The sequence below is a fragment of the Hevea brasiliensis genome, chromosome 1 (assembly GCF_030052815.1).
Source record: "Hevea brasiliensis isolate MT/VB/25A 57/8 chromosome 1, ASM3005281v1, whole genome shotgun sequence".
NCBI lineage: Eukaryota > Viridiplantae > Streptophyta > Magnoliopsida > Malpighiales > Euphorbiaceae > Hevea > Hevea brasiliensis.
In genome coordinates, this window is record NC_079493.1 from 82,877,605 (window position 1) to 83,021,783 (window position 144,179).

A 144,179-nucleotide genomic window follows, 5' to 3' on the forward strand; every position below is an offset into this window, starting at 1 on the left:
GCCCTTAGATCATGTCCTTCAAAATCTTAACCCTCCATCTCCCTCCAAACAGATCCTGACCCTCCATGGGGAGCACCCGGTTCCTATAAATACCTGCATGAAAAATTGTTCAAAAGGGGACAAATAGTGAATATAGCGGAAGGACTCTGAAGCTTAATTCAGCTCGTTACTCTGCTATTTTTGAAGCTTTCATAAGAAAAACTTTTGAAACCAGTTTTTTGAAGTATTTTCTTGCAAAGGATTTACGAATCTTTGAAACTCTCCATTTTCAGTTCGTTCATTATCCTGTGACACTCTCAATTTCTGTCTTTGTTATCTTTATTCCCACTTCCGTTGTTCAAGCTCAACTTCATTCATACTTGGTTATAATATTGATCGGACTGCATTTTAACAAGGTATTCCTCATTTCAAGGCGAACCTTAGTCTTCAGGTTACCAGCCCGCGGCCCCCATTACGTTCTGTGATCCCATAGTTAGTTCAATAGATCCGACTCCCCACAGGTGAGTTCTCATATTGCTTTTGTTAAGTGCTCGTTCTTATTTTACGTATTTCCTTTATTCTTTATATATATATAATTTTCTCCAAGTTTATATTGCGCTAAAGAACACGAAGAAGGTCATTCTCGAGTTTACTTCTGTGTTGACCAGTCCATTCTTTTTGTTATTCTTTGTTATTCCTGAACATAAGTTTTCTAGTCCCGAGTAACATATAAGTGGTCGGATAAAATGTGGGTAACGGTATCTTAAGGGTCTCTTTAAAATAATGAAAGGTCTTAACAATATGTCGGGAAAATAGTAAGGCCAAATCACTAGAATAATGCAAAAGACAATTGAGTAAGACGACACAAGGCAGAGTAAAATCGAACCTTAAGATAGATAAATGGGATAGATCGGGTATCAAAAGGTACTGGTAAGGCGACCACATAGGAAGATCGGAGGAGAGTTCTTATCCGGTTCTCACTTAAAAATTTTAGTAAATATTTAAAAGGAGATCGGAGGAGAGTTCTTATCCGGTTCTCACTTAAAAATTTTAATAAATATTTAAAAAGAGATCGGAGGAGAGTTCTTATCCGGTTCTCACTTAAAAATTTTAATAAACATTTAAAAGGAGATCGGAGGAGAGTTCTTATCCGGTTCTCACTTAAAAATTTTATCAAATATTTAAAAAGAGATCGGAGGAGAGTTCTTATCCGATTCTCAAGCTTAAAAATTTTAATAAATATTTAAAGGTGATCGGAGGAGAGTTCTTATCCGATTCCTAAATTAAATTTTAACAAATACATAAGACGATCCCCCTAAAATAAAACAAATACGCAATAGCAACTCACTAAGGTTGTCTCATTTACTTATGTATCTAGGTAATCCGGATTAGTGAAAAATCAAACATTCCTTTCGGTCAAAAGGATTAACATTTCCATTCAAACCCTCCTAACTACGAAGAATGTAAAGTTAAATCTGCTTACCCTCGTTGAGGGACGAGGTGGGGTGCCTAACACCTTTCCCGCCCGTTTACGGACCCCGAACCTAGAATCTCTGTTTTTGAAGTGGTTTCATTTTAATTTACTTTCACAAATGGTTTTCTTTAATTTCCCTCAAAATTAAAGTGGTGATTCCTCACTTTTCCCACTTCGGTGAGTGTTCGTCCAGGCGACCGCAAAACACCTTGCGACAGCTTGGCAACTCCACTGGGGAAGTATCCCAATGCTAATCTTCGAATCATCCTCTTTTCGTTTTTACTCGCCCCTGGAGGGAATTCTCTGGTTCTGATGTAGAGCAAGATGTCATGGTACCAAGGTTTATCATCAGGTTCTTCTTCGATCATGAAGCAGTAAGCCGGCTCACTTCTTGCTTTAATCTTCAAAACTTTAGCCGATCCCCAAAATCAATAAAATTCAAAACTGATCCCCAGCACTAAGTCTCCCTTTGCCAGCCAATCACATTTCTGATCTCTCTTTACCAAAAAATCACATTTCCGACCTCACCTCAAAAGGAATCAAACCAATACTGAGTCCCCATGTCACTTAAAGCCTTGCCGATCTCTCAAACCAATTATCAAATATCCTGAATAGTCAACTACATTCCCGATCTCTCTCATCAGAAGAAACTGAACTAGCACTAGATCTTCATTTTAAAAGTTTAGGAATAATTAAGTTAAGGTTCCAATCCGGTTTAATGGCGATCCCGATCTTAAGTACTCAAGCCAAATTTCCAATTTTAAATTAAGTCCTGTTTAGCGTTGGTTCCCTGCCGATCTCATGCTTATGGTGTTTTCCGACCTCATACACTTAGATTAATAATCAACTCTAGTTGTTTTAAAATGCTCAGACAATCAAGTGCTTAAGTAATTTAGAGATTTTCCGATCACATCCATTCACTGAACAAAAGCGAGTTTCATTTCATATTAAAGTTTGTATAAGTCATTCAACTGGAGGATCACCACCAGCCTAATCTACATTTTGTTCATCTCCTCTCTCACCCTCAGCCTCCTCCTCGCTATCCTCACCCTCGTCCTGGGGAGCCAGATCTACCATCTAAATGAAGTCCTCCTCGGGATATCGCTTCCTGAGCTCGGCCAAGAGATCCCTGTGGGCATTCACATAGGCGCCGGCCTCTCTTGTCACTATCTATTCTTCCTTCGCTTTAAGTTCCTCAGTGAGGTGAGCAACTTCATCGGCCCGGAGCGCTTGAACTTCTTTAAGGACAGGAGTTCGCTCGGCCAGAACATGAGCTTGCTCGGCCAGCTTATCCTCGTAAAACTTCATCCGCCACTCAATTTCAGATATGTAGTTCTGAGCGGATGAGAGTTGGGATCGGAGGGAAGCCACTTCATGACCCATCTTCTCGACCTCCATACCCAGGCGGTGAGCCTTCTCCCGGACAATATGCTGGTTCACCAAGCACTCCACATTCAAGCTTATAGATTGGGTCAAGATGTCATCAAGGTTGTCTGAGGACAGGCTGTCCCAATCCTCCCGAAGGCAGATAGAAGCCCCCAGGACCTTAGCCAAACCCGGATTCTCCCGAACAGTCTGGTTCTTCTCCAAGGAATGGATCAGCACTTGGGCACCACGGGAGAGAGTCCTTGGGGTAGGCTGGGAAGGACCCCCTTCCGCACTCGAAGCGACTAGAGGAGGCGGAGGTGGCTCTTCTTGGCGAGGAGGAGACCGGATCACTTCTACCTTGGGGATCGGCTGTCCCGAAAGTTGAGATGAGCCCCCATGAATTTCCCCGGGTTCATGACTGGAAGTCTAGAGCAGCTCGGACCGCTTCATTTCCCGCACTTTCCGGGAGATCTCTCTCTTTCGTTTCCGACTCTCCTTGGAAGCTTCGCCGCTCGCCATACCTACACAAGGAAGAGGTCAGTGAGATCGCTAAGGTCCAAAGATGTGAGATATAGAAAATACCGATACCGAGGTCAGAGAGCTGAAGCCCGCGATCTTGGCCGGTGACCAGCTGCATAGTATAATGGTGCAGCTCAGCTGTCACTGCATCCAAGCAAGAGAACTTCTCTCTGGACGCCTGTTCCTTCAACTCCATCACCATTGCACCCTCTTCCCTATTTAGGGCGATGTGGTTCGTAAGCAAGGGACCCTGATGCAGCTAGCTCCGAGGGAAGCCCTTAAAACCATTCGGAATTTTGCTCCTCAAGATAAAGAAGCGGTTCTTCCAATTCTTCAAGGAGGAAGGCAGGTCGGTAAAAAGCCCACAATGGGGTTTCGCTTGGAAGAACCAATGCTCGTCGTCCTTTGGACGAGTTAGCCTGTACAGTTTAGCGAACACCTTAGGTGTAGGTCGGAGCCCCTTAGCTCGACATAGGCCTCGGAAGGCTACTAAGATCCGCCACGAGTTTGGGTGAACTTGGGCGATGCACACTTAGTGATATTTTAAAACTTCCTTGAAGAAGTCATCCAAAGGGAACCGTAGACCGGCTTTTAATTGCTCTTCGTAGACCATGATCATATCGTCCCCCTCAAAGAAGTGATTGGAATGAAGATCGCCGTGACACCTAATCAGTTCGAATGAATCAGGCCGAATGTTATACTCCTGGCTGAACGACTGCAGATCGATTTCTTGAAGGACCGATGGCAATTCGTCCATGGGAAGATTTTCCCTCCCTGAAGAAGGTACATGCCTTGATGGTGCTGCTAGCCCCCGAGCTGAAGCAGAGACCCTAGGAAGTTCATATCGCACGCTTGGCCCGACCACCTCTACTTCATCAGAAGACCACGAGAACTGAAGAGAAGGAGGGCTCGTCGCTCTCTGACCCTCGGCACCACTCATTTTCATAGGAAATAAAGAATTTAAAGTAAAAGAAGGATAGAAACCCTTACTGGAGCTTGATCGGTGTCGGAGGAACTTGAGAAAACGAGAGAATTTTGAAGTTGTTCGCGAGAGACTGAAAATGACATAAGGGAGCAACTGGCTAACCCCACCCCTATTTATACTCGTCCGAGCATTTAATGCTCACGATGTTCCAGGTAGTGCATTGGATAGAGGGACTCACCAGCTATTCTGACACGTCTCACGAATATTCCAAAATTCCATAAGGAGAGACCGGCTAGTTAGGGATCGGCTAATTAAGGCAAATGTTTGGAAGTGCGGATCGGATGAGGGCTGTTCAGTTGGAAACCAGATCGGATAAACACACCAGAGATCGGAGAATAATCAATAATAATAAAGTGATAATTGGCAAAATAAATTTTATTTCCAAAAGGTCAAATTACATCATTTGGGCGATCTCTGGAGATCGGATTACATTAAAGGTCTAATTACATCATTTGGGCGATCTTTACAGATCGGATTACATTAAAGGTCTGATTACATCATAAGAGCGATCTTTAGAGATCGGTGGAACATCCTATCTAAAAGGCCTATGTCAAAGCCTAGTCCGTGGCTGAGTCAAAAGATGTGTTTGACCAGGAGACCGGCTGGGGGGACTATGACTCTCATGAGAATGAGAGAGGTCGTCATCAAAGTTACCGCTCGAAACCGAGCCGCTGTCGGAACACCCAGTGTGGAGAGGAGCCAGATGAATGCCAAAGAGCAGTCACCGGTGTTGAGGGGAATATTAGCAGTCTTCTCGCCCGAAATCAGTTCGCCGATTATATCGAGCGAACGATTCTCGATCGGCACGATCGAGGTCCTCGATCCAAATCAGTTAATTAGTCCAGTTCTCTCACTGTCATCAGATAAGGTCATCATGATTTTTCGATCACCGGGATCATAAATTTTCAAGCAAGGAACAAAGAGGGCAACCGAAAAAAGATTAAAAGCGGTCATCTTGTCCGGGATTGTTGCCGGAAGCAGTTAGAACAGGAAAAATGAGGAGAATAGGGGAGAAAGTCAAATGAGGTAGGGCTTCCCGGTTGAAGGTATATATAGGAAAATTTGAGCATTTATTGCAAGCAGAAAACGAAGCGGACGCCTCGAGAATTGAGGGAAATAAATGCTTTGACTGGACCGAACCCGATAAAAGGAAGACCGGTGTGGTAAAGATCGGCAGAAGGGAGACCGGCATGAAAGATTGAAAAAGAGCGTGTTAGGAAGATCGGAAAAGAAAGGAGGTCGGATAGCAAAAAGGATAAGACAGCTCCTGCTGATTATCGTCATAATCAGGGCCGAGGTAGTTAAAGCGTCGCAAACGAAATCTCCACCGCACGCCCCAGAATCGCCCGCATTACTGACATGTGCTAGAGTACGTCAGGACAGCGCCGTACATCCTAATCTCCACCGTTGATCTTACTTGTAAGGACGAGCTTGGAGCCCTCGGATCGAAGAAGAAAACGACAAGATCAGCGCCTTTCACTCCTAGCCCTCGGATCGCTCTTGACAAGAAATTTTGGGCCGTCAGATTAGAAGAGAGAAAAGGACAAATACTCCGGAAGGGATCTCAGTCGTCCGTTCTGATTCTCTTTAATTCCCGAGCCCTTAGATCATGTCCTTCAAAATCTTAACCCTCCATCTCCCTCCAAACAGATCCTGACCCTCCATGGGGAGCACTCGGTTCCTATAAATACCTGCATGAAAAACTGTTCAAGGAAGGACAAATAGTGAATATAGCGGAAGGACTCTGAAACTTAATTCAGCTCGTTACTCTGCTATTTTTGAAGCTTTCATAAGAAAAACTTTTGAAACCAGTTTTCTGAAGTATTTTCTTGCAAAGGATTTCTGAATACTGAAACTCTCCATTTTCAGTTCGTTCATTATCCTGTGACACTCTCACTTTCTGTCTTTGTTATCTTTATTCCCACTTCCGTTGTTCAAGCTCAACTTCATTCATACTTGGTTATAATATTGATCGGACTGGATTTTAACAAGGTACTCTTCATTTCAAAGCAAACCTTAGTCTTCAAGTTACCAGCCCGCGGCCCCCATTACGTTCTGTGAGCCCATAGTTAGTTCAATAGATCCGACTCCCACGGTGAGTGCTCATATCGCTTTTTTAAGTGCTCGTTCTTATTTTACATATTTCCTTTATTCTTTACATATATATATATATATATATATATATATATATATATATATATATATATAATTTTCTCAAATTTTATATTGCTCTAAAGAAAATGAATAAGGTAATTCTCGAGTTTACTCCATGTTGACCACCCATTCTTTTGTTAATCTTTGTTATTCCTGAATGTAAGTCTTCTAGTCCCGAGTAGCATATAAGTGGTCGGATAAAATGTAGGTAACTGTATCTTAAGGGTCTCTTTAAAATAATGAAAGGTCTAAACAATAAGTCGGGAAAATAGTAAAACCGAATCACTAGAATAATGCAAAAGACAATTGAGTAAGATGACACAAGGCAGAGTAAAATCGAACCCTAAGATAGATAAATGGGATGGATCGGGTATCAAAAGGTACTGGTAAGGCGACCACATAGGAAGGTCAGAAAATTCAGTTTGGTATCTCCTGACTAGTTACAAGGTACCAATGAGTTAAAAGAAGCCTTATTCCGAGCCCCTGCATCTTTAAATGCCAAAACCCTTAGTTCTAGGATTTCGTGACTGTAGTCAGAATCAAGTTTCGAGAGATCGGAAAAGTCCTTATCCGGTCCCTATTAAAATAAAAGAGATCGGAGGAGAGTTCTTATCCGATTCTCAATCTAAAATTTTAACAAATATTTAAAAGGAGATCGGAGGAGAGTTCTTATCCGATTCTCAATCTAAAATTTTAACAAATATTTAAAAGGAGATCGGAGGAGAGTTCTTATCCGGTTCTCACTTAAAAATTTTAATAAATATTTAAAAGGAGATCGGAGGAGAGTTCTTATCCGGTTCTCACTTAAAAATTTTAATAAATATTTAAAAGGAGATCGGAGGAGAGTTCTTATCCGGTTCTCACTTAAAAATTTTATCAAATATTTAAAAAGAGATCGGAGGAGAGTTCTTATCCGATTCTCAAGCTTAAAAATTTTAATAAATATTTAAAGGAGATCGGAGGAGAGTTCTTATCCGATTCCCAAATTAAATTTTAACAAATGCGTAAGACGATCCCCCCAAAATAGAACAAATACGCAATAGCAACTCACTAAGGTTGTCTCATTTACTTATGTATCTGGGTAATCCGGATTAGTGAAAAATCAAACATTCCTTTCGGTCAAAAGGATTAACATTTCCATTCAAACCCTCCTAACTACGAAGAACGTGAAGTTAAATCAGCTTACCCTCGTTGAGGGACGAGGTGGGGTGCCTAACACCTTCCCTGCCCGTTTACGGACCCCGAACCTAGAATCTCTGTTTTTGAAGTGGTTTCATTTTAATTTACTTTCACAAATGGTTTTCTTTAATTTCCCTCAAAATTAAAGTGGCGACTCCTCACTTTTCCCACTTCGGTGAGTGTTCGTCCAGGCGACCGCAAAACACCTTACGACAGCTTGGCGACTCCACTGGGGACCTTGAAAACTTAACCCTAGTCTAGAGGTCCAAAAGTAGATTTAATTTTGCGATCAAATCATAGTTAGGTGGGCTCACTCCTCAAAATTCTGTATGTTAATTATTGTTATTCCTGCTAACCATTTTGCTTGTCTTGCTTGTTTTACTTTCCACTGCACTCTTCATTTGAAAGAAAAAAGGGAAAAATGAAAATCCCCCTGAATTGGGAAGAGGTAAAGGTGTCCCTTCACACACTGAACACTCACACGACGTCCTCACACACTTCAGCCCTATACCCGGGCTTTCTTACCCTTTTAGGAAAGTAGGAGGGAGTCATGTAGCGGTACCCGTGGGTTTTACCCCGTTAGTATCCGTGAAGGCTTCTGCTCAAATTGAAACTCGTTCTATTCACTGTGATACCCGTGGAATTTTCCCGATAGTATCGTGGGGGATAGAATGGGGCTCTACTGTTTACAATGGGGGCAATTTGGGAACCTGTGGCTTTTAGAAAATTAGACCTTGAGCTAAACTATCACGATAGCTGGAAGCTGTAGCAAGCTACCTTGTAAGATAGAACTGTCCGATTAGGTAGCACCCAGCCGGTATTAGGACTTTCCTTTACTTTAGGACAAAAGGGGCATACTTACTCTTACCCTATTCTGTTTATTTTATTTTGTTCTTATTTTTAAGGGTAATCTTGAATCATACTGTTAAGAGAACCTACACATTTTCCTACTTTGATAAATGTGCAGGTGTCACTCTGCCAATAGTATAATTCAAGATTACCTGAATTTATCCTGCTAACAAGTTTTTCCTGCAGGCATTACCGAAATAAGGTCTGTAAAAGGATAAGCATCATTTTTAACATGGCATCCTCGAGTCAGTCGGCAGAAGAAGTTCTTAAATCAGAACAAAATGCTAAACCATGGCCCGAATCGTCTCATAGCTCAGTGCCCCTACAAAGGGATATTAGCTCATTACCCCCATTGGACCTGAGCAAGATTGAAGTCAGGATGAACAGTCTCGAGGGTCTGGCCAATGGTTGGAAGTCGTTTCCCGATCAGGTCAAAGCACAATTTGAGAAGAAATACGGGAGGATTGCAACCTTGATGCGAGTTAGGGTCCAGGTCCCGGCACTAAAGGCCATGTTGCCAGTTTGGAACCCTAAGTTTGGAGTGTTCTCTTTCAACGACATCGACATCGCCTCCCACTATGGAAGAATATCAAGCATTGCTAGAAATCCCTTATGCGGCGCAGAATCGGATTTACCTACACCTCGAACATAGGCAGACCTGGAAACGGCTCGCACATATGCTGGGGATCCCACCAGAAGAAGCAAAGGCGAGAGAAACCGTCAAAGGAAACACGCATGGATGGTATTGGACTTACCTCAAGAAAGGGTTGGATCAATGCATCCAAGATCAACAGTGGGATCAAGCTTCATTGGTGCTCGCTTTAGCAATTTACGGCTTGATCTTGTTCCCTGGACCTTCCGGAATCATAACCTGCGGTGTTGTGGAAATGTTCTGGGCAGTAGAGAAACAGAAAGTCAATCCAGTACCGGCAATACTTGCCGAGACTTTCTTAACCCTCACTTACTGCAGACAGCAAGGCAAGGGGTCCATTAAGTGTTGTTCTCAGTTGTTGCACCTCTGGATCATTAGTCATATGTGTCCTGTGGAGACGAAGGGATTAACTTGGTATCTTGACCAGCCTCTCATCGAAAAAATGACTCAATTGGTAATCAGCCCGAAGGATCAGCCGCAGTGGCAAGAACGGATTTTGAGCTTCAATAGCCATAACTATTGTTGGAAGAAATTGTGGACGTCGAGTCAATCCATTCTGATTAGCACGGGGAACAATCAATCAGTATCCCTAATCGGAGTGACTGGATACACAAGTTATACTCCGGCCTTAGTAGTAAGACAATTCGGCTCAACACAGTTCAGAATCAATACGGAAGAATACCACCAAGGTCATTTCTACCATGAGCTCAAGGAAGAGGAGGGGTTGAAAATAGCCCGCAAATCTTGGGAAAACATCACTCTGATGGACAGGTCGCTTAAAGGTCCGAATGCCACGGGCGATTATCTTAAGTGGAGGGCTGACAGGGACCAAGAACACTCAACTGCAGAATTCGAAGGCAGCAACGTCCTATCAGAAGAAGCTAATAATCATCTGGCTAACTCACTACAGAAGGCAAACACCGAAAATTCGCAACTGCAAGAACAAATAAAGCAGTTAGAGGACCAACAGCGGAACCTTAAAAGAAAAGTGAGAAGACTCAGGGAAGAGGCAAGGGCCGAAAAGATGGGCTTCGAAGAGCAAGAGGCACGGTGGGAAGAGGAAAAAGGCTCTCTCCAAGCTGTGGTAAGGGAAGTAGAAATGCAGAATAGTAAGCTTCAGGAAAAAATGAAATACCAAGAGATACTCGTAGAAGAGTATAAACAAGAGAACAAAAAGAAGAAGCTCGAATTGAAGGAACAGGCATTACTCATCAACGATATTCTGAAAGAATGTGCTAAGGAAAGGAAGGAGAAAGAAAGACAAGCTGCTCTCTATCAAGAGCTGAAAGAGAATGTTGACCAGCTGGAGAGAACGATAGCACAGGGAAAACAAGAACTCCTTCCTGAATCCGAGTATGCTCTGAAAGCATTCGACCCTGCCAAACAAGAAGAAAGGTTATACGAGTATCTCAGAAAATGTCATCTCATTATAAAGAGCCTCCCTGAGCCTAGGCCGATGTAAAGAATGCTGTGTATAAATATTCAGTTAATGGAAAACTTTTTGGGCCATTGTTTAGCAAAATTGTGAATGAATAGTATAACTCCCGTAGGAACCCCCTCGCTAGGGTTATGCGAAAAATTGGATATGCCATATGAACAGGTATCATAAACGCGCATTCAATCCGGTCATTCACAGTCAGACTATCGAATGATGCCATGATAAAATTGATGCAACCATCCTTCTGCAGATTTCATTTTGGCTCCCAAATGCCACTGTATCCTTCGTCCGAACCAGGACCTTTAGTTTTTTTTACGAAATTCAAAATTCACTAAAAGCTTTTATTTATATCCCCACAGAAAATCAACATTGCTTCAAACAAGGCAAGTCTGACCAAGCACACGGTTCAGCCCAAGCGAGTGTACTTAACGAGATCCCGAACAAAGAAGATAATGGAAGATCAGGAACAAGTACAGAACTTACAAGGGCAAGTATCAGAGCTGAAAGACCAGGTCTCAGAACTCATGAGGCTAATGAGGGAGATGTCCCAAAATAAATCGGCTTCAGAACCTAACCTACCACTACCTCCCCCACCACCTATAATAAATGATCCGCATCAAGCTTCAACTTCTTTCACCTTTCAGTCATCTATCCCGGATCTGACAATCATTGTCAATCCGGCTACTATAAATAATGACCCACCTTTCTCCTATTACCCGGCTATCTCAAATGCTGACCCATACCCTTCAATAGTAATCCCTCCAGTTCACTCCACCCCTCATCTCCCAACTGGAGGAGCATTTTATGCAGTAGGAGGAGAAAGTAAGGCCAGGGAAAACGAGAAGCTGTCTGCTCTAGAGGAAAGATTGAGAGCAATAGAGGGGCTGAACATGTATGGTTCAGTCGATGTGGCGTCACTGAGATTGGTGCCAGATGTGGTGGTGCCACCCAAATTCAAAGTCCCGGACTTCGACAAGTACACCGGGAACTCAGACCCCCGCATTCACCTGGCAACCTACATTGCCAAAATGTCTGCCTTGACAGAAGATGACAGACTTCTCGTCCACTTCTTTCACGAGAGCCTCTCTGGAGCAGCCCTGAGATGGTGTATTCAGTTGGATAGGAGCAAACTGCGCTCCTGGAAGGATTTAGCGGACGCATTTTTGAAGCAGTACAAATTTAACTGTGATGTAGCCCCCACAAGGAGGGACCTTCAAAACCTGGTGCAAAGAGACAGGGAAAGCTTCAAGGAATATGCCCAAAGATGGAGGGAAAAGGCTGCAGAAGTATATCCTCCAGTAACTGATAACGAACTATGCTCCCTGTTCATCGAAACATTGAAGGCTCCCTACTTCAATTTGATGATTGGAAACACTTCCAACAGCTTCTCTGACATCATCCAAGCCGGTGAGAGGATAGAAGCTAATTTAAGGATGGGACGGCTGCAGGAATTGACTGAGAATCCTGCGAAGAAAACTGCCAGTTTTGGCAAAAAGAAGGAGGGTGATGTGCATTCCGTCACCCGGCAAAATAATTACTCCCCACTTCCTCAAAATAACTACCGGCCATATCCTCCCCCTCATGGCCAAACAGTTGCAAACATTCCACCTCTTTTCCCAAATTATCGACACATACGCCCACAATACCCACCACCTACAAATTACCAGCCTAGACCTCCTCCTCCACCTACCCAACCCAGACCACCTCAAAATAACCCTAGACCACCAAGAAATCCTGATCCACCCCTTTCCCTCCCACTCAGTGAAATATACCGATACCTCGTCAGTATAAACCAGATAGTACCAGTTTCCCTAAACCCAATTCAGCCACCATACCCTAGGTGGTATGATGCCACTGCCCATTGTGAATATCATGGAGGGCCACAAGGGCATTCAACTGACAACTGCGGAGCACTTAGAGGGAGAGTGCACATTTTAATCCGGAACGGGTGGTTGAAGATTGAGGGAAACGGTCCCCTCCCCAATATTACCTCAAACCCACTGCCTAATCATAATACAGGCAATGGTGTAAACATGATAGAATCAAATGGGGAGAGGTTTACACCAGAGGTAGACAAGCTGATTCCCCACTTTGAGGAAATTTTTGCCATGGCAATGAGGGAAGGTTACCTTTGCCCTCAGGTATCGGAATCAGAAAAAGGTATGGGATGTCCTTACCATGGAGGGGCAATGATCATGAGTCAAGACGTGAGGGATTCCAAAGAGGTCCGTAACTTGTTGTCCTCAAAATTTTAAGATGCCAAAGGAGATCGAAAGTGGAGGGCTAAATACCGCAGTTTGGCCAGAATACCTCTACCCCCAATCCTAGATTAACCTTCTCTGCCCCCAATGCCCCAACGCCCTCACCACCAGTAACGATTATCCGAGCCCCGCCCCAGCTTCCTGTCACCAATACTCATGCCATACCTTGGAATTATAACTTCCAAGTTTTCACCCAAGGAGCATCAAGCAGTACGTCGGCTCCTAATCTTGCTTCACCTCCGGCACCTCCAAAACCGTGCTTCACTCCCCATGAGCACTTCAGAATGACTTACGCCGGACCTACCAGCAATACTACTCCCCAACCTAGTCCTCACCCCGTCGCTGCCACAAAATCCTCCCCACCTGAGCAAGAAGTCGAGTTTATAACTCGAAGTGGGAGATGTTACGGGAACGAAGAGAAAGAAAAGAAGAAGGGGAAAGTAAAAATGGTAGAATTACAGAAGAACACAGAAGAGGAGATTGAGAAAATGGGGGAAGTAGAACTCGTCGGGCCTAAAGAAGAGGAGGAGCTGTTGCTCCAAATAATGAAGCAGAGTGAATATGATGTGGTGGAGCAGTTAAGAAAGACACCCGCCAGAATTTCACTGTTATCACTGATTTTGAGCTCTGAGGTGCACCGTCAGGCCTTGCAGAAAATCCTGGATCAGGCCTTTGTGAACCCGGACATCACACCGGGGCAGTTTGAGAAGATAGTGGGACAAATCCAGGCATCCAGTTTTGTTACCTTTTCTGAAGAAGAGATAGATCCTGCAGGCTTGGCACATACTAAAGCCCTCCATGTGACAGTGAAATGCAAAGGTTGTATAGTGGCCAAGGTCCTTATTGATAATGGATCAGCACTCAACGTACTGCCTAGTGCTACCTTGGCTAGACTGCCAGTTGACCAATCAAATATACGTCAGAGTGCTATGGTGGTAAGAGCCTTTGACGGTACAAGAAGAGAAGTATTGGGAGACATCGACTTGCCACTCCAAATTGGCGCATGCACCTTCAACGTCACATTCCAAGTGATGAACATTGAACCGGCCTACACTATGTTGCTGGGGAGGCCGTGGATCCATTCCGCGAATGCCGTTCCTTCAACTTTGCATCAGAAGATAAAGTACATCATGGACGGCAAAATCATCACGGTGAGAGGGGAAGAAGCCATATTGGTCACTAAGCCACAATCACTTCCTTATGTGGAAGCTGCCGAGGAGTCATTGGAAAGCTCTTTCCAGGCCCTCGAATTACAAGAAACCAGAAATGAAGGGGCTATGGCTATGGTAGCCAAGATAATGTCAAGGAATGGATATGAAGAAGGCAAAGGCCTAGGCGCCACATTACAAGGAATTGTTGAACCTATACCGGCTATCCAGAAGGTGGGCCGTTGCGGTTTGGGATATGAGGAAGATGCCCTCATAGATGGATGATTCTGGATGAGGAACAGACTTCAGGATCAGAAATTTGACCAGAAAGTCGGGAATGAAAGTAGTCCCGAGAATCACAGAGGTCTTCACTAAATCGGTCATCGAAAATTCCGCAGAGGTTGAAGAATAACCCGATGAACCATCTATTGATGTCATCCACTTGGATTCCTTATATGAGGCTCTGGTCTCGCCAATAGCTGAGGGGCAAGAGTTGGACAACTGGACGGCAGAGGACATCCCTGTACTTAATTTCGAGTAAAGTACCTTTAGTTATCTACACTTGATCATTTTGTCCATGATGGCAAGTGTAACATTGTAAATGGACCCTTTTCTTATGTCATAAATCTTAATGAATTAATAGCGCATTTATTTCCAATTCTCTTTTTCTTTCCACTTGAATTCCATCCTTATAATATATTCTATTTTCGTTCATTCAGGACCATTCATCAATTAACACCTAATAATTCAATAGACTCAGAAATTCCTCTGGTTAATTTTGAAATCCCCATAACTGCCATTACTTCAAGTGATTCTGAGGTGGAGCTCATAGAGGAAAGGGATGAAAGGGATGAACCTTCCCTAGTGCCTTGTGGAGACGAAACGCGCACCATAAACTTAGGCACGGAAGAAGTAAAAAGGGAACTTAAGGTTATGGAAAGTGAGGAATTGGGAGATATGATCAGTTTGCTCAAAGAATTCCTGGACGTGTTTTCCTGGAGCTATGACGATATGGTTGGTTTGGACCCCCAGATACTGACGCACAGAATTCCCCTAATTCCGGGGACAATCCCGGTGAAGCAAAAGCTAAGAAGAATGAATCCGGACACGCTGCTCAAAGTTAGGGATGAGGTTAAGAAACAGTATGATGCTGGGTTCCTGGAAGTAGTTAAATATCCCCAATGGATAGCTAACATTGTCCCGGTAATGAAGAAGGACGGGGGAGTTAGGGTGTGCGTTGACTACAGGGATCTTAATAAGGCGAGCTTAAAATATGATTTCCCTCTCCCTCACATTGATGTGTTAGTAGACAATGCTACGGGATTGGGCAGGTGTTCATGTATCGATGGGGCATCGGGATACAATCAAATCCCAATGGACGAGGAAGACAAGGAGAAAACTGCCTTTATCACTCAATGGGGGGTATTTTGCTATCGGGTCATGCCTTTCGGGTTAAAGAATACTGGAGCCACCTACCAATGCGCCATGGTCACATTATTCCACGATATGATACATAATGAAGTGGAGGTGTACGTGGATGATATGATCATCAAATCTAGGGGAGAAGAGAGTCATGTGCAGGTGATGAGGAAAGTATTCGAGAGACTCAGGAAATATCAGTTGAAACTGAACCCTGCCAAATGCATATTCAGAGCTAGATCTGGGAAATTGTTAGGATTCATAGTGAGCGAGAAGGGAATAGAAGTTGATCCGGACAAAGTTCGAGCCATTCAAGAGATGCCATCCCCAAAAATAGAAAGAGATGTACACAGTTTCTTGGGGAAGTTGAACTACATATCAAGGTTTATCTCCAATCTCACCACCAAAGCTGAGCCTATTTTTAGACTACTCCGAAAGAACAACACCACTCAATAGGATTTGGTTTGTCAAGAGGGTTTCGAGAAAATCAAGCATTACCTGTCAAACCCGCTAGTGTTGGTTCCACCAGTGGCTGGAAGGCCTCTGATTCTGTATATGGCAGTCCAACAAAGCTCAATGGGATGTGTTTTGGGGCAACATGATGAAACCAGCCGGAAGGAAAGAGTTATTTATTACCTGAGCAAAAAGTTCAATGATTGTGAGTCAAGGTATTCTTTCCTAGAGAAAACTTGCTGCGCACTAGCTTGGACAGCGAATCGCCTCAAGCACTACATGTTGAATCACAAGACATGGCTCATTTCCAGAATGGATCCTATCAAGTATGTATTCGAAAGCCCATTCGTGCCGGGAAGGATAGCCAAATGGCAGGTCATACTATCTCAATATGACATTGTCTATATGACCCGGAAAGCGGTGAAGGGTAGCGTGATCGCTGATCTCTTAGCAGAAAACCCTATCCAGGATTATGAAGCTCTGGATTTTGAGTTCCCTGATGAGCATATTAATGAAGTAGATCATGGAGAAGAAGAGCCACCGCTTGTTTGGGAAATGTATTTCACGAGTCACAATTTGTCCGGTAATGGAATCGGAGCTGTATTGATATCTCCGGATGGGAGACACTTTCCGATAGCTATCAAGTTGAGATTTGACTGCACCAACAACATCGCAGAATATGAAGCTTGTGTAATGGGTCTACAAGCTACTATCAAAATGAAGGTCAGGAAGTTGGAGGTGTATGGAGACTCAGCTCTGATCATTTATCAAGTCAAGGGGGAATGGCAAACTAAGGATCCAAAGCTAATCCCATATCAGAAGTACTTACTGGAGCTGATTAAGAAATTCGAAGAAATCTCTTTCACTCACCTTAGTCGAGACAAAAATCAATTTGCAGATGCCTTAGCTACCCTGGCTGTTATGGCTCAAATGGAAGAAGGGCAAACGACTCAAGTATTGAAGATTAAAGCAAGAAGTGAGCCGGCTTACTGCTTCATGATCGAAGAAGAACCTGATGGTAAACCTTGGTACCATGACATCTTGCTCTACATCAGAACCAGAGAATTCCCTCCGGGGGCGAGCAAAAACGAAAAGAGGATGATTTGGAGATTAGCATTGGGATACTTCCCCAGTGGAGAAACCTTATACAAAAGGAGCTCTAACGGTGAATTGCTGAGATGTGTGGATGCAAAAGAGGCAAAGAGAATCCTTTTCGAGACTCATGAGGGAAACTGTGCAACCCATGCCAATGGACACATGATGGCTAAACAAATCATAAGACGAGGATATTTTTGGACTACCATGGAAAAGGATTGCGTCGAGTATTTCCAAAAGTGCCATAAGTGTCAAATATACACGGATCCGATGAATGTTCCGCCTCACCAATTGTTCAACCTCGTTTTACCATGGCCTTTTGCATTGTGGGGCATCGATGTGATTGGTCCCATCAACCCTAAGGCATCCAATGGGCACAGGTTTATCCTAGTAGCAATCGACTATTTTTCTAAATGGGTTAAAGCGACATCATATGCCCACATCACACAGAACACTTTTCTCAAATTCTTCAGAAATAATATCATCTGCCGGCACGGCCTCCCCAATGAAATCGTCACTGACAACGCCAAGAACTTGAATGGCCCAAAGATCCAGAAGTTATGTGATCAATACAAGATTCGACATCTCAATTCCTCCCCATACCGTCCCCAGATGAATGGAGCGGTGGAAGCCGCAAACAAAAATCTCAAAAGAATAATTTGGAAAATGACGATCACTTATAGGGATTGGCATGATATGCTCCCTTACGCTCTTCATGCATACCGGACCTCCGTAAGAACATCAACTGGGGCAACTCTGTACTCACTGGTCTACGGGATGGAAGCTGTATTGCCTATCGAAGTTGAAATTCCTTCCCTAAGGATTCTGAAGGAATCAGGGATTGATGAGTCGGAATGTATCCAGTCAAGGTTGGATCAATTAAACTTGCTGGATGAAAAGAGGCTAGCAGCAGCATGTCATGGGCAGTTGTACTAGAGAAGAATGGCCAGGGCATTTGACAAAAGTGTTCGCCCTCGCGAATTTCAACCCGAAGACCTAGTTCTGAAGAAAGTTCTCCCGAATCAAAATAATCCCCGGGGTAAATGGTCACCAACCTACGAGGGACTCTATGTGGTTAAAAGGGCATTTTCTGGTGGGGCTCTGATCTTAACCCACATGGACGGCGAAGAATTTCCAAGACCTGTGAATACTGACGCCATCAAGAGATACTATGCCTAAAAAAAAAAAAAAAAAGGGTAGGGGTGAAAACCTGAAAGGGCGCTCCTAGCAAAATGTGTGAAAGAAGGCGAAAACCCTCGAAGGGCGCTTTCTGTAAAATGAGTGAAGGATGAAAACCCGAAAGGGCATCCTAAAAGAGCAAGCCAAAAAAAAAAAATCTAGGGGTGAAAACCCGAAAGGGCATCCTAAGAACCAAAAAGGAAAAATAAGGAATGGGGTATGAAACCGAGGATGGAAATAAACCGTCATAGCATGAGGCTTCAGAGTACTTGAAATAATGGCAGTTAAGGGACTTCAAAGCTAATTACAAGAAACATGTGAGATCTATCCTTGTACCCTTTAAAACTGTATCTTTGTTTCTTAAAGCCTTAATAAAGTCATTCTTCTTCTCCAATCTATCTTCTTCCCGTTTCAATTCGTCTTTTTGCTTTATCTTTATACTCACACTATTTTCTCTGCGCTATTAATCATTTAAAATTTTGCCATAAGGTTAGGATTTGAAAATTGATAACCTCACGTACTTTACTATGAGATTTGCAGGAAATGGCCTAAAAAAAAAAAACTAGAGGTGAAAACCTGGAAGGGCGCTTCTAGTCAAATGGACGAAAGGAAAGTGAAAACCCGCAAGGGCGCTTTTCGCAAAATAAGAAGAAAGTCAAGGGGCATCCGAAGAAATGAGGTCGTAGGCCAAGTCTTGTAACTCGTCCTCCATTAATCATCGGCTTTCGGGATCCTGTTAAGTACACTTCATCGGGGAAGAACTTCTTGTGTCGAGATTAGACTTGCTTTGTAAGTTGATTTTAATTTTCTGCATTTAAATTTCCTGTTATCAACCTCTGGTTCCTTGATCTAAGTTGATTTTAATTTCAGCATTTAAATTTCCTGTTATCAACCTCTGGTTCCTTGATCTAAGTTGATTTTAATTTCCTGCATTTAAATTTCCTGTTATCAACCTCTGGTTCCTTGATCTAAGTTGATTTTAATTTTCTGCATTTAAATTTCCTGTTATCAACCTCTGGTTCCTTGATCTAACTTGATTTTAATTTCAGCATTTAAATTTCCTGTTATCAACCTCTGGTTCCTTGATCTAAGTTGATTTTAATTTCCTGCATTTAAATTTCCTGTTATCAACCTCTGGTTCCTTGATCTAAGTTGATTTTAATTTCCTGCATTTAAATTTCCTGTTATCAACCTCTGGTTCCTTGATCTAAGTTGATTTTAATCTTCAGCATTTTAAATTTCCTGTCAATCAACCTCTGGTTCCTTGATCTAAGTTGATTTTAATTTCCTGCATTTAAATTTCCTGTTATCAACCTCTGGTTCCTTGATCCAAGTTGATTTCAAATTTTTAGCATTTTAACTCCTGTTACCAATCTCTAGGTCACTAACTTAAGTAGGCTTTAGCTTCCTAACCTTGAACTCCTAACCGCCCAAAATATGGGTCTGAATCTTTACATAATTCCTACACGGGAAAAATTTTCCCTTTAATAGAAATTATGTAAAGAGGGGCAGCTGTCGACACCATATTTTGGCCGATCCCCAAAATCAATAAATTTGGCCAGTCCCAGACTAAGTCTCCTTTGCGGTAATCACATTTCCGATCTCTCTTTCCCGAACAATCACATTTCCGACGTCTCCACAAAAGGAATCAAACCAATACTAAGTCCCATGTCACTTAAAGCCTTGCCGATCTCTCAAACCAATCGTCAAATATCCTGAATAGTCAATTACATTCCCGATCTCTCTCGTCAGACAAAACTGAACCAACACTAGATCTTCATTTTAAAAGTTTAGGAATAATCAAGTTAAGGTTCCAATCCGGTTTAATGGCGATCCCGATCTTAAGTACTCAAGCCAAATTTCCAATTTTTAAATTAAGTCCTGTTTAGCATTGGTTCCCTGCCGATCTCATGCTTATGGTGTTTTCCGACCTCATACACTTAGATTAATAATCAACTTTAGTTGTTTTAATATGCTCAGACAATCAAAGTGCATAAGTAATTTAGAGATTTTCCGATCACATCTATTCACTGAATAAAAGGGAATTCCATTTCATATTAAAGTTTGTACAAGTCATTCGGCTGGAGGATCACCCCCAGCCTGATTTACATTTTGCTCACTTCCTCCCTCACCCTCAGCCTCCTCCTCGCTGTCCTCACCTTCGTCTTGGGGAGCCAGGTCTACCATCCAAGTGAAGTCCTCCTCGGAATATCGCTTCCTGAGCTCGGCCAAGAGATCTCTGTGGGCATTCACATAAGTGCCGGCCTCTCTTGTCACTATCTCTTCTTCCTTCACTTTAAGTTCCTCAGTTAGGTGAGCAACTTCATCGGCCTGGAGTGCCTGAACTTCTTCAAGGACACGAGTTCGCTCGGCCAGAACACGAGCTTGCTCGGCCAGCTTGTCCTCGTAGAACTTCATCCGCCCTTCAATTTCAGATATGTAGTTCTGAGCGGATGAGAGTTGGGATCGGAGGGAAGCCACTTCATGACCCATCTTCTCGACCTCCATACCCAGGCGGTGAGCCTTCTCCCGGACAATGTGCTGGTTCACCAAGCACTCCACGTTCAAGCTCATAGATCGGGTCAGGATGTCATCAAGGTTGTCTGAGGACAGCCTGTCCCAATCCTCCTGAAGGCAGATAGAAGCCCCCAGGACCTTAGCGAAACCTGGATTCTCCCGAACGATGCAGTTCTTCTCAAGGAATGGATCGGCACTTGGGTACCGGAGAGAGTCCTTGGGGTTGGTGGGAAGGACCCCCGCACTTTTCGGCGATCGAGGAGGCGGAGGTGGCTCTTCTTGGCGAGGAGGAGACCGGATCACTTCTACCTCAGGGATCGGCTGTCCCGAAAGTTGAGATGAGCCCCCTTGAATTTCCCCGGGTTCATGACTGGGAGTCTGGAGTAGCTTGGACCGCTTCATTTCCCGCACTTTCCGGGAGGTCTCTCTCTTTCGTTTTCGGCTCTCCTTGGAAGCTTCGCCGCTCCCCATACCTGCACAAAAAAGAGGTCAGTGAGATCGCTAAGGTTCGAAGATGTGAGATATAGAAAATACCGATGCCAAGGTCAGAGAGCTGAAGCCCGTGATCTTGGCCGGTGACCAGCTGCATAGTCCAATGGTGCAGCTCAGCCGTCACTGCATCCAAGCAAGAGAACTTCTCTCTGGACGCCTGTTCCTTCAACTCCATCACCATTGCACCCTCTTCCCGATTTAGGGCGATGTGCTCCGAAAGCAAGGGACCCTGATGCAGCCAGCTCCGAGGGTAGCCCTCAAAAGCATTCAGAATTTTGCTCCTCAAGATGAAGAAGCGGTTCTTCCAATTCTTCAGGGAGGAAGGCAGGTCGGTAAAAAGCCCACAATGGGGTTTCGCCTGGAAGAACCAATACTCGTCGTCCTTTCGACGAGTTAGCCTGTGCAGTTCAGCGAACACCTTAGCTGTAGGTCGGAGCCCCTTAGCTCGGCATAGGCCTCGGAAGGCTACTAAGATCTGCCACGAGTTCGGGTGAACTTGGGCGATGCACACTTGGTGATATTTTAAAACTTCCTTGAAGAAGTCATCCAAAGGGAACCGTAGACCGGCTTTTAATTGCTCTTCGTAGACCATGATCATATCGTCCCCCTCAAAGAAGTGATCGGCACGAAGATCGCCGTGACACCTAATCAGTTCGAATGAATCAGGCCGAATGTTATACTCCTGGCTGAACGACTGCAGATCGGTTTCTTGAAGGACCGATGGCAATTCGTCCATGGGAAGATTTTCCCTCCCTGAAGAAGGTACATGCCTTGATGGTGCTGCTTGCCCCCGAGCTGAAGCAGAGACCCTAGGAAGTTCAGATCGCACGCTTGGCCCGACCACCTCTACTTCATCAGAAGACCACGAGAACTGAAGAGAAGGAGGGCTCGTCGCTCTCTGACCCTCGGCGCCGCTCATTTTCAAAGGAAATAAAGAATTTAAACTAAAAGAAGGATCAAAACCCTTACCGGAGCTTGATCGGTGTCGGAGGAACTTGAGAAAACGAGAGAATTTTGAAGTTGTTCGCGAGAGACTGAAAATGACATAAGGAGAACAAGCGGCTAACCCCACCCCTATTTATACTCGTCCGAGCATTTAATGCTCACGATGTTCCAGGTAGTGCATTGGATAGCGGGACTCGCCAGCTGTTCTGACACGTCTCACGAATATTCCAAAATTCCATAAGGAGAGACTGGCTAGTTAGGGATCGGCTAATTAAGGCAAATGTTTGGAAGTGCGAATCGGATGAGGGCTGTTCAGTTGGAAACCAGATCGGATAAACACACCAGAGATCGGAGAATAATCAATAATAATAAAGTGATAATTGGCAAAATAAATTTTATTTCCAAAAGGTCAAATTACATCATTTGGGCGATCTCTGGAGATCGGATTACATTAAAGGTCTAATTACATCATTTGGGCGATCTTTACAGATCGGATTACATTAAAGGTCTGATTACATCATTAGGGCGATCTCTAGAGACCGGAGGAACAACCTCTCTAACAGGCCTATGTCAAAGCCTAGTCAGTGGTGAGTCAAAGATGTGTTTGACCAGAGACCGGTGGGGACTATGACTCTCATGAGAATGAGAGAGGTCATCATCAAAGTTACCGCTCGAAACCGAGCCACTGTCAGAACACCCAATGTGGAGAGGAGCCAGATGAATGCCAAAGAGCAGTCACCGATGTTGAGGGGAATATTAGCAGTCTTCTTGCCCGAAATCAATTCGCCGATTATATCGGGCGAACGATTCGGGATCGGCACGATCGAGGTCCTCGATCACGATCGGTTAATTAGTCCAGTTCTCTCACTGTCATCAGATAAGGTCATCATGATTTTTAGATCGCCGGCATCGTAAATTTTCAGGCAAGGAACAAAGAGGGCAACCGAAAAAAGATTAAAAGCGATCATCTTGTCCGGGATTGTTGCCGGAAGCAGTTAGAACAGGAAAAATGAGGAGAATAGGGGAGAAAGTCAAATGAGGTAGGGCTTCCTGGTTGAAGGTACATATAGCAAAATTTGAGCATTTATTGCAATCAAAAAACGAAGCGGACGCCTCGAGAATTGAGGGAAATAAATGCTTTGACTGGACCGAACCCGATAAAAGGAAGACCGGTGTGGTAAAGATCGGCAGAAAGGAGACCAGCATGAAAGATTGGAAAAGAGCGTGTTAGGAAGATCGGAAAAGAAAGGAGGTTGGATAGCAAAAAGGATAAGACAGCTCCTGCTGATTATCTTCATAATCAAGGCCGAGGTAGTTAAAGCATCGCAAACGAAATCTCCACCGCACGCCCCAGAATCGCCCGCATTACTGACATGTGCTAGAGTACGTCAGGACAGTGCCGTACATCCTAATCTCCATCGTTGATCTTACATGTAAGGAAGAGCTTGGAGCCCTCGGATCGAAGAAGAAAATGACAAGATCAGCGCCTTTCACTCTTAGCCCTCAGATCGCTCTTGACAAGAAATTTTGGGCCGTCAGATTAGAAGAGAGAAAAGGACAAATACTCCGGAAGGGATCTCAGTCGTCCATTCTGATTCTCTTTAATTCCAGAGCCCTTAGATCATGTCCTTCAAAATCTTAACCCTCCATCTCCCTCCAAACAGATCCTGACCCTCCATGGGGAGCACCCGGTTCCTATAAATACCTGCATGAAAAACTGTTCAAAAGGGGACAAATAGTGAATATAGCGGAAGGACTCTGAAGCTTAATTCAGCTCGTTACTCTGCTATTTTTGAAGCTTTCATAAGAAAAACTTTTGAAACCAGTTTTTTGAAGTATTTTCTTGCAAAGGATTTCTGAATACTGAAACTCTCCATTTTCAGTTCGTTCATTATCCTGTGACACTCTCAATTTCTGTCTTTGTTATCTTTATTCCCACTTCCGTTGTTCAAGCTCAACTTCATTCATACTTGGTTATAATATTGATCGAACTGCATTTTAACAAGGTATTCCTCATTTCAAGGCGAACCTTAGTCTTGAGTTACGACCATGGCCCCATTACGTTCTGTGATCCCATAGTTAGTTCAATAGATCCGACTCCCCACAGGTGAGTTCTCATATTGCTTTTGTTAAGTGCTCGTTCTTATTTTACGTATTTCCTTTATTCTTTATATATATATAATTTTCTCCAAGTTTATATTGCGCTAAAGAACACGAAGAAGGTCATTCTCGAGTTTACTTCTGTGTTAACCAGTCCATTCTTTTTGTTATTCTTTGTTATTCCTGAACATAAGTTTTCTAATCCCGAGTAACATATAAGTGGTCGGATAAAATGTGGGTAACGGTATCTTAAGGGTCTCTTTAAAATAATGAAAGGTCTTAACAATATGTCGGGAAAATAGTAAGGCCAAATCACTAGAATAATGCAAAAGACAATTGAGTAAGACGACACAAGGCAGAGTAAAATCGAACCTTAAGATAGATAAATGGGATAGATCGGGTATCAAAAGGTACTGGTAAGGCGACCACATAGGAAGATCGGAGGAGAGTTCTTATCCGGTTCTCACTTAAAAATTTTAGTAAATATTTAAAAGGAGATCGGAGGAGAGTTCTTATCCGATCCTCACCTAAAAATTTTAATAAATATTTAAAAAGAGATCGGAGGAGAGTTCTTATCCGGTTCTCACTTAAAAATTTTAATAAACAGTTAAAAAGAGATCGGAGGAGAGTTCTTATCCGGTTCTCACTTAAAAATTTTATGAAATATTTAAAAAGAGATCGGAGGAGAGTTCTTATCCGATTCTCAAGCTTAAAAATTTTAATAAATATTTAAAGGTGATCGGAGGAGAGTTCTTATCCGATTCCCAAATTAAATTTTAACAAATACATAAGGCAGTCCCCTAAAATAGAACAAATACGCAACAGCAACTCACTAAGGTTGTCTCATTTACTTATGTATCTGGGTAATCCAGATTAGTGAAAAATCAAACATTCTTTTCGATCAAAAGGATTAACATTTCCATTCAAACCCTCCTAACTACGAAGAATGCGAAGTTAAATCTGCTTACCCTCGTTGAGGGACGAGGTGGGGTGCCTAACACCTTCCCCGCCCGTTTACGGACCCCGAACCTAGAATCTCTGTTTTTGAAGTGGTTTCATTTTAATTTACTTTCACAAATGGTTTTCTTTAATTTCCCTCAAAATTAAAGTGGCGACTCCTCACTTTTCCCACTTCGGTGAGTGTTCGTCTAGGCGACCGCAAAACACCTTGCGACAGCTTGGCGACTCCACTGGGGAAGTATCCCAATGCTAATCCCCGAATCATCCTCTTTTCATTTTTGCTCACCCCTGGAGGGAATTCTCTGGTTCTGATGTAGAGCAAGATGTCATGGTACCAAGGTTTACCATCAGGTTCTTCTTCGATCATGAAGCGATGGCGGCTCACTTCTTGCTTTAATCTTCAAAACTTTGCGATCCCCAAAATCAATAAAATTCAAAGCGATCCCGAGACTAAGTCTCCCTTTGCGGCCAATCACATTTCGATCTCTCTTTGCAAAAATCACATTTCGACCTCACCTCAAAAGGAATCAAACCAATCTGAGTCCCCATGTCACTTAAAGCCTTGCCGATCTCTCAAACCAATTATCAAATATCTGAATAGTCAACTACATTCCGATCTCTCATCGGAAGAAAGAACTAGCACTAGATCTTCATTTTAAAAGTTTAGGAATAATTAAGTTAAGGTTCAATCGGTTTAATGGCGATCCGATCTTAAGTACTCAAGCCAAATTTCCAATTTTAAATTAAGTCCTGTTTAGCGTTGGTTCCCTGCCGATCTCATGCTTATGGTGTTTTCCGACCTCATACAGTTAGATTAATAATCAACTTTAGTTGTTTTAATATGCTCAGACAATCAAGTGCTTAAGTAATTTAGAGATTTTTCGATCACATCCATTCACTGAACAAAAGCGAGTTTCATTTCATATTAAAGTTTGTATAAGTCATTCAACTGGAGGATCACCACCAGCCTAATCTACATTTTGTTCATCTCCTCTCTCACCCTCAGCCTCCTCCTCGCTATCCTCACCCTCGTCCTGGGGAGCCAGATCTACCATCCAAGTGAAGTCCTCCTCGGGATATCGCTTCTTGAGCTCGGCCAAGAGATCCCTGTGGGCATTCACATAGGCGCCGGCCTCTCTTGTCACTATCTCTTCTTCCTTCGCTTTAAGTTCCTCAGTGAGGTGAGCAACTTCATCGGCCCGGAGCGCTTGAACTTCTTTGGGGCGGGAGTTCGCTCGGTCAGAACACGAGCTTGCTCGGCCAGCTTGTCCTCGTAGAACTTCATCCGCCCCTCAATTTCAGATATGTAGTTATGAGCGGATGAGAGTTGGGATCGGAGGGAAGCCACTTCATGAACCATCTTCTCGACCTCCATACCCAGGCGGTGAGCCTTCTCCCGGACAATATGCTGGTTCACCAAGCACTCCACATTCAAGCTTATAGATTGGGTCAAGATGTCATCAAGGTTGTCTGAGGACAGGCTGTCCCAATCCTCCCGAAGGCAGATAGATGCCCCCAGGACCTTAGCCAAACCCGGATTCTCGAGCGATGCAGTTCTTCTCCAAGGAATGGATCAGCACTTGGGCACCACGGGAGAGAGTCCTTGGGGTAGGCTGGGAAGGACCCCCTTCCGCACTCGAAGTGACTAGAGGAGGCGACAGTGGCTCTTCTTGGCGAGGAGGAGACCGGATCACTTCTACCTCGAGGATCGGCTGTCCCGAAAGTTGAGATGAGCCCCCATGAATTTCCTCGGGTTCATGACTGGGAGTCTGGAGTAGCTCGGACCGCTTCATTTCCCGCACTTTCCGGGAGATCTCTCTCTTCGTTCCGACTCTCCTTGGAAGCTTAGCGCTCGCCATACCTACACAAGGAAGAGTCGGTGAGATCGCTAAGGTCAAAGATGTGAGATATAGAAAATACCGATACCGAGTCGAGAAAGTGAAGCCGCGATCTTGGCGGTGACAGTGCATAGTATAATGGTGCGGCTCGGTATCCTTGCATCCAAGCAAGAGAACTTCTCTCTGGGCCTTTGTTCCTTCAACTCCATCACCATTGCACCCTCTTCCCTATTTAGAGGCGATGTGGTTCGTAAGCAAGGGACCACTGATGCTAGCTCAGGAAGCCATTAAAACCATTCGAATTTTGCTCCTCAAGATAAAGAAGCGGTTCTTCCAATTCTTCAAGGAGGAAGGCAGGTCGGTAAAAAGCCCACAATGGGGTTTCGCTTGGAAGAACCAATGCTCGTCGTCCTTTGGACGAGTTAGCCTGTACAGTTTAGCGAACACCTTAGGTGTAGGTCGGAGCCCCTTAGCTCGACATAGGCCTCGGAAGGCTACTAAGATCCGCCACGAGTTTGGGTGAACTTGGGCGATGCACACTTAGTGATATTTTAAAACTTCCTTGAAGAAGTCATCCAAAGGGAACCGTAGACCGGCTTTTAATTGCTCTTCGTAGACCATGATCATATCGTCCCCCTCAAAGAAGTGATTGGAATGAAGATCGCCGTGACACCTAATCAGTTCGAATGAATCAGGCCGAATGTTATACTCCTGGCTGAACGACTGCAGATCGATTTCTTGAAGGACCGATGGCAATTCGTCCATGGGAAGATTTTCCCTCCCTGAAGAAGGTACATGCCTTGATGGTGCTGCTAGCCCCCGAGCTGAAGCAGAGACCCTAGGAAGTTCATATCGCACGCTTGGCCCGACCACCTCTACTTCATCAGAAGACCACGAGAACTGAAGAGAAGGAGGGCTCGTCGTTCTCTGACCCTCGGCGCCACTCATTTTCATAGGAAATAAAGAATTTAAAGTAAAAGAAGGATAGAAACCCTTACTGGAGCTTGATCGGTGTCGGAGGAACTTGAGAAAACGAGAGAATTTTGAAGTTGTTCGCGAGAGACTGAAAATGACATAAGGGAGCAACTGGCTAACCCCACCCCTATTTATACTCGTCCGAGCATTTAATGCTCACGATGTTCCAGGTAGTGCATCGGATAGAGGACTCACGGCTATTACGACACGTCTCACGAATATTCCAAAATTCCATAAGGAGAGACCGCTAGTTAGGGATCGGCTAATTAAGGCAAATGTTTGGAAGTGCGGATCGGATGAGGGTCATTCGATTGGAAACGGATCGGATAAACACACGGATCGGAGAATAATCAATAATAATAAAGTGATAATTGGCAAAATAAATTTTATTTCCAAAAGGTCAAATTACATCATTTGGGCGATCTCTGGAGATCGGATTACATTAAAGGTCTAATTACATCATTTGGGTGATCTTTACAGATCGGATTACATTAAAGGTCTGATTACATCATAAGAGCGATCTTTAGAGATCGGTGGAACATCCTTTCTAAAGGCCTATGTCAAAGCCTAGTCCGTGGTGAGTCAAAAGATGTGTTTGACCGGGAGACCATTTGGGGACTATGACTCTCATGAGAATGAGAGAGGTCGTCATCAAAGTTACCGCTCAGCAAGGCATGTCGGAACACCCGGTGCGGAGAGGAGCGGATGAATGCCAAAGAGCGATCCAGGTGTTGAGGAATATTAGCGATCTTCGCCCGAAATCGGTTCGCCGATTATATCGGCGAGCGATTCTCGATCGGCACGATCGAGTCCTCGATCCAAATCGATTAATTAGTCGGTTCTCTCACTGTCATCAGATAAGGTCATCATGATTTTTCGATCACCGGGATCATAAATTTTCAAGCAAGGAACAAAGAGGGCAACCGAAAAAAGATTAAAAGCGGTCATCTTATGCGGAATTGTTGCGGAGCGGTTAGAACAGGAAAAATGAGGAGAATAGGGGAGAAAGTCAAATGAGGTAGGGCTTCCCGGTTGAAGGTATATATAGGACAATTTGAGCATTTATTGCAAGCAGAAAATGAAGCGGACGCCTTGAGAATTGAGGGAAATAAATGCTTTGACTGGACCGAACCCGATAAAAGGAAGACCGGTGTGGTAAAGATCGGCAGAAGGGAGACCGACATGAAAGATCGGAAAAGAGCGTGTTAGGAAGATCGGAAAAGAAAGGAGGTCGGATAGCAAAAAGGATAAGACAGCTCCTGCTGATTATCGTCATAATCAGGGCTGAGGTAGTTAAAGCGTCCCAAACGAAATCTCCACCGCACGGCCTAGAATCGGCCGCATTACTGACATATGCTAGAGTACGTCAGGACAGCGCCGTACCTCCTAATCTCCACCGTTGATCTTACTTGTAAGGACGAGCTTGGAGCCCTCGGATCGAAGAAGAAAACAACAAAATCAGCGCCTTTCACTCCTAGCCCTCGGATCGCTCTTGACAAGAAATTTTGGGCCGTCAGATTATAAGAGAGAAAAGGACAAATACTCCGGAAGGGATCTCAGTCATCCGTTCTAATTCTCTTTAATTCTCGAGCCCTTAGATCATGTCCTTCAAAATCTTAACCCTCCATCTCCCTCCAAATAGATCCTGACCCTCCATGAGGAGCACCCGGTTCCTATAAATACCTGCATGAAAAACTATTCAAGGAAGGACAAATAGTGAATATAGCGGAAGGACTCTGAGACATAATTCAGCTCGTTACTCTGCTATTTTTGAAGCTTTCATAAGAAAAACTTTTGAAACCATTTTTCTGAAGTATTTTCTTGCAAAGGATTTCTGAATACTGAAACTCTCCATTTTTAGTTCGTTCATTATCCTGTGACACTCTCACTTTCTGTCTTTGTTATCTTTATTCCCACTTCCGTTGTCCAAGTTCAACTTCATTCATACTTGGTTATAATATTGATCGGACTGCATTTTAACAAGGTATTCTTCATTTCAAAGCGAACCTTAGTCTTCAAGTTACCAGCCCGCGGCCCCCATTACGTTCTGTGAGCCCATAGTTAGTTCAATAGATCCGACTCCTCACAGGTGAGTGCTCACATCGCTTTTTTTTAAGTGCTCATTCTTATTTTACGTATTTCCTTTATTCTTTACATATATATATATATATATATATATATATATATATATATATATATATATATATATATATAATTTTCTCCAAGTTTATATTGCACTAAAGAACACGAAGAAGGTCATTCTCGAGTTTACTTCCGTGTTGACCAGTCCATTCTTTTTGTTAATCTTTGTTATTCCTGAATGTAAGTCTTCTAGTCCCGAGTAGCATATAAGTGGTCAGATAAAATGTAGGTAACTGTATCTTAAGGGTCTCTTTAAAATAATGAAAGGTCTAAACAATAAGTTGGGAAAATAGTAAGGCCGAATCACTAGAATAATGCAAAAGACAATTGAGTAAGATGACACAAGGCAGAGTAAAACCGAACCTTAAGATATTTAAATGGGATGGATCGGGTATCAAAAGGTACTAGTAAGGCAACCACATAGGAAGGTCGGAAAATTTGGTTTGGTATCTCCTGACTAGTTACAAGGTACCAATGAGTTAAAAGAAGCCTTATTCCGAGCCCCTGCATCTTTAAATGCCAAAACCCTTAGTTCTAGGATTTCGCAACGGGTAGCTGTAATCAAGTTTCGAGAGATCGGAAAAGTCCTTATCCGGTCCCTATTAAAATAAAAGAGATCGGAGGAGAGTTCTTATCCGATTCTCAATCTAAAATTTTAACAAATATTTAAAAGGAGATCGAAAGAGAGTTCTTATCCGATTCTCAATCTAAAATTTTAACAAATATTTAAAAGGAGATCAGAGGAGAGTTCTTATCCGGTTCTCACTTAAAAATTTTAATAAATATTTAAAAGGAGATCGGAGGAGAGTTCTTATCCGGTTCTCACTTAAAAATTTTAATAAATATTTAAAAGGAGATCGGAGGAGAGTTCTTATCCGGTTCTCACTTAAAAATTTTATCAAATATTTAAAAAGAGATCGGAGGAGAGTTATCCGATTCTCAAGCTTAAAAATTTTAATAAATATTTAAAGGAGATCGGAGGAGAGTTCTTATCCGATTCCTATATTAAATTTTAACAAATGCGTAAGACGATCCCCCCAAAATAGAACAAATACGCAATAGCAACTCACTAAGGTTGTCTCATTTACTTATGTATATGGGTAATCTGGATTAGTGAAAAATCAAACATTCCTTTCGGTCAAAAGGATTAACATTTCCATTCAAACCCTCCTAACTACGAAGAACGTGAAGTTAAATCCGCTTACCCTCGTTGAGGGACGAGGTGGGGTGCCTAACACCTTCCCCGCCCGTTTACGGACCCCGAACCTAGAATCTCTGTTTTTGAAGTGGTTTCATTTTAATTTACTTTCACAAATGGTTTTCTTTAATTTCCCTCAAAATTAAAGTGGCGATTCCTCACTTTTCCCACTTCGGTGAGTGTTCGTCCAGGCGACCGCAAAACACCTTACGACAGCTTGGCGACTCCACTGGGGACCTTGAAAACTTAACCCTAGTCTAGAGGTCCAAAAGTAGATTTAATTTTGCGATCAAATCATAGTTAGGTGGGCTCACGCCTCAAAATTCTGTATGTTAATTATTGTTATTCCTGCTAACCATTTTGCTTGTCTTGCTTGTTTTACTTTCCACTGCACTCTTCATTTGAAAGAAAAAAGGGAAAAATGAAAATCCCCTTGAATTGGGAAGAGGTAAAGGTGTCCCTTCACACCCGAACACTCACACGACGTCCTCACACACTTGACCCTATGCAGGGCTTTCTTACCCTTTTAGGAAAGTAGGAGGAGTCATGTAGCGGTACAGTGGGTTTTACCCGTTAGTATCCGTGAAGGCTTACGCTCAAATTGAAACTCGTTCTATTCACTATGATACAGTGGAATTTTCCGATAGTATCGTGGGGATAGAATGGGGCTCTCTTATTTACAATGGGGGCAATTTGGGTACTGTGGCTTTAGAAAATTAGACCTTGAGCTAAACTATCATGATAGTGGAAGTCAGTAGCAAGCTACCTTGTAAGATAGAAGCTGTCATTCGTAGCACCCAGTAGGTATTAGGACTTTCCTTTACTTTAGGACAAAGGGCATACTTACTCTTACCTATTACATTTATTTTATTTTGTTCTTATTTTTAAGGGTAATCTTGAATCATCTTGTTAAGAGAACCTACACATTTTCCTACTTTGATAAATGTGCAGTGTCACTCGCCAATAGTATAATTCAAGATTACACAAATATCTGCTAACAAGTTTTTCCTGGGCATTACGAAATAAGGTCTGTAAAAGGATAAGCATCATTTTTAACATGGCATCCTCGAGTCAGTCGGCAGAAGAAGTTCTTAAATCAGAATAAAATGCTAAACCATGGCCCGAATCATCTCATAGCTCAGTGCCCCTACAAAGGGATATTAGCTCATTACCCCCATTGGACCTGAGCAAGATTGAAGTCAGGATGAACAGTCTCGAGGGTCTGGCCAATGGTTGGAAGTCGTTTCCCGATCAGGTCAAAGCACAATTTGAGAAGAAATACGGGAGGATTGCAACCTTGATGCGAGTTAGGGTCCAGGTCCCGGCACTAAAGGCCATGTTGCCAGTTTGGAACCCTAAGTTTGGAGTGTTCTCTTTCAACGACATCGATACTGCTCCCACTATGGAAGAATATCAAGCATTGCTAGAAATCCCTTATGCGGCGCAGAATCGGATTTACCTAGAGCTCAAACATAGGCAGACCTGGAAACGGCTCGCACATATGCTAGGGATCCCACCAGAAGAAGCAAAGGCGAGAGAAACCGTCAAAGGAAACATGCATGGATGGTATTGGACTTACCTCAAGAAAGGGTTGGATCAATGCATCCAAGATCAACAGTGGGATTAAGCTTCATTGGTGCTCGCTTTAGCAATTTACGGCTTGATCTTGTTCCCTGGACCTTCCGGAATCATAACCTGCGGTGTTGTGGAAATGTTCTGGGTAGTAGAGAAATAGAAAGCCAATCCAGTACTAGCAATACTTGCCGAGACTTTCTTAACCCTCACTTACTGCAGACAGCAAGGCAAGGGGTCCATTAAGTGTTGTTCTCAGTTGTTGCACCTCTGGATCATTAGTCATATGTGTCCTGTGGAGAAGAAGGGATTAACTTGGTATCTTGACCAGCCTCTCATCAAAAAAATGACTCGATTGATAATCAGCCCGAAGGATGAGCCGCAGTGGCAAGAATGGATTTTGAGCTTCAATAGCCATAACTATTGTTGGAAGAAATTATGGACGTCGAGTCAATCCATTCTGATCAGCATGGGGAATAATCAATCAGTATCCCTAATCGGAGTGACTGGATACACAAGTTATACTCCGGCCTTAGTAGTAAGACAATTCGGCTCAACACAGTTCAGAATCAATACGGAAGAATACCACCAAGGTCATTTCTACCATGAGCTCAAGGAAGAGGAGGGGTTGAAAATAGCCCGCAAATCTTGGGAAAACATCACTCTGATGGACAGGTCGCTTAAAGGTCCGAATGCCACGGGCGATTATCTTAAGTGGAGGCGCGGGGACCAAGAACACTCAGCTGCGAGTCGAAGCGACAACGTCCTATCAGAAGAAGCTAATAATCATTTGGCTAACTCACTACAGAAGGCAAACACCGAAAATTCGCAACTACAAGAACAAATAAAGCAGTTAGAGGACCAACAGCGGAACCTTAAAAGAAAAGTGAGAAGACTCAGGGAAGAGGCAAGGGCCGAAAAGATGGGCTTCGAAGAGAAAGAGGCACGGTGCGAAGAGGAAAAAGGCTCTCTCCAAGCTGTGGTAAGGGAAGTAGAAAAGCAGAATAGTAAGCTTCAGGAAAAAATGAAATACCAAGAGATACTCGTAGAAGAGTATAAACAAGAGAACAAAAAGAAGAAGCTCGAATTGAAGGAACAGGCATTACTCATCAACGATATTCTGAAAGAATGTGCTAAAGAAAGGAAGGAGAAAGAAAGACAAGCGGCTCTCTATCAAGAGCTGAAAGAGAATGTTGACCAGCTGGAGAGAACGATTGCACAGGGAAAACAAGAACTCCTTCCTGAATCCGAGTATGCTCTGAAAGCATTCGACCCTGTCAAACAAGGAGAAAGGTTATACGAGTATCTCAGAAAATGTCATCTCATTATAAAGAGCCTCCCTGAGCCTAGGCCGATGTAAAAAATGCTGTGTATAAATATTCAGTTAATGGAAAACTTTTTGGGCCATTGTTTAGCAAAATTGTGAATGAATAGTATAACTCCCGTAGGAACCCCCTCGCTAGGGTTATGCGAAAAATTGGATATGCCATATGAACAGGTATCATAAACGCGCATTCAATCCGGTCATTCACAATCAGACTATCGAATGATGCCATGATAAAATTGATGCAACCATCCTTCTGCAGATTTCATTTTGGCTTCCAAATGCCACCGTATCCTTCTTCCGAACCAGAACCTTTAGTTTTTTTTACAAAATTCAAAATTCACTAAAAGCTTTTATTTATACTCCCCACAGAAAATCAAACATTGCTTCAAACAAGGCAAGTCTGACCAAGCACACAGTTCAACCCAAGCGAGTGTACTTAACGAGATCCCGAACAAAGAAGATAATGGAAGATCAGGAACAAGTACAAAACTTACAAGGGCAAGTATCCGAGCTGAAAGACTAGTTCTCAGAACTCATGAGGCTAATGAGGGAGATGTCCCAAAATAAATCGGCTTCAGAACCTAACCTACCACTACCTCCCCCACCACCTACAACAAATGATCCGCATCAAGCTTCAACTTCTTTCATCTTTCAGTCACCTATCCCAGATCCGACATTCACTGTCAATCCGGCTACTATAAATAATGACCCACCTCTTTCTCATGCCTGTTGTTTTCTTTAAGTTCATGTCACGCTAAAAAAAATACAAAGGAAAGATATGCTCTAGTTTACTCCCATGCTGGTTAACCCACACTTTTGTTAATCTTTATTATTTCTGAACGCAAGTTATCTAGTCCCGAGTTACGTAGAAGTAGCTAGGCAAAATATAGGTAACTGTGTTTAAAGTGTCTCTTTTAAAAAAAGAGGGTCTAAATAACACGTCAGGGAAATAGCAAAATTGAATCACTAGGCTGACATGGAAGGTGATCCGGCATAATGCCATAAGGCGGAATAAAAAATCAAAACTCAGATAAGTAAAAGGGTACAGATAGGATACTGGTAAAGTGACCTTAGGGAGTCGACAAAATTCAGTCAGCGTCCCTTATTTAGTCTCAAAGTACCAACGAGTTAAAAGAAGTCTTATTTCGACCTTTGGCACCTTTAAATACTAGAACTCTTAAACTTAGACTCCTATGATATATGGCTGTGTCCAAATTTTGAAGAGGTCGGAAGAGAGTCTTTATCCGTTCCTCAAACAAAATTTTTAACAAATAATTTAAAAGAGATCGGAGGAGAGTTCTTATCCGGTTCTCAATCTAAAATTTAAAATAAATACTTAATAGAGATCGGAGGAGAGTTCTTATCCGGTCTCAACTCAAAATTTTAATAAATATTAAATAGAGATTATCCGGTCTCAACTCAAAATTTTAATAAATATTAAATAGAGATCGGAGGAGAGTTCTTATCTGGTCTCAACTCAAAATTTTAATAAATATTGAATAGAGATCGGAGGAGAGTTCTTATCCGGTCTCAACTCAAAATTTTAATAAATATTAAATAGAGATCGGAGGAGAGTTTTTATCCAGTCTCAACTCAGAATTTTAATAAATATTAAAGAGTTCGGAGAAGAGTTCTTATCCGATTCTTAAATTAAATTTTAATAAAATATTCCTTTCAAATAAAATTAACATACAACAGTAACTCACTAAGGTTGTCTCATTTACTTATGTATCTGGGTGATCCAAATTTAGTGAAAAATCAAATGTTCCTTTATTCAAAAGGATTAACATGTCCATTCAAGCCTTCCTAACTAATGCAAAATTAAATCTACTTACCCTTATTAAGGGACGAGGTGGGGTGCCTAACACCTTCCCCACTGTTCTGGACCAGAACTTAGAATCTCTGCCTAGAAGTGGTTTCATCTCAATTTATCTTCATAAACGGTTTTCTTTAATTTCTCTCAAAATTAAAGTGGCGACTCCTCACTCTTTCCCACTTCGGTGAGGGTTCGTTCAGGCGACCGCAAAACACCTTGCGACAGCTTGGCGACTCCGCTGGGGACCATTAATATCCGAACTTAACCCCGGTCTAGAGGTCTAAAAAGTAGGTTTAATTTTCTAATCAAATTATAGTTAGGTGGGCTCACCCGGCGATAGTTTACGTGTTAATTTTTGTTTATTCCTACTAACTGTTTCGCTTGTTTTGCTTGTTTTATCCTCCTACAGTGCTCTTCGTTTCGAAAAAAAAGGAAAAGGGAAAAAATGGAAAGAACAAAATCCCCCTGAATAGGGAAGAGGTAAAGGTGTCCCTTCACACACTGAACACTCACACGATGTCCTCACACACTTTGGTCCTATACCCGGGCTTTCTTACCCTTTTAGGAAAGTAGGAGGGTCATGTAGCGGCAGTGGGTTTTACCCCGTTAGTATCCGTGAAGGCTTCTGCTCAGATTGAAACTCATTCCATCCACTGTGATACTCGTGGAATTTTCCCGATAATATTATGGTTATAGAGCAGGGCTCTCTTTATTCTGATGAGGGGCAATTTGGGAACCTGTGGCTTTTAGAAAATTAGACCTTGAGCTAAACTATCACAATAGCTGAAAGCCGTAGTAAGCTACCTTATAAGATAGAACTATCCAATTAGGTAGCACTCATCCCAGATCGTGAGTCTCCCTATGCCGTGACAAAGGGCATACTTACTCTTACCCTGCTCGCTTTAATTTCCTTTGTTCGTTTTGTGAGGGTAATCTTGAATTCTCTTGAAACACCTACACATTTTCCTACTTTGATAAATGTGTATGTGTCCTATATGATATGATTCAAAATTACCCAAATTTATCTTGCTAACGAGTTTTTCCACAGGCATCATCAAACCAAGAGTCTGTGAAAAGGATAAGGCATCATTTTTATCATGGCATCCTCGAGTCAGTCGGCAGAAGAAGTTCAGAATGCTAAACTTTGGTCCAAATCAACTCATACTCGAGTACCCTCGCAAAATAATGTTTCCAAGGCACATGCTAGCTTACTACCCTCATGGGATTTGAATAAAATTGAGGCGAATGAAACGACCTCGAGTGCATCTAATGGATGGAGGTCGTTTCCGATCGGTCAAGGCACTATTTGAAAGGAAATACAGGATTATTGCAACCCTTATGCGAGTCAAGGTCCAAATCCCGGCATTAAAGGCCATCTTTGTCGATTTGGAATCCTAAGTGCAGGTATTCTCTTTCAATGACATTGATACGATTCCCACTATGGAAGAATATCGTGCATTACTAGAGATTCCTTACTCAACACATCGGATCTACCTACACCTTGAGCATAGGCGGACACTGAAACGATTAACACATTTGTTGGGTATTCCTTCGGAGGAGGCAAAGTCAAAAGAAAGCGGTCAAAGGAACACGCATGGATGGTATTGGACCTACCTCGAGAAGCGGTTAGATCAATACCTCGAAGAGAAACAATGGGATCAAGCTTTAGTGCACTCGCATTGGGAATCTATGGCCTGATTTTGTTCCGGGACCATTAGGAATCATAACTGCGCACGGTGGAAGTATTGCAGGCGAGAAAGGCAGGAGGTCAATCCGATACCGGCAATTCTTGAGGAGACCTTATTAACCCTTACCTACTTCAGACAACAGGGTAAAGGGTCCATCAAGTGTTGTTCTCAATTGTTATATCTCTGGATTATCAGTCACATATGCCCTGTGGAGACAAAGGGATTGACTTGGTACCTTGACCAGCCTCCCATCGAGAAGATGACCCGGTTAATAATCGGTCAGAAGAATGAGCAGCGATGGCGGGAGCAGTTTTGAGTTTCAATAGCCATGATTATTGTTGGAGGAAGCTGTGGGCGTCAAGCCAATCCGTTTTGATCAACACGGGAGGAAATCAGTCGGTGTCCCTAATCGGAGTAACCGGATACACAAGTTACACTCCGGCATTGGTAATGAGGCAATTTGGCTCAACACAGTCCAGAATCGATATTGAAGAATATCACCAAGGTCACCTAAAGGTCCAAGTGCCACACGCGATTATCTTGAATGGAGGGCTGGCAGGGACCGAGAACACTCAACTGTAGAATTCGAAGACAGCGACCCTCGCCGAAACGTTCTATTAGAAGAAGCTAATAGCCATTTGATAAACTCACTACAAAAGGCAAACACCGAAAACTCACAACTGCAAGAACAAATAAAACAGTTAGAGGACAAACAGCAGATTCTCAAGAGGAAAGTAAGAAGGCTCAGGGAAGAGGCAAGGGCTGAAAAGATGGGTTTTGAAGAGCAAGAGATACGGTGGGAAAAGGAAAAAAACTCTCTCAGAGCCTAGGCCGATGTAAAGAATACGGTGTATAAATTATTCAGTTAATGAAATGATTTTTGGACCATTGTTTAGCAAATTTGTGAATCAATAATATGACTCCCGTAGGAACTCCCTCGCTAGGGTTATATGAAAAATTGAATGCGCTATATGGACAGGTATCATAAACGCGCATTCAATCCAGTCATTCACAGTCAGACTATCGAACGATGCCATGATAAAGTTGATGCAATTATCCTTTCGCAGATTTCATTACGCCCAAATGCCACTGTATCCTTCGTCCAGACCAGGACTTTTAGTTTCTTTACAAAATTCAAAATTCATTAAAAATCCTTTTTTCGACTTCCCTACAGGAAATCAACATTGCTTCAAACAAGGCAAGTCTGACCAAACACACGGTTCAACCCAAGCGAGTGTACTTAACAAGATCTCGAACAAAGAAGATAATGGAAGATCAGGAACAAGTACAGAACCTACAAGGGCAGGTTTCCGAATTGAAAGATCAGGTCTCAGAACTTATGAGACTAATGAGGAAAATGTCCCAGAATAAACCCACAGCAGAGCCTAGCCTACCGCTACCTCCTCCCCCACCTCCAACAAATGATCCACACCAAGCTTCAACTTCTTTTACCTTCCATTCACCAATTCCGGACCCGACAATCACTGTCAATCCGGCTGCCATGAATAATGACTTACCTTACTCTCATTACCCAACCGTTTCAAACACCGACCCATACCCTTCCATTCTAATCCCTCCAGTTCACTCCACCCCTCATCTCCCAGCTGGCGGAGCATTTCATGCAATGGGAGGAGAAAATAAGACGAGAGAAAACGAGAAACTATCTGCTCTAGAAGAGAGATTGAGAGCGATAGAGGGGCTGAATATGTATGGCTCAGTTGATGTGGCATCACTTAGATTGGTTCCCGATGTGGTGGTGCCACCCAAGTTCAAGGTCCCTGATTTCGACAAGTACACAGGGAATTCAGATCCTCGCATTCACTTGGCCACCTATATCGCCAAGATGTCTGCTCTGACAGAGGATGACAGACTGCTGGTCCACTTCTTTCATGAGAGCCTCTCCGGGGCAGCTTTGAGGTGGTGTATTCAGTTGGACAGGAGCAAACTGCGCTCCTGGAAGGATTTAGCTGATGCCTTCTTAAAGCAGTACAAATTTAACTGCGATGTGGCCCCCACAAGGAGGGATCTTCAAAACCTGGTGCAGAGGGACAGGGAAAGCTTCAAGGAGTATGCCCAGAGATGGAGAGAAAAGGCGGCAGAAGTACACCCTCCGGTGACTGACAATGAGCTGTGCTCTCTGTTCATTGAGACGTTGAAAGCCCCTTATTTCAATTTGATGATTGGGAACACTTCCAACAGCTTCTCTGACATCATACAGGCCGGTGAAAGAATAGAGGCCAATCTAAGAATGGGACGGTTGCAGGAGTTGGCTGAGAACCCTGCGAAAAAGACTGCCAGCTTTGGCAAGAAGAAGGAGGGTGATGTGCATTCTGTCACCCGTCAAAACAATTATTCCCCATTCCCTCAAAACAATTATCGGCCATATCCTCCCCCTCATGGCCAAACAGTCGCAAACATTCCACCTCCTTTCCCTAATTATCCACACCCGCGCCCACAATATCCCCCACCTACAAATTACCAACCGAGACCTCCTCCTCCTCCTGCTCAACCAAGACCACCACAAAACAACCCAAGACACCCAAGAAACCCTGATCCACCTCTTCCCCTCCCACTCAGTGAAATATATCGATACCTTGTCGGTATCAACCAAATTGTACCAGTCCCCCTAGACCCAATTCAGCCTCCATATCCCAGGTGGTATGATGCCACTGCCCGTTGTGAGTATCATGGGGGGGCACAAGGGCACTCAACTGACAACTGCGGAGCACTCAGAGGAAGAGTGCACGCTTTAATCCGGAATGGATGGCTAAAAATTGAGGGAAATGGTTCCCTCCCTAATGTTACCTCAAACCCACTGCCTAACCATAATGCGGGCAGTGGTGTAAATATGATAGAGTCTGATGAAGAAGGATCAACATCGGAAGTAGACAAGCTGGTTCCTTACTTTAAAGAAATTTTTGTTGTGGCAATGAGGGAAGGCTACCTTTGCCCTCAGGTAACGGGATTAGAAGAAGGTACGGGGTGTCCTTATCATGGAGGGCGGTGATCATGAGCTGCGAGTGTGAGGATTCAGCAAGAGGTTCGTAACTTGTTGTCTCTCAAGGCTGAGATGCGGACAAGGTCGAAGATGGAAGAGGGAGTGAACACAACTAGATACAGCCAGAATGCTTCTACCTCTAAACCCAGAATCACCTTCTCACCCCCAGTAGCCTCGCCGCCAGTAACGGTTATCCGAGCCCCATCTCAGCTCCCTATTACCAACACCCATGCCATACCTTGGAACTACAATTTCCAAGTCTTCACCCAAGGAGCGTCAAGCAGTACACCAGCTCCTAGCCTTGCTTCACCCCCGGCACCTCCTAAGCCGTGTTTCACTCCTCATGAACACTTTCAGATGACTTATGCCGGACCTACCACCAGTGCTACTCCCCGGGATAATCCTCAACCTGTCACTACCACAAAATCCTCCTCGCATGAGCAAGAAGTTGAGTTCATAACTCGAAGTGGGAGGTGTTACGTGAACGAAGAAAAAGAAAAGAGAAAAGGGAAAGTAAAGATGGGAGAGTCATTGAAGAATGCAGAAGAGGAGGTTGAGAAGACAGAGGAAGTAGAGCCTGCTGAGCATAAAGAAGAGGAGGAACTGCTGCTCCAAATAATGAAACAGAGCGAGTATGATGTGGTGGAGCAGTTGAGAAAGACACCTGCCCGAATTTCGCTGTTATCGCTGATCTTGAGTTCGGAAGTGCACCGACAAGCCTTGCAGAGAATCCTGGATCAGGCCTTTGTAAACCCCGACATTACTCCGGGGCAGTTTGAGAAGATAGTGGGACAAATCCAGGCATCCAGTTTTGTTACTTTCTCGGAGGACGAGATAGACCCTGCGGGTTTAAGGCACACTAAAGCTCTGCATGTAACAGTGAAGTGTAAGGGTTGTATAGTAGCCAAGGTACTTATTGATAACAGGTCAGCTCTTAATGTACTGCCTAATACCACCTTGGCCAGGCTGCCGGTTGACCAATCTGATATACGTCAGAGTGCTATGGTGGTGAGAGCCTTCGACGGTACAAGGAGAGAAGTGCTGGGAGACATTGACTTGCCAATCCAAGTCGGTGCATGTACTTTCAACGTCACGTTTCAGGTGATGAACATTGAGCCGGCCTACACTATGTTGTTGGGGAGGCCTTGGATCCATTCTGCGAACGCCGTTCCTTCAACTTTGCACCAAAAGATCAAATATATTATGGACGGCAAAATCATCACAGTGAAAGGAGAGGAGGCCTTGCTAGTCACCAAGCCACAATCACTCCCTTATGTGGAAGCGGCTGAGGAGTCGTTGGAAAGCTCCTTCCAGGCCCTTGAGTTACAAGAAACCGGAAATGGAGGGGCTATGGCTATGGTAGCCAAGATAATGACAAGGAGTGGGTACGAAGAAGGCAAAGGCCTAGGCGCCACATTACAGGGAATCGTTGAACCTATACCAGCTATCCAGAAGGTAGGCCACTGCGGTTTGGGTTATGAGGAAAATGCCCTTACGGATGGGCATTTCTGGATGAGGAAAATGCTTCGGGATTAAATGTTTGACCAGGAAATGGGAAAAAGGAAGGTAGTCCCTAGAATCACGGAGATCTTTACTAAACCGGTCATTAAAAATCCGGCAGGGGTAGAAGAATCGCCCGATGAACCATCCATTGGTGTCATCCATTTCGATTCCTTGTATGAAGCTCTAGTCTCACCAATAGCTGAGGAGCAAGAACTGGACAACTGGACGACGGAGGACATCCCTGTACTCAATTTCGAGACCATTCATCAATTAACACCTAATAATCCAATAGACTCAGAAATTCCTCTGATTAATTTTGAAATCCCCATAACTGCCATTACTTCAAGTGATTCTGAGGAAGACCTTACAGAAGAAAGCAATGAAAAGGATGAACCCTCCCTAGTGCCTTGTGGAGACGAAACGCACACCATAAATTTAGGCACTGAAGAAGTAAAAAGGGAACTTAAGGTAGTGGAGAGTGAAGAATTGGGAGATATGATCAGTCTGCTTAAAGAATTCCTCGACGTATTTTCCTGGAGCTATGATGATATGGTGGGTTTGGACCCTCAGATAGTGACACATAAAATTCCCCTAATTCCGGGGACAGTCCGTGTGCGAGAGTTAAGGAGAATGAATCCCGACACACTGCTCAAAGTTCGGGATGAAGTCAAGAAACAATATGACGTTGGGTTCCTGGAAGTGGTCAAATATCCCCAATGGGTGGCTAACGTCGTCCCGGTAATGAAGAAGGATGGGAGAGTCAGGGTGTGCATTGACTACAGGGATCTTAATAAAGCAAGTCTAAAAGATGATTTCCCTCTCCCCCACATTGATGTGTTGGTAGACAATGCTGCGGGATTGGGCAGGTGCTCATGCATTGATGGGGCATCTGGGTACAATCAAATCCCAATGGATGAGGAAGACAAAGAAAAAACCGCTTTTATCACTCAATGGGGAGTATTTTGCTATCGGGTCATGCCCTTCGGGCTGAAGAATGCTGGTGCCACCTATCAGCGCGCTATGGTCACATTATACCATGATATGATGCATAAAGAGGTGGAAGTGTATGTGGATGATATGATCATTAAATCCAGGGGAAAGGAGAGCCACGTACGGGTGATGAGGAGGGTATTCGAGAGACTCAGAAAATATCACCTGGCCCAACCGCCAAATGCATATTCGGAGCTAGATCTGGGAAATTGTTGGGATTCATAGTAAGTGAGAAGGGAATAGAAGTAGACCCAGACAAGGTTCGAGTTATTCAAGAAATGCCACCCCCAAAAACAGAAAGGGAGGTGCGCAGTTTCCTGGGAAAATTGAACTACATATCAAGATTTATTTCCAATCTCACCGCTAAAGCCGAGCCTATTTTTAAACTACTCCGAAAGAACAACACCACCCAATGGGATTCAGTTTGTCAAGAGGCTTTTGAGACAATCAAGCGGTATCTATCAAACCCACCAGTGTTGGTTCCACCCATGGCGAGGAGACCTTTGATCCTGTATATGGCAGTCCAACAGAACTCGATGGGATGTGTTTTGGGACAACATAATGATACTGGCCGAAAGGAAAGGGCTATTTATTACCTGAGCAAAAAGTTCAATGATTGTGAGTCAAGATACTCTTTCTTAGAAAAGACTTGCTGCGCATTAGCCTGGACAGCGAATCGCCTCAAGCACTACATGCTGAATCACAAGACATGGCTCATCTCCAGGATGGATCCTATCAAATATGTATTCGAAAGCCCATTTGTGCCAGGTAGGATAGCCAAGTGGCAGGTCATACTCTCCCAATATGACATAGTCTATATGACCCGGAAGGCAGTGAAAGGTAGTGTGATTGCTGACCTCCTAGCAGAAAATCCTATCCAGGATTATGAAGCTCTGGATTTTGAGTTCCCTGATGAGCATATTAATGAAGTAGACTGCGAAGAAGAGGGGCCAGCCGATGTATGGGAAATGTATTTCGACGGAGCTGTCAATTTGTCCGGTAATGGAATTGGAGCTGTATTGATATCCCCAGATGGAAAGCACTTCCCGATAGCCATTAAGTTGAGATTTGACTGCACCAACAACGTCGCAGAATATGAAGCTTGTGTGAGGGGTCTACAGGCTGCAATCAAAATGAAAATCAGGAAGTTGGAGGTATATGGAGACTCAGCCCTGATTATATACCAAGTCAAGGGAGAATGGCAAACCAAGGATCCCAAGCTAATCCCATATCAGAAGTACTTACTGGAGCTGATTAAGAAATTCGAAGAGATCTCTTTCACTCACCTTAGTAGAGACAAGAATCAATTTGCTGATGCTTTAGCTACTCTAGCCGTTATGGCTCAAATCGAAGAAGGGCAGATGGCTCAGATATTGAAGATTAAGGCAAGGAATGAGCCAGCTTATTGCTTCATGATTGAGGAAGAACCCGACGGTAAACCTTGGTATCATGACATCCTGGTCTACTGCAGAACCAGAGAATTCCCCTCAGGGGCAAACCGAAACGAAAAGAGGATGCTTCGGAGATTAGCATTGGGATACTTCCCCAGTGGTGAAACCCTATACAAGAGAGGGTCCAACGGTGAACTGTTGAGATGTGTGGATGCAAAAGAGGTGAAGAAAATCCTTTTTGGGACTCATGAGGGAAATTGTGCAACCCATGCCAATGGGCACATGATGGCTAAGCAAATCATGCGACGGGGATATTTTTGGACTACAATGGAAAAGGATTGCATCGAGTATTTCCGAAAATGCCATAAGTGTCAAATCTATGCAGATCCGATAAGTGTGCCGCCTCACAAATTGTTCAACCTCGCCTCACCATGGCCTTTCGCAATGTGGGGCATCGATGTGATCGGTCCCATCAACCCTAAGGCATCCAATGGGCACAGATTTATCCTAGTAGCTATCGACTATTTTTCTAAGTGGGTCGAAGCCACGTCATACGCCCATATCACGCAGAACACGTTTCTCAAATTCCTCAGAAACAATATCATCTGCCGGCTTGGCCTCCTTAATGAAATCGTCACTGATAACGCTAAGAATCTGAATGGTCCAAGGATTCAGAAATTGTGTGATCAATACAAAATCCGACACCTCAATTCCTCCCCATATCGTCCCCAGATGAATGGAGCGGTGGAAGCTGCAAACAAAAACCTCAAGAGGATAATCCGGAAAATGACGGTCACGTATAGGGATTGGCATGATATGCTTCCTTACGCTCTCCACGCATACCGGACTTCTGTAAGAACCTCAACCGGGGCAACTCCATACTCACTGGTTTTCGGGATGGAAGCGGTATCACCTATTGAAGTTGAAATTCCTTTCCTAAGGATTCTGAAGGAATCAGGGATTGATGAGTCAGAATGGATCCAGTCAAGGTTGGATCAGTTAAACTTGCTAGATGAGAAAAGGTTAGCAGCAGCATGTCATGGGCAGTTATACCAGATGAGGATGGCTAGAGCATTTGATAAAAGCGTTCGCCCACGCGAATTCCAACCCGGGGACCTAGTTCTGAAGAAAGTCTTTGCCGAATCAAAACGATCCCCGGGGCAAATGGTCACCAACCTACGAGGGACCCTATGTGGTTAAAAAGGCATTTTCTGGAGGAGCCTTGATCTTGACCCACATGGACAGTGAAGAGTTTCCGAGACCTGTGAATGCTGACACCGTCAAGAAATACTATGCCTAAACAAAAAAAAAACAAAAAAAAAAAAAGGAAAAAGGGTAGGAGCGAAAACCCGAAAGGGCGCTCCTAGCAAAATGTGTGAAAGAAGGCGAAAACCCCGAAGGGGCACTTTTTGTAAAATGAGTGAAGGATGAAAACCCGAAAGGGCGTCTTGAAAGAGCGCGAAAAATAAAATAAAATAAAATAAAATAAAATAAAACCTAGGGGTGAAAACCCAAAAGGGCATCCCGAGAACAAAAAGGGAGAAATAAGGAATGGGGGACATGAAACCAGGATGAAGAGGAAACTGTCACGGCATGAGGCTTCAGAGAACTTGAAATAATGGCAGTTAAGGGATTTCAAAAATCAGCCACAGGGAATATGTGAGAGCTATCCTTGTACCCTTCTTCTTTGAAACTTCTTCTTTGTTTTTATTAAACCGTAATAAAATCACACTTCATTCCCCATGTTTCTATCTTTCCTTTATATTTATCTTTCTGCAATCTCGTTATTTAATGCGCTATTTAAATCAGTTAAAATTTTTGCCATAAGATTAAGATTTGACAATTGATAACCTCACGTACTTTACTATGAGATTTGCAGGGAATGACCTAAAAAAAAAAAAAAAAAAAAAAACTAGAGGTGAAAACCCGGAAGGGCACTTCTAGTCATATAGACGAAGGGGAAGTAAAAACCCGTAAGGGCGCTTTTCGAGAAAGAAAAAAAACAGAAAAGGGGCATTTGAAGAAATGGGGTCATAGGTTAAGTCTTGCAACTCGTCCTCCATTCATCATTGGTCTTCGGGATTCTGTTAAGTACACTTCATTGGGGAAGAACTGCTCGTGTCCTGATTAGGCTTGCTTTGTAAGTGCAATTTAAATTTCCTGTTATCAACCTCTGGTTCCTTGATCTAAGTTGATTTTAATCAACCTCTGGTTCCTTGATCTAAGTTGATTTTAATTTCCTGCAATTTAAATTTCCTGTTATCAACCTCTGGTTCCTTGATCTAAGTTGATTTTAATTTCCTGCAATTTAAATTTCCTGTTATCAACCTCTGGTTCCTTGATCTAAGTTGATTTTAATTTCCTGCAATTTAAATTTCCTGTTATCAACCTCTGGTTCCTTGATCTAAGTTGATTTTAATTTCCTGCAATTTAAATTTCCTGTTATCAACCTCTGGTTCCTTGATCTAAGTTGATTTTAATTTCCTGCAATTTACATTTCCTGTTATCAACCTTTGGTTCCTTGATCTAAGTTGATTTTAATTTCCAGCAATTTACATTTCCTGTTATCAACCTCTGGTTCCTTGATCTAAGTTGATTTTAATTTCTTGCAATTTAAATTTCCTGTTATCAACCTCTGGTTCCTTGATCTAAGTTGATTTTAATTTTCAGCAATTTACATTTCCTGTTATCAACCTCTGGTTCCTTGATCTAAGTTGATTTTAATTTCCCGTAATTTAAATTTCCTGTTATCAACCTCTGGTTCCTTGATCCAAGTTGATTTTAATTTAACTTATGTTATCGATTTCTAGGTCACCAACTTAAGTGTGCTTTAGCTCCCAAACTTCGAACACCTAATCGTCCAAAATATGAGTCTGAATCTTTACATAATTCCTACACGGGAAATTTTCCCTTTAACAGAAATTATGTAAAGAGGGGCAGCTGTCGACACCATATTTTGGCCGATCCCCAAAATCAATAAAACTTTGAAACTGACCCTAGTACTAAGTCTCCTTTTGACAGCTAATCACATTTCCTATCCCTCTTTGATAGACAGTCACATTTCTGATCTCTCCTCACAAAGAATTGAATCAATGCTAAGTCCTCACATCAGTCAAAGCCTTACCAGTCTATTAAATCACTCACCGATCTCTCAGACCCGTTGTCGAATCTCCGGACCAGTCAAGTATATTCCTGATCTCTGTTAATAAACGAAATGAACTGACACTAGATCTTTTCTTACCAGTTTTATTGCCGATCTCCCTTTCAAAAGTTTAAGAGCTAAGGTTTTGGTCCGGTTTAATAAGGATTCTGATCTTAAGTGTTCAAGTCAAATTTCCAATTTTAATCAAGTCCCGTTCAGCATTTCTTCCCTACCGATCTCATGCTTATTGTGCTTTCCGATCTCTTAGGCTTAGATTAATAATTGCATTTAGTTCGTGTTTTGCTATGCTCAGACAATCAAATACTTAGGCAATTCAGAGATTTTCCAATCACATCCAATCATTGAACAAAGAGCAATTTCATTTCATACCAACATTTGTACAAGTCATTGGTGGGGATCACCCCGGCTGATCTATTTTGCTCATTTTCTCTCTCACCCTCGGCCTCCTCTTCGCTTTCCTCCTCGCCTCAGGAGCCAGTCGGCCATCCAAGAGAAGTCCTCCTGCAGGTAACGCTCGAGCTCAGCCAAGAGATCCTTGTGAGCGTTCACATAAGCACCGGCTATTCCTGTCACCATCTCTTCATCTTTTGCCTTAAGCTCCTTAGCAAGGTGAGCGACCTGAGCAGCTTCGTTGGCCCGGAGCGCCTGGACTTCTCTAAGAGCATGATCCCTTTCACCGAACATGAGTGCTCGCCGGCTTATCCTCATAGTACTTCATACGCCCCTCAATTTGAGATATGTAATCCTGAGCGGATGAGAGTTGGGATCGGAGGGATGCCACTTCTTGACTCTTCTTCTCGACCTCCTTACCCAGGCGGTGAGCCTTTTCCCGGACTACGTGCTGGTTCACCAGGCACTCTACATTCATGGATCGGGTCAGGATGTCGTCAAGATTGTCCGGAGACAGTCTGTCCCGATCCTCCCGAAGGCAGATGGAAGACCCCAAGACTTTGGCAAAATCGGGGTTCTCCCGAACAGTCCGGTTGTTCTCCAGGGAAGCGATCAGCACTTGAGCGCCACGAGAAGGGGGCCTCGCAGGAGGTCGAGAATGACCCCCTTCTGTGCTTGGAGCAACTGGAGGAGGTGGAGGCGGCTCTTCTCGTCGAGGAGGAGATCGGACAGCTTCTGCGATCGGCGGTCCCGAAGGTCGAGGCGGGTCCCCTTGTATCTCCCCAGGTTCATGGCCGGGTGTTTGAAGTAGTGCCGAACGCTTCATCTCTTTTACTTTCCGGGAAATCTCTCTTTCTTTCTTTCGCTTCTTGGAACCTTCACCACCCGCCATACCTGCACAAAGAAGAGGTCAGTGAGATCGCTAAGGTCCTGAGATCTGAGATGTAGAAAATACCAATGCCGAGGTCAGAGAGCGGAAGTTCGCGATCTTGGCCGGTGATCAGCTGTATGGTCCAATGGTGCAGCTCGGCAGTCACCGCATCTAAACAGGAGAACTTCTGAGTGGCCGCCTGATTCTTCAGTTCCATCACTATTAGGCTTTCCTCCTTGTTCAGGGTAATACGCTTCGGAATCAAGGGCCCCTGGTGCCACCAGCTATGGGGGAAGTCCTCAAAGCAGGTCGGATTTTTGCTCCTCAGAATGAAGAAGCGGTTCTTCCAATTCTTAAGGGAGGAGGGCAGATCGGTAAAGAGCCCACAATGAGGCTTCGCCTGAAAAAACCAGTGCTCATCGTCCTTTCGGCGAGTTAGCCTGTGCAGTTCGGCGAACACCTTAGCCGTAGGACTGATTCCCTTAGCTCGGCACAGGCCTCGGAAGGCTACTAAGATCCGCCACGAGTTAGGGTGAACTTGAGCAATGCACACTCGGTGATATTTTAGGACCTCCTTGAAGAAGTCATCCAGAGGGAACCAAAGACCGGCCTTTAACTATTCCTCGTATACCATAACCATGTCATTCTCTTCAAAGAAGTGATCGGCTTGATGATCGCCGTGACACCGGATAAGTTCGTACGAATCAGGATGAATATTGTACTCCTGGCTGAACGAATGCAGATCGGATTCTTGCAAGATCGATGGCAGCTCGTCCATAGGAAGATTCTCCCTCCCTGAAGAAGGTGCATGCCTTGATGGTGCGATCCGCCCCCGAGCTGGAACGGAAACCCTAGGAGGTTCTGGTCGTGCGCTTGGCCCGACCATCTCTTCTTCATCAGACGACCACGAGAACTGAATGGAAGGAGGGCTCGTCGCTCTCTGACCTTCGGCGCCGCTCATTTTCAAAGGAAATAAAGAATTTAAACTAAAAAGAAGATCAAAGCCCTTACTGGAGTCTGATCGGCGTCGGAAGAACTTGAGAAAACGAGAGAACTTTGAAGTTGTGAGCAAGAGACTGAAAATGACATACAGGAGCAAATGGCTAACCCTCCACCCCTATTTATACTCGTCCGAGCATTTAATGCTCACGAGGTTCCAGGCAGCGCATCGGTTAGCGGGACTCGCCAGCTGTTCTGACATGTCTCACGCATATTCCCGAGATCCCATAAAGAGATCGGTTAATTATAGAGCGGCAGATCCAGGTGTTTCGAATTACGGATCGGATAAGTGTCATTCAGGTAAAGAATCAGATCGGATAATCATATTAGAGCTCGGAAAATAATTAATAAGATAATAATTGACAAAATAAAATCTTTATTTCCAAAAGATCAAATTACATCATTTGGGCGATCTCAAGAGATCGGAATACATTTCCAAAAGATCGGATTACATAATTTGGGCGATCTAAAGATCGGAATACATTAGAGATCTGATTACATCAAATGGCTGATCTCTAAAAGATCAGCGGAACATCCTATCTAAAGAGGCCTGTGTCAATAATCAACATTGTGACTGATCCAAAGGGTGTCGCCGACCGGAGCTTAACCCGCTGTCGGAACACCCAATGTGGAGAAGAGCCACTGTCGGAACACCCAATATGGTGAGAAGCCGAATAAACTTGGAAGAGCAACCGCCAAGGGTCAGCGGAACATCAGCAATTTGATCGGCCAAAATCGGTTCGCCGATTATGCCGGTGGAACGATTCGGGATCGACATGATCGAGATCCGCGATCCAAATCGATTAATTGGTCCAGTTCTCTCACCATCATCAGACAAGGTTATGCGATCACCAGGATCGTAAATTTTCAGTCGAGGAACAAAGAAGTCTATCGGAAAGGGATCAAAAACCACAATCATGGCTTAACGATCACGAGCAATAGAATCGAAGTAAGAAGGAAGAGAGGAAAATCGGATGAAGGAAAGTCTCTTTCATCAGGGGTATATATAGGGGAAAACGGGCATTTATTGCTAAGCGTAAAACGGCTTGACGCCGAATCAAGAGGAATTAATGCTTTGACCGGACCAGGGCTGATTAAGGGATCGGAATAATAGAGATCGAAAGATGGGAGATTAGCATGAGAGATCGGAATAGGAGCATGTCAAGAAGATCGAAAAGGGGGAGGGATCGGAAGGCAAAAAGAATAAGACAAATCCCAAATAACCGTCGTCAGAATCAGAGCCGAGGTAGTTAAAGCGTGGCAGACGAGATCTCCACCGCACGCCTAAGAATCGCCCGCAATGCTGACAGGTGCTAGGGTATGTCATGACAGTCCTGTACATCCCAATCTCCACCGTTGATCTCACTTGTAAGGACGAACCCGGAGCCCTTGGATTAAGAGAGAAGACGACAAGACCAGCGTCTTTCGCTCTCAGCCCTCAGATCGCTCCGGACAAGAGGATTTGAGACCGTTAGATTGAAAGAAGAAAAGGATGAATATTCTGAAGAATAATCTCAGCCATTCATTTTGGTTCTCTTTAATTCTCAAGCATCCGATCATGTCCTTCAAAATCCAGACCCTCCATCTCCCTCAAAATAAATCCTGACCCTTCATGGGGAGCACCCGATTCCTATAAATACCTGCTTGAAAACTGTTCAAGGGGACGAAAAAAATATATAGACAAGAGGCAGTAACTATAGTGGAATAACTCTGAAACTTAATTCAGTTTGTTACTCTGCTATTTTTTGGAGTTTTCGTAGGAAAAAAACTTTTGAAACTAGTTTTCTGAAGTGTTTTCTTGCAAAAGGGATTCTTGAATACTGAAATTTTTCATTTTCAGTTCGTTCATTATCCTGTGGCACTCTCACTTTCTGTCTTTGTTATCCTCTATTTCCATTCATATTGTCTAAGCTCAACTCCACTCAAGCTTGGTTATTTTGACCCGTTTACATTTTAACAAAGAATACTTCATTTCGAGGCGAACCATAGTCCTCCGGCTGCCAACCTGCAATCTTGCTACTTTTTGCGATTCTGTAGTTAGTTCAATAGACTCGACTCCCTACAGGTCAGTGTTAATATCGTCATTTTATTAAGTTTAGTTCTCATTTCATTTATTTCCTTTTGTCCTCTTTCTTATGCCTGTTGTTTTCTTTAAGTTCATGTCACGCTAAAAAAAATACAAAGGAAAGATATGCTCTAGTTTACTCCCGTGCTGGCTAACCCACACTTTTGTTAATCTTTATTATTTCTGAACGCAAGTTATCTAGTCCCGAGTTACGTAGAAGTAGCTAGGCAAAATGTAGGTAACTGTGTTTAAAGTGTCTCTTTTAAAAAAAAGAGGGTCTAAATAACACGTCAGGGAAATAGCAAAATTGAATCACTAGGCTGACATGGAAGGCGATCCGGCATAATGCCATAAGGCGGAATAAAAAATCAAAACTCAGATAAGTAAAAGGGTACAGATAGGATACTGGTAAAGTGACCTTAGAGGTCAGCAAAATTCAGTCCGGCGTCCCTTTTTTGGTCTCAAAGTACCAACGAGTTAAAAGAAGTCTTATTTCGACCTTTGGCACCTTTAAATACTAGAACTCTTAAACTTAGACTCCTATGATATATGGCTGTGTCCAAATTTCGAAGAGGTCGGAAGAGAGTCTTTATCCGTTCCTCAAACAAAATTTTTAACAAATAATTTAAAAGAGATCGGAGGAGAGTTCTTATCCGGTTCTCAATCTAAAATTTAAAATAAATACTTAATAGAGATCGGAGGAGAGTTCTTATCCGGTCTCAACTCAAAATTTTAATAAATATTAGATAGAGATCGGAGGAGAGTTCTTATCCGGTCTCAACTCAAAATTTTAATAAATATTGAATAGAGATCGGAGGAGAGTTCTTATCCGGTCTCAACTCAAAATTTTAATAAATATTAAATAGAGATCGGAGGAGAGTTCTTATCCGGTCTCAACTCAGAATTTTAATAAATATTAAAGAGTTCGGAGAAGAGTTCTTATCCGATTCTTAAATTAAATTTTAATAAAATATTCCTTTCAAATAAAATTAACATACAACAGTAACTCACTAAGGTTGTCTCATTTACTTATATATCTGGGTGATCCAAATTTAGTGAAAAATCAAATGTTCCTTTAGTCAAAAGGATTAACATGTCCATTCAAGCCCTCCTAACTAATGCAAAATTAAATCTACTTACCCTTATTAAGGGACGAGGTGGGGTGCCTAACACCTTCCCCACCCGTTTACGGACCCCGAACCTAGAATCTCTGCCTAGAAGTGGTTTCATCTCAATTTATCTTCATAAATGGTTTTCTTTAATTTCCCTCAAAATTAAAGTGGCGACTCCTCACTCTTTCCCACTTCGGTGAGGGTTCGTTCAGGCGACCGCAAAACACCTTGCGACATCGACCTTTGGTTCCTTGATCCAAGTTGATTTCAAATCTTTAGCATTTTAACTCCTGTTACCAATCTCTAGGTCACTAACTTAAGTAGGCTTTAGCTTCCTAACCTTGAACTCCTAACCGCCCAAAATATGGGTCTGAATCTTTACATAATTCCTACACGGGAAAATTTTTTCCCTTTAATAGAAATTATGTAAAGAGGGGCAGCTGTCGACACCATATTTTGGCCGATCCCCAAAATCAATAAAGTTCGAAACTGATCCCCAGCACTAAGTCTCCCTTTGCCAGCCAATCACATTTCCGATCTCTCTTTACCAAACAATCACATTTCCGACCTCTCCTCAAAAGGAATCAAACCAATACTAAGTCCCCATGTCACTTAAAGCCTTGCCGATCTCTCAAACCAATTGTCAAATATCCTGAATGGTCAACTACATTCCCGATCTCTCGTCGATGGCCGAACCAAAGACTAGATCTTCATTTTAAAAGTTTAGGAATAATCAAGTTAAGGTTCCAATCCGGTTTAATGGCGATCCCGATCTTAAGTACTCAAGCCAAATTTCCAATTTTAAATTAAGTCCTGTTTAGCGTTGGTTCCCTGCCGATCTCATGCTTATGGTGTTTTCCGACCTCATACACTTAGATTAATAATCAACTTTAGTTGTTTTAATATGCTCAGACAATCAAGTGCTTAAGTAATTTAGAGATTTTCCGATCACATCCATTCACTGAACAAAAGCGAGTTTCATTTCATATTAAAGTTTGTACAAGTCATTCGGCTGAAGGATCACCCCCAGCCTGATCTACATTTTGTTCATCTCCTCTCTCACCCTCAGCCTCCTCCTCGCTATCCTCACCCTCGTCCTGGGGAGCCAAATCTACCATCCAAGTGAAGTCCTCCTCGGGATATCGCTTCCTGAGCTCGGCCAAGAGATCCCTGTGGGCATTCACATAGGCGCCGGCCTCTCTTGTCACTATCTCTTCTTCCTTCGCTTTAAGTTCCTCAGTGAGGTGAGCAACTTCATCGGCCCGGAGCGCTTGAACTTCTTCAAGGACACGAGTTCGCTTGGCCAGAACATGAGCTTGCTCGGCCATCTTATCCTCGTAAAACTTCATCCGCCCCTCAATTTCAGATATATAGTTCTGAGCGGATAAGAGTTGGGATCGGAGGGAAGCCACTTCATGACCCATCTTCTCGACCTCCATACCCAGGCGGTGAGCCTTCTCCCGGACAATATGCTGGTTCACCAAGCACTCCACGTTCAAGCTCATAGATCGGGTCAGGATGTCATCAAGGTTGTCTGAGGACAGCCTGTCCCGATCCTCCCGAAGGCAGATAGAAGCCCCCAGGACCTTAGCCAAACCCAGATTCTCCCGAATAGTCCGATTCTTCTCCAAAGAATGGATCAGCACTTGGGCACCGCGGGAGAGAGTCCTTGGGGTAGGCTGGGAAGGACCCCCTTCCGCACTCGAAGCGACTGGAGGAGGCGGAGGTGGCTCTTCTTGGCGAGGAGGAGACCGGATCACTTCTACCTCGGGGATCGGCTGTCCCGAAAGTTGAGATGAGCCCCCATGAATTTCCCCGGGTTCATGACTGGGAGTCTGGAGCAGCTCGGACCGCTTCATTTCCCACACTTTCCGGGAGATCTCTCTCTTTCATTTTCAGCTCTCCTTGGAAGCTTTGCCGCTCGCCATACCTGCACAAGGAAGAGGTCAGTGAGATCGCTAAGGTCCAAAGATGTGAGATATAGAAAATACCGATGCCGAGGTCAGAGAGCTGAAGCCCGCGATCTTGGTCGGTGACCAGCTGCATAGTCCAATGGTGCAGCTCAGCCGTCACTGCATCCAAGCAAGAGAACTTCTCTCTGGACGCCTGTTCCTTCAACTCCATCACCATTGCACCCTCTTCCCTATTTAGGGCAATGTGCTTCGTAAGCAAGGGACCCTGATGCAGCCAGCTCCGAGGGAAGCCCTCAAAACCATTCGAAATTTTGCTCCTCAAGATAAAGAAGCAGTTCTTCCAATTCTTCAGGGAGGAAGGCAGGTCGGTAAAAAGCCCACAATGGGGTTTCGACGAGTTAGCCTGTGCAGTTCAGCGAACACCTTAGCTGTAGGTCGGAGCCCCTTAGCTCGGCATAGGCCTTGGAAGGCTGCTAAGATCCGCTACGAGTTCGGGTGAACTTGGGCGATGCACACTTGGTGATATTTTAAAACTTCCTCGAAGAAGTTGTCCAAAGGGAACCGTAGACCGGCTTTTAATTGCTCTTCGTAGACCATGATCATATCGTCCCCCTCAAAGAAGTGATCGGCACGAAGATCGCCGTGACACCTAATCAGTTCGAATGAATCGGGCCGAATGTTATACTCCTGGCTGAACGACTACAGATCGGTTTCTTGAAGGACCGATGGCAATTCGTCCATAGGAAGATTTTCCCTCCCTGAAGAAGGTACATGCCTTGATGGTGCTGCTTGCCACCGAGCTGAAGCAAAGACCCTAGGAAGTTCAGATCGCACGCTTGGCCCGACCACCTCTACTTCATCAGAAGACCACGAGAACTGAAGAGAAGGAGGGCTCGTCGCTCTCTGACCCTCAGCGCCACTTATTTTCAAAGGAAATAAAGAATTTAAACTAGAAGAAGGATCAAAACCCTTACCGGAGCTTGATCGGTGTCGGAGGAACTTGAGAAAACGAGAGAATTTTGAAGTTGTTCGTGAGAGACTGAAAATGACATAAGGGAGCAACTGGCTAACCCCACCCCTATTTATACTCGTCCGAGCATTTAATGCTCACGATGTTCCAGGTAGTGCATCGGATAGCAGGACTCGCCAGTTGTTCTGACACGTCTCCCGAATATTCCAAAATTCCATAAGGAGAGACCGGCTAGTTAGGGATCGGCTAATTAAGGCAAATGTTTGGAAGTGCGGATCGGATAAGGGCTGTTCAGTTGGAAACCAGATTGGATAAACACACCAGTGATCGGAGAATAATCAATAATAATAAAGTGATAATTGGCAAAATAAATTTTATTTCCAAAAGGTCAAATTACATCATTTGGGCGATCTCTGGAGATCAGATTACATTAAAGGTCCAATTACATCTTTTGGGCGATCTCTAAAGATCGGATTACATTAAAGGTCTGATTACATCATAAGAGCGATCTTTAGAAATCGGTGGAACATCCTATCTAAAAGGCCTATGTCAAAGCCTAGTCTCATGGCTGAGTCAAAAGATGTGTTTGACCAGAGACCTACTGGGGACTATGACTCATGAGAATGAGAGAGGTCGTCATCAAAGTTACCGCTCAAACCGAGCCATTGGAACACCCAAAGGTGGAGAGGAGCCAGATGAACGCCAAAGAGCAGTTACCAGTGTTGAGGGGAATATTAGCAGTCTTCTCGCCCAAAATCAATTCCTCGATTATATCGGGCAAACGATTCGAGATCGGCACGATCGAGGTCCTCGATCCAGATCGGTTAATTAGTCCAGTTCTCTCACTGTCATCAGATAAGGTCATCATGATTTTTCGATCACCGGGATCATAAATTTTCAGGCAAGGAACAAAGAGGGCAACTGGAAAAAGATTAAAAGCGGTCATCTTGTCCGAGATTATTGGCAGAAGCAGCTAGAACAGGAAAAATGAGGAGAATAGGGGAGAAAGTCAAATGAGGTAAGGCTTCCCGGTTGAAGGTATATATAGGAAAATTTGAGCATTTACTGCAAGCAGAAAACGAAGCGGATGCCTCGAGAATTGAGGGAAATAAATGCTTTGACTGGACTGAACCCGATAAAAGGAAGACCGGTGTGGTAAAGATCGGCAGAAGGGAGACCGGCATGAAAGATCGGAAAAGAGCGTGTTAGGAAGATCGGAAAAGAAAGGAGGTCAGATAGCAAAAAGGATAAGACAGCTCCTGCTGATTATCGCCATAATTAGGGCCGAGGTAGTTAAAGCATCGCAAACGAAATCTCCACCGCACGCCCCAGAATCGCCCGCATTACTGACATGCGCTAGAGTACGTCAGGACAGCGCCGTACATCCTAATCTCCACCGTTGATCTTACTTGTAAGGACGAGCTTGGAGCCCTTGGATCGAAGAAGAAAACGACAAGATCAACGCCTTTCACTCCTAGCCTTCGGATCGCTCTTAACAAGAAATTTTGGGCCGTCAGATTAAAAGAGAGAAAAGGACAAATACTCCAGAAGGGATCTCAGTCGTCCGTTCTGATTCTCTTTAATTCCCGAGCCCTTAGATCATGTCCTTCAAAATCTTAACCCTCCATCTCCCTCCAAACAGATCCTGACCCTCCATGGGGAGCATCCGGTTCCTATAAATACCTGTATGAAAAACTGTTCAAGGAAGGACAAATAGTGAATATAGCGGAAGGACTCTGAAACATAATTCAACTCGTTACTCTGCTATTTTTGAAGCTTTCATAAGAAAAACTTTTGAAACCAGTTTTCTGAAGTATTTTCTTGCAAAGGATTTCTGAATACTGAAACTCTCCATTTTCAGTTTGTTCATTATCCTGTGACACTCTCACTTTATGTCTTTGTTATCTTTATTCCAACTTCTGTTGTCCAAGTTCAGCTTCATTCATACTTGGTTATAATATTGATCGGACTGCATTTTAACAAGGTATTCTTCATTTCAAGGCGAACCTTAGTCTTCAGGTTACCAGCCCGCGGCCCCCATTACGTTCTGTGAGCCCATAGTTAGTTCAATAGATCCGACTCCCCACAGGTGAGTGCTCATATCGCTTTTTTTTAAGTGCTCATTCTTATTTTACATATTTCCTTTATTCTTTACATATATATATATAATTTTCTCCAAGTTTATATTGCGCTAAAGAACACGAAGAAGGTCATTCTCGAGTTTACTTCCGTGTTGACCAATCCATTCTTTTTGTTAATCTTTGTTATTCCTGAATGTAAGTCTTCTAGTCCCGAGTAGCATATAAGTGGTCGGATAAAATGTAGGTAACTGTATCTTAAGGGTCTCTTTAAAATAATCAAAGTTCTACACAATAAGTCGGGAAAATAGTAAGGCCGAATCACTAGAATAATGCAAAAGACAATTGAGTAAGATGACACAAGGCAGAGTAAAACTGAACCTTAAGATAGATAAATGGGATGGATCGGGTATCAAAAGGTACTGGTAAGGCGAGCACATAGGAAGGTCAGAAAATTCGGTTTGGTATCTCCTGACTAGTTACAAGGTACCAATGAGTTAAAAGAAGCCTTATTTCGAGCCCCTGCATCTTTAAATGCCAAAACCCTTAGTTTTAGGATTTCGCGACGGCTGTAATCAAGTTTTGAGAGATCGAAAAAGTCCTTATCCGGTCCCTATTAAAATAAAAGAGATCGGAAGAGAGTTCTTATCCGATTCTCAATCTAAAATTTTAACAAATATTTAAAAGGAGATCGGAGGAGAGTTCTTATCCGATTCTCAATCTAAAATTTTAACAAATATTTAAAAGGAGATCGGAGGAGAGTTCTTATCCGGTTCTCACTTAAAAATTTTAATAAATATTTAAAAGGAGATCGGAGGAGAGTTCTTATCCGGTTCTCACTTAAAAATTTTAATAAATATTTAAAAGGAGATCGGAGGAGAGTTCTTATCCGGTTCTCACTTAAAAATTTTATCAAATATTTAAAAAGAGATTGGAGGAGAGTTCTTATCCTATTCTCAAGCTTAAAAATTTTAATAAATATTTAAAGGAGATCGGAGGAGAGTTCTTATCCAATTCTCAAATTAAATTTTAACAAATGCGTAAGACGATCCCCCCAAAACAGAACAAATACGCAATAGCAACTCACTAAGGTTGTCTCATTTACTTATGTATCTGGGTAATCCGGATTAGTGAAAAATCAAACATTCCTTTCGGTCAAAAGGATTAACATTTCCATTCAAACCCTCCTAACTACGAAGAACGTGAAGTTAAATCTGCTTACCCTCGTTGAGGGACGAGGTGGGGTGCCTAACACCTTCCCCGCCCGTTTACGGACCCCGAACCTAGAATCTTTGTTTTTGAAGTGGTTTCATTTTAATTTACTTTCACAAATGGTTTTCTTTAATTTCCCTCAAAATTAAAGTGGCGACTCCTCAACTTTCCCACTTCGGTGAGTGTTCGTCCAGGCGACCGCAAAACACCTTGCGACAACTTTGTAAATAGAAATTGTTTTGAATATGATTTGAAACCACAGTTGACATGGCAAAATTTGTTGTGAATTCTTATTAGCTTGCCTGGTGAGATATCTCCTCCACTAGATGGGGCGAGTTACTTCCTCTCTGGCTTGCCAGTTGGGGAAGAATTTGAATGAGTGCTCATATATACTAACTAATCTTTGTTTCTCCCTTTTAGCCTCTGTTATTGGGAGAATGTGAAATGTCGTGGCGTACAACACGGCATCTATTTGAATTTTGGGTCATGGGATCAACTGTGTGAATTGTTGGCAACGCCCTTTAAATTATGCATAATTTGATAAATTGTGATTGAAATGAATAATTTGTTAGTGATTCAAAATATTTTTGTATTATTTCAAAATTTAAAATAAATGTAAATAAATAGTTATTAATTAATCAAAATGTTATTCCAATGAAAAATTTGCATGAATGAAAGTAATAATTTTTTAATGTCATGGATTTTGAAGAATTTAGAAAATTTAAATTTTATTCATTATGAATTGTTAAGAGTAATTTGTATTAAGTTTTAATTAGTAGTTTGTGCACCACTGAGTTCACCACTTAGTGATAGCTTTGTATGCTATCGCAGGTGAAAGAAAATATAGAGCAGCTGAGCGAGGTTACTGAAAGACACGGTGAGATTATCCTCGGGTATATCATAGGTATACCCTTGTACATTAGCTTTTGATATAATTCTATAATTATATGTATGAAATTTACTCTGAGCAGTTGTACCAACTCTTTTGTAACATATTTTTGAATTATAATTAAATACAAATTATTGTAATATTATCTTGAGATTTTATGTATTTATAAAGTTTGTACTACTAAATTTTTAATACTCCCATGAATGTAAATATTCATTTTGTTATCTTAATGAGATATTTTAATATTTGATTTAATTTAAACTGTGTATTGAATTGCTTAGGTTCATTTGTGAAATGAGGAAGGTTTGAATTTTGAGACTTGAGAAATTGGTTGAGATGGATTGTGAAATTTGAAGAAGTTGTTGAGAAAAATATTGGGAGTGTCTTTATTTTCAGGTTTTGAAGAACTGTTTTCTTAAAATACAGACGGCACTCTGCCGAAATTTTTATAAAAATTGCAGAGATTTTTAAATATCTAAAAATTTGATTTACGTTTGGACTTTAAATAAAGGTTTTTAATATCTGAGAAAATTTTACCCACCAATTTAAAAATGAACGAAAATTGTTTCAAAATCCCTTGTAGTATATTTAATGGGTTACCGGTAGGTGAAGTACGGTAATTCATTAGGTGTACTATGGGAGCATGTTACATCTTACGAGGAGTAGGGTGTGACATGTTTTAGTGGTATCAGAGCAAAGGTTTTAAAGTAAATTTTGAACTGTGAATTTGAAATATTTTTCGATAGCTACAACTGCTCGAATGTTTCATACATTTGGTACATTTACATCATAAATATGAACTAACGGGGAGAAATCTCCTTGTGTTGGTTGTACAGGAAATAGAAGAAAAAAAAAATCCTATGAATAGATATGGACAAGGGGGATAAAACGGTACAGCAGTCTGATACAGCTAACGTATATGGAAAGGCCCCAATTTCGCAGAGCGTTGGAGGTCCAACTGCACCAGTCCCTCCTATACAAATTACTGCACAAATGGCCCAGCAGATGGCCATGTTCTTTTAGCAAATGGCTGATAATCTGTCAGCCCAGGCCTAAGTACAAAGCCAACCCCCTCAAGAACAACATGAAAAAGAGAAAAGTGGGAAACCCATCGGTCAAAGTGTCACACCTTACCCCTCTGTAAGGCATAACATGATCTCGTAGAATACCTAACGAACTACCGCACTTCATCTACCGATAACTCATTAAGTACCCTACAAGAGATTTTAAAACAATTTTCTTATTTTTGGTAAGTGGTGAGCATTTTCTAATAAGTATTTAAAACATTTAATTGAAATTAAAAACTAGTTAAAACATTTGGCCCATTTTATTTTTCCGCAAATTTTATAAAAATTTTGACAGAGTTCCCTTTATATTTTGAGAAAACAGTTCTTCAAATACCTGTAAAAAGCACTTCCAAAAATTTTCTCAACCACTACTTCAATTTCACAATCAATCTCAATAATTTCTCAAATCTCAAAATTCAACGGTCAACATTTCTCAAATTTCTAAAATTTGATCATCAGTAAAATAATATCTATCAATCTCATTCAAATTAAAATAAAAATTTCCATTCATTAAAGACAAAAAATCTATATATACATCATACTAAAATCTACATTGGGAAAATCCAAACTAAGTTTTAGTACAACTTTATATAAACTTTGTACAAGCTGCTCAATACCGAATTTACATGTCCATATACTTATGTGTAATACATACATCAAAAGAAATATTTACAGTCAAGGTATAAATTATACTCGATAACTTCAAGCTAATAAATCCTCAATCCTCAGCAGCTTAGTCTGCTGCTCCTCTAGTCTCTATATCTACAATAGCAATAAAAGCTATCACTGAGTACTAGGACTCAGTGGTGCACAACATACTAAAATAATCTTTATGCAGAACTTAAATCACATTTATTCAAAAATTTGATTGAACATGAGAATTAAATACAAATCATGCATTATGAGATTTTAATCCCAAACAATTTCATTTTGAAGTATCAAATCACATTTCATAAAACCCACAGTTAGATAATGCCATTCGAAACAAATAGAATCTCAATAACCAGAGGCTAAAGAGAAATCACATCATAAGGCTAGCTAGCTCAAATATATGGATATCCATTCACATCCTCTTCTATTGGCACACCTCGACACTTCTCCAGAGAATGAATCAAAATTTAAAACTAATTACCCCCACTAGTCGTGCTAGTGAGCTGTTCAAATATATGGTCATGACACTGTGATTTCAAAACTTATCTTAACAATTTGCTAAACATTGTCATTTCAAATATACACAGTAACTTTCACAATTTAAATCAAAATATCATAAATAAGGTCACAATAAACTTTCAACAATTTAAAGCAAAAGTAAAATGCATATTTCATTCACTTTATCAATGAATTTTAAAGCATAGTGATGTTGTGCACAAATCTCAAATGAGTCGCCTTTTGGCCTTGACTTGGTTCCTCGGGTTCTTTCCCGGTATTCTTTTCAACTGAAACACACAATTTTACAGTGTTTCAGTACCATAACTTAGCATAAATCCAAAAATAAATTTAACTTCACTTTTACCTAGCTCTAACGTGCTAAACTCGACGTTCTTGAAATTTTGTGTTTTGGGGTTACTATTCACTATACTAATCAAGTCAAATTGTTGACTTTCTAAGGCTTAATAGTTATGGGAATTCCAACTTCATCCACATACCACATTTTGGTCATTAAATTTGTTGGTTTTAGTTGTTTACTCAAATTCTAAGTCTTTTTAGGCAAATTTGAAAAATTTTCAGTTTTGGAGTCTAAGGTTGCACTGTTCCATTAGTCACTTTTCTGTTAGAATTTGGCAAAACTTCCTTCATAGAAATTGTTCCCTATTGTCTTAAGTTTATTCTCCTTTTTGAATCACTCCAATTGGAGTTTTGTAGCTCAAGTTATAGCCATTTGAACCATGGCTTCCGGATTGGACACAACCCAGAATTCTGGGTAATTTTTTGTGCAGGAAATTTTAGGTCACCAACTTGGGGTGGCCAAATGACTTGGTTAATGGCATAATTTGAGTTTGTGTTCTTCATGAAAGTTTTAGGTCTATATCTCATCTAACCACTGGTTAAATTTCAGGTCATTTAGACCTGCCTATCTTGAGTTATAGCCAAATGAACACTGTTTATTTGGTCAGTTTGTACAAAGGCAGACTGTGATTTTTCAACTTTGGTCAATTTGTTCACTAGGTTTTGGTCACTTTTTGGGCATGCTTCCTAAATGAAAATTGTGTCATTTAGTGTCTATTTTCATCCCCAATTGGTCCCATACCAATTGGACTCGTAAAATTTCATTTTTGGTCCCTCAAAGTTGGCTTTTGGTCATGGTGCATACCCAATCCGAATTTGGCATTGATTCAAACACTTCTAACACACTTAATTAGGTCACAAATGACCATTTCTCTCCTTAAACTATGTCAAAGACATCATTTAGCACTTCTTCACATTTTTGGTCCTAAACCCTAATGTCCAAACCCTAATTCACACTAATTTTTGCATTTACTTGATTCCATGCCTTTAACCATAATCATTCAACTAACTAAGGTTTATATACCCCTTTCAAACCATTCAATTCATGCAAATCATCCTCATAACCAAGCTAGCCGAAAATCAATTTAGTCCCTCAACCAATTTTTCTTTTCATTTTAAGTTTGTTTCTATGTTCTTGATGCTATACATACACTAATTAAACTAAAAACTTTAAGTTTGCATTACTAACCTTGTTAGGTGTCTTTGAACTTTCACTTCCTCTCAATTTTCTTCAATTCTTTGATGACTAATCTTCCTCTCAAGTGATTAAATCAAGTTTTTATGAAGCAAGTATGGGAGGATTTGGGGTTTAATGATGGTTTCAAAGCTCAAAGCAAGCTTTAAATGAGATTTGCAATGGTGAGGGAGAGAGAAGGATGGGAGGCAGCACTTTGAGGAAGATGAGGCTTTTAATTTTTTTTTCTTTTCTTTTCTTTTCTTTTGTCTTTTATCTCTTTAGGAAGACCAAAAATCTAAATAAGTAAATAAATTAATTTTATTCTTTATGGCATCATGCATGAGGTTATGCATGATGTCATCACCTTTTAACTTTTCCATTTTCTCTTTCTTTTTTTTTCTATTTATTTTTCTATTAGTTCTTTAATTTAATTCTCGATCCTGAAGTTTTCTTTTCTCCGATTTTATTTGACAGTTAGGTCAGGAGTCAGCTCTCGGGGTCAATTGACCAAATTGCCCCTCGCCGGTTCATCCCGGTTTGCAATTAATTCCATATTTCTTTCGGCTCCCTGACCTAATTATTTGGCTGGATTAACAGTTCTTTTTCGTGATTTTCTCCTTTCCACTGTGTTTATAAAGGTCCTAAGGACCACAGCGTCACATTTTACAGTTCAAAATTTGAGTTTAAAATGACTTCACAGTCATTCCTGATAAGGTCACCCATCGTTGTGACTCTCGGCTCGTTTAACTTCTTATGTTCTGTTTTTCTTATTTATACTTAACTAATTGAACATTACTAATTATTTGTGTTTATGGCTTCTCTAGGTGTCTTAGATGTGGTTCTAATCTCCTTAATTGTCCGGACCGACACCAGTCACCGGAACAGTGAAATATATCAGGCTATACAAATGGGGGTATTACACAAAGTTCGAGTAGTAATTTGGGAAAGAGAAAAGATTTTGAGGGACCCCGAGCTCCTAAGTATGACAAAGGCGGATCTTCAGGGTGGAAGTAATCAAGAATCATTCGCCAAAGAATCAGAAGTTCCTACCCTACCCGTCTCTGTGACGTTTGTGGAAAATTTCACGGGGGTATATGCCATAGGGTCACTAGAGCCTGCTTCAATTATGGTGGAATTGGACATTTCGCTCGAGACTGTATTAGTGCATGTCGATTTATGTCACATACTACACCAAAGGAATCAGTCCAAGGTCCTAATTTTAGGGGCTCATTAATAGTCAGTAGAGGCAGAGACAGAAGTAGAGACAATACTTTGGGTAATCCTCGTACAATGGACCAACCCAAGCAAAGGAATGCATTAGAAAGAGGGAATGCCATGCATCGAGGGGAAGAAGCAGAGACTTCAGATGTAGTTGCCGGTATGTTCTTAACTTGTGAAAGGAATAATTGTGTACTATTTGATTCCTGCTCTACTTGTTTATATGCTAATGCTAAAATTATATGTTCTACTGCTATTCCCTTGCATGGAGATAAATTTTGATGTGTTAGTGATTAGTCTTTTAGGATAAGAATTGCGATAATAAGCGTGATTGGAATTAATTTTGGAAAAGTTTCTAGTGAGAGACATCTCCTAGACTACGATAAATTATAAAGTTAATTAGTAAGCCTAATTAGGTAAGGCAAGAGGACCAAAAAGTAAGTTATAGTAATATATCTGCCCTAAATGGAAATAAAGGTATTACTGTTGATAGATGTCAGTAAGTACCATAATTAAAATAAGTTTAAGATATTAGTGGATTTGAAAGAAATAAGACATAGAAAAGTTTGATCTATTGGGATGTATCGTAATAACTATGCAATATTCTTGATGTTGTGCTGTAAGCTGCAGATTATAGTACTGACTTGGGATTTATTGTGTAGAGCTACGTACTACCCAATAGTATATATGGATAAGAATAGTTATAAATGACTTTCGCTCTGGTACAAATATACCAGAATAGAGTTTTATTACTAAAACTGAGTTTGAAAATCCTAATTCGGGATTTAAAACTCTATAATTAGAATATCAAAAGATCATGGTTGCAAGGTAGTGAGAGTTAAAGACTCCATTACCCTAGCATGAATTACACTACATCAAGAATTGTTATGAGACTAGAGATTTTAGCATGGTAAAAATTTAAAAATAACACCTATAAGGCTAAGTCATCCAGTCTCCGATATGGGGTTTATAGTTATTCTGGTATTGCAATGGATCTTTTGCTCAAAGTTTAGTAAGGAACAGTATTCTATTTGTGTAGCAGTAAGACATAAAATATAATTTTGTTCCCCTAGAAGAGACAGGATGCTATGGATGACAATTATAACTTATAAAATAATTAAGAAATGATATTCTACTGATAACAGTAATTCAATAGGAAGTAGTTGGCCAGGTATTCTTTAGGAAGAGCACAATTTTATTGTCCGAATCACAAGGATTAGATTAAAATTAAAGCGAAACTTTTGAATAGCATGGGAAACAGGAGAGTCCGGTAGACTCCCTTCTTAAGATTAAAGAATTGTTTATGGTTGAAAAAAAAAAAAAGAAGGTAATGATCACAAACCAGCGGAAAATAAGCTATAGAATATTGATAGATAAAAGAGTTGTGGAAGTAAAAAAAAAATTAGAATAGATGGTGCGAATGTAATAAAGAAACGTTATGAATATTAGTTAAAGTGTTGACTAGAATGGTCAGAGGACCAAATCAAAATAATATTGAAGTATAGTGGATTTATTAGGGATGATTAGAGGTGCTAAATCATGATTCGATAGTTAAGTTAAGGAAGAAGATAAGATTGAGGAATAAAATAATTAAAGTTAAGTTGTGGAATGAAAGAAGGAAACAAATAGAACATTAAGAAATGAGAAAAACACTAAATGAGGAATTGCCACTAGGGCAAACAACCTACTTAAGACGCATAACAATATGCCGAACTATTTTATCAAGAAGGAAATAAGTTAAACAAAAGCAAACAAGATAGTGCAAAATGGCACATAGGCCTTGGTCATAAATGGAGATGGTAAGATAATGGTTATGGACTTATGGTCAAGAAAGAGATAAGTAGTTCATATATGACCAACAAGGTCATTTAAAAAAAAAAAGACTACGAAGGAAAATAATTGCTAAAAAAATAGCAAGAAAAGGTTAAAATATTATAAACTAAATTGAAGGTTGCATCAAATGATCAAGAGATTTGATAAGAAAAGAGTAAAACTAAGTTTTCACCCATAGGATCATACGAGGTCCTAGAAAGAGTGGATCCACTAACACACAGATTTGCTTACCTCTAAAATTGAAATGAAATTGAATCTAACTTATGACAGAAGCTCATAAGAAACTTGGCACACGAGATGAACAATTGATGAGTAAATAGTATTGGTTAAAGTGCTACGGAACCATCATTCAGGCCAAGAAGCTACCTAGGAGCGTGAATAGAATATGAGGAGACAGCACCCACAACTGTTCAGAGATGGATACCAAGTAAAATTTCAAGGATGAAATTATTTTACGGGGGGGGAGAATTGTAACACCCCTATTTGCATAGCCTGGTATATTTCACTGTTCTGGTGACCGGTGTCGGTCCGGATAATTAAGGAGATTAGAACCACATCTAAGACAACTAGATAAGCCGTAAACACAAATAATTAGTAATTGTTAATTAGTTAAGTATAAATAAGAAAAACAGAACATAAGAAGTTAAACGAGCCAAGAGTCACAGCGATGGGTGACCTTCTCGGGAACGACTGCGAAGTCGATTTAAACTCAAATTTCAAACCGTAAAATGTGACGCCGCGGTCCTTATGACCATTAAGAACACAGTGGAAAAGAGAAAATCACGAAAAAGAATTGTTAAGTCAGTCAAATAATTAGGTCAGGGAGCCGAAAGAAATATTGAATTATTTGCAAACCGTTGAAGCCGCGAGGGCAATTTGGTCAATTGACCACTGGTGACTCGACCTAATCACAAATAAAATCGGAGAAAAAAAATTTCGAAGTCGGGAATTAAATTAAAGAACTAATAGAAAAATTTAAAAAAAAAAGAAGAAAATGAAAAAGTGAAGGGAGATGACATCACGCATGACATCATGCATGATGCCATAAATGTTATAATTAATAAATTTAATTAAAATGATTTATGGTCTTCCTAAGAGAAAAAAATACAAGAAAAGAAAAAAAGAAAAAAAAAACCAAAAAGTCTTCTTCCTTCTGTAACACCCCTTACCCGTCTACAGAATAGCCGAGCAAGGCGTGCTACACGGCGTGCCGGAGCACCTAGTCTGTGAATATCACATTTTCTAAACTCAATTTGATTTTAAGAAGTGTTTATGTGCTATTTATAGCATACTGGTTCTATTTTCACACTTTAATAAAGTCAGTGTTTTAAAATAGTAATAAAAATTTGGCAAGGTGCCGTCTGTATTTTGGACAAACTGCCCTTCCAAACCTATTGAAAACAGTTCAATATGATAATATCAAAATCTCAAATATTTCATAGTCTCTATTTCTCAGTAAAGTCAATAGACTTTTACAGTCATTAAACAGTTCCATAATACAGTCCATAATAATTTAAATATGTACAGAAAATTTCCATGTTATTTAATATGTACAAAATATTTCAAACTTTAGAGCTTTCATAACATTACTAAATATAGGGCTGAATTTCAAATATATAACAAAAGTACAAAATACAAGATATCCTAAGTCCTACCATGTATGCAATGCAGTGCAGATGACTCTGGACTCCTGTGCAGATCTGATGTCTTACCAGGTCGTAGGTCTGCTGGGCTCCCCAGCTGTATCTCCAATACCTACGCGTTACAAAAGCAACGCGCTAAGCAATTTTGCTTAGTGGTGCCAAATATAAAGAAATATACACTAAAATAAAGTAAATAAAGTGTTTACAAATTTTTTGTGGTGCTGTATGTCAGTAGATTGGATTTAGGTATTTGAATTTAATAGTACTTAAATTACTGCCCGTGTAGCCTATATACTGACCAGACTGGATAAACGGATATACTGGCACTGGGTACCTAGTACCTCGGGCTGTCACACCATCGGTCACAAAGTGTCTCCCGGTGTGCAAACAATACTAGTTTGACCTAGCCGGAAGACCTAGTTCCCTCAGTTTTCGGGTTTCGGTCAAAACTACAAACTTGTAGATCTATGTCTTATTGCACGCGGGGAAAAATTTCAGGTCAATCCGAGTTATGTAGACCAAGTTATGGTCATTTTACTATTGCTGGTCAAATGGCATCAAATTAGGTCATATTAGGTCAACTTTGGTCAACTTTGGTTCGGCTAGTTTTTGGACCCGAACTTGTGCAAGTTGTTTGACTTGCTTATGGTCATTTTTGGGCTTTGGTGTCTTCATAAGACTTGTAGGTATGGGTCTTAACTATTCATGGTTAACATTTCAGGTCAATTGGACCTGTTTTGAGTGAGTTATGGCCTAAACAATAACTGCTGCCCAATTGGTCAATTTTCAGGTCTCAATTGTACTTAATCCGAATTGGTCATTTTTCGTGCTACCTTGCAAGCAGAATTTTGGTATGCTTTCTAAATGAAAGTTGGCACATTTTGTGCCTAGTTTCACCTCCAATTGGTTTCATACCAATTGGAGTTATACATTTAAAGTTATGGGCTAAAATATAGGCTGTCCTTAATTACATTGCACAAACATGTATCAATTACACATTTACCTTACTCTAAGTCCACTTCCCTTACCAATTCTGATTTTGCACATTACCAAAACCATATACCACTTCACTTTAAAGTCACTTTGGGCAGAATACAAATATCCTCAATACACCAAATAAAACTCTAATTTACAAAGTCCAAATACAACCACAAATACACATAAACACTACTCATTATTTCATACAATTTCCACAACTAATTTATATACATATCCATCAATCCTCAATGTCATAATTCTGCCAATATCTTCATGAATTCATACATTCATCATGGAGTCCCAAGGCTGCCGAATTGTTCCACAATGCCAAAGTTTCGCATACTTTCTTCAACTTCAATTTCAAATGCATAATCACCATTACATATGGAAATAACTTACTAGGACATCAATTAACCCTATTCAACATGAATTCTCATCAAACATATGTAAGAATATTTCATTAAACATACAACTCTATGGCTGTCCAAAAATGGATATATCAAGAACTCCTCAAACTTGAAAATTTTCTTCACAAAGCACACACCCATAACATGTATATAAAGTTTAACAAAGCAATGTTCAAAAATACAAACTTACCTATGGTTGGGACTTGCTAAACCTTCACTAAACCTCTTGATATTGGTATCTACTTCTTCCTTGTGATGTGGAGGTGATCTTTAATGAAGAAACCTAGATGATTGGAGGTGAAATAAAGGAGTTAATGGAGCTTCATGCAAACGGCAATGGAGGATTCTCTTTTCTTCAATTCGGCAAGGTTGAAGGGATTTGGAGAAGATGAAGTGCAGATGGTGAAATGGACTTACACCTGCCCCATTAGTGTTTAATTAAACCCCTAGTGGTCCACTCACCAAATTTAAATCATATAATATGTTAAATGTGTTATTTACACAATTTTCACTCCGCTTTTGGCTATTTACATTAGGTACCACCAAATTAATTTTTTATTTTATTTTCTAAGTGTAATATTATTTATTTTTAATGGACATTTAGGTCAAAAGACAATTCGGGATGTCAAATGACCATAATGCCCCTATTCGGGTTGCATTCCCGATTTTTCGGTAACACCGGGTTTTGTCCGTTTTTCGATTTCTCACTTTTCTTTGTACTAATTATTTAATTTTTCTTTGATATTTCTAATGATATTTATACTTCAATTGATGTCTCTTTAAGTCCTATAAATATTTTCCAGGGTTCCCCATGATCCGAGCTAGTCAACGGTCCACGCCGTGATTTCCAAAAGTGTCACACATCGCTAGGGTTCTCGGCTCGCTTAACTTGGTTACATTTCTTTGCTATTATTTTTCCTTTGTTTTTCTTGTGTTTTATTTTCTTGTATTTCATTATTTTATGTCTCCTCACTCATAACGAAGTGTAGTTCTAGGCATCCTAGCTGTCCGGACAACACTGGTCACCGGAACAGTAGAACGCACTACCGAACATAGGGGTGTTACAATTCTCCCCCCCTTAAAATAAATTTCGTCTCGAAATTTTACCTGGCATTAGTCTCTGAACAGCTGTGGGTGTTATCTCCTCATATCCTCTTCACATTCCCAAGTAGCTTCTTGGCCTGAATGATGGTTCCACAGCACTTTAACCAGGTGTATCTGTTTGTTCCTCAGCTGCTTCACCTCATAAGCCAGAATTTTAATGGGTTCTTACTCATATGAGAGGTCCTGGATTTACCTCAATCTCTTCAACCGATAGTACATGAGATGGGTCGATCTGTACCTCCTTAACATGGACACATGGAAGACCATGTATCCTTGTTAGCTGGAGGTAATGCCAATCGATATGCCAAAGGACCCACTCTTTCCGGAACCTCATATGGTCCGATGAAACGAGGACTCAGTTTCCCCTTTCTGCCAAATCTCATAATCCTCTTCCAAGGAGAAACTTTTAGGAATACCTTATCACCCACTGCATATTCAATATCTCTTCTTTTCAAATCAACATAGGACTTCTGACGGTCTGATGCAGCCTTGAGTCTATCTCTGATCAATCTAATATTTTCCTCTGTCTGCTGAACAATTTATGGCCCAATCATCTTCCTTTCACCTACTTCATCCCAACATAAGGGAGTTCTGCACTTCCTACCATACAATGCTTCATATGGAGGCATCCTAATGCTTGATTGATAGCGGTTGTTGTAAGCAAACTCAATTAGAGGCAAGTGTGTATCCCAGCTACCTTCAAATTCAATCACACAAGCCCATAGCATATCCTCCAATATCTGAATCACCCTCTCGGTGGCCATCCATGCATGGGTGGAATCTTTGTCTTTGAAGTTCAATCTAGTTCCTAGGGCTCTCAAGACTACCCTAATCTAGAAGTGAACCTAGGATCTCTGTCGACACAATTGATACTGGCACTCCATGCAATTTTACAATCTCATATATGTACAATTTGACCAATCTTTCCAGGCTATAGTCCATCCGAACTGGCAAAAAGTGAGCAGACTTAGTCAATCTGTCAACTATAACCCATACTGCATCATGACTACTCTGTGTCCGTGGAAGTCCTGTAACAAAATCCATAGTTATTCGTTCCCATTTCCACTGCATCGACAAAGGATGTAACAAACCAGCTGGAACTTGATGTTCTGCCTTTACTTGCTGACAAGTTAGGCATTTGGAAACAAACTCAGCTATATCTCTCTTCATACCTATCCACCAGTAATGCTCTTTCAGCCCTCTGTACATTTTAGTTCCACCAGGGTGCATAGCAAAAGGTGACTCATGTGCTTCCTTCATAATGATCTGTCTCAGTTCCACATCACTAGGAATGCACACTCTACCCTGATGTAGTAATAAATCATCATCTCTCACAGAGAATTCAGGTTTCTTGCCCTGCTGAACTTCTTTCAGTAGCTTTTGGTATTTTTCATTACTCTGAGCAACCATTCTGATCTGATCAATCAACACTGGCTGTACATGCCATGCAACTACTGTCTGTCCCTCATCATCAATCTCTAAACTGGCATGCTGTGCTTTCAATTCACATACCATGGACAAAGGAGAAACTCTGAGACTTGCCATAGTCTTGCGACTTAAGGCGTCAGCCACCACATTTGCTTTCCCTGGCTGATAGTCTATTAAGCAATCATAGTCTTTAATGAGTTCTAACCATCTCCTCTGCCTCAAATTCAATTCCTTCTGGGTGCCTAAGTACTTCAAGCTCTTGTGATCTGTGTAAATGTAGCATTTCTCCCCATACAAATAGTGTCTCCAGATCTTCAGAGCAAAAACAATAGCTGCTAGCTCCAGATCATGTGTTGGGTAGTTCCTCTCATGCGGTTTCAGCTGGCGTGATGCATAAGCAATGACATTTCGATCTTGCATCAGTACACAGCCTAACCCATTGTGAGAAGCATCACTATAAATCGCGGTATTCTTTACCCGAGTGGGTAAAGTGAGAACTGAGCTTCACCAAACACCTCTTCAAGTCATCAAAACTTTGTGGCATTTGTCACCCACCAAATTTTACATCTTTCCGGCGCTTGGTCGATGGAGAAGATAACATAGAAAACCCTTCACAAACCGACGGTAATATCTAGCTAAACCTAAAATCGCGAATTTTTGTGATGTTCTGGCGACTTCCAATTAAGGATAGCTTCTACCTTGCCGAATCTACCTTGATCCCTTCAATTGACACAACATGTCCCAAAAGGAGATTTCTTTTAGCCAAAATTCACATTTCACAATTTGGCGTATAAATTTTCTCCCTTAAAGTCTGCAGATAATCCGCAGATGTCCACATGCTCCTCTGCATTTCTCGAATATATCAAAATGTCATCAATAAATACCACCACAAATTGGTCAAGATATGGTCTGAAAATAGTGTTCATCAGATCCATAAAAGCAGCTGGAGCATTTGTTAACCCGAATGGCATTACTAGAAACTCATAGTGGCCATACCGAGTTCTGAAAGCAGTTTTTGGAATACTCTGCTCTTGCACCTTCAACTGATAATAACCAGATCGCAAATCAATTTTGGAGAATACAGCTGCACCCTTCAACTGATCAAACAGATCATCAATGCGAGGCAATGGATATCTGTTCTTTATTGTCACCTTATTCAACTGTCGGTAGTCAATGCATAAGCGGAGAGTACCATCCTTCTTCTTAACAAACAACACCGTGCTCCCAAGGTGACACACTAGGGCGGATGAAGCCCTTTTCAAGTAATTCTTGCAATTGTATCTTCAACTCCTTCAACTCTGCTGGTGCCATTCTGTATGGCGTTATGGAGATTGGATCCACACCAGGTGTAACATTAATTTCAAACTGCACTTCTCTTCCGAGGTAATCCCGCAATTCATCAGAAACACATCCGAAAGTCATATACTGTAGGGATGTCCTTCAATGCTGGACTCCCCACTTGGGTGTCTACCACATGTGCCAAGTATGCTTCACACCCCTTTCTGATCATTTTTCTGGCTAGTGTAGCCGAAATGATGTTTGATGGCAATAACTACCTCTCCCCATGTATTACCACATCATTGTACTGAGGAAGGCCAAAGTGACTGTCTTCAGCCTACAGTCAATCATGGCATGATGCCTAGCTAACCAATCCATGCCCAATATGATATCATAATCTCTGAAGGGCATTTCAATGAGATCGGACAGAAAAGTGTGTCCTTGGATCACCAAAGGACAATCTCTATACATTCTATTAACCCTGACTTCCTGTCCTAGTGGACTTGTTACTAGCACCTCAAAGTCCATTTTTGTACATGGAACAGTAATGTAATCAATGATGCTAGCACTCACATAAGAATGGGTAGAACCCGAATCAAATAACACAAACACATCTTGGTTAAAAGTTGAGAAGGTACCAGCTACAACGTCAGATGTCTCGGCCTCTTCCCTCTGTCTCATTGCATACATTCTCGATCGAGCATCGCCTTGCTCGATTGTTTCATCGTGCCTTGGCTGCTCGCTAGGCTACCTCTACCCCTTCCTCTACCTCTTCTGGGTTGTTGTGAACTTCGTGACAGTGGCTCAACGACCCTTCGCAGAGTAGGAGGTGGTCCAACTCTGCGACTACTGGTGCAGTCCTTGGCAAAGTGTCCTGTGCTTCCACAATTATAACAGGCTCCAATAGCCTTGTAGTAGATCCCACCATGATTTCTTCCACATGTCTCACATTGGCAGGGAGGGTAGGAACCTCTGGTACTCTGCTGACTGGATAGGGAGGCTTCGCCTGAATATCTTCCCCTACCGCATTTCTTACCACCTCCGCCATGTCCCCATAGTTCTTCCTCTTTCCAAAGAGGACCACCGAACTCGTTTCTCTGATTTTCCCTCTTTCTTTGTCTTCTCTGATTTCTTTTTCTCAGGAGTAGCTTCAGACTCAATTCTTTCTAACTCTAGAGCTTGAGAAATAAGTTCAGAGAAGTTAGTGTGTTTGGAGCCGACTATTTGTAATAAGATACTGGGCTTCAAGCCAGTTTCAAACCTCTTGCATCTCTCCCTGCTGGTAGAAAGTAAACTCACTGCAGAATGGCTCAGGCAGGAAAATTCTCTTTCATACTCACCACCGATCTGCTCTGCTTCAAACTTAAGAATTCTTGTAACTTCGGGTCTACATAAGCATCGAGACATATTTACATCAATTCCCGAGAAAGTCATTCCATGTTAGCACTACAGTTCTACTGCATCGTGGGGAATGGTTTTCCACCATATAAGCATCCTCAGATCAAAGATACAGAGTATTCAAATCTGAGCTCCTCCGCGCAATGCAGTTTCTTGAATACCCCATCCATCCTCTCTAACCACTGTTCAGCTTCTAGAGGATCTACTGTCCCCTTAAACTCTGTAGCCCCATACTTCATCAATTTGTCATACTGCCTAGTAGGAGACTGTGGTTGTACCACTAGTGTCTGTATTGGGACTTGAGTAGGCACATTACCAGCCATTTGTTGGAACATTGCCCATCCATTGAGCGAATCGAGCAGAAACTGCGACATCAGAGGGGTTGGTGCTGCTGAACCACTGACATTGTGTAGGCCTGGGGCATCCCCTTGCACCTCAGCCTCAATAGATTGATCGACTGAACGATCACCCTCTTCCATGGTCAATGCGAGGATTCTAGATCTCCTGAACAAATAACACAAGGAGATTTTGTAACACCATAGGCAAATCCCACATCAACAAAACACGAGAGAGATGTTGGGTATATAAGTTGGTGGTTCGTAACCCCTAGTGACGCGTTTTAAAACCGTGAGGGCTTCAGCCCAGAGCGGACAATATCACTAGTGGGCCGGGCCATTACATTTGTGGTATCAGATCCAGGTTCCGCATGCAACCTTGAACGATGGTGGGGCAAACCTCAGCGAGGACGCTGAGTCCCACAAAGGGGGTGAATTGTAACACCCTAGGCAAATCCCACATCGACAAAACACGGGAGAGATGCTGGGTATATAAGTTGGTGGTTCGTAACCCCTAGTGACGCGTTTTAAAACCGTGAGGGCTTCAGCCCAGAGCGGACAATATCACTAGTGGGCCGGGCCATTACATTTGAAAAGGTCCCTTAGGCAAATTCCACATCGGCAAAGCACGGAGTTGGTCTTGGGTTCAAAAGTAATGATATATAAAATGGGGGAACTAATCACTAGAGGAACCTTTTGGTGGAATGGCCTTGAGAGCTAGAAGAACTCCAGGGTTAAGCGTGCTCGCTTGAGAGAAATCCTAGGATGGGTGACCTCCTGGGAAGTTCTCCACTCCACCTATGGGACAAAACCGTGAGGCTTATAGCCAAAGCGGACAATTCCTCTAGTGGTTAGTTCCCGATCGTTACAATTGGTATCAGAGCTGCTCACGTGTCTTCTTGGGTGATGGTGGGGCAAACCTAAGCGAGGATGCTGAGTCCCGAAAGGGGGGGAGAAAGGTCCCTTAGGCAAATCCCACATCAGCAAAGCACGGAGTTGGTCTTGGGTTCAAAAGTAATGATATATAAAATGGGGGAACTAATCACTAGAGGCGCCTTTTGGTGGAATGGCCTGGAGAGTTGGAAGAACTCCAGGGTTAAGCGTGCTCGCTTGAGAGAAATCCTAGGATGGGTGACCTCCTGGGAAGTTCTCCACTCCATCTATGGGACAAAACCATGAGGCTTATAGCCAAAACGGACAATTCCTCTAGTGGTTGGTTCCCGATCGTTACAGATTTCCTCCCGTTAGTGCATATTTATAATGTAATGTACTGTATGTATCAAACAATGATGTTGAGCAGTTGTACTATGAAGAAAGAATATTCAAATAACATGTGAAAATAGAATTTAAAAAAACTAGCTCTGATACCACTAAAACATGTCACACCCTGCCCCTCTGTAAGGCATAACATGATCCCGTAGTATACCTAATGAATTACCAACTCCGTCTACTGATAACCCATTAAATACACTACAAGGGATTTTAAAAACTTTTCTTACTTCTTTTACAGTGATGAGCACTATTTACAAGTGTTAAAAACCTTTTTGAACTGAAGTGATAGAACTAACACATTTGAATTATTTGGAATTTCTGTAAAAATTTTGGCAGAGTGCCATCTGTATTTTGGGTAAAACAGTTCTTCAGAAAACCTGTAAAAAAGCACTTCAATATTTTTCCAAATCTGAACTTCAACATATTTCTCAACACAACATATTTATCAACTCAAATCCAGAGTGATTTTTCAAAGACTGAGATAAAAGAAATATAATACAATTTTTACAAGTCAAAATAACTCATAATTTACCTTACAACTTCAATGTACAATTTTAATTTACAACTGCTCAAAATCAAAAACAATATGTACATACAGTGGTCATACATTACAGTACAATTACAAAATGTGGTATACTCATTATACCCAGTAATCTCTCGCTGGAGGTACTAGCAGCCTAGTCTGCTGCCCTGTCTGTCTGTCTACCGTGATAAAGAATAAAGCTATCGCTGAGACAATGTCTCAGTGGTGCACAACATTAACCAAATACAATTTAAATCACAATTCATAAATCATATAAATAGTGGATACTTAAAACCATAGTTAATTTCAAGACAATAATTGTCAACAAGAATTTAAACTCCATTTCTCAATATCACAATAAATTTCAATAAGTCAGATCATGGTTGAATTCAAAAGATAGTATATGTCAATAAGAGTTTAAATTCATTTCACAATCTCACAATACATATCAATAAATCACACACAGCTTAATCATGTTCCAAAGTTCAATTCGTCCCAAAAGCGATGGCTAATGAGGTATTCAATTCGTCCCAAAAGTCAATGACTAATGAGGAATAACATAGCTAGCTAGCAAAAATATGAGTACTCATCCAATTCGTCCTCAACAGGCACACACCTCAACACTTCAACCAGAGAGGGAATTCAATTCGTCCCACTAGACAAGCTAGCGAGGAATACAATCAATATACATGATAGCTGTAGTTTCAAACCATTTCCAATACTTTTCAATCAATAAGTATCCATCAATACCATTCAAATAATTTCTCACAGTTTTCAAATCATTTACAATGCTTTTCAAGCAATAAATATCCATTCAAACACATTTCCACAATTTAAAATAATAATGTACAAATAGTCATAATTCATTTAATTGAAAAATTCAAAAGAAATAGTTGTTGTGCACAAACCTCTGATAACTGTCTCTTGGTCTAGACTCAGTGTTTCCTTCCCTTTTCCTGAGTCTTTGGTAACTGAGAAACACAATTTGAAGTGTTTCAGTACTAAATTAAACTGTCTCTATCGATAATGTTTGACAAATAATTCACTGAAAGCAATTATTTGCTTAGTCGCCTAATATACCGACCCTCGATGCGTTCTAGGTAATTTAGGTTTTAGTGTTACTAATATGTCACATTCGATAGTGTTTTAGGGTTGGTACTCGTTACCAATTTCATTTCCTTGTTTAGTGCATTTTATTGCAAATTGCTGGATTCCGGGATACTAGTTTGACCTAGTCGGAAGACCTAGTTCCCTCGGTTTTCGGGTTTCGGTCAAAACTACAAACTTGTAGATCTATGTCTTATTGCACGCGGGGCAAAATTTCAGGTCAATCCGAGTTATGTAGACCAAGTTATGGTCATTTTACTATTGCTGGTCAAATGGCATCAAATTAGGTCATTTTAGGTCAACTTTGGTCAACTTTGGTTCAGCTAGTTTTTGGACCCGAACTTGTGCAAGTTGTTTGACTTGCTTATGGTCATTTCTGGGCTTTGGTGTCTTCATAAGACTTGTAGGTATGGGTCTTAAATATGCATGGTTAAAATTTCAGGTCAATTGGACCTGTTTTGAGTGAGTTATGGCCTAAACACTAACTGCTGCCCAATTGGTCAATTTTCAGGTCTCAATTGTACTTAATCCGAATTGGTCATTTTTCGTGCTACCTTGCAAGCAGAATTTTGGTATGCTTTCTAAATGAAAGTTGGCACATTTTGTGCCTAGTTTCACCTCCAATTGGTCTCATACCAATTGGAGTTACACATTTAAAGTTATGGGCTAAAATATAGGCTGTCCTTAATTACATTGCACAAACATGTATCAATTACACATTTACCTTACTCTAAGTCCACTTCCCTTACCAATTCTGATTTTGTACATTACCAAAACCATATACCACTTCACTTTAAAGTCACTTTGGGCAGAATACAAATATCCTCAATACACCAAATAAAACTCTAATTTACAAAGTCCAAATACAACCACAAATACACATAAACACTACTCATTATTTCATACAGTTTCCACAACTAATTTATATACATATCCATCAATCCTCAATGTCATAATTCTGCCAATATCTTCATGAATTCATACATTCATCATGGAGTCCCAAGGCCGAATTGTTCCACAATGCCAAAGTTTCGCATACTTTCTTCAACTTCAATTTCAAATGCATAATCACCATTACATATGGAAATAACTTACTAGGACATCAATTCACCCTATTCAACATGAATTCTCATCAAACATATGTAAGAATATTTCATTAAACATACAACTCCATGGCTGTCCAAAAATGGATATATCAAGAACTCCTCAAACTTGAAAATTTTCTTCACAAAGCACACACCCATAACATGTATATAAAGTTTAACAAAGCAATGTTCAAAAATACAAACTTACCTATGGTTGGGACTTGCTAAACCTTCACTAAACCTCTTGATATTGGTATCTACTTCTTCCTTGTGATGTGGAGGTGATCTTTAATGAAGAAACCTAGATGATTGGAGGTGAAATAAAGGAGTTAATGGAGCTTCATGCAAACGGCAATGGAGGATTCTCTTTTCTTCAATTCGGCAAGGTTGAAGGGATTTGGAGAAGATGAAGTGCAGATGGTGAAATGGACTTACACCTGCCCCATTAGTATTTAATTAAACCCCTAGTGGTCCACTCACCAAATTTAAATCATATAATATGTTAAATGTGTTATTTACACAATTTTCACTCCGCTTTTGGCTATTTACATTAAGTACCACCAAATTAATTTTTTATTTTATTTTCTAAGTGTAATATTATTTATTTTTAATGGACATTTAGGTCAAAAGACAATTCGGGATGTCAAATGACCATAATGCCCCTATTCGGGTTGCATTCCCGATTTTTCGGTAACACCGGGTTTTGTCCGTTTTTCGATTTCTCACTTTTCTTTGTACTAATTATTTAATTTTTCTTTGATATTTCTAATGATATTTATACTTCAATTGATGTCTCTTTAAGTCCTATAAATATTTTCCAGGGTTCCCCGCAGTCCAGGGCTAGTCAACGGTCCACGCCGTGATTTCCCGGTGCGGTCACCCATCGCTAGGGTTCTCGGCTCGCTTAACTTGATTACATTTCTTTGCTATTATTTTTCCTTTGTTTTTCTTGTGTTTTCTTTTCTTGTATTTCATTATTTTATGTCTCCTCACTCATAACGAAGTGTAGTTCTAGGCATCCTAACTGTCCGGACAACACTGGTCACCGGAACAGTAGAACGCACTACCGAACATAGGGGTGTTACAGACCAAAATACCCCACTTCGGGTTACATTTCCGATTTTTCGGTAACACCGATTTTTGTCTATTTCTCGATTTTTTTTTCATTTTTCTTTGTACTAATTACTAATTTTTCTTTGATATTTCTAGCGTCAATTACATTTCAATAAACCTTTATTTATGTCTCAAAATTAGATTCAGAGGGTTCCCCGCAGTCCTGGGGTTAGCAACGGCCTTCCCGGTGCGGTCACCCATCGCTGTGGTGCCGGCTCGTTTAACTTAGCATCATTTTCTCTCTTTCATTTTTGTTTGATTTTTCTTGTATTTTCTTTTTATTTATTTCATCATTATATGTCTGTTAACTATCACCGAAGTGTAGTTCCAGACATACTGACTTGCCTGGACTATTATTTGACTACTGGAGTAATAAAACGTACAAAATAAGTACAGTGGGGATGTTACACCTTCACCTAAGTTGCCGCCCCACCTTTCCCTAAGCCACCATAGAAGAAACTCCATTGAAGCTTGAGTTCAAGCTTCAAAACTCCTACTAAACTTTACCTTGACCCCAAATTAATCCATTAGAACTTGATAACTTCACTTGAGAAGAGGATTGAGCAAGAAAGAAAGAAGGAAAGAGGGGTGGAATTGAAGATCTAAATTCAAGGTTTAAGGTTAGTGAATTTAAATTGAAAATTTATGTTTAATAATTATGTTCTTAGTGTAGGTAACTTAAATCTTAACTTAAAATGAAATAAAAACATTTGTGAAGGGCCAAACTGAAAATTTGGCCAACTAGGATTTTGATATATGTATGGATGAATTTGGTGGATTTGAAAATTTGGCCAACTAGTGTTTTGATATATGTATGCATGAATTTGGTGGATTTGAAAGTGTATGTGAGCTTAATTGGGTTGAGTAATTATGATTAAATGCATTGAATTGGTTAAATGCAATTAATTGGTGAACTAGGGTTTTGGACACCTTAGGTTTGGGAGACAAAATGTGAAAAAATGGTGAAATGATGTAGTTGACCTAGTTTGAGGTGAAAAATGGTCATTTTTGACCAAATGAAGTGTGTTGGAAGTGTTGGAGTTGAGGTTAAATTCGGATTCCATGTGGTCATGCTTCCCTTTGAGGGACCAAAACTGAAAATTTACAAGTCCAATTGGTATGAGACCAATTGGGAATGAAAGTAGACACTAAATGACACAATTTTCATTCAGGAACTATGCCCAAAAAGTGACCAAAACCTAGTGAATAAATTGACCCAATCCGGATAATCTCAGTCTGCCCTGTATAAACTGACCAAATGAACAGTGTTTGTTCATTTGGCCATAACTTGAGCTAGGCAGGTCTAAATGACCTAAAATTTTACCAGTGGACATTTGAGGTATAGATCTAAAACTTTCATGAAGAAGAAAAACACAAATTATACCATTAACCAAGTCATTTGGCCACCCAAATTTGGTTACCTAAAATTGCCAGAGCCAAAAATTGCCCAGAAATCTGGGTTAAGTCCAATCCGGTAGCCATGGTTCAAATGGCTATAACTTGACCTACAAAAATCCAATTGGAGTGATTCAGAAAGAAGAATAAACTTAAGACAATAAGGAACATTTTTTATGAAGAAAGTTTTGCCAAATTCTAACAGTAAAGTGACCAATGGAACAGTGCAACTTAGGATACCAAAACTAAAAATTTGTAAATTTGCCTAAAAGACTTAGAATTTGAGAAAACAACCAAAACCAATAAATTTAGTGACCAAAATGTGGTATGTGGGTGAAATTGGAATTCCCATACCTATTAAGCCTTAGAAAGTCAACAAATTGACTTGAATAGTGTAGTGAATAGTAACCCCGAAACACAAATTTTGAAGAACGCCAAGTTTAGCATATTAAAGCTAGGTATAAGTGAATTTGAATTTATTATTGGATTTACGATGAGTTATGATACTGAAACACTGTGAAATTATGTGTTTCAGTTGAAAAGAAAACCGAAAAAGAACCCAAGGGATCGAGTCAAGGCCAAGAGGCGACTCGTATAAGGTTTGTGGACAACTAACTATTTTGTTACTTTTCATTTCTAAATTGATTTGAACAAGTTATTTTATGATTTATAATTTTGTTGTATTGAGGATTTTAATTTGTTGAATGAATTTGTATAATTTGAATATAAATTTTCTTATGCATTTAAGGATTTATTGCATTGTTTTGAGGATTGTAAATTTTAAGTTTGATGTGTTGCCAACCTTGAGTATGAATTTATAATGATTAAATATGTTGATTTGTAAACACTTTGTAAATAGAAATTGTTTTGAATATGATTTGAAACCACAGTTGACATGGCAAAATTTGTTGTGAATTCTCATTAGCTTGTCTAATGAGATATCTCCTCCACTAGATGGGGCGAGTTACTTCCTCTCTGGCTTGCCAGTTGGGGAAGAATTTGAATGAGTACTCATATATACTAGCTAGTCTTTGTTTCTCCCTTTTAGCCTCGGTTATTGGGAGAATGTGAAATGTCGTGGCATACAACACGGCATCTATTTGAATTTTGGGTCATGGGATCAACTGTGTGAATTGCTGGCAACGCCCTTTAAATTATGCATAATTTGATAAATTGTGATTGAAATGACTAATTTGTTAGTGATTCAAAATATTTTTGTATTGTTTCGAAATTTAAAAGAAATGTAAATAATAGTTATTAATTGATCAAAATGTTATTCAAATGAAAAATTTGCATGAATGAAAGTAATAATTTTTGAATGTCATGGATTTTGAAGAATTTAGAAATTTTAAATTTTTATTCATTATGAATTGTTAAGAGTAATTTGTATTAAGTTTTAATTATTAGTTTGTGCACCACTGAGTTCACCACTCAGCGATAGCTTTGTATACTATCGCAGGTGAAAGAAAATATAGAGCAGCTGAGCGAGGTTACTGAAAGACACGGTGAGATTATCCTCAGGTATATCATAGGTATACCCTTGTACATTAGCTTTTGATGTAATTCTGTAATTATATATATGAAGTTTACTCTGAGCAGTTGTACCAACTCTTTTGTAACATATTTTTCGATTGTAATTAAATATAAATTATTGTAATATTATCTTGAGATTTTATGTATTTATAAAGTTTGCACTGCTAAATTTTTAATACTCCCATGAATATAAATATTCATCTTGTTATCTTAATGAGATATTTCAATATTTTATTTAATTTAAACTGTGTATTGAATTACTTGGGTTGATTTGTGAAATGAGGAAGGTTTAAATTTTGAGACTTGAGAAATTGGTTGAGATGGATTGTGAAATTTGAAGAAGTTGTTGAGAAAAATATTATGAGTGTCTTTATTTTCAGGTTTTGAATAACTGTTTTCTTAGAATACAGACGGCACTCTGCCGAAATTTTTGTAAAAATTGCAGAGATTTTTAAATATTTAAAAATTTGATTTACATTTGGACTTTAAATAAAGATTTTTAATATCTGAGAAAATTTTACCCACCAATTTAAAAATGAACGAAAATTGTTTCAAAATCCCTTGTAGTATATTTAATGGGTTACCGGTAGGCGAAGTACGGTAATTCATTAGGTGTACTACAGGAGTATGTTACATCTTACAAGGAGTAGGGTGTGACAGCCCTGGACAGCGGGAAACCTTTAAGACTTAAATAAACATTTATTGAAGTATAAATGTCATTAGAAATATTAAAGAAAAATTAATTAATTAGTACAAAGAAAAACGAGAAATCGAGAAAACGACAAAACTCGGTGTTATCAAAAAATCGGGAATGCAACCCGAATAGGGGTATTGTGATCAATTGACATCTCAAGATACCTTTTGACCTAAATATCCATTAAAAATAAATGATATTACACTTTAAAAATGTCATGAAAAATTAAAAGGAGATACATTATGTAAATAGTGAAAGTGTGGTGGCCAAATTGCAAAAATTGGAAACTTGGAATAAATAACTATTATATCTCCTTAAGTGCTCCACTAACCTTAACTTTGGGACACCTTAAGGGACACTTGGAATGTTGAAAACCCATCTTCAACCTCACTTTGCAAAACCAGCTGAACCAAACCTTGGGAGAAAACTCCCTGGCTGTCCACACTCCAAGCTCCAGTTCACCATGTTCTAGCCACTTTTTCCACTAGGTTCCTTTATTAACTTTACTCCTCACCTTACAAGGAAGAGTTTGATAGCAATTTTAAGAAGTTTAGTGAGGTTTTGATCAAGCTTGAAAAGTGGTAATTGAGTGTTTTTAATTCTTTTTTCATTAAAAGTGTAACCAAGGCTGTGGGTAGTTGATTTATGAAAGAATTTTTTATGTTGATGATTGAATGGTGATACACCATTTTGGCAGCCATGGAAACTCACTATTGTAGCTTGTTTTTACTTATTTATGGTTGTTTAAGATGTTAGTATAAGTGTTTATGTATATAGAAATAATTTGAATAACATATACTAAGTGTATGTGTGATAGTGCACTTGGTTTTGGAAGCTTTGAAGCTAATTGAAGAGGATGTGCAAATCGGCAACTTTAAAGTGTAGTTTAAAATGTGTTGTTTCTTGGTTTGGGTTGTTGAATTATGTTGCTATTGATGGCAGCATGTGTATGTGTATAGTTGTAACGCCCCTAAGTTCGGTAGCGTATTCTACTGTTCCGGTGACCAGTGTTGTCTAGACAGCTAGGATGTCTAGAACTATACTTCGATATGAGTGAGGAGACATAAAATAATGAAATACAACAAATGAAAATACAAGAAAAACAAAGAAAAAATAATAGCAAAGAAATGTAACCAAGTTAAGTACGCCGAGAACCCTAGCGATGGGTCACCGCATTGGGAAGTCGCGGCGTGGACCGTTGACTAGCCCTGGACCGTGGGGAACCCTGAAAAATATTTTTAGGACTTAAATAAATGTCTATTGATGTATAAATGCCATTACAAATATCAAAGAAAAATTAATTAATTAGTACAAAGAAAAGTGAGAAATCGGAAAATGGACAAAATCCTGTGTTACTGAAAAATTGGGAATGCAACCCGAACAGGGGCATTGTGGTCATTTGACACCCCGAGTTGTCTTTTGACCTAAATGTCCATTAAAAATACATGATATTACACTTGGAAAATATAATGAAAAATTAAATTAGTGGTACATAATGTAAATAGCAAAAATGGAGAGTTAAATGTGGGAAAATGAAAGTTAAGATTAAACTAATATTAGATTAAGCTTAGTGCTCCACTCACCCATCAAAGTGGACCACTAACTCACCATTTGGACAGCAAATTCAACTCCATCTTCAAGCTCCCAAACTCAGCCGAAAATGGTAAAAAGAATTCCACCATTGCCGTCCACCTTGAATGCTCCATGCATGTGAGATTCAAGCTTCTTTCCTTCCACTTTCCTTCATTAAAAGTTGTCCATACACCTTGGGCAGTAGATAGGCAACAAGAAGACCAAGTTTTGGAGAGATTTTGAAGAGTTTCCAAAGTGGTAAGTTGTGTTTTTTATTATTGTTTCATTAAAGTTTGTAAGGATGTTATGGGTACTTGAATTATGGAGAGATTTTTGAGGTTTGATGTTTAAAGGGGGATGTGTACTTTTGGCAGCCATGGAAACTCCTTGAGGACAGTTTATTCTTGCTTGTATTGTAAATGGTAGATTAAAGGGTTGATTAAATGTTTATGTGTGTAGGAATTAATTTGGGTGATGTATACTTAGTATATGTGAATGTGTACTTGAATTTGGAAGCTTGGAAATTAATGGACTGTAATGTATGAATCGGCAGCTTGGTTTGGTGAACAATAAGGATGTTATTTCATGTTTGGTTTATGGAATATTAATCTTGAATTGTGATAGTTGTTATGGCAGCTTGGGTATATGTATGATGGTGTGAGGTTGGACATGTAAATGAGCTAGGTTAGGTGATTGAATTGTTGTAATTTGAGCTTGAAAAATTCTATACTAAATGGTGCATATTGAGGGTGATTGTAAGTTGCCAAAATGACCAACAATATGTTGTGAATTATGTTTAGGTTATGGTACAAACCAGAATTGGCATGAATGTGTAGCTTGGTAATTATTAAAAGTATCCTTGACGAGTGATGGATAATCTGCAATAGGGCAGTGTTCATTTTGGCCTAGAACTTTAAGTGTGTGGCTCCAATTGGTATGAAACCAATTGGAGGTGAAACTAGGCACAAAATGTGCCAACTTTCATATAGGAAGCTTACCAAAATTCTACTTGTAAGGTAACTTGAAAAGTGACCAAATTCGGATTAGTGCAATTAAGGCCTGAAAATTTACCATTTGGGCAGCAGTTAGTGTTTTGGCCATAACTCACTCAAAACAGATCCAATTGCCCTGAAATTTTGACCATGAATAGTTAAGACCTATATCTACAAGTCTTATGAAGACACCGAAGCCCAGAAATGACCATAAGCAAGTCAAATAGCTTGCACAAGTTCGGGTCCAAAAACTGGCCGAACCTAAAATGACCTAAAATGACCTAAAGTGATCAATTTTGATGCATTTTGACCAGCAATAGTAAAATGATCATAACTTGGTCTACATAACTCAGAATGATCTAAAATTTTGCTCCACGTGCAATAAGACATAGATCTACAAGTTTGTAGTTTCGACCAAAACTAGAAAACCGAGGCAACTAAGTCGTCCGGCTAGGTCAAACTAGTATCCTAGAATCCAGCAAATTGCAATAAAATGCAAAATACATGGAAATGAATTGGGTAACATGTACCAACCCTAAAAGGCTACAAATGTGACATATTAGTAACATTAAAACCTAATTTACCTAGAATGCATCGAGGGTCGACATATTAGGTTGACTAAGCAAATAATAGAATTCAATAAATTAATTATCAAGCATTATCATTAGAGACAATTTAAATGAGTACTGAAACACTTCAAATTGTGTTTCTCAGTTAGCAAAAACTCAGGGAAAGGGAAGGAAACACTGAGTCAAGGCCAGGAGACAATTATCAGAGGTTTGTGCACAACAGCTATTTCTTTTGAATTTTTCAATTGAAATGAATTATGAGTATTTGTACATTATTGTTTTAAATTGTGGAAATGTGTTTGAATGGATACTTACTGCTTGAAAAACATTGTGAAGAAACTGTGAAAAATTGTTTGAATGATATTGATGGATACTTATTGATTGAAAGCATTGGAAATGGTTTAAAACCACAACTATCATGTATATTGATTGTATTCCTCGCTAGCTTGTCTAGTGGGACGAATTGAATTCCCTCTCTGGCTGAAGTGTTGAGCTGTGTGCCTGTTGAGGATGAATAGAATGGGTACTCATATTTTTGCTGGCTAGCTATGTTATTCCTCATTAGCCATCGGCTTTTGGGACGTATTGAACTTTGGAACATGATTAAGCTGTGTGTGATTTATTAATATGTATTGTGAGATTGTGAAATGGAGTTTAAATTCTTATTGACATTCACTGTCTTTTGAATTTAACTATGTTTTGATTATTGAGATTTATTGTAATATTGTGAAATGGTGTTTAAATTCTTTATGACATTCATTGTCTTGAATTTAACTATGGTTTAATTATCCAATATTTATATAACTTATGGTTTGTGATTTAAAGTTGTATTTGGTTAATGTTGTGCACCACTGAGACATTGTCTCAGCGATAGCTTTTCATTGCTGTCGCAGGTAGGCAGACTGACAAGGTAGCAGACTAGGCTGCTAGTACATTCAGCGAGAGATTATCGGGTATATTTAGTATACCGTATTTTGCATTTTGTATTATAATGTATGTTCAATGTATGTATATAGTGTTTTCAGTTTTGAGCAGTTGTAAATTAAAATTGTACATTGAAGTCGTAAAATAAATTATGAGTTATTTTGGCTTGTAAAATTTGTACTGTATTCTTTATCTCAGCCTTTGAAAAATTGTTGTGGAGTTGAGGTTGAGAAATATATTTGAAGTGCATTTTACAAGTTTTTGAAGAACTGTTTTATTCAAAATATAGAGGGCACTTCGCCAAAATTTTTACAGAAATTACCACTAATTCAAATGTATTAGCTATTTCACTTCAGTTCAAAAAAAATTTTAACACCTGTAAATAGTGCTCACCACTGTAAAAAGAAGTAAGAAAAGTTTTAAAATCCCTGGCAGTGTATTTAATGGGTTATCAGTAGACTAAGTGGGTAATTCATTATGTAACACTCTCCCGATAATAACTCCGTACATTCTACTGTTTCGGTTACCGGTGTCGGTCCGGACAGCTAGAACGTTCGGAAAAATATTTAAACTAAAGTGAGGAACCATAATTAACTCAAATATTAAATAGAAAAATTTAGTAAAAATTTTAGAAATTAAATACAACCAAGTTAAATGAGCCGGTGCCCAAGCGATGGGTAACCCAGAGGGAAGTTGCGGTTCTCGCAACTAGGAGCCCTAGACCTGGGTAAAAATTCATAAAATAATTTTTGGAACTCCAGAGAAGGGTCATTGAGGTTCCTATGGCATTAGAATACCAAGAAAATATTTAGAAAAATTTTTCAATCGGTACAGACAATTTTGACCCGTTAAGCCAAACGGAGGGCATTTTGGTCATTTCGCCTTCAGAGGTGATTTTTGGCCGACTTGTTCAGTTGAGTAAATAATTATGATGATATAAAATATGAATAAACATTACTAAAAATTAAATTGAAAATGAGTAGTGAAGAAAAGAAAAGAAAATGAGAAAAAATGCTCATTTATGACATCATGATGATGTCATTTAAAAGCTACAACCAATCACAATTGAACAACCATTTAACTAACTAATAAAAAGAGATAAAAAAGACCAAAAAAGACCAAAAGCTAGCAGCCATCTCCTTCCTCCCAAACCAGCCGAAATCCATACCTAGCCAAACCTCCATTTTTGGTTCTTAAAAGCTTCAATTTCCATGCTTTCCTCACCTTAAAATCCTAATATCCCTTCACAAAAATTTATCCCCACATCACAAGGCAACTCTAGGCAGCCATAAGAAGTAGGAATTCTAAGGAGAATACAAGTCCAAGAAGTGCCACTTAAAGGTTAGTGCATCTATCTACTTAAAACCCTTATTTTCCATGTTAGGGACTTGAAATCAACATGAATTTATGAATTAAATGAACCAAATTTGTGTGTATGCCTACCATGAATTTTGGCAGCCCTAAGGAAGGAACAATGATGGAGTGTTTTGATGGACTTAAAGTGGATTAGAGATCATGTTTAAAGCATGTATGCATGTGGTTAGTAAATGAGTTAGTAATTAAGGTATGTTGTAAAAATTTATAATGGAAACTAGGGTTTTGAGAGTAAAATGTGGACTTGGCTTATGAAATTGTTAAAAAACATTCTAATGGCCAATTAGTGACCATTTGAGGAAATTTGACCATAATTTGGACTGAAATATAGCATGGCAAAGTGAATGAGTATGCTGCCCAGTGAGTGCAGCAGGGTGGCTGTGATTCCAGCCCACTTGGGCTGCCATATCTTTGGCTGTGTTGGTCCAATTGGTGTTTGGCCAATTGGACATGAAACTAGACTTATAATGGCACATTTTTTCTGAAGAAACCATGCCCAAAAGACCAAAGCAAGAGGACCAAAAGTTGGCCCCAATCCGGGTACCCTGCAAGCCAATTCTGCAGAATGACCAAATGAACAGTAACTGTTCATTTGGCCATAACTCACTGTAGAAATGGTCAATTGACCTGAAATTTTTACAACAACAAGTTAAGATATAGACAAACAACTTTCATGAAGAAACTTACCCCAAAGTATGACCAGAACCTAACCCAAATGGCAGTCACAGTCACTATTCATGGTACTATAGATTTGGTAATTCTGCAGTTTTTCCAATCCGGCCACCTGTGGTTTTTGAACCATATCTGGAGCTACAAAACTCCAAATGGAGTGATTCAAAAAAATAAATTCAACTAGACAAAATAAGAAACAACTTTCATGTTTACCATTTCCTCAAATTTCCACTGCAACAGTGCTTAATGGAACAGTGAAGTTTAGGTACAAAAACTGAAAATTCTGCTCCCTTTGTTTTAGACTTAGAAATGGTATTGGTAATTAATTCCAACAAGTTTTGAATGCAAAATGTGGTACATTGAGGGTGTTAAAACCAATACACCTATTTTCTAACCAAAAGTCAACATTTTTGTTGACTAATAAAGTGAATAGTGACACCAAAACTTGAAATTCACAAATTGAAGAATCTTAAAATATCAAATGCCCTAGTATACCTAACAAGATTGGTTTGGATAGTTTGGCATGCCAATAGGGTTCAGTTAGCAGTACTGCACATGGCATTATGTCATTCTGTGATTTTATGGCTTTTAGCCATTTTGACATTGTGTTGAGACTTGGCCTCGTGCCTAATACTATTTACAGCTTGTTAGCTGTTCTGTTGCACACCGGGAGATACATATGTGACCGATGGTGTGACGGCCTGAGGTACTAGATACCCAGTGCCAATTTACCCGTTTATCCAGTCCAGTCGTCTAGTGTAGGTTACTTGGGCAACCAAATGAATGAAAATGGATAAAGTTAAAGAAATAAATGAATATAATAAATACAAAACAAATAAGACACATACATTCAATACATATTTATTTTCTGCTATTTTCTTTTATTTTATCATTGCACCACTAAGCATCATTGCTTAGCGCGTTGCTTTTGCCACGCGTAGGTTCTGGAGATACAGATCGTGAGCCCAGTAGACCGCAGACTGGGTGAGTCCATCCTACAGTTCTGCACTGTGTCCGTGTCACCTCAACTTCTGCAGTGCATTGGTAGGACACTAGGTGTCATTTTGGTATTTTGTAACTAAATTTCTATTTTCTCATATGTAAATGAACTTATGTAATGTATTTTGAGGTTCATGTAAATAATGAAGATTTATGGTTATGTATGGAAGTAATTTGAGTATTTATCTGTTGTTCATTTATGAGTACCCTGAGAAATGATGATTGAGAACTGAAATTAAAAAAATATTGAGTTATTAATGATATTGGAGTTTGAGATGATTGAATATAGTTATTGGAAGTGTTTTTCACAGGTTCCGAAGAACTGTTTTCTCCATTTTTAGCCGGTACTCTGCCGGATTTTCTTTAAAATCTTCGGAACCTCAAATAAATTGGAATTTTAATAAATGGCTTAAATGAACTATATTTCATAAGTTATATTCAAAACTATGATAAAAATTAATTAAGGTAAAATAGAGTGTGCCGGTACACCGTGTGACATTGCTTACTCGGATATACTATACACGGGTAAGGGGTGTCACACATTAGGTATACTACGGGATCATGTTATGCCTTACAGAGGGGTAGGGTGTGACATGTTTTAGTGGTATCAGAGCTAGTTTTTTAAATTCTGTTTTCACCTGTTACTTGAATATTCTTTCTTCATAGTACAACTGCTCAATATCATTGTTTGATACATACAGTACATTACATTATAAATATGCACTAACAGGAGGAAATCTCCTTGTGTTATTATTCAAGAAGTCTAAGATCCTCGCATTGACTATGGAAGAGGGTGATCATTCAGTCGATCAATCTATAGAGGCTGAGGTGCAAGGGGATGCCCCAGCCCTACACAATGTTAGTGGTTCAAAGAAGACCACGCAGCATCTGCAGTTTCTGCTCGATTCGCAAAGCAGATGGCTGCAATGTTCCAATAAATGGCTGGTAATGTGCCTACTCAAGTCCCAATATAGACACCAGTGGTACAACCACAGTCTTCTGCTAGACAGTATGACAAATTGATGAAATATGGAGCTACAGAGTTCAAGGGGACAGTAGATCCTCTAGAGGCAGAACAGTGGTTAGAGAGGATGGATAGGGTATTCAAGAAACTGCACTGCACAGAGGAGCTCAGATTTGAATACTCAGTATCTTTGCTACAGGGGGATGCTTATGACTGGTGGAAAACCATTCCCCACAGTCTGGTAGAACCTGCAGTGCTAACATGGAATGACTTTCTCAGGGAATTCAGACAAAAATATGTCCCTGATGCTTATGTAGACCAGAAGCTGCAAGAGTTCCTATGTCTGAAACAGGGGAGTAGATCAGTGGCTGAATGTGAAAGGGAATTTTCCCGCCTGAGCCATTATGCAGTAAGTCTACTTGCTACCAGCAGGGAGAGATGCAAGAGGTTTGAAACCGGCTTGAAGCCTAGTATCAGATTACAAGTGGTCGGATTCAAACACACTAACTTCTCTGAACTTATTTCTCAAGCCCTATAGTTAGAAAGAACTGAATCTGAAGTAGCTTCTGAGAAAAAGAAATCAGAGAAGACAGAGAAAGAGGGAAAATCAGTAGAACAGAGTCCCAGTGGTCCTACTGGAAAAAGGAAAAACCATGGGAGACACAGCAAAGGTGGCAAGAAGTCTAGTAGGGGAAGATATTCAGGATAAAAACCTCCTCTATCTGGTCAGTAGAGTACCAGAGGTTCCTACCCTCCCCGCCAATGTGAAACTTGTGGAAGAAATCATGGTGGGATATGCTATAAGGCTATTAGAGCCTGTTATAACTGTGGAGGCACAGGACACTTTGCCAAGGACTGCACCAGTAGTCGCAGAGTTGGACGGACCACCTCCTACTACTGCAGAAGGGTTAGTTCAGAGCCCTGTCACCAGAAGTTCACAACCACCCAGCAGAGGTAAAGGCAGGGGTAGAGGTAGCCCAGCAGGCAGCCAAGGCACAGTGAAACAATCAGAGCAAGATAGTGCTCCGGTCAGAATCTATGCAATGAGACAGAGAGAAGAGGCCGAGACATCTGATGTTGTGGCTGGTACCTTCTCAACTTTTAATCAAGATGTGTTTGTGTTATTTGATCTGGGTTCTACCCATTCTTATGTGAGTGCTAGCATCATTGATTGCATTGTTATTCTATGTACAAAAATGGACTTTGAGGTGCTAGTAACAAGTCCGTTAGGACAGGAGGTCAGAGTTAATAGAATGTATAGGGATTGTCCTTTGGTGATCCAAGGACACACTTTTCTGTCTGATTTGATTGAAATGCCCTTTAGAGATTATGACATTATCTTGGGCATAGATTAGTTAGCCAAGCATCATGCCATGATTGACTTTAGGCTGAAGACAGTCACTTTTGGTCTCCCTCAGTACAGTGATGTGGTAATACATGGGGAGAGGCAGCTATTGCCATCAAACATTATTTCGGCTGCACTAGCTAGAAAAATGATCAGAAAGGGGTGTGAAGCATACTTGGCACATGTGGTAGACACCCAAGTGGAGAGTCCAGCATTGAAAGACATCCCTATAGTATATGACTTTCCAGATGTGTTTCCAGATGAATTGCTAGGATTACCTCTGGAAAGAGAAGTGCAGTTTGAAATTAATGTTATGCCTGGTGTGGATCCAATCTACATAACACCATACAAAATGGCACCAGCAGAGTTGAAGGAGTTGAAGGTACTATTGCAAGAACTACTTGAAAAGGGCTTCATCCTCCCTAGTGTGTCACCTTGGGGAGCGCCAGTATTGTTTGTTAAGAAGAAAGATGGCACCCTCTGCTTATGTATTGATTACCGGCAGTTGAATAAGGTGACAATAAAGAATAGATATCCATGCCTCGCATTGATGATCTGTTTGATCAGTTGAAGGGTGCAGCTGTATTCTCTAAAATTGATTTGCGATCTGGTTATTATCAGTTGAAGGTGCAAGAGCAGAGTATTCCAAAAACTGCTTTCAGAACTCGGTATGGCCATTGTGAATTTCTAGTATGCCATTCGGGTTAACTAATGCTCCAACTGCTTTTATGGATCTGATGAACACTATCTTCAGACCATATCTCGACCAGTTTGTGGTGGTGTTTATTGATGATATTTTGATATATTCGAGGAATGCAGAGGAGCATGATAGACATCTGCGGATTGTACTACAAACCTTAAGGGAGAAACAGCTATACGCCAAATTGTCGAAGTGTGAATTTTGGCTGAAAGAAATCTCCTTTTTGGGACATGTTGTGTCAGCTGAAGGGATCAAGGTAGATTCCAGCAAGGTAGAAGCTATCCTTAATTGGAAACCGCCCAGGAATATCACAGAAATTCATAGTTTTCTGGGTTTAGCTGGATATTACCATCGGTTTGTGAAAGGGTTTTCTATGTTATCTTCTCCACTGACCAAGCTGCTTCGAAAAGATGTAAAATTTCAGTGGACAGATAAATGTCAGCAGAGTTTTGATGAGTTGAAGAGGTGTTTAACTGAAGCTCCAGTCCTCACTTTACCTACTCCGGGTAAAGAATACACAGTTTATAGTGATGATTCTCATAATGGGTTAGGTTGTGTACTGATGCAAGATCGGCATGTCATTGCTTATGCATCACGCCAGCTGAAACCGCATGAGAGGAACTACCCAACACATGATTTGGAGCTAGCAGCTATTGTTTTTGCTCTGAAGATCTGGAGAAACTATTTTTATGGGGAGAAATGTTACATTTACACATATCACAAGAGCTTGAAGTACTTAGGCACCCAAAAGGAATTAAATTTGAGGCAGAGGAGATGGGTAGAACTGATTAAAGACTATGATTGTTTAATAGACTATCAGCTAGGGAAAGCAAATGTGGTGGCTAATGCCTTAAGTTGCAAGACTATGGCAAGTCTCAAAGTTTCTCCTTTGTCCATGGTATATGAATTGAAAGCACAGCATGCCAGTTTAGAGATTGATGATGAGGGACAGACAGTAGTTGCATGGCATGTACAGCCAGTGTTGATTGATCAGATCAAAATGGCTACTCAGAGTGATGTTAAATATCAGAAGCTACTGAAAGAAGTCCAGCAGGGCAAGAAACCTGAATTTTCTGTGAAAGATGATGGTTTATTGCTACATCAGGGCAGAATGTGCATTCCTAATGATGCTGAATTGAGACAAATCATTATGAAGGAAGCACATGAGTCTCCTTTTGCTATGCACCCTGGTGGAACTAAAATGTACAGAGGGTTGAAAGAGCATTACTAGTGGATGGGTATGAAGAGGGATATAGCTGAATTTGTTTCCAAATGCCTAACTTGTGAGCAAGTAAAGGCAGAACATCAAGTTCCAGCTGGTTTGTTACATCCATTGCCAGTACCAGAGTGGAAATGGGAGCAGATAACTATGGATTTTGTTACGGGACTTCCAAGGATACAGAATAGTCATGATGCAGTATGGGTTATAGTTGATAGACTGACCAAGTCTGCTCACTTTTTGCCAGTTAGGATGGAATATAGCCTGGAAAGATTGGCCAGATTGTACATATATGAAATTGTAAAATTGCATGGAGTGCCAGTATCAATTGTATCTGACAGAGATCCTAGGTTCACTTTTAGATTCTGGGGTAGTCTTCAGAGACTCCTAGGAACTAGATTGAACTTCAGCACAGCATTCCACCCACAGACAGATGGCCAGTCTGAAAGGGTAATTCAGATATTGGAGGATATGCTACGGGCTTATGTGATTGAATTTGAAGGTAGTTGGGATACACACTTGCCTTTGATTTAGTTTGCTTATAACAATAGCTACAATCAAGCATTGGGATGCCTCCATATGAAGCTTTGTATGGCAAAAAGTGCAATACTCCCTTATGTTGGGATGAAGTAGGTGAAAGAAAAATGATTGGGCCAGAAATTGTTCAGCAGACAGAGGAAAAGATCAGATTGATCAGAGATAGACTCAAGGCTGCATCAGACCATCAGAAGTCCTATGTTGATCTAAAGAGAAGAGATATTGAATATGCAGTGGGTGATAAGGTATTCCTCAAAGTTTCTCCTTGGAAGAGGATTATGAGATTTGGCAGAAAGGGGAAACTGAGTCCTCGTTTCATCGGACCATATGAGGTTCTGGAAAGAGTGGGTCCTTTGGCATATCGGTTGGCAATACCTCCGGAGTTAGCAAGGATACACAGTGTCTTCCATGTGTCCATGTTAAGGAGGTACAGATCGGACCCATCTCATATACTATCAGTTGAAGAGATTGAGGTAAATCCAGGCCTCTCATATGAGGAAGAACCCATAGAAATTCTAGCATATGAGGTGAAGCAGCTGAGAAACAAACAGATACGCCTGGTTAAAGTGCTGTGGAACCATCATTCAGACCAGGAAGCTACTTGAGAACATGAAGAAGATATGAGGAGACAGCACCCACAGCTGTTCAGAGACTAATGCCAGGTAAAATTTCAAGACAAAATTTATTTTAAGGGGGCGAGAATTGTAACGCCCCTAAGTTCGGTAGCATGTTCTACTGTTCCAGTGACCAATGTTGTCCGGACAGTTAGGATGCCTAGAACTACACTTCGATATAAGTGAGGAGACATAAAATAATGAAATACAAGAAAAGAAAATACAATAAAAACAAAGGAAAAATAATAGCAAAGAAATGTAACCAAGTTAAGTGAGCCGAGAACCCTAGTGATGGGTGACCGCACCGGGAAGTCACGGCATGGACCGTTGACTAGCCCTGGACCGCGGGGAACCCTGAAAAATATTTTTAGGACTTAAATAAATGTCTATTAAAGTATAAATTCCATTAGAAATATCAAATAAAAATTAATTAATTAGTACAAAGAAAAGTGAGAAATCGAAAAACGGACAAAACCCGGTGTTACCGAAAAATTGGGAATGCAACCCGAACAGGGGCATTATGGTCATTTGACACCCCGAGTTGTCTTTTGACCTATATGTCCATTAAAAATACATAATATTACACTTGGAAAATATAATGAAAAATTAAATTAGTGGTACATAATGTAAATAGCAAAAATGGAGAGTTAAATGTGGGAAAATGAAAGTTAAAATTAAACTAATATTAGATTAAGCTTAGTGCTCCACTCACCCATCAAAGTGGACCACTAACTCACCATTTGGACAGCAGATTCAACTCCATCTTCAAGTTCCCAAACTCAGCCGAAAATGGTGAAAAGAAGTCCACCATTGCCATCCACCTTGAATGCTCCATGCATGTGAGATTCAAGCTTCTTTCCTTCCACTTTCCTTCATTAAAAGTTGTCCATACACCTTGGGCAGTAGATAGGCAACAAGAAGACCAAGTTTTGGAGAGATTTTGAAGAGTTTCCAAAGTGGTAAGTTGTGTTTTTTATTATTGTTTCATTAAAGTTTGTGAGGATGTTATGGGTACTTGAATTATGGAGAGATTTTTGAGGTTTGATGTTTAAAGGGGGATGTGTACTTTTGGCAGCCATGGAAACTCCTTGAGGACAGTTTATTTTTGCTTGTAAATGGTAGATTAAAGGGTTGATTAAATGTTTATGTGTGTAGGAATTAATTTGGGTGATGTATACTTAGTATATGTGAATGTGTACTTGAATTTGGAAGCTTGGAAATTAATGGACCGTAATGTATGAATCGGCAGCCTAGTTTGATGAACCATAAGGATGTTATTTCATGTTTGGTTTATGGAATATTAATGTTGAATTGTGATAGTTGTTATGGCAGCTTGGGTATATGTATGATGGTGTGAGGTTGGACATGTAAATGAGCTAGGTTAGGTGATTGAATTGTTGTAATTTGAGCTTGAATAATTCTATACTAAATGGTGCATATTGAGGGTGATTGTAAGTTGCCAAAATGACCAAAAATATGTTGTGAATTATGTTTAGGTTATGGTACAAACCAAAATTGGCATGAATGTGTAGTTTGGTAATTGTTAAAAGTATCCTTGACGAGTGATAGATAATCTGCAATAGGGCAGTGTGCATTTTGGCCTAGAACTTTAAGTGTGTGGCTCCAATTGGTATGAAACCAATTGGAGGTAAAACTAGGCACAAAATGTGCCAACTTTCATGTAGGAAGCTTACCAAAATTCTGCTTGTAAGTTAACTTGAAAAGTGACCAAATTCGGATTAGTGCAATTAAGGCCTGAAAATTTACCATTTGGGCAGCAGTTAGTGTTTTGACCATAACTCACTCAAAACAGGTCCAATTGACCTGAAATTTAAACCATGAATAGTTAAGACCTATATCTACAAGTCTCATGAAGACAACAAATCCCAGAAATGAACATAAGCAAGTCAAATAGCTTGCACAAGTTCGGGTCCAAAAACTGGCCGAACCTAAAATGACCTAAAATGATCTAAAGTGACCAATTTTGATGCATTTTGACTAGTAATAGTAAAATGACCATAACTTGGTCTACATAACTCAGAATGACCTGAAATTTTTCCCCACGTGCAATAAGACATAGATCTACAAGTTTTTAGTTTCGACCAAAACTCGAAAACCGAGGTAACTAGGTCGTCCGGCTAGGTCAAACTAGTATCCTAGATTCCAGCAAATTGCAATAAAATGCAAAATACATGGAAATGAATTGGGTAACATGTACCAACCCTAAAAGGCTACAAATGTGACATATTAGTAACATTAAAACCTAATTTACCTAGAATGCATCGAGGGTCGACATATTAGGTTGACTAAGTAAATAATAGAATTCAGTGAATTAATTATCAAGCATTATCGTTAGAGATAATTTAAATGAGTACTGAAACATTTCAAATTGTGTTTCTCAGTTAGCAAAAACTCAGGGAAAGTGAAGGAAACACTGAGTCAAGGCCAAGAGACAATTATCAGAGGTTTGTGCACAACAGCTATTTCTTTTGAATTTTTCAATTGAAATGAATTATGATTATTTGTACGTTATTGTTTTAAATTGTGGAAATTTGTTTGAATGGATACTTACTGCTTGAAAAACATTGTAAATAGTTTGAAACTGTGAAAAATTGTTTGAATGATATTGATGGATACTTATTGATTGAAAAGCATTGGAAATTGTTTGAAACCACAGCTATCATGTATATTGATTGTATTCCTCGCTAGCTTGTCTAGTGGGATGAATTGAATTCCCTCTCTGGCTGAAGTGTTGAGGTGTGTGCCTGTTGAGGATGAATAGAATGAGTACTCATATTTTTGCTAGCTATCTATGTTATATTCCTCATTAGCCATCGGCTTTTGGGACGAATTGAATACCTCATTAGCCATCGGCTTTTGGGACGAATTGAACTTTGAAACATGATTAAACTGTGTGTGATTTATTGATATGTATTGTGAGATTGTGAAATGGAGTTTAAATTCTTATCGACATTCACTGTCTTTTGAATTTAACTATGTTTTGATTATTGAGATTTATTGTAATATTGTGAAATGGAGTTTAAATTCTTTATAACATTCATTGTCTTGAATTTAACTATGGTTTAAGTATCCAATATTTATATAACTTATGATTTGTGATTTAAAGTTGTATTTGGTTAATGTTGTGCACCACTGAGACATTGTCTCAGTGATAGCTTTTCATTGTCGCCGCAGTAGGCAGCGACAGTAGCAGAGACTAGGCTGCTAGTACATTCAGCGAGAGATCATCGGGTATATTGAGTATACCGTATTTTGCATTTTGTATTATAATGTATGTTCACTATATGTATATAGTGTTTTTGATTTTGAGCAGTTGTAAATTAAAATTGTACATTGAAGTCGTAAAATAAATTATAAGTTATTTTGGCTTGTAAAATTTGTACTGTATTCTTTATCTTAGCCTTTGAAAAATTATTGTGGAGTTGAGGTTGAGAAATATATTTGAAGTGCATTTTACAGGTTTTTGAAGAATAGTTTTATTCAAAATACAAAGAGCACTCCGCCAAAATTTTTACAGAAATTACCACTAATTCAAATGTATTAGCTGTTTCACTTCAGTTCAAAAAAAATTTTAACACCTGTAAATAGTGCTCACCACTGTAAAAAGAAGTAAGAAAAGTTTTAAAATCCCTGATAGTGTATTTAATGGGTTATCAGTAGACGAAGTGGGTAATTCATTAGGTATACTACGGGATCATGTTATGCCTTACAGAGGGGTAGGGTGTGACAATAGTGGTTTGGAATTGAGTATGTAAATGGTGTATGTTCATGTGGTTAAATGATGTAAATGGACTTTGGAAAATTCTGTATTATAGTGTACTTATTGAGAATGGTTACAAGCTGTCCAAAAATGACCAAAAATGTGTTGTTAAATGTGTTAATGGTAAGGTACAAACCAGAATTGGCATGAAGGAAGTAATTTGGTAAGTGTTGAATATGTAATTGGTTAGTGATGAGGAGTGTGTAGTAGGGCAGTGTATGTTTTGGCTTAGAACCATAAGTGTATGACTCCAATTGGTATGAGACCAATTGGAGGTGAAACTAGGCACAAAATGTGCCAACTTTCATGAAGAAAGCTTGCCTAAATTCTGCTTAGAAGGTGACTTGAAAAATGACCAAATCCGGATTAGTGACTTGAAAGCCTGAAAATTGACCATTTGGGCAGTAGTTAGTGTTTTGACCATAACTTACTCCAAACAGGTCCAGTTGACCTAAAATTTTTACCATGAATAATTTAGACATATATCTAAAATTCTTATGAAGACACCAAAGCCTAAAAATGGCCAGAACCAAGCCAAATAGCTTGCACAAGTTCAGGTACCAAAATTGGCCGAACCAAAAGTGACCTAAAAATGACCTAAACCTACCATTTTGGTGCATTCTGTCCAGCATTGGTAAATTGAATATAACTTGGTCTACACAACTCAGAATGACCTGAAATTTTGCCTCGCGTGCAATAAGACATAGATCTACAAGTTTGTAGTTTGGACCAAAACCTGAATACTGAGGGAACTAGGTCGTCTGGCTAGGTCAAAATAGTACACCGAAATCCGGTAAATTGCAATAAAATGCAATACACTTGAAAATGAAATTAGTAACATGTATCAACACTAAAGGGCTATAAAATGGGACATATTGGTAACATTAAACCTAATTAGCCTAGAGTGCATCGATGGTCAACATGTTAGGTTGCCTAAGGAAAATAATAGAATTGAATAAATTAATTATTAAGCTTTATTGTTAGAGACAGTTTAAATGAGTACTGAAACACTTCAAATTGTGTGTTTCAGTTAGCAAAGACTCAGGGAAGGGGAAGGAAACACTGAGTCAGGGCCAAGAGACATTTATCAGAGGCTTGTGCACAACAGTTATTTCTTTTGAATTTACAATTGAAATAAATTATGACAAATTATCTGTTATTGTTTAAATTGTGAAAATTTGTTTGAATGATATTTGATGGATACTTATTGCTTGAAAAACATTGTAAATGGTTTGAAACCACAGCTATCATATATATTGATTGAATTCCTCGCTAGCTTGTCTAATGGGATGAATTGACTTTGAATTCCCTCTCTGTAACATCCTCCCGGTAGCAATTCCGCACAGTCTACTGTTCCGGTGATCGGTGTCGGGTTGGACAGCTAGAACGTCCGGAAAAATATTTAAACTAAAGTCAGGAACCATAATTAACTCAAATATTAATAAGAAAAATTTAGTAAAAATTTTAGAAATAAAATACAACCAAGTAAAACGAGCCGGTGCCCTAGCGAGGGGTAACTCAGAGGGAAGTTGCGGTTCTCGCAATGAGGAGCCCTAGACCCGGGTAAAAATTCATAAAATAATTTTTGGGACTCCAGAGAAGGGTCATTGAGGTTCCTATGGCATTAGAATGCCAAGAAAATATTTAGAAAAATTTTTCAATCGGTACAGACAATTTTGACCCGTTAAGCCAAATGGAGGGCATTTTGGTCATTTCGCCTTCAGAGACGATTTTTGGCCGACTTGTCCAGTTGAGTAAATAATTATTATGACATAAAATATGAATAAATATTACTAAAAATTAAATTGGAAATGAGTAGAGGAAAGAAGAAAAGAAAATGAAAGAAAATGCTAATTATGACATCATATGATGTCATTTAAATTTCCTCCACCAATCACAATTTGTTAAACTCATTAAAAGAGATAAAAGAGACCAAAAATAGGAAAAACCAATCTGCATCTTCAACCTTGGGCAGCCTAAAAACGTTGAGAGAGAGAGAGAGAAGAGGTTCCACCATTAACACTCCATTCAAGCTCCATTTCTCTCTTTGTTCCACCATAAAATCCCTTCTTCACTTCATTAAAACTTGTCCACTCATCTTGGGAAAGTGTTTGGCAGCCTAGAAAAGGAAAGAAAGTGAAGTTTGAGCTTAGAAAATTCTGCCCTACAAGAGGTTAGTGCCTATTTAAACTTAAACCCCTTTTATTCCATGTTAGAGACCTAAAATAAGCAAGAATTTGTAAATTAAGTGGATGAAATTTATGTATATGTACTCCATAAATTTCGGCTGCCCTAGGGAGAAATAGGATTGAGTGTTTTTGAATGGACTTGGAATGAATTAGAAATCATGAATAAAGTATATAAACATAAGGAAATGAATTAGTTAGTCAACTAGGGTAACTTGTACAAAATCTTGAATTTGAGCTAGGGTTTTGGGAGTAAAGTGTGGACTTGGATTATGAAATTGTTAAAGAACATTCTAATGGTCAATTAGTGACCATTTGAGGTAATTTGACCATAATTTGAAGTGCATTAGAGTGTTACAAAGTGTTTTGGTAGGCTGCCTAGTGACAGCAGCAGGGAGGCTGTGAGTCCAGCCTGTTTGGACTGCCATATCTTTGGTTGTGTAGGTTCAATTGGTGTTTGGCCAATTGTACATGAAACTAGGCTTATAATGGCACATTTTTGCTGAAGAAACTATGCCCAAAAGACCAAAGCAAGAGGACCAAAAGTTGGCCCCAATCCGAACACCCTGCAAACAGCCCCTGCAGAAATGACCAAATGAACAGTAACTGTTCATTTGGCCATAACTCACTGTAGATATGGTCAATTGACCTGAAATTTTTACAGCAACAAAATACATAGACAAACAACTTTCATGAAGAAACCTACCCCAAATTATGACCATAACCTAACCCAAATGGCAGTCACAGTCAATGTTCAAACCTGCAACTCTGCAGATTTTGATTTGAGCAGTAATGTTTGGATGGCTATAACTCTCTCTAGAAAACTCAGATTTAGGCGATTCTTGAACCAATGGAAACCTAAGGCATAGTAGAACATTTCATATGAAGAAAGTTAGACCAAATTATGAACTTAACTTGGTCAAATTACTGACCAAAGTTGGACCAAAATCTGCCAAAACCCAAAATCTCAAGAGAATAAGACACGTGAACAGTAAATTTATTTTGGCCATAACTTGAGCTAAAAAACTCCAAATGGAGTGATTCAAAAAAAGAAATTCAACTAGACAAAATAAGGAACATTTTCTATGAAGAAAGTTTTATCAAATTCCAACAGTAAATCGACCAATGAAACAGTGCAACTTCGGAGCACCAAAACCGAAAATTGGCAATTTTGCCAAAATGACCTAAGCTTTGAGAAAGTGACCAAAACCAATAAGTTTTAAATGAAAAATGTAGTATGTTTGAAGTGCCAAAGTCAATGTACATATTTTCTATGCAAAAGTCAACATTTTAGTTGACTAATGAAGTGAATAGTGACATGAAAACTTGAAATAAGCTTGGAAATAGATTTGGTAATTGATTCCAACAAGTTTTAAATGCAAAATGTGGTACATCGGGAGTGTTAAAACCAATGTACCTATTGTCTATGCAAAAGTCAACATTTTTGTTGACCAATGAGGTGAATAGTGACACCAAAACTTGAAATTCAAAATTTGAAATTAGAAATGCATCTAGGGGACTTTAAATTGCAATTGGCAATTAATACTAGTAAATGTAAAACTCAAAATGTGGGATCTTGGTGTAATTAGAATTAATATATCCATTAAGTATAAAAAGGTCAACATTTTGGTTGACTAGTATGGTGAATAGTAATCAAAATGATTAGTGAATTAAGATGAAGACCTAGAATCAATTCTAAGCTTAAATGCTTATAATTGTATGACAAATATGGACTATGCATCCTAGTCAAAATTGTTAAAAAGAAATTTAGGCCATAAATTTGAAATCCATGAAATATTCATGGATTACTTGAAACATGAAAAATAAGTCACCTAATTGATGTGAATAGATAGTTAGGGCATATATGCCCATCACAAATGGAATTCATAAAATATTAGTAACTCAACTTGAAATATAAAATTTGTAATTACATAAATAGATTCTTGAATGTATAAATGAGAAAAGAAAAATGTTTTGAATACAATGGTATATGTGAACCATTGCTTAGAATTGTGATCAATGTGAATAACATAATGAATGAATAAATGAACCATATTAATGTATGAATGAGACATTAGTTCTCATTATTGTAGAGAGGAGAAATATTTTGAGTACAATGGTATATGAATACCATTATTGTGAATTGTGATCAATAGGAATGATGTAAGGAATGTATGAATATTATGATCAATGTACAAATTATGAAATTTATCGTGAAATAATAAAGACATAAAACACAACATATTAATATTTGATGATATTATATGCCCTTGTATTGCCTAGACATGTGTGTCAGATTGGATAGTTTGGCATGCCAATAGGGTATTGTTTTAGCGATCGCGAAAGGCTTTATGCTGTATTCATGGCTTTATGCCCGTATTCATGGCTTTTATGCCCATATTCATGGCTTTTATGCCCGATTATGTGATATCATGGCTTTTTAGCCATACCGATCGCATACATGGTTGACGCTGCAAGGTCCCATGGTATGACGGCCCGAGGCACCACGGTGTCGGTACAACGACCCGTTATCCGATTTAGTTAGCTGTCAGAGGTCACTTGGGCAGTGTAATTTATTGAAATAAATTAAGACTATTAGTAATTAAAAACATTAGAGATCAAATAAATGAGTTAATAAGACTTCAAAAGAATTAGTTACAATTATGAAATGATCCAAACCACATAAAAATTGTTAAGTAAAATGATAAGAGAGTTGCAAAAATAGGTATAACTTAACTAAATATTTTAAATGTACCTCCTATTACCATATGAATATAAATTGAGTATTTTTATTAATTCTGTATATCGTACATTATCACTGTGAATTTCGGAATTAAACGCTTCCAAAGTGAAACAAATGAGAACAAAAGATAATTAACATTAGACACATTGTATTAAATTAAATTGATTCTTAAGCATTCAAATTATGCTCTGTTCTTTCTTTATTTGTATATATTATTTCTTGTTATATTATTGCACCACTAAGCAGAAATGTTTAGCGCGATGGAATTGCTTCCTCGCGCAGGTACTGAAGGTAAAAACCAGTAGACTGTCGATTGAATTTTTGGAGTCCAGATCTGTAAAAGTGTCAGAAGAGTTCAAGATTGTCACCTCCTCAGCAATGCATGTAGATAGGGCTCATTTTATACATGTTATGTATATTGTTCATTCCTAGCACATTGTAAATTATTTGTATATCTTGTACAAAATAAACTCATGTAATTAACCTATGAATTATGGAAGCTATTCAAAGTAAGTATTTTAGTATGTGAATTGAATTTGAGTTATAATGAGATTATACTTGTGAATATTGAGATATTGAAAATCTAATGAGATTTCTGAGAAATCTGGATACTGTATTGAGATACATTATGTTTGAAAATTTTTGAGACTATTAAGTTTGAGAAATTTAGTATATATTGAAATTGTCTTTGGCAGGTTCAGAAGAACTGTTAGTCCAAATTACAGCCGACACTTTGTCGGATTATCGTTAAAATTTTTGAAATTTCCAATTTAGTTAGATTTTGATAAAAGTAAAAATAGTCTAAATCTTCAATAAAGTTTTTGAATAAATAAATCAAGGACTGTAATGAAATCAGATAAAATAGAGTGCTCCGGCACACTGAGTGGCATAACTTGCTCGGCTACACTGTAGTCGGGTAAGGGGTGTCACACTCTCTGGTTGAAATGTTGAGGTGTGTGCCTGTTGAGGACGAATAGAATGAGTACTCATATTATTGCTAGCTAGCTATGTTATTCCTCACTAGCCATCGGCTTTTGGGACGAATTGGACTTTGGAACATGATTAAGCTGTTTGTATGATTTATTGATATTTATTGTGATATTGTGAAATGGAGTTTAAATTATTTATGACATTCATTGTCTTAGAATTTAACTATGGTTTTAAGTATCCACTATTTATATGACTTATGATTTATGATTTAAAGTTGCATTTTATTAATGTTGTGCACCACTGAGACATTGGCTCAACGATAGCTTTTCATTGCTGTCGCAGGTAGACAGACTGACAGGGCAGCAGACTAGGCTGCTAGTGTTATATTGAGAGTTCATCGAGTATATTGAGTATACCATATTTTGCATTTTGTATTGTAATATATGTTCACTGTATGTATATACTGTTCTTGGTTTTGAGCAATTGTAAATTCAAATTGTACATTAAAGTTGTAAACTAAATCTGTAAATTATTTTGGCTTGTAAATATTGTGATATATTTCTTTTATCTTGGCTTTTGAAAACACTGGAAAATTATTGTGGATTTGAGTTGACAAATGTTGATAAACTCATTGTGTTGATTGGATATTGGCGTTTGGGGATTGAACAAAATATTAAAAGTTTTTTTTACAAGTTTTTGAAGAACTGTTTTATTCAAAATACAGATGGCACTCTGCCAAAATTTTTACAGAAATTATTAATACTTCAAATGAGTTATTTGGTTTCACTTCAGTTAAAAGAATTTTTAACACATGTCAATAGTGCTCACCACTGTAAAAAGAAGTAAGAAAAGTTTTAAAATCCTTTGTAGTGTATTTAATGGGTTATCAGTAGACGAAGTTGGTAATTCATTAGGTATGCTACGGGATCATGTTATGCCTTACGGAGGGGTAGGGTGTGACAAAATTAATATTTTTTAGTTTACAATTAGATTGAAAAGTCCCTGCATGACTTGAAACTAAATTCATCAATAGAAATATTCAAGTTAATATTTAAATTGTTTAAATATAAACTTGATTAATTATTCATAAGGAAAGAAATTAATTTGGTTAATTTGATTTGAGTCAAAGAAGAGAGAAAGTGGTGGTTAATTAGTATTTTTCATAATACTAATTAATTAAAATTTTAATTTCCTAATTAACTTAACTTGACAAGTGGCCTAATAAGAATTAGAAAACACATTTAATTATGGAATTAAATGTGGACACTTGTTAAGTTAATTATAATTAGGAAAATTAAAATATTTAAGAGTTCGAAAAAAAAATTATTATTATTCTTCTTTTTTCTTCATCTTGGCCAAAACTCTCTCTCTCTCTCTCTCAAGAAAATTTCTCCATTATCTTCCTTATGATTTTAATTCAAGAGGAATTTAAAGTTGTAGCTCTTGAATTAAAGGTTGAGAATTTATTTCGCTAAACTCCACCTTTACGCAAAGCTTGGCTGAATTAAGAGGAAGCATAAAAGGGAGTTTTTGAGTTGAAAGGAAGCTTTGGTCACCTTGTTTGTATGGACAAACTAAAGGATCAATACTTGGTAATCTACACTACCTAGATTAAGTGTTTGAATTTGATTTTGTGCCTTAGAGGTAAATTCCTTAAATTTGATCTTGTTAATTTTAGGGCTTTAGTTTCCTAATAGCAATTAGGTTTGTTAGTAATTGAAATATAATTTATCACGACTAAAATACGTGCTTTGCAATAATATAAATACTTTATATATTGCATAAAACACTAGGTATGAAAATTTTATAAATTGCTAATTTTGCACCCTTTGATATATTTCTCTTTCACTTTCCACGCAACAAAATTTTCTCCATTCAACATGTGAATAAGGGCAGCATCATTAGTAATTCCAAAAAGAATAGTGCTATGAAGGAAAAATTGGTTGAATTAATCAATCGTAATTCCAAAAAGTAAATTCGAACCTTCCTTTGGGTAGAGGTGCATTATGCATAGACTTTACCAAGTACTATATTGTTGAAACAAATATTAATAATAGAATAAATCCATACCTATGGTCACAGTAAAAATTCTATTCATTAATATTTCATTCTAATTAAATCAAAAGCATAATTACATCCTTATGGGGTAATATAACTATATTTATGAATTAATTACAAATTAATTAAAATACCATTTCACTTTGTGATATATCTTTATGTAATACTGCGACATCTAGGATGTTGTAGCTCCTTCTAAATAAGAAATATTACAATTATCCATAAATACAATATTTAATAAAACTTAATTAGTTGACCATAAAAATTCTTTATTATGATCAAGAGCATAAATTAAGCAAAAATAATTCATGAATAGTGCTATAATATGTTTAGGTGATAAAGAATATAAACATAAATAATTTAAACTAGCTCATGTCCAATTATGATAGTTTAAAATTAAACAACCATAACAAAATCATTATACCATGGAGTACTCTAATACCATTAATGTTAGAAATATAACCAAAATAGATAAAATAAAATTTAATTGAAATTTTATATATGCAAAATTTCAAATTTTATCAAATTATTCACACCGAATGCCATACCACCCTGCATACCACAATGATGTTGCTACGTGCAAGTTCTCTATATAGATGTTAGCAACCTAAACAATGCCAAATGAGGTCGGTTGGCCTTACCACTCCAATGCTTGAGTTGATAGAATGTCTTTGAGAGCAATGAGAGATTCAAAGGTTTGAGAAGTAAGAATGCATACCTTATGCAAGAGAAAGACTATCCTTTTGATAGGCTTTCTCTTGGAATTATTATAATGAATTATCAATGCCCACCATATTTTCATGTCACCTAGATTAAATGATGTTAAATAGTGTAACGGACTCTAAGATTCCAGATGCTTACGTCCATTGGTTGAATCATGAGACATTTAAATAAAGGCATTCAAACAATGAACATCTCAAATGATAACATATTCAATGTTTGTGGTTTTAAACATATTTGGATCTAGACATTCTCAAGTCAACCACTCAGGATTTTTTTAGTTTTTTTCGAGCGACTATATCATTAGCTCCCCCTCCTCAGAGTATGAATCTTGAGATCATTATTATGATAGTAAGAGGTACACGTGTTTGTACCACGGTCATTCTCTCCGTTCTCTAGTTCCTTAAAGGTCATGTATGTTGCGACACCCCTTACCCGTCTACAGTGTAGCCGAGCAAGATATGCCACACAATGTATCAGAACACCCTATTTTAATTCAATCATTTTTATTCTTCCTAATTTATTTTTTTTTTCATAGTTATGGAGTACAATTTGTGAAATATAATTCATTTCAGTCATTTATTGAAATCATAAATTTATTTGAGGTTCTGCAAATTTTATAGAAAATTCGGCAGAGTACCCACTAAAAATGGAGAAAACAGTTCTTCGGAATCTGTGAAAAACACTTCCAATATTTTCAATCAATCTCAAACTCCATTTCATCAACAAAATCTTAATATTTTTTTAACAACATTTCCATTTCTCAATCATTCATCTCATATGATAATCATGTAAAAGTCATAAATAAATATTCACTTTTTCATTCTTAAACACAATTTTCACTATTTACATTAATACCAAAATACATTACATAAGTTTCAATTATATATGAGAAAATAAAAGTTAATTACAAAATACCCAAAATGAAACCTAGTGTCCTACAAATGCACTAACGTCGGTGAGGTGGCACGGACACTATGTAGAGCTGCAGAAGGTCTCACCCAGTCTGTGGTCTATTGGGCTCTAAGTCGGTCTCTCCAGAACGTACGCGTTGCAAAAAGCAACGCGCTAAGCAATAATGCTTAGTGGTGCCAATAATAAAATAAAAAGAAATAACAGAAAATAAATATGCAGTGCATGTTCTGATGTCTTATGCAGACAATTTTTCTATCATTATTGATAATCTTATTTATTTTATATTTGTTATATTAATAATTTCATTAAATTTATCCACTTTCTTTTTTAGTTACCTAAGTAACCTATACTGGATGACTGGACTGGATAAACGAGTAAACTGGCACTGGGTATCAAGTACCTCGGGCCGTCACACCATCGGTCACACCATCGGTCACATATGTATCTCCCGGTGTGCAACAGAACAGCTAATGAGCTATAATAAATATTAGGCACAATGCCAAGTATCAACACAATGTCAGAATGGCTAAAAGCCATAAAATCATAGAATGGCATAATGCCATGTGCAGTACTGCTAACTGAAACCAATTGGCATGCCAACCTATCCAAACCAATCTTGCTAGGTGTACTAGGGCATGTTACACTTTTAAACTTTACAATTCTTAAAATTTAAGTTTAGGTGTTACTATTCATTTTATTAGTCAACTAAAATGTTGACTTTTGCATAGGCAATAGGTACATTGGTTCTAATACTCCCAACATACCACATTTTGCATTCTAAAGTTGTTGGTATGGGTAATACCATTTCTAAGCTTAATGTTAGTTATTCAAAATTTTTAGATTTCAAGTCTCATATTTATTATTTCATTGGTCATTTGTACAGTAGGAATTTGGCAAAATTGTCTTCATGAAAGTTGTTTCTTATTTTGTCTAGTTACATTTCCTTTTTTGAATCACTCCATTTGGAGTTTTGTAGCTTAATTTATGGCTTAAACACCATAACTGGCCAGATTGGACAGAATCCAAAATTCTAGGCAAAACTGGTTCCACCAGATTTGGTAACCTAAGTTTGGTTGGAAATTTGACTAGGTTATGATCAGAATTTGGATTTGTGTTCTTCATGAAAGTTTTAGGTCTATGTCTTAGCTTTCTGCTAGTAAAATTTCAAGTCAATTGGATTTTTTTACACTGAGTTATGACCAAATGAATAAATTCATTTGTTCATTTTGCCCAAGCAGAATGCAAGTCACCCAGATTAGGGCAATTTTTAGGTCAACTTGGTTTGGTTTTCTGGGCAAGGTTTCTTCACCAAAATTGTGCCATTATGTATCTAGTTTCATGTCCAATCACTTTAATTGAACCTTTATAACTCCAGTTATTGCTGCCCAAACCTGCTGGACTCATTGTCAGTCTTGCAGGTCAGCCGAGGGCAGCTTGCCTAACCTCAATTCCATTGTCCTAAATCACTTCAATTCCTCCTCACATAGAGTCAAATGGTCACTAATTGACCATTACAATTTTCATATACCATTATATGAGCAAAACCTAATTTTGTTCAAGTCTCCAAGTTTTCTAGTTCCATACATACATTTCACTTGCACTTAAATGTTTAAACACTCATCTCATGTCAAGGCAGCTCACATACCATTTTGTTTCAAGGAAATTGATGAAACTCTTAACATCCCTAGGCTGCAGAAATTGTATAGATAAATACACGTAAATTATATTATGTTTTTATGACAATTTCCACTTGACTCATGGCCTTAAACATTAATTAAGCAAGAAAATGAGGAGATTGGACACTAACCTTTTGAGTAGAATTTTTCCACTCAAAATTCCTTCACTTTCTTTGGCTTTCTTGGAAGCCAAACACTTGCTCAAGATGTAGAGAAAAATTTTGTTGAAGTGAACTTAGGGTTTCAAGTGAGATTTGGGTGGGTTATAAAGCTTGGATAAGCTTTAATGGTGGTAAGGGTTAGGAGAAGTGTCTTGTTTGGCTGAAGGAAGGAGGAGAACTGAATTTTTCTTTCCTTTTTTCTCCCCATTTAGTCATTTTAAATGGGTTATAGCCATGTGTCACCATGTGATTGGGTGGAGGCACACTAATGACATCATGTGATGTCATAAATTCCCATTTAATTCATTTTTTTTCTTTTCTTTTCTACTCATTTTCAATTCAATTTTTCGTAATATTTATTCACATTTTATGTCATAATAATTATTTACTTAATTGGACAAGTCGGCCAAAAATCATCTCTGAAGACGAAATGACCAAAATGCCCTCTGTTTGGCTTATTGAGCCAAAATTATCTGTACCGATTGAAAATTTTTCCTAAGAATTTTCTTGGCATTCTAATGCCATAGGAACCTCAATGACCCTTCTCTAAAGTCCCAAAAATTATTTTATGAATTTTTCCCCGAGTCTAGGGCTCCTAATTGCGAGAACCGCAACTTTCCATTGGGTTACCCATCACTAGGGTATCGGATCATTTAACTTGATTGTATTTTATTTCTAAAATTTTTTTCTAAATTTTTCTTATTAATATTTGAGTTAATTATGGTTCCTCACTTTAGTTTAAATATTTTTCCGGATGTTCTAACTATCCGGACCAACACTGGTCATCGGAACAGTAGAATGTACGGAGTTGCTACAGGGAGGGTGTTACATATGTTGCTCTCTTGAGGTCTTCCTTTTCAATTCTAGAACCATTATCATGAATTTTTATCTATATAATCGTTTTTAATTAGAACTAAGGAATTTTTTCAATCTCTATAGTTTTTTGCTTTTGAAATTTTTTTTTCTCTTTGCCTTAGAATTCCATTTTTCACTGGAGAAATTTTAGCGACTTTCATACTTCTATATTAAGGTAACCAAACTTCATCTTTATCTTTATTTTTCTACCCTTTCATCAAAATGAAAGATGAGATATTTGATAGAATCCCAAGAGACCATCGCCATGGCTATGGTGCTTAATGAGAAGATGACACCGTCACCTCCTTAGGAACCAACCCCATCAAATGCCAAAGAGGAGGTTGAGATTAAGGGGGACCATCTCAACCAGTCTAAGGGGTGCTACATCAACCATTGGACCTTTTGTTTTCAATATCATGCCCTACTTGACCCAATTCTATAGTTGAAACATTTTTTAGACTTTCTACCTCTCGAATTATATATTTTCCAAGGGCTTACACCACATTTTAAGGTTGACACTAATTAAAATGTACAAATAGCATCATAATTTATAAGGAGTAGTTAAGAAGTGGACTTCAGTTCCCCTTGAATCCTTTTTATAAAGAACTACTCCAAAATGTGAGTATCATGTACCCGAATAATTAGAAAAACTTGCTGCCTTCTTATCAATGTGTTAAAAGCAAAGGATTTACCTTAGAGCAAAAGTATTTGCTAGTCTTTTCTGCTCAACAATGCCCGAAAGGCGACTTTTTTTTCTTTAGAGCAAAGAGAAGCTTTACTCTACTGATCAATCCTCCATCCTTAATGAATAAGTAGAAGTCTCATTTTTTCATACTTCAACACCCAATTGAAGGCCAATGGCATGGCTTCCCTTTTAGGTTGTAATTGTTATTTTTGTTGCTTGAAATTTGAATATATTTTTTCATGGACCCGAATTATGACCTGACCCAAAAGTTTCGCACTACGACTCGATTAGGATAAAAAGTGAGATCTGTGGTGGTAATGGAGGGCATGAGCTGATAGGCCCGAGCTTAAAGCCCACCACTGATCTCCTTGGGGGTGCAGGGGCGACGTCCCCACAGTATGGACCAGTATAAATATTGTAATATTCTACCTTTTGTGGTAGAGTTGTGAGATATTTGAGAAACATACTTGGGTTAGGGTTTGAGAGTTTTGATTGATTGTATCTTGCTCTTTTCATCATAGTGGAACTTTTTTTTCTCGTCTTGCCCATGGACATAGACCTTATAGTTGAACCACATTAAATCCTGTGTTATTCTTCTTTTCTTTTCAATACTGTGTGATTGTGCAATTTGTGTGTGTATCTTAGATTTGTGTGCTTGTTATAACAAACTGGTATCAGAGCTTTGTGCGCAAAACCTAGGGTTTACAGATGGCATCGTCTTCAATGAAGTATGAGATGGAGAAGTTTGATGGTGGATCAAGTTTCAGTCTATGGAAGATTAAAATTAAATCTTCCTTGATCCTACAAGGTCTATGGAAGGCAATCGAGGATAACTTTCCAGAAGGTATGAAAGAGGCAGAGAAGGCTGATCTAAAGGAGAGAGCTTTGAGTGCAATTTTCATGAGTGTAACTGATAATGTCTTATGTGAGATTACTGGTGAAAGCTCAGCATCTACAAAATAGAAGAAATTAGAGGAGTTATACTCTACCAAATCACTGACTAACTGCCTGTATCTGAAAAAAAGACTTTACAATCTGAGAATGAGCGAAGGTACGCCCATTAAAAAACATCTAGATGAATTCAATTCAATCATTATGGATCTAAAAAATATTGATATTGAGATTGATAATGAGGATCAGGCCATTATTGTGTTATGTTCTTTACCACCCTCCTATGAAACTTTTGTTGATACTCTATTGTATGGGAAAGATAGTATTTCACAAGACGATGTTAGTAATTCTCTAAAATCGAAGGAGTTGAAAAAGAAAATTCTAGATAATAAAGAAAGATTTAAGGGGGAAGGTTTGGTGAGCAGGGGAAGAACACATTCAAGAGAGGGTTCTTCCAGCAGGAAGAAATCTAAGGCCAGATCTAAGTCAAGAATGAAAAAGGTCAACTGTTTTGAGTGCGAAGAGCAAGGTCACTACAGGAGAGACTGTCCCAAGTTGAAAAATAAAAACGAAAAGCAACTAGAAAGTTCTGCCAATGTGGTTGATAGTTTTATTGATTCTGATGGTGATGACAGTGTTGGAGAAATTTTATCCGTGAGTTCAGATCATGGACAAAATTCTTGGATTCTTGATACTGGTGCTACTTATGATATGTGTCTACACATAAACTGGTTTATCACTTACAAACAAATAAGTGGCAAGGTGTTTCTGGGCAATGATCATGTATTATCTGTTGGAGGAATTGGTAACATCAGATTGAGGATGTTTGATGTCATTGTCAGAACTATAGAGTGTTGGCATGTTCCAAGACTAAAGAGGAACCTGATTTCTCTTGGGACACTTGACTCTCATGGATTCAGATACCATGCAGAGAATGGAGTTTTCAAAGTGTGTAAGGGCTCTATTGTAGTCATAAAGAGCAGTTTGGTTTCAGGATTATATTTTCTTTAGGGTAGTACAGTTTCAGGGGAAGCTGCAGTAGCATTCGGAAGCAATAATCAGAATCAGACTCAATTGTGGCATATAAGTCTTGGTCATATGAGTGAAAGAGGATTATCTGTGTTAAGCAAGCAGGATTTGTTGGACGGGCAGAAAACAGAATCTATGGACTTTTATGAACACTGTGTATTTGGCAAATAGACCAGGATGAAGTTCGATAAAAAGGCAGTGCGCAAGACCAGGGGAATGGTGGATTATATCCACTCAGATCTATGGGGTCCTAACAGAATCCCTTCCAAGAGCGGTGCCAGGTACTTTATGACTTTGATTGATGATTACTTTCGAATGGTGTGGGTATATTTTCTGAAAATAAAAGATGAGCCATTTTCAACCTTTGTAAAGTGTAAGATGATGATTGAGAAGCAGACAGAAAAGAAGGTCAAGCATCTTAAAACTGATAATGGGTTGGAATTTTGTAATTGTTAGTTCGATGCATTCTGCAGCAATGAAGGTATAGTGAGACATCGCAGTTGTACAAGGACACCACAACAGAATGGTATTGCAGAACTCATGAACAGAACGCTTTATGACAAAGCACGAAGCATGCTCTCACATTCAGGATTGGGAAAGGATTTCTAGGCTGAAGCAATTAATACAGCCTATTTCTTAGTTAATAGATCTCCGTCTATAGCTATTGAGTGCAAAACTCCTTTTGAGATCTGGTCGGGTTCACCTGCTGATTACTCTTAGCTGACAGTATTTGGTTGCCCTGCTTATGCTAATGTGAGAGATGGTAAGCTTGAGCCGATGGCAAGAAAATGCATATTTCTAGGGTATGCATCTGGAGTGAAAGGCTACAAGTTGTGGTGCAATGATCCAAAGTCTCCATGATTAATATCAGCAGGGATGTGACATTTAATGAGTTTGCTTCATTGGATAGTCAGAGGGAAAAGTCAATAGCAGAATCAGATCACGGTGTCAGAGTACAGTTGGAGCTTGATATTGATACTTCAGCAATTTAGTCCAGTGATTCAGAGGATGAGGTGCAAGATCCTAATCAACAAGAGGATGTACCTGAGCAATAGTAACAGGAACCATATAGCATTGCAACTGGTAGAGAGAGAAGACAGATTAGACCACCGTAGAGATGTGCATATGCAGACCTAGTTGCATTTGCCTTATCAGTTGCTGAGACAGTTGATGTGCATGAACCCAACATATATAGAAAAGCTATTTCTTGTTCAGAAGCAGATCAGTGGATCAGTGCTATGAGTGAAGAAATTGAATCTCTTCACAAGAATCAGACTTGAGAGCTTGTAACATTACCTAAGAGACAAAAAGTGGTAGGTTGCAAATGGGTGTTCAAGAAAAAGGAAGGCACTCCAGGGGTTGTAGCACCTCTGTGACACCCCTTTCCCGTGTACAGTATACCCGAGTAAGCAATGTCACACGGTGTACCGGCACACTCTAATATACCTTAATTAATTTTTATCATGCTTTTGAATATAACTTGTGAAATATAATGTATTTGAGTCATTTATCGAAATTATAATTTATTTGAGGTTCCGAAAATTTTAAAGAAAATCCGGCAGAGTACCGGCTAAAAATGGAGAAAACAGTTCTTCGGAACCTGTGAAAAACACTTCCAATAACCATATTCAATCATCTCAAACTCCAATATCATCACAAACTCAATATTTTTCAACATCATGTTCTCAATCATCATTTCTCAGGGTATTCATATATAAACAACAAATAAATACTCAAATTACTTCCATACATAACCATAAATCTTCATTATTTACATGAACCTCAAAATACATTGCATAAGTTCATTTACATATGAGAAAATAGAAATTTAGTTACAAAATACCAAAATGACACCTAGTGTCCTACCAATGCACTGCAGAAGTTGAGGTGACACGGACACTGCGTAAGCTGCAGGATGGACTCACCCAGTCTGCGGTCTACTGGGCTCACGATCTGTATCTCCAGAACCTACGCGTGGCAAAAGCAACGTGCTAAGCAATAATGCTTAGTGGTGCAATAATAAAATAAAAGAAAGTAGCAGAAAATAAATATGTATTGAATGTATATGTCTTATTTGTTTTGTATTTATTATATTCATTTATTTCGTTAACTTTGTCCATTTTCATTCATTTGGTTGCCCAAGTAACCTATACTAGATGACTGGACTGGATAAACGGGTAAACTGGCACTGGGTATCAAGTACCTCGGGCCGTCACACCATCGGTCACATATGCATCTCCCGGTGTGCAACAGAACAGCTAACAAGCTGTAAATAATATCAGGTACAAGGCCAAATCTCAATGCAAGGTCAGAATGGCTAAAAGCCATAAAATCACAGAATGGCATATTGCCATGTGCAGTACTGCTAACTGAACCCTATTGGCATGTCAAACTATCCAAACCAATCTTGTTAGGTATACTAGGGCATTTGATACTTTTGAATTCTTCTATTTTTGAATTTCAAGTTTTGGTGTCACTATTCATCTCATTGGTCAACAAAAATGTTGACTTTTGGATAGAAAATAGGTACATTAGTTTTAACACTCCCAATGTACCACATTTTACATTTAAAACTTGTTGGAATTGAGCACCCATACCATTTCTAAGTTTAAACCAAGGGAAGCAGAATTTTCAGTTTTTGTAGCCCAAATTTACTGTTCTATTGGGCACTGTTACAGTGGGAATTTGAGGAAATGGTAAACATGAAAGTTGTTCCTTATTTTGTCTAGTTGAATTTATTTTTTTGAATCACTCCATTTGGAGTTTTGTAGCTTCAGATATGGTCCAAAAACCACAGCTGGCCGGATTTCAATTCTGCAGAATTTACCAAATCTACAGTACCATGAACAGTGAATGTGACTGCCATTTGGGTTAGGTTCTGGTCATAATTTGGGGTAGGTTTCTTCATGAAAGTTGTTTGTCTATGTCTTAACTTGTTGCTGTAAAACTTTCAGGTCAATTGACCATATCTACAGTGATTTATGGCCAAATAAACAGTTACTGTTCATTTGGTCATTCTGCAGAATTGGCTTGCAGGGTACCCGGATTGGGGCCAACTTTTGGTCCTCTTGCTTTGGTCTTTTGGGCATGGTCTCTTCAGCAAAAATGTGTCATTATAAGTCTAGTTTCATGTCCAATTGGCCAAACACCAATTAGCCCTACACAGCCAAAGTTATGGCTGTCTAAGTGGGCTGGAATCACAGCCTCATTACTGCTGTCTCTAGGCAGCCTACACATTTCACTTTTCCATGCATTAGCTCATTTCAAATTATGATTAACTTGCCTCAAATGGTCACTAATTGACCATTAGAATGTCCTTTAATCATTACATAAGCCAAGTCAAAATTTCACTCTCAAAACCCTAGTTTCCATTATAAATTTTCACAACATACCTTAATTACTAACTCATTCACTAACCACATGCATACATGCTTTAAACATGATCTCTAATCCAATTTAAGTCCATCAAAACACTCCATCATTGTTCCTTCCATAGGGCTGCCGAAATTCATGGTAGGCATACACACAAATTTGGTTCATTTAATGCACAAATTCATGTTGATTTCAAGTCCCTAACATGGAAAATAAGAGTTTTAAGTAGATAGGTGCACTAACCTCTTTGTTCAACTTATTGAACTTGTGAAAACTCTAAAATTTCTCCTCTTTGTGGCTGCCTATAGCTTCCTTAGGTTGTGTGGATTAATTTTAGTGAAGGTGACTTAGGGTTTTGGAGTGAGTTTAAGGAGATTTTCAAGCTTGAATATGGAAGAAAATGAGGGCTCCCATGGCTATGGTGGTGCGGCAGAATTTGGGAAGAAGATGGCTGTTTACTTTTTGTTTTCTTTAGTCTTTATTTATCTCTTTTATTAGTTAGTTAAATGGTTGTTTGAATGCAATTGGTGGTAGCTTTTAATGACATCACATTATGTCATAAATAAGCCTTTTTTTCTCATTTTCTTTTCTTTTCATCACTACTCAATTTCAATTTAATTTTTAGTAATGTTTATTCATATTTTATGTTATAATAATTATTTACTCAACTGGACAAGTGGCCAAAAATCACCTCTGAAGGCGAAATGACCAAAATGCCTTCCGTTTGGCTTAACGGGTCAAAATTGTCTGTACCGATTGAAAAATTTTTCTAAATATTTTCTTGGCATTCTAATGCCATAGGAACCTCAATGACCCTTCTCTGGAGTCCCAAAAATTATTTTATGAATTTTCTCTCGGGTCTAAGGCTCCTAGTTGCGAGAACCGCAACTTCCCTCTGGGTTACCAATCGCTTGGGCACCGGCTCATTTAACTTAGTTGTATTTTATTTCTAAAATTTTTTTTACTAAATTTTTCTTATTAATATTTGAGTTAATTATGGTTCCTCACTTTAGTTTAAATATTTTTCCGAACGTTCTAGCTGTCCGGACCGACACCGGTCACCGGAACAGTAGAATGTACGGAGTTGCTACCGGGAGGGTGTTACAACTCTTCCCCTCTAATTTAAATTTCGTCCTCGAAATTTACCTGATGCAAACAGTTGAGGGAACTGTTGCCTCATCGTCTCTTCACTTTCCCAAGTTGCCTCCTCGGTGTTGTGGTGCCTCCAAAGCACTTTCACCAGTGGAATCTGCTTGTTCCTCAGTTCTTTTACTTCCCGAGCTAGGATCCGTATGGGTTCTTCTTCATATGTCAAATCCAGTTGTATTTCAATTTCTTCCCTGGAGATGACATGTGAAGGATCTGAGCGGTATCTTCTGAGCATAGATACATGAAACACATTGTGGATCTTGTCTAGCTCTGGAGGTAAAGCTAGCCTATAGGCCACTGGACCCACACGTTCAATGATTTCATATGGGCCAATGAACCTAGGGCTCAACTTACCTTTTCTTCCAAACCTCAGTACTTTCTTCCACGGTGACACCTTGAGGAACACTTTGTCGCCAACCGCATATTCTATTTCTTTTCTCTTCAGGTCGGCATAAGATTTCTATTTGTCTGAGGCAACCTTCAGATTGGCTTTGATTAGTTTTACTTTCTCCTCGCCTGCTTTACAGTGTCCAGCCCCACCGCTTGTCTTCGCCCAATTCAGTCTAGCACACTGGTGTTCTACATTTTCTCCCATACAGTGCTTCATATGGGGCCATTTGGATGCTAGCTTAGTAGCTATTGTTGTATGCAAATTCTGTCAGTGGGAGGTATCTATCCCAACTTCCCTCAAACTCAATGACACAACTCCTCAGCATATCCTCAAGGACCTGACATATATTTCATGTTATTGTTATCATTTTAATTCAATATTTGTATCAATTCCATTGGTTTCAATTGTTTACCTGGATTACTCTTTCGGATTGCCCATCCGTCTGAGGATGGAAAGCTGTGCTGAAGTGGAGTTGTGTACCCAAGGACTCAATCTCGATGTAAACCTTGGGTCTCGATCAGATATGATGGAAAGTGGAATTCCATGCAGTCTAACTATCTCACTGATATACAATTCTGCTAACTTCTCCAGTGAGTAGTCACCCTAATCGGCAGAAAGTGTGCTGACTTCGTCAATCTATCCACGATCACCCATGCTGCATCATGTTTCTTCCGGGTGAGAGGTAGACCACTTACAAAATCTATGGTGACCCGATCCCATTTCCACTCAGGTATGCGTATAGGCTGTAGCAACCCTGATGGAACTTGATGTTCTGCCTTGACTTGCTGACATGTCAAGCATTTAGTCACGTAGTCAGCTATGTCTTTCTTCATACCAGGCCACCAATACTGAAGCTTCAGATCATGATACATCTTTGTACTTCCTGGGTGCATAGCATATACACTGGTGTGTGCCTCTTTTAGAATATTGACCTTTAATTCCCCATCATCTGGTACACACAGTCTTCCTTTGTAATACAGACACCCATCTGCTTTCATCCCATAGTCAGTCGCTTTTCCCTCTGAGATTTTGCTCATAATAGCCCTTAGCTTCTCATCTACCTTTTGCCCATCTAAAATTTGCTGTAGTAGGTTTGGCCTCACTTGCAACTCAGCCAAAATAGCTCCATCTCGAATCAAAGATAGACGAGCATTCAATGATCTCAAGGCTGTCATGGACTTTCTGCTCAAAGCATCAGCAACTACATTTGCCTTCCCAGGATGGTAGTCAATTACACAATCATAGTCCTTTAGGAACTCAATCCATCGCCTCTGTCTAAGGTTGAGCTCCTTCTGGGTTGGCAAGTATTTTAGGCTTTTGTGGTCCATGTAAATGTAGCACTTTTCACCATACAAGTAATGCCTCCATATCTTCAGTGCGAAGATAATTGCTGCGAGCTCTAGATCATGGGTAAGGTAGTTCTGTTCATGTGGCCTTAGCTGCCTGGAAGCATAAGCGACCACCTTCCTTTCTTGCATCAATACACACCCTAACCCATTATGAGAGGCATCACTGTAGACCAAGAAGTCCTTTCGACACCGGCAGATAACACTGGTGCCTCACAACATAGCCTTCAACTTCTCAAACTGGTCCGACACTTGTCATTCCAAATAAATCGACATTCTTATGTAACAACTTGGTCATTGGAGCAGCTATTAAGGAAAATCCCTTCACAAATCTCCTGTAATACCCAGCCAGCCCCAAGAAGCTTCTGACCTCAGTTGTGTTTCTGGGAGGCTTCCATTCCATCACTGCTTCTATTTTCTTGGGATCCACCCTAATCCCATCAGCTGACACTATGTGTCCAAGGAATGCAATCTCATTCAACTAGAAGTCACACTTGGACAACTTAGCATACTGACTCCTTTTCTCTCGTGGTTTGCGTAACAATCCTCAAATGCTCATCATGTTCTTCCCTGGTCTTGGAATACACCAAAATATCATCAATAAAGACCACTACGAACCGATCTAAGTGTGGATGGAAGATACGGTTCATAAGGTCCATGAATGCCGCTGATGCATTTGTTAGGCCAAAGGGCATCACCAGAAACTCATAATGCCCATATCGAGTCCTGAATGCAGTCTTTGGCACATCTGCATCCTTCACCCTCAACTGATGATACCCCGATCTGAGATCAATTTTGGAAAATACTCCTGCTCCCTTCAACTGATCAAACAGATCATCAATTCTAGGCAACGGATATTTGTTCTTCACAGTCACTTTATTCAACTGCCGGTAATCGATGCATAACCTCAAAGTCCCATCTTTCTTCTTTACAAACAGCACTGGAGCTCCCCATGGTGACACACTGGGGCGTATAAACCCCTTATCAAGTAAATCTTGCAACTGAGTTTTCAACTCCCTCAATTCAGTGGGTGCCATCCTATAAGGAGCAATGGAAATGGGTGCTGCATCTTACAAAGGTCTCAATAGCAAATTCAACTTCTCTTTCTGATGGCAAACCAGGCAACTCTTCAGGAAATACCTCTGGGAAGTCTCTTACTGTGGGTATATCGCTCAGGTTTGGCTTAGCCTGCCTAGTATCCACCACATGTGCTAGGTAGGCTTCATAGCCCTTTCTCATCATTCTTCTTGCAACTGTGGCTGAGATGACATTGGACAAGAAACATGTCCTTTCCCCCACAACTGTGATCTCATTACCCCAAGGAGTTTTCAGAGAAATTCTCTTCAATTTGCAATCAACTATTGCCTGATGACGTGACAACCAGTCCATTCCCAAAATCACGTCAAACTCGTGGAAGGGCAACTCAATCAGGTCTGCCAAGAATTCATACCCCTGAATCCTTAACGGGCAACCCTTGTATACTTTGTTCACCACTACACTGTGGCCCAATGGATTAGTGACCAGAATGTCTTGGTCACTCTCCCCTACTAGTATCCCCTTTTCTATGGGTAAGTTGATGCAGATGTATGAATGAGTGGATCCTGGATCCACCAATGCATGTACAGATGTATTGTAGAGGGAGAATGTACCCCTGATGACGTCCGGGGCATTTTGCTCCTCCTGAGCTCTAATAGCATAAGCTCTTGCAGTGGTCCGTCGAGCCTCTCTGCTGGCTCAGACGCAGGCCTCTGTGATGGTCCCACAGCCTCAGATTTGCCAGATTTTCTACCCCTCTGTGGTGTAGGAGTAGGTCTGTCTGCTTGTGTTGGAGCAGCTGTAGTAGTTCTGCGTGGACAGTTCTTCAACTGATGCTCTGTTGACCCACACCTTAAATGAGCACCGATCACTCTCTAACACTCCCCTTATGCCATTTCGGGCAATGCGGACATCACGCAAGATGTTGGGCTGGTCCTCGAACCCCATCCTCGAGAGCGCCACCGATGGTGTGGACTGACCTCTCCTAAGGGTAAACTGTGGCCTGGGCCCCTGAGACTGACCCTGACCGTGTGGCTGACCCGAACTCTATGCAGGTGGACCCTTGAACCTCTTCCCAGATGCGGGAGACGAACTAGACTGACCCGGGCCCCTCTTCTGCTGTCTATCCCTTCTGGTCTGCTCACTGATTCTTACTTTTTCAACCTTTATTGCAGCTTCCACTAACTTAGTAAATTTTGTGATTCCTAGGGCAGTGAGCTGGATCTTTATGTTGTCATTTAGTCCCTCTTCAAATCTCTTACACCTTTCAGCTTCATTAGGGACTATCTCCCTTCCATAGCGGCTCAATCGGACAAATTCCTTCTCATACTAGGCCACTGACAATTTGCTCGCCTCGTTAATAAACTCTCTTCTTCTCTTCCGGTATACAAGACCCACATATTTCTTCTTGAATTCGGAGAGAAAGAAGTCCCAAGTTATAGCTTCTAGCTGCACTTCACTGGATACCGTGTCCCACCATTCATAGGCATCATCTTGCAACAGAGATATGGCAGCCTCTAGGTTTTGTTCAGGAGTGCAGTGGAGTTATTTTAGAACTCTGCCTGTTCTGTTCAACCAATTTTCGGCTGCAACAGAATCATCTTCTCTCTTGCCAAAGAAATCCACTGCCCCAAACTTTCTTAGCCTTTCCAGGTGTGATTTTGGTTGTGGAGCTGGTGGTGGTGGTGGCGGTGCTGGCATTACCCCAGCCATTTGTCTGAAAAATTTGGCCATTTGCTGGAACATGGCCTGTGGAGGCTGAGCAGGCTCTGCTTGAGCTGGCGGAGCAGGTTCTCCCATACCCCCAGTCTCAGCTGCTGCAGGTGGAGCATGACTCTCCACTTCCTCCTCAACTGCCCTCTGAGATGTAGGGTCCATATCCTATTCAAAATAAGAAAGACAAACAGATCTGCATTAGTGTCACCTCGACTCTTACAAATGCAATGCATGGTATGGACTCAATCTAGGCCCAGAAACGCCTAAACCGTGCTCTGATACCACTAAATGTGACACCCCTTTCCCGTGTACAGTATACCCGAGTAAGCAATGTCACACGGTGTACCGGCACACTCTAATATACCTTAATTAATTTTTATCATGCTTTTGAATATAACTTGTGAAATATAATGTATTTGAGCCATTTATCGAAATTATAATTTATTTGAGGTTCCGAAAATTTTAAAGAAAATCCGGCAGAGTACCGGCTAAAAATGGAGAAAACAGTTCTTCGGAACCTGTGAAAAACACTTCCAATAACCATATTCAATCATCTCAAACTCCAATATCATCACAAACTCAATATTTTTCAACATCATGTTCTCAATCATCATTTCTCAGGGTATTCATATATAAACAACAAATAAATACTCAAATTACTTCCATACATTACCATAAATCTTCATTATTTACATGAACCTCAAAATACATTACATAAGTTCATTTACATATGAGAAAATAGAAATTTAGTTACAAAATACCAAAATGACACCTAGTGTCCTACCAATGCACTGCAGAAGTTGAGGTGACACGGACACTGTGCAGAACTGCAGGATGGACTCACCCAGTCTGCGGTCTACTGGGCTCACGATCTGTATCTCCAGAACCTACGCGTGGCAAAAGCAACGCGCTAAGCAATAATGCTTAGTGGTGCAATAATAAAATAAAAGAAAGTAGCAGAAAATAAATATGTATTGAATGTATATGTCTTATTTGTTTTGTATTTATTATATTCATTTATTTCTTTAACTTTGTCCATTTTCATTCATTTGGTTGCCCAAGTAACCTATACTAGATGACTGGACTGGATAAACGGGTAAACTGGCACTAGGTATCAAGTACCTCGGGCCGTCACATCATCGGTCACATATACATCTCCCGGTGTGCAACAGAACAGCTAACAAGCTGTAAATAATATCAGGCACAAGGCCAAATCTCAATGCAAGGTCAGAATGGCTAAAAGCCATAAAATCACAGAATGGCATATTGCCATGTGCAGTACTGCTAACTGAACCCTATTGGCATGTCAAACTATCCAAACCAATCTTGTTAGGTATACTAGGGCATTTGATACTTTTGAATTCTTCCATTTTTGAATTTCAAGTTTTGGTATCACTATTCATCTCATTGGTCAACAAAAATGTTGACTTTTGGATAGAAAATAGGTACATTAGTTTTAACACTCCCAATGTACCACATTTTACATTTAAAACTTGTTGGAATTGAGCACCCATACCATTTCTAAGTTTAAACCAAGGGAAGCAGAATTTTCAGTTTTTGTAGCCCAACTTTACTGTTCTATTGGGTACTGTTGCAATGGGAATTTGAGGAAATGGTAAACATTAAAGTTGTTCCTTATTTTGTCTAGTTGAATTTATTTTTTTGAATCACTCCATTTGGAGTTTTGTAGCTCCAGATATGGTCCAAAAACACAGCTGGCCGGATTTCAATTCTGCAGAATTTACCAAATCTATAGTACCATAAACAGTGACTGTGACTGCCATTTGGGTTAGGTTCTGGTTATAATTTGGGGTAGGTTTCTTCATGAAAGTTGTTTGTCTATGTCTTAACTTGTTGCTGTAAAAATTTCAGGTCAATTGACCATATCTACAGTGAGTTATGGCCAAATGAACAGTTACTGTTTATTTGGTCATTCTGCAGAATTGGCTTGCAGGGTACCCAGATTGGGGCCAACTTTTGGTCCTCTTGCTTTGGTCTTTTAGGCATGGTCTCTTCAGCAAAAATGTGTCATTATAAGTCTAGTTTCATGTCCAATTGGCCAAACACCAATTATCCCTACACAGCCAAAGTTATGGCTGTCTAAGTGGGCTGGAATCACAGCCTCATTACTGCTGTCTCTAGGCAGCCTGCACATTTCACTTTGCCATGCATTAGCTCACTTCAAATTATGATTAACTTGCCTCAAATGGTCACTAATTGACCATTAGAATGTCCTTTAATCATTACATAATCCAAGTCAAATTTTCACTCTCAAAACCCTAGTTTCCATTATAAATTTTCACAACATACCTTAATTACTAACTCATTCACTAACCACATGCATACATGCTTTAAACATGATCTCTAATCTAATTTAAGTCCATCAAAACACTCCATCATTGTTCCTTCCATAGGGCTGCCGAAATTCATGGTAGGCATACACACAAATTTGGTTCATTTAATTCACAAATTCATGTTGATTTCAAGTCCCTAACATGGAAAATAAGAGTTTTAAGTAGATAGGTGCACTAACCTCTTTGTTCAACTTATTGAACTTGTGAAAACTCTAAAATTTCTCCTCTTTGTGGCTGCCTATAGCTTCCTTAGGTTGTGTGGATTAATTTTAGTGAAGGTGACTTAGGGTTTTGGGGTGAGTTTAAGGAGATTTTCAAGCTTGAATATGGAAGAAAATGAGGGCTCCCATGGCTATGGTGGTGCGGCAGAATTTGGGAAGAAGATGGCTGTTTACTTTTTGTTTTCTTTAGTCTTTATTTATCTCTTTTATTAGTTAGTTAAATGGTTGTTTGAATGCAATTGGTGGTAGCTTTTAATGACATCACATTATGTCATAAATAAGCCTTTTTTTCTCATTTTCTTTTCTTTTCATCACTACTCAATTTCAATTTAATTTTTAGTAATGTTTATTCATATTTTATGTTATAATAATTATTTACTCAACTGGACAAGTGGCCAAAAATCACCTCTGAAGGCGAAATGACCAAAATGCCCTCCGTTTGGCTTAACGGGTCAAAATTGTCTGTACCGATTGAAAAATTTTTCTAAATATTTTCTTGGCATTCTAATGCCATAGGAACCTCAATGACCCTTCTCTGGAGTCCCAAAAATTATTTTATGAATTTTCTCTCGGGTCTAGGGCTCCTAGTTGTGAGAACCGCAACTTCCCTCTGGGTTACCCATCGCTTGGGCACCGGCTCATTTAACTTAGTTGTATTTTATTTCTAAAATTTTTTTTACTAAATTTTTCTTATTAATATTTGAGTTAATTATGGTTCCTCACTTTAGTTTAAATATTTTTCCGAACGTTCTAGCTGTCCGGACCGACACCGGTCACCGGAACAGTAAAATGTACGGAGTTGCTACCGGGAGGGTGTTACAACCTCGATATAAGGCACGGTTGGTAGCAAAAGGCTTTACTCAGAGAGAGGGGATTGACTTTAATGAAGTGTTTTCTTCAGTTGTGAAGCATAATTCTATCAGAGTTTTACTTGATATGGTTGCTCTTCATGATCTAGAGTTTAAGCAACTAGATGTGAAAACAGCATTTTTGCATAGTGAGTTGGAGGAACAAATTTATATGAGTCAACCTGAGAGATTTCTCATTCTAGATATGGAAAATCGTGTTTGCTTACTTAAATCTTTATATGGTCTGAAATAGTCTCCTAGGTAGTGGTACAAAAGATTTGATACATTCATGGTTCGTAATAGCTTTAATCATAGTTCGTATGATAATTGTGTGTATCATAAGAAGATTTCAGATGATTCCTTTGTTTATTTGCTATTATATGTGGATGACATGCTTATTACTGCTAAAAGCATGTCACAAATTAACATTCTGAAAAAGCAGTTGAGTGATGAGTTTGAGATGAAAGATTTGGGTGCTGCAAAGAAGATATTGGGAATGAAAATTACTAGGGATAAAAGTGTTGGGAATCTTTTCTTGTCTCAACGGGCCTATGTTGAGAAAGTGCTTAAGCATTTCAACATGAATAATGCTAAGCCTATGACTGCTCATATGAGAGAATAATCAGATTGTGTTTAATTCTTTCATAACATCACATTATATAATTAGGTCATAACTTAAAGCCCTTATCACATGTCATCTTCTGATTGCACCTTAATTTTAATTGACCTAATCACATTAAGCCAAGTATCAAAGCTAGGTTTAATCTTGACTTTGATCATCTTACATGATTGGAAGACAAATGGCAAGCTTATATTGTGCCATGTGTCACCATCTCATGGTGCCATGTGTCACCATCTCATGGTGCCATGTGTCACCATCTCATGGTGCCACATGTCACCCTGTGAAATGACCAAATTACCCTTGTGTTGTAATTTTGAGTTCTCAACCCAAAATCATTATTTCTTCTCTTCTAATCAAATTATATCAACTATAAATTAATTAATTAATCTCTATTAATTAATTTCTCACAATTAAATTCATATTTAAATACTTTAAATATAAATTTAACTTGTACTATACATCCAATAACCTAGATTTGGTTTTAAGCCATGCTAGGGACTTTGCAATCTTATTACAAACCAAACCTATTTAATTAATCAATTAAACTCTTTAATTAATCAATTAAATCACATTTAACTTGGTGATTAACTTGTATATGTGTGTGACTCACTGGGCTCATCACTAATTGGCAATGAGATATGATATTAAATCTTAACATGATCATAACTCTTTCTTACCATAAATGATTTCTCTAAATCATTTTAGGCACCTCATAGACCATGGTTAACACCTAGCATAGTATGCCATGGCCACCCAATTAGTAATAAGGAATACCTTAAATGAACCTTTAATCATATGTTACCATGCACTAGAATCTCTCTATTACAAAATCCTAATTCGAGTTGGAGTCATGGTTTATGTCAAACTTCATTTGCTATGAATATTACGTTCTCTTTTAATTCCAATTCTTGATTAAAAAGATTTTCTCATCAGAAACTCTTTTCTGATTAAATCTATCTGTCCTGGCCAGGAACTTGAAACATCAAAAACAATTAAATGAACATAGGATATTATCCCTATTCACTTAGGGTAACAGATTCTATCTTGATCAACATCTACCTCCATATATAACTAGTAGGAGCCAACACATGCCCATATACCCATACACAGTACAAGTATGAAAGCAGTATCAAACTCAAACCACCTATATAAAAGATAACTATGCTATTTCAGGTCTAAAAATTATATGCACTGATATGATTTATGACAATGCAATGACAAGAGTAAACTCCATGTGCTTGTCATAAATGTCACTGGTTCGACCTACTTATCATGCATAAGTGCCTATCATGTTTGTTATATGGCATGAGACTCACTATTTCATCTTATTTACATCTCATATAAATAACTTAGGAACAAATATGATTACAATCTTTTTGGATAAGTCATGTCCTTATTGTGAAGTATCCTCGATTGTGAACCAATTCATGATATTTTGTGCTAGAAATACTGTCACTCATATTCTTGACAACTTAATAATAGAATTTCTAACAAAATATCAATGGACCTTTTTTATTACACATAATATATTATGTAAACGAAAAAATAAAAATGTCTTTTATTAATAAAACATGTATAAGATACATACTAAATGATATGCATTAGGGCATACTACTAACAAGAAGAACTTGCTATGGGCAAGTTAAGGAGTTCAGCTAAACTAAAACTTTTTTAATAGACAAACTTGTAAAAGAAGAAACATCCTTCTTTTACGAAATAACGATTGGAATCAAGCCAGGAGAGTTGGACAAGGGGCAGGATTGGAATCAAGCTAGGAGAGTCGGACAAGGGGCAGGAAGATGATAATTTTGAAATTTAATCTTACTAATTTGATTTACTTACTAATATTCCTTTCCTGCACAAGAATGATGAAGAATGCCGAAAAGGCCACTCTTGCGGAATTAGTCCTTACAAAGAGGAAAGAAAAGGGAGGCACAAGTTTTGAGGCCTCAAAGTAGGAAAATACCTTTTAAGAGCCAATAATCATCCTAGAAGATTTAGCCAAGTCTTGCCTTCAGCTTGCAACTGCTATAGGATCAAGCATGCCTCCAATTAGCTCAATAATACGTGAGGGATCAACTCCGCATGTACTAACATTCCACCACTTCCTTCGAGAATCACTCAAAAAGACAATTGCCTTAATGGTGAAGCTTTCCAAGCAAAAGCAGGTTATTGAGAACCTGCCATTCGCACAGTATCTTGGGTGCCTACTGACATTAATAGAAGACTGATTACTATATAAGGGCGCCAAAATGTCCAAACATCTCATTTGCTCCATGAACTCCAGCTTGGAATATATAGTACTAAACAATTTATTTATGGAGCAATTTAGAGCGTACAAGGCCAATTATGAAGAGTTAGAGTTGAAGAACTCCATGCTCAAACAGGCAAACAATGATTTTACTCGGGAAGTGGCGAACCTGAACATTAAACCCAAGTGGATTGAGGTGAGCTCTTGAAGGAGAAAGAGGAAGTTCCAAAAGAGGGAAATGAAAAGGCCCCCCTTGAGGCTCATGTCATCGAACTACAAGCTAGGGTCTCTACCTTGGAATAAGAAATGGATGGGCATGTAGCTAAGGCTTATCTGGACTTGCAAGAAACTATTTACAAATGACTTAATTGGCTGCATTTGAATTTAAACTTCAAATGGGTTAATACCATTTTTCAAGGGGAAGAGGATGATGTTGAAGCTAATGAAGGTCCGAGGGAGAATGACCCCGAGCCCTAAAAAATTCTAATGTAATGACTTTTTTTTTCTTTGTACTTTTTTGTTTGAAATGAATTACCTTTTTCATTCTTCTTCCATTTTCCCAAATCATATGAAGAGCTTAACTAAAAAGCACAAGTCATTATTATAATTTAATTGCCTTATGTCCCAATCAATCGAACTCAACTTTAATTTCAATCTTAATCATTCAAGCTCATGACTGAACATGTTTCTTAAAATCTTTGATTGAAAGGCAAATAAATTGATTAAGGTGAGTAACTATCTTGTTTAAAGAACTCTTGCTGATGAGTCCCATAACTTTAACAAATTTGAAATTTTAATCATAAGCGAGTCTCGGTAGACTATTGGCTTAAATAAATGACTTAGTTTGGTGAACTATCACTTGGCATAATGCTTTATCGCCTTAAAGAAATTATAGCATACTATCACCTTTATATATCGACATGGTGTACTATCACCTTTAATAATCTATGGCGAAAAATGGCCTTAAAATAACTTGAAACAGTTGCATTGAATATTCCTCATCATTCTTATTGAGAAAACTTTCGAAGTTTACAAGAGTTCCATGAATGGGAAAGAACTCTTCAATTATTTTAGTTATTTTATATGCTTTTTAGCGAATAACCTTGGAAACCACATATGGTCCTTCCCACTTACTGCTTAGCTTCCCAACTCTAGCTACTCCTCTAGCAACATCAATCCTCTTCATGATCAAGTCCCTAATAGAAAGTGCTCAGACTTTTGCATTGAATACTCAAGCCATTTTCTGCCTATACATAGCCATCGTGATGAAAACCTAGTCTGTTGGAGTTTTCACTTGGTCTAAATTAAAACGTAGGTCTTCCTCTTATGTTGATGCCTCTGGATTCTTTATTCGGACACTATGTACATTGTTCTCTACTGGGATCATAGCTTCTTCCCCATAAGTGAGAGAAAAAGGAGTTTTTTCTGTAGCCACTATCGGTGTCGGTTGGTACACCCATAGGGCCATAGGACATGTGGCAATTGGTTCAGCTATTTCCTTTTATTGTATCAAGCCGTTTTTTCAATCCTTATAGCATTGTTTAATTAATGACTTCAGTCATTCTATTGATTTAGGGATGATACATGGATCTGAATTGAAGGTTAAGCTACCAATCCTTACAAAGTTCTTTGAAACTCCTACTAGGGATTTGGGTTATGTTGTCACTAGTAAGGACCTTTGGAATCCCGAACCAACTGAAGATGTTCTTGCAAAATGAGATGGCTCACTCTGAGCTGATAACGGTTGCTTTGCTTTAACCTACTTAGTGAAATAATCAACAACAATGATAATATAACTTCGTTATCTGAAAACCTTTAGGAAGGGTCCCATTATGTTGACTCTCCATTGATAACGTGGCCCCGAACTTCCAATTGAAGCTTGCTTTTCCATAGGAAGTGAAGCATAAAATTGTGTTTCTGGCACTTCTAACACTTATAAACGAGTTCCTAAGCGTCCTTTACTGCACTTAGCTAGAAGTAACCTTGGCTGAATGCTTTTTTTTGCAATGGTGCGCATTTCTTCATGACTCCCACACAATCCCTCATGAATCTCCGTCATCAAGACTAATCCATCCTTCTGGGAAATGCATTTAAGCCATGATTGTAGGAAAGATCTTATATAAAGCTAATAGTGGATGTTACTATATTTTGCAAAATTTGAATTACTTTCTTCATCTCTAATGGATCATTCGGTAACATGCTTTGGTCAAGAGAATAAAAGATTAAACTCATCCATATTCCACCAATTGTCAATTGGCATCACCTCCTCCACATTTACGGTCAAAGCTGAGTCACTTCAAATAGCATGGGCCAACTCCAGTGTTGTTTGCCTGCTACCCTTTTTGCCAAAGAGTTTGCCGCATAGTTGTCCTTCTTCGAAATTTGGATAACGTTCACTCCTCTAGTGTTTGTTCTTGTTTCATCAATATATTTCCAAATTTGAATCTCTTAGTTTCTAAGATTTGGGTTTCTACTTGAAAATTGCCCTAACATTAATTAACAACAAGTTATAAATCACAAAAAAAAAAATTAATATTAACATAAAGAGCCTTTAACTCCTTAATGATTTGATGTGCCATTAATAAAGTGTAATAACCTGAATTTTTAAAATATAAGATTTACAGATTTTAATAGTAATATAATATTACTTTAATATTATTTTAATTAATCTACAACTTCATAATATATTATTATTATTATTATTAAGGTTTTAGTTAAAATTTAATTTTTAAATGTGGTAAATTAGATTTGGACTTGGTTGAAGATTATTTTAGACTTAGTTGGAAGATTTTGAAAGCTGAAGGATCTAAATGTAATTTTCATTAAAAGGTGAAAAAAAAAAAAAGGAAAAGTGTGATATGACGTGACATTAGACTGTCACCTGCAACATTTAGTAAAAAAAAATCAAAAGGAAAAACGAGAACTCCCCCCCACCCCCCACCACCTTTTCTCTCTCTTCTCTCTCTCACTTTACCGGTAACCCATGGCCGGCAACCACCCCAAATGGTCGGCCACCACCCCAAGTGACCCTAAAAGGCTGGAAAACGGCAGCCGGTGGTGAGAAATCTGGCAACCCATGCAACGAGAGAGAAAGAGAGAGGAAAACGGGTCTCTAACTTTGAATACTCATATCGGGATCCGAACATCTGATCTGAGTGATTTCAGTGACTATGGACTCCTAGTAGAGAGCTCTTTCAGATGAGACCAGTCTCACCAGATTTAATGATCGTTTTTGGCACCGGCGAGGAGAGAGAAATTCAGAATTTTGCATCGAATTACTGATCCAACTGTCGGATCGGCGATCCAAGACCACCGATGAACTCGAAGTGATGAAACCTTCAAGATGGGACAAGCCCCAGTCCGATCGGACAATATTTGAAAAATGCGATCATTGGACGATCCAAATCACTGGTGAGATTTTTAGACTTTTTCGATTTACAAAAATTAAAAATAATTTTATAATAATTATTAATAATTTTTGGGCTTAATTTAGATATGATCGGATCGATGATAACCCACTAGCACCGAGACAGAGTTGTTGACCCGATCCGGTTGTCCGGCGGCCCATCCCAAAACTTGGCCAATATTATAATCAATCTTAGCATTTTCAGATGTTTGGGACGCATTCCAAGTGTCAGATTTGGCATAGGTAAACTCGAACTCCAAGTTGCTCAATTTTTGTTTAATACCGGGTTTATAATAAAATTCATAAAATATTCATGGGTGATCAAAAAATTGTAATTTTTTTTGCAACAGCCTCATAATATTGTTAAGGACTGTAGGGCGAGTTTATAGAATTTTTAAAGCTAGTTTGGATGGTTTTTGAAAAATATTAATTTTAAGCCTTATAATTAAATTGTCAGATTGTGTGAGTTTAGTCTAGTTTGGAGGGCCTAGGAAGGGCCATGTAATATTGCTAATATGTGGGCTTGAGGTTTGTGATATTAGAAGTGTTATTTGAACTACTTTGCAGGTTGGGTAGACCCTAGATATAGGAAAAACTCTGTCAAATTTTCGGTAAAACTTAGGCTGTCATTTGACTTTTTAAAGTTTTATTTTAAATAAATATTAATAAAATTTTTGATATAATGTTTAGGTGAGCTGGGTCAACCTTTCTCTTCCACCCAACCACCGCAGTGACCTTTGGTTAATTTGTGAGTATATATTAATTTTATTTATAATTTCAATATTATTATATATTCAAGGTATGCTCATGCATTACATATAAATATATCTATGCAGCTAAATACTAGGCATGCTTTATGCTACATTTTCTTATTTGCAAAAATGGATGTGGATGTCGCCTTAGAGTAACTTGGAGTTGTGTGCGTGTGTTGGCTTGCGTGTGGTATGGTGTAATGGATATGGGTAGGATGGGCAAATTGGTTCGAGCTATTCTCGCTTGGGGCTCGGTCCTTTTTGTGGAAGTAGAGGTGAGTACAGCTTTGAGTTGATCTCGCTGACCCCCGCATTTGGATTATTAAGAGAAAGTTCAGCTCGAGTTGATCTCCCTGGTAGAGGTTGGAATTAAAAGAGCTGTGTAGGGGATCAACTCCCATATACATATATAATTGATGTGGCACACAGGTGTGTGAGTGCTCCAAATTATTCTCTATGCGAATAATGTTTGAACTTGGTTGCATGTGATGGTATATGTTGCATTTCATCCTTAGGGATGCATTAGCTTTAGATAGTTATAGAAATTATATTTAAAATCAATATCTTACTCTATGAGTTGAATGCTCTCTCCTGTTCACCTTATTTTTCCAGGCTACAGGAGGAGTTCTTTTCAGAATAACCTGCTTCCTTTCTTGCAGGTTTATTAGCAGTTATTTATTTGTATTATTATTTTCTAAATTTGTAATCTAGAACTTCGCATGTATTAGCAGTAGTAATAATCTTATCATGCGCTATGTAAATTTAAGTTTTGGTGTTTTTAATAAATGAAAATTTTTCATAGTATTTAAATTGTTTGCAAATGGTGGTATTAGGGTTGAGCTAGGCTCCCCTAACTTTAGTATCTGATAGTTATCGGGATGGTTATCTGAGTTGGGCATCAGATTTTGGCCCTGATTATGGATTTGGGGAATAGTAAAACTTACTAAGGGCCTTGAGAGTTTTATGCCGGCCCATAAATTGAGTCATGACATGAAGCTTCATATTTGGTTGTGTTGTTTGTAGCTCAAAAGTTCAATTTTGCTACATATTTCAATTTAACCCAATATGGTCCTTTTAGCATAATTCTAATACTTGTGCCATCTAATCTGAAAGTTCCATCTACCCTAACATCCTAATGTTCCTTTGATTGTTGTTCAAGTTCTTCTATTGGAGTTAATTTTGCCACAAAGTCGGCTAAGGCTTGAGTCTTTAACGCCATTCTTGGGACTTAATGAATGTCTTGTTCCCCAAATAGAATGATTAGGCTAGTAATCTTCCTGAAGTTTCTAAATAATGAAGGATTTTCATGAGTGGATAATTTTTTTGCACCTTTTTCTTATGAGCCTTAAAGTATAGTTTTAGTTTCATTACAACAGATAGAACTGCAAAAGCAAGGTTCTCCAATATAGGGTAATTTATTTCTGCTCCTTTTATCACTTGGCTCATATAATTGGTCATTGTTTGCCTTCCTCTTCCCAAATAAAAACTAAGCTTACAATCTTATTTGTTAATGCAAGATAAAAAAAATAAAAATAAAAACCTCACCCACTTTTAACGCATCTAAGAAAGCTTATTTAATAAGGAAAGCTTTAAGTTCATCAAATGTTACCTAAAAATCGTCACCCCATTTGAACTGATTCTTGGCTGCCCTATAGAAAAGATGGCATTTCCTAGCTGAATGTGAATGAATCTTTCTACTGTAGTGATCCTTCCATTGAGTCATTGTATATCTTTAATACTTTTGGGAGGTTATGTATCCATTAATGCTCCAGCATTCTTAAATTTGAATCGCATGACTAGATAGCAATGCACCCCTAAATTAATTATGAATGTTGTCTTTTCAGCATCTTTTAGGTTAATCAAGATTTGGTGGCACCTAGAAATGGCATCCACCATTTAGCATACTGCATGTCTAGCCGTTACATCTAACAATCTATCAATAGTCGGTAGGGGGTAATGGTCCTTTGGATATGATTTGTTTAAGTTTATAAAATCCATGCACATTCTCCAAAATAGGAAAATCATTGCTTTGAAGATAATACCATAACTTTTATAAGGAGTAATTCATAAATATTAGAAATGAAAGAGAAGTCTATATTAAAATAGAATCTAATTTATTTTAATTTAATGTTAATTTAATCACATTAATTTTGAATTTTGGTATTTTTAATATATATATATATATATTGTTAGATTTGTGACTCAAAATTTTAGTGAATTTGAAAGACATCTTTTTCTAATTTGAGGGGGGAGAAATATTCCTTAATTGGATAAAGGAATTTTTTATATAGATTAGAACTCCTATTTTAGTGTTATTCCTAAATTGAATGGGATTCCTAATTAAAATAACTAGGAAAGAGGGGACTGACACTATAAATAAGAGTATTATGGAGAGATTATTTGACTTTTACCCATTGTAGAGAGGAGCTTAGCCTATTGATGAGGAGTGGCTTTTAGCTCAAGGACAGAGTTATAAGCCTAAGGAAGAAGAGGCTTTGCACATTAAGGAGAGTAGCACTTACCTATTATAGTCCCATGAAGGGAGAGAGACTTTGGCCTAAGGTGAAGAAAAAGCACAGTCCAAGAGAAAGAGACTATTATCCGTTATAATCCCATGAAGGGAAAGAGGTTTCGTCCTATAGTGAAGGAAGGACATAGTCCAAGAAGAAGAGACTATTGTCCATTATAGTCCCATGAGGGAAAAAGGCCTCATCTTAAGATAGAGAAAAGGTATAAAACTCAAGAGGAATGAATTCTTATCCATTGATGAGAGGGCTCTTGCCCATGTAGTTAAAGTCACCCTTTATGGTGTATAAAGAAGTTAAAGTAATAAATATATTGGGTTATGCCTAGAAAATAATGAGAGGGACAGACTAATATATTTACTATGAGCAGTTATACAGTGAGACATATCTTGGGTGTAATTGGGTTGATGGCTAGTTAGCTTTGAGTTTGTAATTATTCATTATTTACTGATAGTGGAAGATGACATGCCTGTGAATGTAGCCTTACGTTGAGAGGGTGCCCATATAAATTTTGTTGCTATAGTTGTTTAGTTTATTTCTTTGTAGTTTACATGCTTCTGCGGTGTACAATAATTTGGTATCAAAGCATGGGATGATCATGATGACTTTGGTCGAAGGTAGAGTTACTACGACATATAGAAAGTTGCACATGAAACAATAGTGATGCAAGCTCAAGATAGTGGAGAGTTAAAATTAAGATAGAGCTCTTAATGTAAAATCAAGAAGGTTGATAGCACGAAGATTTGGAAGAAAGAAGCAAGTTACGCCCAAGAGGAAGATTAAAAAATTAAAGATGTGATTCAAGCTCAAGAATTTCAAGGTATATAATGGTTGATGAATTTTGAGTCGAGGTGGAGATGGTTAGATTTGTGACTCAAAATCATGGTGGATTGGAAGGACATATTTTCCTAATTTAAGTGAAAAATATTTCTCAATAGGATGGAGAAATATTTTCTATATGGAGTAGGACTCCTATTTAGTGTTATTCCTAAATTGAGTAGAATTCCTATTTAAATTAGGTCAAAAGGGACTAACACTATAGATAGGAATATTATGGAGAGATTATTTGGTTTTTACCCATTGTAAAAAGGGGTTTTGCCCATCTATAAGAGTGGCTTTCAGCCCAAGGAGAGGAGCTTTTGCTTAAAGAAGAATAAGCTTTTACCCATTGAGGAGAGTGACACTACTATTGCAATCCCATGGATGGAGAAAGGCTTTGGCCTAAGGTCAAAAGGCATAATCTAAAAAGAAGAGGCTATTGTCCATTGTAATCCCACAAAAGTAAAGATGCTTTAGCCTAACATGGAAAAAGTTTATAGAATTTAAGAGGAATGAATTTTTGTCCATTAACGAGAAAACTCTTATCCATATAGTTAAAGACACCATTTATTGTGTATAAAATAGTTTAAATAGTAAATATATTGAGTTATGTCTAGAGAAAAATAAAAGCGACTAAGTAAAATATTTACTATGAACATTTATGTAGTGAGGAAACTTGTAACACCCCTATATTAAGTAGTCTATACATTCTACTATTCCAGTGACTAGTGCCTGTCTAGACAGTTAGGATTTTTAGAACCATGTTTAAATCATCAAAAAAAGTTATAAATAAAAAAAAATTAATAGAAATCATATAAGGGTGAAAAGGAAATAAGAAAACAAGCATAATCAATTAAATGAGCCGAGGTCCCGGCGATGGGTGACCGAAATGGGAAGTGACTGCAAGCTCAGTTGCTATCCTAAATTTGTGTGGGACCTTGTGACACCCCAGGCCTAGGGATAATTGCAAAGTTAATGGTAAAATGAAAACCACAGAAAAGAATAGAGAACCAGCTCAAATAATTGAATCAGAGTTTAGGAAGCAATCTAGTGCTGTTAGAAAAATTGATCAGACAGTTAAAGGGCAAAATGGTCAATTCACCCTTAGAGATGACTCTTGGCCTAAATGTCCATTAAAATGTAGAAAATTAAAATTATGAAAAATAATTAAAAATATAAGAGGTGTAGGGAAGAAAGGAAAAATAAAAGAAAAGGAATTGTAATTTAAAGGAATTATGACATCATGATGATGTATACATGACACAATAATAAATTATAATTTTTAAATTTTGAAATTAAGGGATGAGTAACTACATAAAGTGACCAATTAAAAAAAAAAAGAAAGGAAAAATCAAGTCTCATCTTCTTCTTGGCCAAATACCCACTCTCTCTCTTCTCTCTCGTTCATCTTCCATTTCCACCATTAAAGCCAATCTTGAGCTTGTATAATCATTAAAATTAGCCATAAATTTCCTATCTCTCTTCATTAAACCTTCCTTTTGGGTTTTGATTAGAAGATTGAAGCAAGAAAGTAAAGAAAAACTTGAAGGTTTGAAAGAGTGGAAGGACTTCAATAAAGCTAAGTTAACCACTTAGCTTTCTTTTACTTCCTCTCTTGAAATTAAGCTTAATTTTGAAGAATTGAGTTAAGGAATAGAAGAAAACACCATGTATGGAAGAATTGAAAATTCGGCCAGCCTAGGGTGTATTAGAGTTTGTGGTGATTTGATGGAATTGATGAAGAAAGCTTGCACATGTGATGTTGTATGAAGATTTAGTGTAATGAAATTATATGATTTTGCATATGTGCATGAAATTACGTTTATGAAATTAGGGTTTTGGTTGGAAATTGGGGATTTTGAGAATTAATGACCAATTGGTATTGTAGATGCTTAAATTGGTCAATTAGTATGTTTATAATTATAATTGAATGAATGGAATTGAAATGGTTGTGAATGAGGAATAGCCAAGTTCTGGACAGCTTGACCTTTAACCACTTAATAGGCTATAAGTTGAATTACGTTGCTCCAATTGGTATAAGGCTAATTGGAGATGAAAATAGGGTCATAATGCAACATTTTTCATAAAGAAACCTTGCCCAAAAACTGACCCCAAGTAGACTTGAAGTCTGCTTGAATCCGGAATTAGTACCCTGTTACTGAGCAAAATTAACCAAATAAACAGTACATGTTCAAATGGTCATAACTTTGTGTAGAGAGGTCCAAATGACCTAATTTTTAAACCATTGGAAAGCTTAGACATAGTAGAACAACTTTCATGGGGAATACAAATCCAAATTTAAACTATAACCTAGTCAAATTACTAACAAAAATTAGGTCACCAAAACTGCCAGAATCAAAATTTGCCTAGAAAATCTGAAAATGACTAATCTGGCCAGTTATGGTAAAAATGTCATAACTTGAGCTACAAAACTCCAAATGGAGTGATTCAAAAAGAAAATTAAACTAGACACATTAAGGAACAACTTTTATGAAGAAAGTTTAGCCAAATTTTCACTGTAGATTGGTCCAATAGAACAATAAACATAAGAGACCAAAACTAAAATTTTGAAATTTCTCTTAATAAGCCTTAAATTGTATTTGGCAATCAATGCTAACAAAATTGAAACTCAAAATGTGATAGAACCATGTGTTTAAAAATTGTATACCTATTAATTATGAAAAAGTCAACATTTTAAATGAATAGTAAAGTGAATAGTAACCACAAATATACTAATTGCAAATGACTCAAACCTTATAAGTTTTATTGGGTAAATTAAACATATAGGAATTCAATTGTTGGATTATTTATTTAGAAATAAGTTAAATGGTAACATATGATTATAGGTTCATTTAAGGTAAACCTTATTACTAATTGGGTGTCCATGGCATGCTATGATAGATGTTAACCATCTATGAGGTGTATAAAATGATTTAGAGAAATCATTTATGGTAAGAAAGAGTTCTGATGGTATTAAGAGTTGATATCATATCTTATTGCCAATTAGTGATGAGCCTAGTAAGTCACACACATACACAAGTTATCACCTAATTAAATATGATTTAATTAATTAATTAAAGAGTTTAATTGATTAATTAAATAGGTTTGATTTGCAATTAGATTGCAAAGTCCCTAGCATGACTTGAAACCAAATCTAGATTATTGGATGTATAGTATAAGTTAAATTTATATTTAAAGTGTTTAAATATGAATTTAATTAATGAGAAATTAATTAATAGATATTAATTAATTAATTTATATTTGATATAAATTAATTAGAAGAAGAGAAATAATTATTTTGGGTTAGAACTCAAAATTAAGGCACAGGGGCATTTTGGTCATTTCGCAGTGTGACATGCGACACCATGAGATGGTGACACATGGCATTACACATAAGCTTGCCAAATGTCTTTTAATCATGTAAGATGATTAAAATTAAGATTAAATATAGGTTTGACACTTGGCACAATGTGATTGGGTCACTTAAACCTAGAGCTAATCAAAGGGTGACATGTGGTAAGGGTTTAATGTGTTAACCTAGCTATATAAGTGTTGTTATGAGAAAAATAAAACACAACCAGCAGCCACACATCCTTGATCATGCCATTTTGAAGCTCTCCCTCTCTTCTTCTTCATCTCTCATCAATTCAAAGAGATTAGTCATCAATCTCTTGAATTAAGAACACTAGCAATTGTTTCTAGTGTCTTGTTTACATCTCTAATCTCTTAAAAGGAAGAACTTAAATTTCTAATTAATAGAAAAAGCTTTAGAAGCTGTTTAAGGGCTGCCATAGGTGTTCTTGGTATGGACAAGCTAGAGGGACAACATCTGGTGTCCTGAAGACGAATCTCAAAGGCACAGACATGCTGCAGTGCATCAAGAGGTTAATGTAATCGTTCTTGATTTAATCTAGGGTTCTAAAATTAATCTGATTAATTTAAAAATCTTAAATGGCAAATACAAATCCAAAAATATATTAAAAGAGTTTTAATATGTTTTTTATCATTGAAATCAAATAGATAAAAGTAAATCTTGCATGATGCATGTGACCCTAGGTGAAAATTTTTGAATTCAATGATATAAACTTCTGTTTTTCACTCTTCTGTTCCTTCAATTGGTATCAGAGCCACTATATTTGCCATTTAGATTGTTGATTAAATGATTTAATTGTGTGTTTTGATCATGAGATGATTTATCCATTGCTGGTTGCAATGGAGGTGTGGCGGCATGCTTGAAAAACACCATTAATGGTGCGCATGGTTTGGCTTCCATGGGTGGTTCAAGGTTTGGCTTTTAATTCTGTAATTGTTGTATGATCTAAGGCCTATTCTTTGACTAATTAAAATGTTTAATTAGTAGTCTTAATCACACAATTAAATTATGATTCAAATTAGAATTTTAAAAATTGTTTGAATGTGATTCAAATCTGAATTTTAAAAGTTGTTTGAATGTGATTCAAATCTGAATTTTTAAAGTTGTTTGAATCATATTTAAATCTGATTTTTTAAAGTTATTTGAATAATATTCAGATCTGATTTTTTTTTAAAATGTTTGAATGTGATTCAAATCTGATTTTTTAAGAAATGTTTGAATGTGATTCAGATTTGAATTTTTAATGTTGTTTGAATGTAATTCAAATCTGAATTTTTAAATTTATTTGAATGAGATTCAAATCTGAATTTTTAAATTTATTTGAATCATATTCAAATCTGGATTTTTAAGTTGAATATGAGATATTCAATTTAATTTAAGTATGTATGTTTTATTTAATTGTTAAATAGTGATATGCATGATGGATGATCATGGACTATAAAAGACCAATGTGATTAGATTTATTTCTTTTATGTTTCTTTGGGATTGTAAATTAATTAATTAAATCTGATTTTTTAAAGTTGTTTGAATAATATTCAGATCTGATTTTTTAAAAAAATGTTTGAATGTGATTCAAATCTGATTTTTTAAGAAATGTTTGAATGTGATTCAAATCTGAATTTTTAATGTTGTTTGAATGTGATTCAAATCTGAATTTTTAAATTTATTTGAATGAGATTCAAATCTGAATTTTTAAATTTATTTGAATCATAATCAAATCTGGATTTTTAAGTTGAATATGAGATATTCAATTTAATTTAAGTATGTATGTTTTATTTAATTGTTAAATAGTGATATGCATGATGGATGATCATGGACTAAAAGATCAATGTGATTGGATTTATTTCTTTTATGTTTCTTTGGGATTGTAAATTAATTAATTTATTTTAATTTATTTGGGCATGTATTATTAAGTTTGTAATAATTTTTTGTTGTAATTTCATTTATTTAAGTTCTTGTAAATTCACCTTGGTATGCCAAGGATTACTATGTAATATTGGATTCCAAGAAGTTCAAGGAGGTCAAGAGCATTGGTGGGACCAGTGGGAGGAATTCAAGATCAAGTGTTGATTATGTACTCCTTCAGCAACTCTTATAAAATGAATGAATGAAATGCACCTAGGAATGCCCTGATTCAATTCTTGGTGGCTCAGAATTGAATCCCTTAGAAAGTCCATGATCATACCATATTTACTGCTTATCCATGAATGCATGAGATGTATGGGAATGTATGCAATTATATGATATATGCATGCTAAATGGATAATGTGCAAAGTGAGACCTTAATAGTAATTAAGATTACTATAAAATCTTCCAAACAAATGATTAAGTTGGAAATGCTATAATTAAAGTAATTATAACATAGGCCCTCCATTGGGGCAATTATTTTAAGAAATTTTAAATAGTTGCATAAGATGCAATTAATTTAAGAGATTTTGCTAAGAATAATTGTTAAGCATGAGATGTTGTAAATATGTAAATAGTTTGGTGGCCAATATTGGATGTACCTGAGGACATTAAAATTATTT